At 43.7% G+C, this 105,384-nt stretch overlaps 1 protein-coding gene across 1 annotated transcript; it reads right to left on the bottom strand.

Annotated features, from left to right (window-relative positions):
* Nucleotides 1-366: 366 nt before the first annotated feature.
* Nucleotides 367-70,728, bottom strand: atp11a (ATPase phospholipid transporting 11A). The gene is made up of 30 exons (XM_079518229.1): nt 70,220-70,728; nt 52,471-52,593; nt 50,380-50,469; nt 49,168-49,248; nt 47,065-47,172; nt 41,503-41,631; nt 37,339-37,442; nt 37,160-37,210; nt 36,968-37,032; nt 35,770-35,851; nt 35,482-35,632; nt 34,477-34,674; nt 33,656-33,829; nt 26,923-27,089; nt 26,560-26,631; nt 23,641-23,714; nt 23,422-23,525; nt 22,216-22,397; nt 19,740-19,973; nt 18,981-19,155; nt 17,232-17,334; nt 16,945-17,090; nt 15,626-15,685; nt 15,363-15,490; nt 12,515-12,650; nt 11,821-11,844; nt 9,765-9,830; nt 9,192-9,295; nt 6,441-6,606; nt 367-1,285 (listed from the first exon to the last, which is right to left on the bottom strand). Exons 1-30 carry the CDS (start codon nt 70,256-70,258, stop codon nt 1,043-1,045), a joined length of 3,579 nt encoding a protein of 1,192 aa, XP_079374355.1. The 5' UTR covers nt 70,259-70,728; the 3' UTR covers nt 367-1,042.
* Nucleotides 70,729-105,384: the final 34,656 nt, after the last annotated feature.

The raw sequence follows: 105,384 nt of genomic DNA, 5'->3' as shown, positions 1-105,384 counted from the left end.
CTTTTGGCAATGTGCCCTTTTGAAAAAAAAAAGAAAAAAACTTTTTTTTTTCTTCTTTTTTTTCGATTTTTCAAAAATAGCAGACCTACAAGTTCATAGCGCGCCACTCGGTGGCGCGCTATGAGCTTGTAGATCTGCTATTTTTCAATAGCTAAAGCATAACATAATGCTAACACCAAAAGGGGTTCCCGCCCAAAATGGATTAAGGCAATCGGCCGGTTCCACGCGCTGCACAAGGTGCCCTTTTTTAACTTGAGCACCTGCCCCTCTAAATGTCTGTGCACGCCACTGAACATTATACACGCATGCACGCACGCCACGCATGCCTAAAGGGTCCGCCTCGAAGGCTGCAAATTACTTGGCCAGACCACATACAGTACATAACATAACGTACATATTTGCAGAGAAGCAAAAAAAAAGAAGTCGACAAGAGAAACAGGCATAAACAGAGGTAAACCTATACAAAAAAGGCCCAACTGTTGACATTTTGATGTAGGACAGACCTATAGTGCATGAAACGACACATTCATAATATGGTTCCCCATGTGTTCAGTGACATAGTCTTAAACAGCAGACGTATTCAAGTAATTTCACATGGACAGCTGAGCTAGAAACTTGAACGAGAATGATATGGGGATATGGGACAGGACGGAAATGGAACTGAGACGAGACCAGGACGAGACGCCGGGGGCAATGATATCTAAAGGGATGACCGGTCAGGAGAGGCCCAAAAAAATGCACATAGTGAACTCTGTGTAGAGGTTCCATGCTTCTGCTTTGTGTGTGTGTGTGTGTGTGTGTGTGTGTGTGTGTGTGTGTGTGTGTGTGTGTGCGCACGAAGTCTGCGCACGTGTGCGCATGTGTGCATGTCAGTTTGTTTGGCTGTATTTTGTACAGTGTTGGTTACACCTCTTGGGAAATCTGTACACACAATTCACATACAGTATGTGTAGTTTCCGAGTGAGTGGGGGAGTGTGTGTGTGTGTGTGTGTGTGTGTGTGTGTGTGTGTGTGTGTGTGTGTGTGTGTTTCTGCGCGTGCATTCACACGGAGGTCTCTGGCCCTGGAGCATAGTAGGCGTATCCAGCCCCCGATAGACGGAGCGTGTAGGGACTGAGAGTGCACAGGTCCGCCGCCCCTGCCCCGTCGGCCCAGTGGGCCAGTAGCAGTTTCTGGGGAAGGGGCTCAGACGTGCGGAGCGAGAGGGCTTCTGGGACCCCGAGGTGGAGGTGGGAGGACAGTGGAGTCAACTCTGCCGTGCCACCCTGCGCCAGCTTCTCATAGTCCTACGGAGAGACAGACCCCAAGACAAAAACAAAGCCAGTGAGGGGGACGCAGGGGCACACAGACGATCAAGGACGTCATCGAGAAGATGAACGGTGCCAGTCATAAAATATGATTTGCTGCACAATGTTTGGGTACAGTATGCGGCACGACAAGGGTATATTCATAAGATCGGACAAGCGTGCAATCTGCAGATGGTCGTTTTAATAAATAATGAGACTATTTCAAGGACACGGCAACCATTTTGTCCTAGACTGCAAAGGATTTCATCAATGAAATGGAAAACGTACGAATGAATATTCGAAAGAATTTGTCGCGGGTTAGGTCGCGTCCGTACATCTTGTCCCGGGTAGCCTACACAGTAGTTGTCTGGTCTATAACCAAATCCTCTGAAAATACCCCCTTGCATTTGAGAGTGATACCATTCAGCTATGGAAACCAGATCCATGCATGCTGTTCCATCTCTCAGCACCAGATGTCATCCGTGATACTAGGTCAACTATGAGAATTTGGAGAACCTGGGGAAGGCCAATGGTTTAGGATCAATGGGTACACTACAGTACTTCTTTTAAGAAAAATTGTTACAGAATTTTTAAGTATTTTTTAAATGTGTGTTTCTGTGACATCTGTCTCAGAGTGGGGCAGTCTTAGTGATCTGGGACAGCCCAGCAGTGTTTAAACCATTTAGGCCTGACCTCAAAATAAATAAAAAAAATCTTCTAAATCCTCGTTTTCTGAAATAAATATTTTCACGATTTTTCAAAAATAGCAGACCTACAAGCTCATAGCGCGCCACTCGGTGGCGCGCTATGAGCTTGTAGATCTGCTATTTTTCAATAGCTAAATTATAACAATGTTTAAAACACCAAAAGGGGTTCCCGCCCAAAATGGGTTAAGCAGTGTGTCTATAAAAAGCGCGCACACACACACAGACTCCAATTCACCAAGTGCTGGCTAAGAAAATGTCAACTAGGTCATCCTGTAGGACCCAAAAGTGCAGAAAAGCTCTATCCTTTTTTTCCCCCAATGTTTTCGTAAAGCTGCGGGCAAGGATCCAAAATGACTCGGAGGGTTCAGTCACATTTCGAGAGAGTAGGCAATGGATTTTCTCTGGATCATGCTAACCCAATTTGGGCGGGAAGAACCCCTTTTGGTGTTTTAAACCTTACGTTATAATTTAGCTATTGAAAAATAGCAGATCTACGAGCTCATAGCGCGCCACCGAGTGGCGCGCTACGAGCTTGTAGGTCTGCTATTTTTGAAAATCGTGATTTCTTTTTTTTTTTGAATTTTTTAGAATTTAGAATTTTTAGAAGATCTTTTTTAAACTTTGAGGTCAGGCATAAATGGGCTAATTCTCATCTCACATGCAGCAAGAAGCACAGCATGGGCACAGAAGAACCAGCAGTGCAGTATTAAACGGAGATTGTTTTTTTTAATCCTAGAAGCCAGTTTTGAGCGAGGAGGGAAAAGCTCCGGAGCACAGCAAAAACACCCAGACGAAAGTGAGCCAAAAGAAGCCCCCCCAAGCCCCCCTCAAACACCCCCTGACTCATATAGCACACCACGACGCCCCATGCAGAGCCGAAGCGGCACGCAAAACAACAGCGGCAGCATTAATAATAACCCCTCCCCTTCCGTTAGAAACGGTCCGTCCGTGTGCCGGTTACCACGGTGACCCTATAGCCCACCTGGGGGGAAAGGGGGGAGGTGGGGGGGGGGTGTTCTAGGGCTTTGCTTTGCAGGGTGTCGTCGTGGAGTTATAGGTCCTAGCGGCTTTTTGTCCACTGTCCCCCTCGCAGGTCCGAGTGGGGCGCAGTGGGTCCCTCTCACTGTCTCCCCCTCCGGCATCGGGGAGGCCAGGGGGGGCCACACAAACCTCCAGGGCCCCCGATGTCCTTACCTTCTGTGGACGATGATGATGATACAGGTGAGGAGGAGGTAACAATGGACCCCTCGGTCGAGGGATAAAACAATGGCATTGAATGTGTGTCTTTAATCCCGTCTCAAGATAACCGTGTTTCAAGGGCAAATCAAATAATTTCCCCCCTATAACAAATCTCTTAATTTCCTCCACTCCTTTTAGACCTAATGGCTGGACTCGAATGGTCAAGCGATGCATTTACATTTTGTACTTTTCAAACAAAGCTATAACTTACAGTTATACAACAGTACTAACTGTGTGGCCTGTTTCACAGATGGAGAAGAAGCCCTGTGCATGTTTGATCATGCCTGTAAAAACCAGCCAATTAATGCAATCATAGGACAATTCTCATCCTACATAAATCAAGAATCACGTCCAAGCACGACTGACACATTAATGACGAACATGCACATGTACACTAGCAATATGCTAAATATGCTAATATGGCCGAAACATGTTAGTATGGGGAATAGGACAGAGTACAGTGCGGTGAGTAGTAGTAGTAGTAGGTTTGACGTTATCAGAGCTGTCGGTACGTGTGGTGAGACAGTGATGAGTGAATCAACATTATCAACATGCCACCATGCATACAGAGAAACAGTGCTGAAAATAGAGAAGAGTCACCTCCTCCTCCAACTCCTCCTCTCCCGTCTCTGTGGGGCCAATCAGAAACTCATTCTGCTGGAGGACTGAGAAAGCATGAAGATGGTGGACGGCTCCACGGTAAGGCACGGGCGTTTCGACTGCCGTTAGTGAGCCGAACACAGATGGCGGGAGTTGCAGAGGGAAGAGGAGGGGGTGAAAGACAAAAGAAAACGAAAAGAGGAACGCAAACAGGAGCAGTGTGTACAGGGAAGGGGATAAGGGGTGGTGGAAGGAAGTGAAGGAAGTGGGCAGGTGTTTTTTGATTGTGGTGGTCCATTACGGTGCAGAGAAAGGGGAAGAGAGAGAGAGAGAGAGAGAGAGGGGGGGGGGGTGGAGAGGGGGGTGGAAAAAGGGAGGTAGAAATCTGTCAGACTTGTCACCTTTTCACTCGAGGTGCAACTTGCTTCACACGAAGCAGGTGTAGCTAATTAAGCAAAAGGGAACCACATGTCACCAGAGTTGGGGTCCGTTACTCAAAAAAGTAATACACTACATATTACACATTACTTTTGAAAAAGGTAATGCCTTACTTTACTTGATTACTCCCTGGAGAAAGTAACTTAGTTACACTACTCGTTACATTACTTTTGCGTTACTCCATAAAATCGCCTGAGATGCATTGTCACATAATTTACCACCACTTAACAAATCTTTAAAATCCTAATAAGGAGGACATACACAAGATCTTTCTTTAGATCAGCTAAATGATGGAGAGTTGGTAACCAAATGGACACTCATTAGATATTTAACCCTTATATCTTTAACTCTTGATAGTGTAAAATAAAACCAAATCCATTTGGTATGATATATGGTATGATATGAAAATGGTTGAAAACCACTGTACCACAGGTTCTCTAGGCAAATATTAACCCAAAATATATTCAAATAAAATAATGAGACTGAGAGAAATCAGTAGCCTATAATATAGGCTACTGATTTCTCTCAGTCTCATTATTTTAGAAAGGGATCCTAAAGCACTGTGAACATATTATGTTCACAGTGCTTTAGGATCCCTTTCTTTATGATGTCGAGTTCCCTGTTCCATTGCTCATTAAATGTAGTTTTTCATTTCGGCATATTAGGTTTATTCATCTCTGCATTAACTAACTAGCGAGTGATTGTGAGAGCACACATTCTACAACAAACAAACCGACCCTCCCACTGGCAGTGTTGCCAAACTTGCCAGGTTTTGGGAGAGAAACAAGCAGCCATGTCTATGAAAACAAGCCCAAAAGAAGCCTGACTGGGCTATTTTATAAAACAAGCCCAAAGTCGCTTATATAATAAGCGGACATGGCAACACCCCAACGTCTGCTCTGTCTCTGTTTATGAGTGAGTGTGGCCGGCTCGATGTGGAGTTTAGCAGCGCTGCGGAGATTTTAATCCCGAGACGACGTAAATGACAGTTATGACACAAGCACTGTATATCACAAAAAACGGACAATGATGTGTCCAGCCAGAGGTTGAGGTGGGAGGGAGGACGACAGGTGGGTCTAAAACCGGACGTCTGGCCACCATACGAGTCCATGACAGTAACAAAAAGTGCTGTGCTGCTGCTGATCTGACACCGGTTTGAAATGTTCTAGTCCGCGACTCCGCTAGTGCGTTGCCAGCACACCATTAGTGTTCATGTTCAACTCATCTCCGTTGTGTGCATTATTCTCCAAAGCAACACTGCTGAAAGCAGCCACATGACGCAAGTAACGAGTAACTGCAGCGCTACAGCGACCAGTAACTGTAATGTGATTATCAATTTGGAGGAGGAGTGTCGTTATATTACTCGTTACCGACCAAAGTAGTGTGATTACAGTAACGAAATATTCCGTTACTCGTTACACCCAACTCTGCATGTCACACACTAGTAGACACTACAACGTCACACTGTTGCTGCTCATAGCTATCGAGGAGGCTATCGGTGTTCCTCGCTGTGTTATATGTTATATTATTGAGCAAACCCTGGCCCAAAAATGTCAAACTGTAAAAGAACACAAGAGGAACGGGGAAAGATAGAGCGACAGTAGCAAAAAAAAGTGTCAGTAGGACAATTCCAACTTAAGAGCTCTTAAATACACACACACACAAAGTGATGTGATTTACTAGTTAGCATAAGCATCTTTTAGTAGGCAGTCTTGGGTTAATGGCTGAGCAAAAAAAAAGCACGTGGTTCCACCACTGCAAAACCTAAACCTCACAGAACATTACAGAGCTAGGGCTCTATTACTCATTATCCCTAAACTTATTTGCCATTTGTTATCATAAATTGACGCACACACGCACACACTCCTCTCTCTCTCTCTGTCGCTCGAATTAATTAGTCTCATGTCGCGCAGTTGCGTCTAGATTCTCCCGGCGGATCCTGCCGGGAGTTGCCTATGCCATAGAAAGCATAGGTGGACCCCAGGCTACCATTTTAAAAGATTTTAAAATAGTTAAAATAGCTGCCCTACAAGCTCACAACGTGTCGATGTAGATAAAGCTAGTTAAAATGTTTTAAAATAGTAATAAATGGCAAATAAGTTTAGGGGATAAAGATAGGGCAAGATAGGGCCCATATAAAGTGTTGAATTAGGAGACTTTAAGGACGCTACCTGTGCGCGCTCGGTGGCTGTGGGGCAGACGGCCCTGCAGAGCACCTTCTTGATGACGTCGGGCAGCAGGCTGATGATGATGAGGAGGATGATGCTGAGCCACGCCGGGCCGCTGGACAGCATCTGCATGAACACGTAGTACATCCTCTGGTAGTTCAGGAAGGGCCTGCAGGGCGGCGACACAACACAGGGGACAGAGGGGGGTCTCAACACCAGTGTTGATTTCGTCCACTAAAACTAAGACGAAAAATGTTCGTCGACCACCTATTTCCACTGACGAAAACTAAATGGAAACTAAATGAAAACGAAGCTATATTGACTAAAACTAATATACTGACAATTTCGTCAACAAATAAAAACTAGACCAAATGTTAGGAAGGGACTAGTGGACAAGAGATCCAGTATCTCCCAGTCTTTACCATTAGTACAATTAGTAGTTTTACAATTGGTTGCACGTTGAAATTAGCCGATCTACAAGCTCACGAGTCACAACGTGTCGCAGCTAGACGCGTTGTGAGCTTGTAGATCTGCTATTTTCAGCAAGTGTAAAAACAGCCATTACGACCAAAATCTGCAGAATCTGACCCTTCCTTGTCAAAAAGTCTGCCCAGCTCCTCACAGCTAACAGTATATCCAGGCATGGCTGAGGGAAGTAGGGGTGCTGGGGGGGGGGGGGGGGTGCTCCCTCCCCCCAGGCACAGCCCCCCCTCGGACGGGAGGGGAAAAATAATAATACATTTAATCCAACCAGATTTCTGTTACTAGGCCTAATAAATATGCTGTATCACAGTATCGGCACCTTAACCTGGTTAATTGCCCATGTCAGTTTGCTCATGTGTGTGGAGAGGGAAAGTAAAAGCCCCTTTTCCACGTGAAAATGCACGAAAATGCGCGTGCACGAGGCGCTCCCCCTACTGAACGTTCAGCACCTCCTATTGCGAATATCTTCCCGCGGCCATGTATCCAGGCTTGCCTATTGCAACTGACAGAGGAGATAAGAGCATGCACATCCACAACCTCACCCAGGTGCTGGACAAACAATGATCAACACTCACTGCATCAAATTTAAAACACCAGTGTGGTGTCCTACAAGGCAATGAAGGGCACACACCTTACCTTGAGCATAAACTGTGCTTCCCATTTGATGCTACAGTGGATCTGCAGTATAGTATCAAGGTTATCTACTTTCACACACATTCACACCCAACCCAAGATATATTTAGATATTGCTGTGCACCCCCAACCATGTCAGTAAGTATAATAGGTCCCATGGTATATACAGTATGTAATTAATTCCTTGTCTACTGGTCCTGTCAAGTGCACAGGGACTGAGTTGGATGTACAGTATGGTATGGGGTCAGTTTAGAATAAGGTTTCAATATTGTCTGCCAGCCTCATAGGTTGAGGAGCATGTCACTTGCTCACTCACTTGCCATAGCAATACGGTCAAATTAATTTCATTGGTCGGGAAAGGCGTCCTATAAAAAGACATTCACTGCACAAGCAACCCACATATACATACATGTGCAGCTGTGCACTCTCCCTCTCTCTGTATTGCTGTCATTTTCTGCCTCATCTATCTTCTCTTTCCTCTCCCAACTCTCTCTCTCTCTCTTTCTCTTTTCTCACCAAGGTTCCATAAGTGATTAGAGCGAGAATTTGGGAACACTTCTTGTTGACTCTTTTTGAAGTACTGCAGATAGCATGTCGTTTTAGACAGACGCTAGGTTTGACATTTACCTGCTATCCTAGTTACTTTGTAGTATTAACTGACTGCATTTACCCCCGTCATTTATTGACAAAGGTTCCTGCCACTCCAATCTTCTCTCCTCAATTTGATTTCCCAAATCAATCCACACACACTTTAAAGTACATTAACCACATCCGTATTCTGGGGGAAATCCACAGAAAACAGCTAATCCACAATTCAATTGGCTATGGCTATTTTCTGCTAAGTGTAGCGAAAACACTAGTACAGAGTCCTGAAGAACTCCCACTCAAAACAACGTATGGGGTTTTAAGTGTTTACAATGAAACGTAACTTTAACAAATATTACAAGACAATGTGTTGGATTATGTATCTCTAGCAAGTTTCAAGTCTTCATGTTGATTTTCATACCTATACCATAATGAACTGAATACATCGTCTTCCTCGAAAATCAAACATACCACAGTATGCTTTAGACGGCAGTAATATGGTTGTCAGTAATGCTACGTATAATGTGAATAAAAGGGCTAAACTAGTGATGGGAGATTAATTGGCAAACACATCGGCCGATTCTAGTTGTTTTTAGATTAATCGTCAAACGTCATCGGTTCGATTAATCAATCAGACCGATTAATTAATCGTCCGATTAATTGGTCTGTCTTTACTGATAAACAAGCCCAAAGTAACAGCTTGAACAGATCTACAAGCGCACAATATTAAATATAAAGGTATTAAAGTTAAATCTGACTTGCCTAAGCCTGCAGTGCAGATACGCGGTTACATGTATTTTTCAGAATGGACAAAATTATTATAATTTTTTTAATACAGAATGAGATCATATCGATATCGGTAATATCGGTTTGCGGCCATAACAGCAATGAATTATATCGGATATCGATATTGGCCAAAATGTCTCATCGGCACATCCCTAGGCTAAACATATCAGACTATGGGCCTATAATTATCGCAAGAACCAGGCCACAGATAGACAAGATAGACAAGGCCACAGATAAGACAGGACACCACTAAAAAGGACAATATACCAAATGATTCCTCCCCAGAGCAGCGAGAATATGACGTAGAAAAGTAGGGACCCCCAGATGACAAAGTGATTGATCCAGGTCCAGTGGTGTGTGTCCAAGGCAAGCTGCAACACAGAAGGACACACATGATAGTAAACACCAGGTTGAGTCAATGAAGTCAATGACAGTCAGGGCCTAAGGGGGGTTACTGCTAACTGTCAGGGCCTAAGGGGGGTTACTGCTAACTGAGCAGCTAGGCTCTAGTAAATCAGTCAATCAATGATGTCCCACACAGAAACATACGCACGCACGCACGCACGCACGCACGCACGCACGCACGCACGCACGCACGCACGCACGCACGCACGCACGCACGCACGCACAACACGTGCCTGCATATACAGAGCACTCACATACGGTACCAATACTTGCTTTCAAACGCATGGGGATTACATAATGCATCATATCTCCGAACACTCACACTCACATACTGTATGCACTGTACGCACAGTACACACAGATGAGATGCACACACACACACACACACTCACACAGCCATGCACTAATAACACACAAATAAAACCCATAATGCACCTTGAGGGTGACGGTGAACACCAGCACAGTGAAGACCAGAGTCCCGAAGGTCCAGTTCCCAAACATCTGCATGGGGGGGGGGGGGAGAGAGACGGAGAACTGGTCGTTACACACGAGGTCATGACGGAGGCCCCGTCACTCGCGTCCTTCTGTGACCATAATGGCTGCCGACTATAGCTCGCTGCTTTAATATCTACGAAGGGAGGATGTGTGCACAGACACAGCATCGCATCATCCCTTACTAATGCACCGGAGAACACCACTCTTTGTGTGGCACCCAATCATCCAAATAGGTTTCCACTATCCTATAATACAGGGGTTCTCAACCCGTGGGTCGCGACCCCTCGGGGGGTCGCCAAATTATTTTAGGGGGTCCCCAAATTATTTAAAAAAAAAATATATATATATATATATATTTTTTTTTTTTTAAATTCACGATTTTTCAAAAATAGCAGACCTACAAGCTCGTAGCGCGCCACTCGGTGGCGCGCTATGAGCTTGTAGATCTGCTATTTTTCAATAGCTAAATTATAACAATGCTTAAAACACCAAAAGGGGTTCCCGCCCAAAATGGTTTAAGGTTATTGTAGCAGTCAATTTAGACATTGCCAAAGCATTTCCGGGGGTCCCCGGCCAAAAACGTTGAGAACCCCTGCTATAATACAGACCCGTTTTTCCATCCATATCTTCCTTGCCGCTGAAATGCAGAGATTGTTTCCCCCCCCCCCCACAATGTTCTCAAAGCTAGACATCAGGAATGAACAGATGGAATGGGAGTAAAGGGGAGGGGAGGTGATGGAGCTAGAGAGAAACTAGGGAATTGATGTGAACAACCGCACTGGTTGCCGGTGCCATGCTGCCGTACTTTACTTGAATTCCTCCATAAGCTTTTTCTTTTTTTTTCATGAGAGAAATCAACGTGATGCACAACTAGGGCCGGGCAATATATCAATATTGTGATATGAGACAAGATATGGTCTGGAATTGTGGACAAGGCGCGTGTTGCCTTGCTATAATAAAGGTCACACCTGTGTGAAGTGAGGGGCGATCTTATTATCATACATCGATACATAGCATTCCGTGCTCAGCCAATCAAATCATCACAAATGTCATTTCGGCCAACCACGTTTGGCTGGGCACAGGAAGGGCTAGCAATAATAATAATAATAATAATAATAGCTCAGATTTATTTATCGCTTTCCTAAGTACCCAAAGTTGCTTTACAATATTAAAAAAAAACGATTTACTAACTACCAACTATTTCTATACCATTCTAGCTGTTCTATTGTTTGTCTTTACGCTCTTAGCAGTATAAGAATTGATGATGATTATGTAGCCATCATTTTTTTTTGTTGGTGAAAGCATTAATAGTTATCACCACAGTATCTTCACAATATCGATATTGAGGTATTTGGTAAACAAATATCATGATATTTGATTTAGTCCATATATTGCCCAGCCCTACGCAGACCACCACGTGAGCTAGAACTGTACATGAACATGAGCGCATACAGTACAGTGCATACAGTCTGTGGCGATGGGAAAAGGCTCAGCCACCCATGAATACTGTAGCAATGACATTAGAAACGGACCCAATGCAAGATTTGATTACACGCACGCACACACGCGCGCACACACACACACACACGCGCGCACACACACACACTCACACTCTCAGCACACATAGATGCAGAATCTGAATCTACAATGTTATACTCTACACACTACTACTACCACAAAAGGAAATATAAGAAGATGTGTAGGGGGGAGCATCTAAGGTATCTACTATGTTAGTGGAGGCTGGTACGTACGGTTAGGTACTGTGCAGGGGGTTCAGGGCTTTGAAAAAGGCTTGGGGGAATAATGGAGCACCATAGAACTGCTACTACACATTCAAATGAGGAGTGCCATGGACGCTTTGAAGTGAGAGGATGGATGGAAGTGGATGGAGCGGTGAGAACTGAAAAGCTTAAAAACGGTACGACAGGAACTCAAGGGGAGCGCGTGGAAGACAGAGAGAGAGCGAGAGAGCTGGGGACAGAGAGACAGGGCTTACCATCTGTGTGTTGGTGGTCATTAGCTGAGGAACAAGAAGAGAAGCAAAATAAAGAAAGGGTAAGCGAAGAGAAGGAGGAAGAAGAGGAAGAGGAAGAAGAAAAAGAAGAGGAAGAGTGAGAGGAAGAGGAAGAAGAAGAAAAAGAGAGAGAATCAGGACAAAAGGGTGAAATAAATTTCAGGATGTTTCAACTTAAAAAACAACAAATAAACAAACAAAACAAAAATACCAAAAGCCAATCAAAACAGTTGGCATGATAACAAATTAACAATACAGAGAAAAATGCTATTGCGTTGTCGATATGAATGGAAGTCCAAATGCTGTCGACCTATACAGACAGACAGAGTGCCCCAGAAGAGGCTCAAAACCTCCCCATATTTACAGGACTGTAATTACTTGACGAGACTTTGACCACAAGAGTGGCCGCGCTGCACTTCATTCCACCCTCATGAGAGAATCCAATGGAGATGGATGAGTGTTCTTAAAGACAGCACTTTGTCAGTGTCCATTATCCTCTTTTATCTTACCTAATGGATAGCTCAAATACCCCACATGTACCAAACCACATGATAATGGCTCTAGTTCCAAAATGGCCGACGCAGCCACTGCCAAAACTTTTGCAGCCTCTTTGTGTTGCCAAGGAGACACACGAGGGGGGTGGGTGGGCGGGCGGGGATACGGGGCCCAGGCTCACCTGGCCATTGCTGGTGAAGGTGGTGTTGTCGAACAGGAAGTAGGCACCAAAGAAGAAGATAACGGCGCCAAAGACGCCCAGGCACGTCCAATAAAGGAAGACACGCCAACGCAGTAGGGAGTTCTTCGCTACGTCCCTGAGAAGAGTCCAGGGGGGGAAACACGGAGAGAGTATAGAGTGCAGGGGTCAGTCAAGCAATGTTTTATTTTATTCTTTATTATTAGTCTTTTTTGTGAGTAGAGTTGCTCTTGAGAATCAGTTCCACACAGACACATCTATCTTATCTAGTACCGTTATCTATATTTATCTATTAACCCATTCAGACCGTACGACGTGTGGGAACGCCATAACTAATCCAACCGACTGGTTCTTTTTTTTTAGTTGGCCTCCAAGGCCACGATACTCCTTGCTCTTCGCACTTGCGCGGTCCAGATTCACTTCCCTGTTTACCGCTGCAGAAAGAATCCCTCGTATCTCCTAATCTAGGGAGTTCTCCGTGGTTTTGACCAGATGGATATACTAAGCTCTTCATTTCTGACTTCTGACCTGCCTCTCGTTCAACATATGAACGCGAGGGATTATCGAGCGACTTTATGGTAACGATAGCGAGGTAAGCAAGCAAAAATATGTCATGTTTTTGTCCTGAACGGAAGGGGGGGGGGGGCTTACAGAGTAAAAGCGGCCATATCTTCCCGGTACCCCGAGCTTCTATTTTGAAAGAAATCCCGCCGCTGATTGTGTTAAAGGGCCACTTCACCCCTTTTGCAACCAGATCTTATTGTAATGATGTTTGTAATACAGGAAACACTTTCCTGGGGTTTTTTATGTGGGTAATTTGTGTTTTTAGATATTTTAGTATTTCAAACTATCTGTGATGTCATGGTCTCACTGCTGGATTACTACAATGACCATAATGCTTTGCTGCACTCACCCCACCTTGTGGAGAGGGCTGTCTTACTGAGACAACATGTAGTCCAGGATAGGAAGGAAGTGAGACCAGTGTCCATGACATCACTGGCACTTTGAAATACTAAAATATCTAAAAACACGTATTACACACACAAAACCCTCCAGGAATGTGTTTCTTGTCTCCCAAACATCATTCAAATAAGCTCTGGTTGCAAAAGTGGGTGAAGTGGCCCTTTAACCCATTCAGGCCTGACGTCGAAATTTAAAAAAAAAAGTTTTCTAAATCATGACAATTTTCGGAAAGATTTGAGGCACATTTTAACGATTTAAAAAAAATAGCAGACCTACAAGTTCGTAGCGCGCCACTCGGTGGCGCGCTATGAGCTTGTAGATCTGCTATTTTTAAATAGCTAAATTATAACAATGCTTAAAACACCAAAAGGGGTTTAAGGTTATTGTAGCAGTCAATTTATATTGGGGGTCGGGAGGGGGCGGGGCGGGGGTCCCGAGCCAAAGCATTTTTGGGGGTCCCCGGCCAAAAACGTTGAGAACCCCTGCTCTTGATAATCAGTTCCACACAGACACATCTAGCTTATCTAGTACCGTTATCTATCTTTATCTATTAACCCATTCAGACCGTACGACGTGTGGGAACGTCATAACTAACCCAACCGACTGGTTCTTTTTTTTTAGTTGGCCTCCAAGGCCACGATACTCCTTGCTCTTCGCACTTGCGCGGTCCAGATTCACTTCCCTGTTTACCGCTGCAGAAAGAATCCCTCGTATCTCCTAATCTAGGGAGTTCTCCGTGGTTTTGACCAGATGGATATACTAAGCTCTTCATTTCTGACTTCTGACCTGCCTCTCGTTCAACATATGAACGCGAGGGATTATCGAGCGACTTTATGGTAACGATAGCGAGGTAAGCAAGCAAAAATATGTCATGTTTTTGTCCGGAACGGAAGGGGGGGGGGGGGGGGCGTACAGAGTAAAAGCGGCCATATCTTCCCGGTACCCCGAGCTTCTATTTTGAAAGAAATCCCGCCGCTGATTGTGTTAAAGGGCCACTTCACCCCTTTTGCAACCAGATCTTATTGTAATGATGTTTGTAATACAGGAAACACTTTCCTGGGGTTTTTTATGTGGGTAATTTGTGTTTTTAGATATTTTAGTATTTCAAACTGTCTGTGATGTCATGGACACTGGTCTCACTGCTGGATTACTACAATGACCACAATGCTTTGCTGCACTCACCCCACCTTGTGGAGAGGGAGAGGGCTGTCTTACTGAGACAACATGTAGTCCAGGATAGGAAGGAAGTGAGACCAGTGTCCATGACATCACTGGCACTTTGAAATACTAAAATATCTAAAAACACGTATTACACACACAAAGCCCTCCAGGAATGTGTTTCTTGTCTCCCAAACATCATTCAAATAAGCTCTGGTTGCAAAAGTGGGTGAAGTGGCCCTTTAACCCATTCAGGCCTGACGTCGTTTTTTTTTTTTCCTAAATCATGACAATTTTCGGAAAGATTTGAGGCACATTTTAACGATTTTTCAAAAATAGCAGACCTACAAGTTCATAGCGCGCCACTCGGTGGCGCGCTATGAGCTTGTAGATCTGTTATTTTTCAATAGCTAAATTATAACATAATGTTTAAAACACCAAAAGGGGTTCCCGCCCAAAATTGGTTAATGGTTAATGTGGTTAAACGCTAACGTGACATGGATGTGTTCCAGGTCTCAATGGATTAAGCCTGAGTTATACTATAAAATAAAATAAAAATGCATGGAGATGCAACACGTTGTGATCTTGTACATCGGCAATTTGCATAGCGTGACACACAACTAAATATAGAGTATAGACCAGGCTTTATCTCTTGTTGCATCAATCCGAATTCCGTTCTCAGCTTGGACACACTTTCCTCTGAGCTCACTTGTACAAAGAGGGATCCCTCATGAGCGTCTCCGCGTTGACGTCCTGTTCGAACAGACTGTAGAAGAGGATGGGAAGCGAAGTGAAGCTGATGTTGTACAGCGTCAAGTACGCAGTGTCGTACAGAGGCTGACGAGGGACAAAAGCACAGCAGGAGAGGTCAACTATTGAGAACTCCGGGAATAATACAAACTCAATAACGAGTGTTAAAACGCAGCATTTCAAAAGATAATGTAAGTATGAACCTTCAGTATAGTTGCCTACCTGCTGTGAGAACCCACAGAAGAACTGATACAGGAACTGAGGGAATATGAAGCACACGTTCTGGAGAGATCGATAAAGAGAACAGAGAGAAGTCTGTTAAGTGAACACACAAAAAAAGTCTCATGGATGAATTTCAGTTAATTTACACGCCACGCAGGGGTGCCCTAAAGGTAGATTCTAGATCTACCAGTAGATCACAAAGCCTGTGCAGGTAGATCACATTCACATGACATGCCCCTAAAGAATACAGTATTTAATTAATACAAAAAATAAACTATTTTTGGCATCTGCCACTTGAATTAAGGTGACTTGATTGATTTACATCAAAAAGGCCTGTCAGCTCAAACCCACAGTGCAATATTTTGTTTTCAAGAGTGTTGCTGTGCACAAAAACGCCTGTAGCATTACAAATTAAATACAAAAAAAAAACAACCCTACCTATTCCATTACTCCCCCTCTATTTCCCATTCCAAGTGCCTTTGTCTTTTATGTAACGCCAGCGCTGCTATTCCAAAGCCCCCTCAGGTACATATTTAAACTATTTTCAGCAATGGTATAGTACATTTTTCAAGGTTCAAGGTTGGACTTTATTGTTACATCTTGTGTACAGGTACATAAGAGTAAAACCTATTTTTGTTTGGCTTCCTTACAGACAATGCAGCGGCATAGATAGCATAATATTCAAAACAACAAAATAGATAGCATAATATTCAAAACAACAAAAAACACAGCAAGCACAGCAAACTAGGGCTTTCACTTCTAGTGATTTGTACTAGTTGACTAGTTGCCTAGTTTACTAGTCGACCCATTATGTAAAAATAGTTTCTTTTTAAATAATATTTGTATTATAATATTTAAAAACTGTGTACATTGGTGACTATAATCTAGCTGATCTTGAGGCCTACAAAAACGGTGGAAACCCTTTTTTTATTATCAACTAGTCAACTAGTACCAGCAAGGTCAACTAGTGGATTTACTAGTCGACTAGTTGAATAGTCGACTAGTTGCTGAAAGCCCTACAGCGAACAAAGGGACGGGTGGGTAGATCCATTTTGAAAGTTAAACAAACTGTGGACACCCCTGGTGTACAGGATATGTCCAAAAAGGGTGAAAAAACAACAAAAGAAACATAAAATAAAATTGAATCAATCATTTGGATACTGCCCACAAGGATCATCAGAGCCTCCATCACACTGCGCCTGGTATTCAGTAATCTGTCATGTGCTGTATAATCTGCCTCTTTGTGATTAGGTGTTTAAATGGGAATAACAAGTGTGTGTGTGCGTGCGTGCGTGCGTGCGTGCGATTTCCACAAGCACCTTATAGAAGAAGTATTGCACGAGCTCAGCAATTCGAATGTAGTAGTAATGGCCGTGAACGAGCAGCATCTTCTTCAGGTGTTTGAACTTTGGGATGGCATAGTCGCTGTTCCTCGCTGCCTGGCGACCCTCTTTACCCATGATGCCTGGAGGAGTGAAAATTAAATTACACAAGGGCTGTTCACATAATCGGATCGGCGGTGACTGGCTGTGTATATGGCTCGGATCAAATTTAAGTACAGAGGTGAGCGTTTCCTCGCCTCGGCTCCAAATGAGAATGAGCTTACCTATGCCCACATGCGCTTCCAGGATCATGCTGACATCATTGGCACCGTCGCCGATGGCCAGGGTTATGGGATGTTCTTTTGAAGCTTTGATTAGCTTCACAATCTAGAAACCAAATATATACATGCAGTAAACAGTATGAACCTACAATACAAATCAAAACCACTTCAGTTACGCTCTGGGGGCAATTTGATTTATAGACATTCATAAAGAGAAAAAAAAGAAATAAACATGTACAAAGAAAGTAAGAAACACAATTGTAAAGTTATGGTTGGGACCTATGGGAAGTATAATCACATGTACTACATGTGATTATACTTCCCAAAGGTCCCAGGACAACATATTCTCTTGTCAAATACTAAACTTAAACTTGCTGTCTGTGAGTGAAACAGTTTGTCATAATTAAGTTTTTTTTAGGTTGCCTCTACTATGACAACATACAATCCCAGAAGGTGTACTAGCCAATTACAACGCAATTGTCTCTCTGGCCTATGGGATCTATACTATTAACTAGCCAACAACACAAAAGTGCCTCCAGGTTATGGGGTAAAGATGATTGACTAGTTCCATTTACCAATGCAGCTTAGTTGGAACTTTCCTTCCCAAAGTCAGGGAATAATTACACAATAAGCAGAAAATGAGAAATCTTTGCCGGTAACTACTCCAGTTTGTGAACGTGTCTTCAAAACATAATGTAGGTGGCCTGGGCCATGGCTCAGTGGTCCAGGCGGGGTGCATACTTAGTTTAGACTAGTCATTGGTTAGACATGGGTTAAGGTTAGGTTTAGCTGTGCTGCCCTGTGGGAGGTTAGGTTTAGGGTGAGGGTTTGAGATAGGTTGTAGTTGTAGGACTAATGACTGGTCTAACCAATGACTAGTCTAAACCAAAAACTGTCTAAACTAAGTACTGCACCCGTCCAGGCACCTTGGCTGGCAATCCAGTCTGGCAGTGTGCCGCGGGTTCGACTCCCGATCCCGACGGCCTTTACTGCATGTCTTCCCCCCGTCCCTCTATAAAAAATATAAAATAAAGGCGAAAGCCACAAAAAAAAAAAGAAGAAACATAATGTAGGCTACTCTGTCTGTAGGCTACTGTATGTGAAGGAAAGGGGTCAGGAGGTCCTGGATGCCATGGATCCGTTGTTTTCTCAGAATTAAAATAGAAACTTGTTAACCCATTTTGACCTGAGATCAGATTCTAAAAATGTCTTCCACATCCTGACAGTTTTCTGAAAAAGCTATGTTTCTTTGATTTTTCAAAAATAGCAGACCTACAAGCTCGTAGCGCGCCACTCGGTGGCGCGCTATGAGTTTGTAGATCTGCTATTTTTCAATAGCTAAAGCATAACATAATGCTAACACAAAAAGGGGTTCCCGCCCCAAAATGGGTTAAAATGGCTCTTCAAATAATAGTATACGAGAGGAGCCCAACCCCAGTAAAGCTGATGTTTAATTGTTAAACACTTTGTTACAATGAATTCACAGTCAAACACCAGCACTAGCAGAGTTTGTCCAGGAAGCTGATTGGCATTTTGTTTTTCGGAGTAATCAGAAACCCGGGGACCAAACTGATACGTTGAATGGTTGCCAACTAACTGACTCTTGGGCAACCAACCATCCCTAACACTAAATGACTTCAGCGTCATAAGGAAGAACAACTGATGTAAAATAAAAAATAGTACTGGGTTTCATCAGCGGTGTTTTTTTTTTGTTTTAGAATCAGCAAAAAGAAGTTGCAGTATAGTTTGTACCTGTGCTTTCTGCAGGGGAGCCATGCGGCAGCAGAGCACCGCGCTACAGTTGCGACAAACCTCCAGGAAGATCTCCCTGTAGTTGTAACCCACACGTTCTGGGTTGGATTTCAGCACCGCAGACAGAGTGGCCCCGTCGATGATCAGGCCAAAGTCTACGCAGTCTACCGACAACCTGAAAACACACGACCGTGACACAAGACAGGTCAACAAGCATGCCAAGCTTTAGCCCATTGAGCCCCGAGGCCAGATTCTACCAAATGTCTTCTAAATCATGACAGTTTTCGGAAAAAACACATGTTTCTATGTCAGTGGTTCTCAAACTATTTCATGTCAAGGACCCCCAGAATTGTATGTATTTGGCCGCCGACCCCCATCTGAAAATACGTTGTTCCAGGGACCCCCCAGAAGCAAAGATATGAGTTAAAAACGTTCACTGTGAAAAAATATATTCAAAGATTTGCGGCACATTTTTCAAAGATTGCAGATCTACAAGCTCGTAGCGTGGAACTCTGTGCCGCGCTATGAGCTTGTAGATCTGCTATTTTTCAACCGCTAAAGTTTAAAATAATGGTTTAAACAAGTGGTTCAAAGCCGACGCGTCCTCGGGTCTAAATGGGTTAAACAGACAAAGCCACCTCTTTAGCAGTCGGCAGTTTTGCATATCATTGAGCACTGCTGAATCATTGATCGAGTACTGTACGGTTGGGTGTATCCATAATTATACGCTACGGTGATGTAGCTCTGTTGGCTCCGTACCCCGACATGGATCTCTGCTGGAGCACGGTCCGGCTCAGCTCGAACAGCACGTCGTGAAGGCTCTGCTCCTCCGTGCGCTTCTTGGTCAGCTCCAGGATCTGGGTGCTGCGGCGGAACAGCTTGCTGGCGTAGCACGTGGCCGCCGCCGTCTCCATCTTGTCCCCGGTCAGGACCCACACCTTTATGCCGGCCTTGTGGAGCGACTCGATGGTGTCCGCGGCTTTCTCCTGGAGCCTGCGTTGGCACAACAACGCGTCAATTAATAGTCAAGTCATTTCATAGGCAGCGGTCGATGGGTTAAGACAACCATGAATTCAACTTGTCCATATTTATTTACATATAATATATTTGTTTTCTTTGGCATTTTATGCTTTATTTATTAGATTGGAAAGACTAGAGAGTAGGGATGTGCTCAGCAAATCCATTTGTAGTGTATTTTTTTGTCTTTACCGACTACACAACAACACGTCAAATTAAGGGAACTATGTCTCTACCATAAGACCTGATTTTGTATAAATTCAGTTAAACCTGTTTAACCTGTAGAAACAGATGCACCTGTTTGAGGTACTTATGTATTATGATCATCAATAGAGAAGAGAGGCAGATATCTCCCCTTGTGTGGTATTGTACGTATATATTGTCTTGTTTTGTTTTGTTTTCGGTTGTATGTATTGTCAATTGTCAGTCGTTTCGTATGTTTGATTAAAATGTAATAAAAAGTTAAAAAATAATAATAATAATAATTAAGGGAACTGAGCACATTTTCTATAAAGCAAAACCTTGTCAGAACAGATTGTGAGCATATAAAGGCCATTTCAAACGCTTAATATTAACATTCAATAAATATAATATTCTTACTTCAAATGCCACAAAAAAGTAGTGCATTTTGAGTCCTTGCATTATGCTCACAAAAATGCAAGTAAAGAAATGCGTTGAAATCGTTGAACAAACAGGGAAAGCCGCGGTTCATTTGACTTTGCTGAATGGACTTATGCTCTAGTGAATTCTGATGGCCTTTCCATGGCGGATGTGTTTTTTTGGGGGAGAAGGTAATTTATTTCCCCAGTGAGTGACACCTTGGAAGCTACAGTACTGTCACATTATAACGCTTCTTTATAGCTGCAACTCAGCGGACTTAAAGAACCTTGAGCCCTTCGGGAAGCAGAAGGATCGGCATCAACAAACAAGCTCCGACTACAGTGGGATTTTACTTTAACACTTTCCCTCCCGTTCACGAGTTACACAAGTTCATTGATGTAGCACAGCTTCCCTCCCGTTCTCGAGCTACACGAGTTACGTTTTCAATTCGCGTTTTTAATACGTTTTAAGACTTACGGGGTTTCCATCTGACAAGAGTGGGATAGGTGACGCGTTTGGATGACGTCACTGGAAAAAAATTTCAGTCGCACTGGCATGCAAAGGATCCTGGGAAATTGAGGCCCCATTGCATTCCAATGGCAATGGTGGCGCGCAACGGGAGCGTTATTTTTTCAACACTACGACAAAGGATCACACCATTTTAAGGCCGATTTTCATGATACGGAACGATGGTGTTGTTGTGGCTGTGTAAAGTGTTTGCGCAATCAAACCGCGATCAGCGACACTTTGGTTATGGGCCGCGAATAAAGCTTGTTTTGAAATAAATAAATCACACCCGTGTGAAGTGAGGGGCGCTCTTATCATCATACATCACATTCCGTGCTCAGCCAATCAAATCATCACGAATGTTATTCCGATCACAATTTGCGTCTTCACATTTCTGTCCTCACTTTTGTCTTCAATGTTTGTGTTTACACAAACACGGAAAGCTGGGCATATAAAAAAAAAACGCAATCTGTGAAAAGAAACCGACTTTTCACTTCTGGTTCATTTCCAGAAGTCGTTCATTTTCATTCGATCGCCTATAGCTACTGTAAGGCAAACGTCTAATCTCTTGTTTTGGGTCTCGACCCGACAAGTTTGGGAACCACTGGACTGGTCGACTAGCCACGCACATCCCTAGTAGAGATTCAGGAAACCAAAGGCAGAGACAAGAGAGACAGGCGAGACAAGACAAGAACGGGAGTCGCACTCAAACTCGTGTCCCCGGCAGCCCACATGGTCCATGCACCAAACCAGATGAGCCACCAGACACCCCCGACGGCCGATAATTAATCCTCTCCCGTTCAATGAGATCACTCTCAAAGACAACAAGCTGTCAACTTGCTGATCGATCAGTTGGAGGAAATCGTTACTCAATTGAGCAGTGTTGGAATTAGTATTGGTCAAAGAAAGAAATAATGGAAAAAAGGAAAAAATCGCTGGGCAGAATTTAAAAAGGTCACGTAAATCTGAGATGGAAATGATTCCTGTTCTCCCCCCTGACAGAGTTATGGCAATACTTTAGTTACAGTATGACTCACCAAAGTCTCTGCCGTTAATCTGACAACCATATTTAAACCGTTCTCTCCCTCTGGCTCTCTCGAACAACACAAACCTGTCTTCCACAGCCGTAGCCCCCAAAAGCACAAAGTCCCTCTCGATGACGTCATAGGCCTGAGCCAGCCTCAGCTCCCTGTCCTGCAGGGCCAGTTTGGCGTCGGTCAGGTGTTGACAGGCCTCCCCGTATTCCGTCGGCGACAGCCTCCGATAGGCCACGCACAGAGTCCGCAGCCCCTCCTGTGTGTGAAGCACAGTGACGAACAGGGTTGTTTTTGGCAGCAAAGTCTCTTGAATAGCTTTCATTTAGTTTTAGTCACATTTTTGTAACCTGGAACGATTTAGTGTTAAGTCTAGTTTTAATCGACTACATTTTCATAAGATTTTAGTCGACTAAATCTACAGTTGATTTAGCCGACTGAAATGTATTTTGCCGTCGTAATGACTGATTTTACACTTGCTGAAAATAGCCGATCTACAAGCTCACGTGTCGCGCTGCGACGCGTTGTGAGCTTGTAGATCGGCTATTTTCAGCATGCAACCAATTGTAAAATGACGTATACTGGATCTCTTGTCCACTAGTCCCTTCCTAACATTTTAGTTTAGTTTTTATTTGTTGACAAACTTGACAAAATCAACAGTATATTTCTTCATAGTTTTAGTCATCACGGCTTAGCTTTTATTTAGTTTTTATGTAGTTTTTGTCTTCAAATGTGAGTTTCTGGCAATGTATTGTTAAAAAAAAAAAGATTGGTTCTGAAAGCAGTGACTACCCGGCTGCATAAAAAATATCACTGTTTTTGAAAAGATTCTTTGTATTTTAATTATTTATTTTTGAAAGTATTCAAATGTTTGTGAAAGAAATATGTTTAGGATGTTATGGTGCTTTTTAATTTAAAATGGTGCCCGTAGTGTAGTTCTTCCACCAAAAATGAGAAGAAACAAATGTATACTCTATTTCACCAGCAGAACAATATTTGAGCACATTCCTTAATTCTGTTTAGGCCGATACAATTTCTTTTTTATAGGCTGTTTTGAGATACCATTGAGATATACATTTTTCGTCATAGTATTAGTCGACGAAAACATCACTGGTGACGACGACAGATGGTTGGATGGTAGAATCGGGAAGCAAGATAATTGGTCGTCCCGTATAAGCAGATAATTGGTCGTCCCATATAATTGGTCGTCCCGATAATTGGTCGTCCCGTATAACGTCGGTTGTGAATGCTCTAATGACAGGCGACGTCCGTATTATACTCACCACGGCATTCTGCTCCACACGCGCTTTCACCTGCTCAACCTTTCCGGAAACCACTAGCGGAAAGATGGACGAGTCTGCCCCCTTACAGAACAGCAAATACTCCCCTGAGGATACAGACAGGCAAACGCATACAAATATATCATCCAAGGACATGCATACGATATTTGTACAGTACATAGTGTGCGTGTGTGTGTGTGTGTGTGTGTGTGTGTGTCTGACCTGAGCTAGACTTGACTATGACGCTCATTCTCCTCCTGATAGAGTCAAAGTTCAGTACATGTAGCAGCTCAAACCTGAGGGACGAACAGAATTCAAAATGAACAACCATCGCCTCTTCAAAAGGAGACACATACAGTACAGGTACAGTAGCAGTATCCCATTTAAGCCAGAGCCAGATTCTCATTACAGGGGATACATCGCTGCGGATCAAAGTTTAGACTTTTATAAGGTCTCAAGAGATGGCAGTTCGTCTCATTTTGAAGAGAATAAGGACTATTAAGCGTGTGCATGGCGGCATGCGCGTCGGATCCGTGTGGAGGCTGTCTAACATGTGAGTAAAAACTAAAACAGACAAAAAAAAAAAAATTGGTTAAAGGACCACTTCACCACTTTTCAACCTATCTTCATATAATTGGTCCTCATTATTCCACACATTTCCACACATTGTTTCATGATAAAATGCCACCATTTTTTTCCTACTCGGTCTGTGTCTCATAGGAGGGCTGTGTGCAGTTCAGAAACCCATCCACCAGTGACATCATCGTTAGGCAGATTTGTTTTAAACATAATTTAGATTTTTATTATTGTGAGAATGATGGCTTCCATTTTCGCATTGCAACTTTTCAGGAATAGAAAGCCTGCAGTTTCTATTAGTTTGGATTCCCCATTGATGATGTCACTGGTGGACTGGTTTCTGAACTGGCCACAGCCCTCCTATATGAGACAGGCCGAGTAGAAAAAAGAATTGTGGCATTTTATCATGAACATTAGTGAGGACCAATTATATGACGGTAGGTTGAAAAATTGTGAAGTGGTCCTTTAATGTATTAAATTAGGAGAAATTAACGTAATTCCGCGTCCCTGGCCTTTATTGGGTTAAAAGTGGTCAAACACTGAACGAGGCCTGTGGTAAACTTGTTTCAGGGGAGTCAAGTATACTTTTCTGGCTTAAAGCGCAATGTGCCATTGAGATTATAAAACCTCTTTTTTTGAGGGAGCCCTGGCCAAGATAGCAGCAATTACAGCAAACATCGAAAGCACATACATATAGCAAAACGTACAGTAGAAACTCACAGAATCATATGCCTGGTAATTGACAAACAAAAAGGAAACCAGAAATCTATCTAAAGGAAGCAATTACACATTCCAATCGAATCTCCCACCATAACCCTTAATGACATTTTGGAAAGTCATAATGGGGTGGTTCAAGGCTGCAGGGGCAGTGGACATAAAGTCATAAGATAATTACATTTGACTGCCCAGCAAGGTTAGGTTACAATGTAAGGAAGATAAACTTCTGTCTTCAGCAGCATTCATTTAGATTTGTAGCATTCAACACAAGTTACACATCTGGTGACTATGACACCAAAAGCAGACAACATATTGAGAATAATAAGAGTTGATATATCCCGATGTGACGCGTTGTGAGCTTGTAGATACAGTTCTTTTTTTTAATGTTTTTTTTTTGTGGCTTTCGCCTTTATTTTATATTTTTTATGGAGGGACAGACAGTAGGCTGACAGGAAATGGGGAGAGAGATGGGGGGGAAGACATGCAGTAAAGGCCGTCGGGATCGGGAGTCGAACCCGCGGCACACTGCCAGACTGGATTGCCAGCCAAGGTGCCTGGACCACTGAGCCACGGCCCAGGCCTAAACATTTTTAAAGACAAAATTAGTAGACTTCTTCGCCTGGAAAGGAGCCAGCTATGCTACAATGTTCAATGCCAAAACAATGCATCATCCAGTACAATGGCATGACGACAGGCGTGGCCACACTTGGTCACTGTAGCTTTTTGTCACTGCCAGTTTGAACCAGGATTTTGCTTCTTTTCTTAATCCCTCAAAATACCTCTGACACTCAGACATCAAAGGGGGCTTCAGCCCCTTGCCCTTTCACCCGTCTGTAAAACAACCGCCCTTTCCAGACCACGAATGCAGCATTTTACCATAGTGAAAGAAATGCAAATGGCACTCCTTTCCATGCCATGCCGGAAGGCAACATTCAGGAGAATTGCTTTTGAAATCCATGTCGTTACACACCTGCATCTCCACTAGCTAAAGAGTGCTGGATTGCGCCCCGAAAATAGCTGATCTACAAGCTCTCAGCGCGTCGCAGTGCGACGCGCTGTGAGCTTGTAGATCTGCTATTTTTGTCCAAAAGTGCCCTCTTGCAGGATTTTAGGCCCTCCGCACGTCCCTGTGGTGGAGACTATTAATGTAAAGATGGCTATCACACAAGCGCTTCATATGGATCGAAACATTATACTCTCTCACAAAACCTCTGTCCAACAGAATACGCTAACGATCGCTCCCACAACGGTGGCCCGGAACATTTAGATCTGATTAAGCAATTTCTAAAAACAAACCTCCCTGTCATTCTAACTGCTTTGTTTAATCCTGATGGGAGCTGTCTTCCTCAAGGAAATGTAAGTGTACATGTGTATACTGTGTGTGTGTGTGTGTTAGTGAGTACCATATAGTCATCATATATGACAATGTGTTTATTATAATATCACTGCAAATCTCTCTGACTCGCTCTCCCACAAACACACTGCACACAGTTAAGTTACGCCTACCGGTATTTCCTCTTAATAATAACCTGTGCTGCATTGGTAGGTAAACGGGAGACACTTTTGTGAAGTTAAGAACAGAGCAAGAGTGTTGTTGTTGTTGTTGAGGTGAAGTTAGAGTTATGAGTTGTCGGCCGGTCAAAGTTGTCAGCCAGATCATCGGTCCGGTTTAAGTTGTGTATTGAACAGTCAAAACAAGTTGTATCATTAGTTATTGGAGGCAGACATTATTCGTCGCACGCACGCACGCACGCACGCACGCACGCACGCACACACTTTTAGGTTTGTGTTTTAGTCACTTAGTTACTTGCAGTGACTAAAACATGTTGGTTTTTTTGTCAGACCTACCTCTCAATCTCATCATCTTTGTTGAGAATCTCCATGTAACTGTCTTTGAGTCTTAGATAGGTGTAACCCAACCTGAGAAAGGAGAGGGAGAGAGACACAGGGGGAGACAGAGAAAATGCAAGAGAAAAGATTAAGTCAGATAACAGGACAAAAACATAAAATATCCCCATTATGCAAGTATAAACAGAACTAGGAAAGAAGTCTGACTACTCCGTTATGCATTTTCGTTTGACAGCCATAATACTGGTTGACAGCCGGAATGTAGACGGCACCCGGGTGAGCAGTGTGGGTTAGCGCCCCAGCCCCCAAAAACCCATGTGAGGCCTTTAGGAGGGCCATAATATATAGAGAAAGGTGTCGTACCGCTTCATTCCCTCCACCAGTGCCACCTCGTCGGGTGAAGAGGAGATGTAGGAGGAGGTGGGCCTGCCCTGGTGGATGCCTCGCTTGATGCCGTCCACCGTCTCCTCCTCCTTCACCTGCACTGTGTGGCACAGGCACAGCGCCCGGAAGAACAGGTCCTCGTGCTCCTGGGGGCGCAAGCAGCGGGCACACAGTATAGGACCATTTATAAACACATTTAGGCATGACGTCGATATTTAAAAAATGTCTTTTTAAAATGTATTTTTTTCTTAAAAACCTCATGTTTCTATATCAGTGGTTCTCAATATTTCATGTTGAGGATCTCAAAAAATATATGTAATATGCCACCGATCCACATCTGAAAATATGTTTATTCCAGGGACCCCGCGGAAGCAAAGATTTGAGTTAAAAACGTTTGCTCTGAAAGAATATATTCAAAGATTTTCACCACATTTTCACATTTTTTCAAAAATAGCAGACCTACAAGTTCATAGCGCGGCACTCGGTGCCGCGCTATGAACTTGTAGATCTGCTATTTTTCAACAGCTAAAGCATAACATAATGCTTAATACACCAAAAGGGGTTCCTGCCCAAAATGGGTTAAACCCATTGAGGACTGAGACCACATTCTACAAAATGTCTTCTAAATGTGTTTCCCAAAGTGGGGTCCAGGGACACCCTAGGGGTCCTTGAGGGAGTTCCAGGGGGTCCCCAGCTAAATGATAGTTAGGAACCAAATGGACCCTTATGGGTCTGTAACTCAGAGAGGACCCGTTAGGGTCCATTTGGTACACTCTCAAGAGTTAAATTAACTTTGATTTTAAAATATAAATGTAGGGTCTCAGAGATAGAACGAGAGTTATGTATATAACTACGGTTCTATGAATACCGGATGACCGCCAGAGGGGCGGTGTTTTCAACACCTGGATATACATCGCGCGCACGCGCAGAGGTCGAATATTAATACCAACACTGTCACTCGTGACCCCCTGTGGGCGTGAGCCACCTATATAGGTGCCCAGTTCACAGGGTTCATCCTCATGAAATCTTTTCGTCGGGATTCCGAGTGACAATGAACTCTGGCGGTCATCCGGTATTCATAGAACCGTAGTTATATACATAACTCTCGTTCTATTTCATACCTACTGACCGCCAGAGGGGCGGTGTTTTCAACACCTGGATGACTCATACCAACATGGTCACGAGGAATCTGCGCTTACCGAGGTCGGTTTGCAGATCTAATGGACAGCCAAACAGCCGTCACCACAGGGTGAGGGAGAGTCTGGTTGGCTGACTCTTGGCAAAAGCCCAAAACAGATGGAGCCCATTTGGCTGCACTGCAGCACAGATGTCCACCCCCTGGTCTGGCATGTCAAAATGCCTCTGGGGAGGCCTTGAGGCCTACTGAAGAAATCTACCTCAACGCAACAATCAAAGTACCTCTAAGTGTTGCGTTAGTCTCTGTTGAATCAAGGCACAGCCCTTCCTGTGCCCTATCACAGACAAAGACAACCAAACAGCCATCACAGCTATGCCGTGCCACAGAGCTCGGACAGGGCACAATAGGCAGGTACTAGAATGCTCCGTGCCTGGCTGTGGAGCAAACTAAAAATGATAGGCTAGCCAACGTGAAAGGCAGAAAGTCCTTGAAGACATAAGAGGGATTGGCGAATGGTAAACCCAGACCCATCGGCATCCCAGTCTCAGGCACCGGGCAGGGCCTGAAGACAACCTACTCACTTCCGTAGGGTCGCAGTGAGGGCAAATGGTACTAGCAGATAGCCATTTGAGAACGGCCCGATCCAAGGGCTGGGGACAAAGTCCATCCAAACCTGGTAGAGTGGTACCTCGTACCAGATGGTAGGGGGCGATTGCTCGCCCCGTCAGCGTGGCTGATGGCATACCCACAATAAAGTGTGACAGGCGCTGTCCAGAGAGAGCGCAACCTTTATTAGAGCCATCATAGCCAATGAAGAGCCGTTCTGACCACCAAGTGTATGTGGTAGGTCTAACATAATAGGCTCTCAGGGCCCGTACTGGGCAGTTCTCAATCACAATTACTCTCCTGGTGGAGAGGTTAAGGCTGCCAATATCACAGGCAGGTATTGAAAACACAGAGCATGGTGGTGCTTTGTCTCAACTAAACCACAGTTTACTTGTGTTGGCGTGCAACGCCCTGGTGCAGGATGCACAAGAATCAAGTAGGGTTCGGACAATAGGCATGATTGCCAGTGGTCAGTTTACGCAGCCGAAGGTGACCCGGGTGAGAATGCACCCTCTCCCTAAACTGTGACAGGGGATTCTGTCTGTGGGGAGGCCAAAGCACTTCATCGAGAAGCTGCAGTAGATGATTCGGCTGCAGTGGTAACCAAAAACGAACCTCAAGTCGCGTATAGCCCGCCCAATATGAAAAACAAATTGAGGCGGAAACATGGAAACTCATACTTCCTGACTGGTACGGTGGCACCATACTACTGTGCGACTGCCTCTGCCTATCCTGTGAAGGATACACGACACCAAAAGTGGCAGTGTAGAGAAGACTTACAAGAAGTCGCCTGGCCAGGGGTGGGCCAGAGTGTCCTGCCCTAACGGTCAGCGCCGGAAGGGAGAACTACAGTTGGCCACGCGCCAAGCGCTCAAGGCCAAAGATCCTGCTCTGCCGTACATATGCCCAGTGATACGAAACATCATCGGATCCAAGAGGCTTAAATGGGAAGCATGTCCGCCGCCTGGACTGTATACCCAACAAGAGCATTGCTATGAAACCAGCAAGATGAGGCAAGACCTCCTGCAGAGACTGACTGGATCGAGCGACCCCTTAGTGGGTCGGAAGATAGACTGTTGACATATTATGTTACGAACAAAGTCCAAAGATCCCAAGGGCCAAGTCCACTGCACACTGGCCCAGTACATCACAGACACTGGCTGGAGATGGTAGGCAGTAGAGCGAAGCACGCTTAAATGCCTGTACATAACTGAAACAGTAACCCAACCGTATCCACGGTGGTAGGCAGAATTCTGGGGTTCGAGGCCCAGAAATTCTAGACAGAACATGTAAAAGGGTGCAATGAAAGCAGCCTTAGAGAAGCGACTGTCTACGTCGCTTCGGTGTGCCCAACAACCAGAAGAACTGGCTGGCAGCACTGTACTCGTCCAAGACGAGACAGGTCAGTGGAAGCTGTCCGTCAGCCCCCCATTAACTCTAAGAGTTTAAGCAAGGCCATGCTTGCAGACCATTCTCAATCTGGCACCGCCTGGAGCACATCCACTGTGCCCAGCATACATGACCAGAGGCAGCTGGTAGGTCTGAGATCGAGGATCAGGCGAAAACCACCACCGTCATCAGTCACATCATGAATCAAGGAGAAACCTTCAGTTGAACCAAACTGCTTGTTCACCGTGCACTATGCTGCAAGGTCTGTTGGGTGGCAGGCCCGAACATCCGGCCTGGAACGACAGGCAGAGTGTTAAGTGTCCCACTGTACTTCCCTGAAAGTGGGGCCTGTTAGAATGCTGAGTCTATAATTGATGTGCAAGCTAGTTCAGCTGTACGGTTGCACGTACGCAACATGTGTCCCCTGCATTTACCCATCTTATTGCTACTAGGAGCAATGAGCAGCCATTCTACAGCGCTCGGGGAGCAATTAGGGGCTCAGACCGGGACACACATGGACACATTGCTGGCCGGATGTGGCATTGAACCCGGGACATCCAGGGGCTCTGGGTCGCCAGGCGGGCTCACTAACCCGCCGTGGCCGCCCCTCGGGCCACACTAAGCCCCAACATCATCAGGGTAGTTAGTTACCACGTAAGCTAACGCCTAGAACAAGCATCACCCATAAGTGCCGTGCCTGCGCATCAATGCGCGCAGGCCAGAGGGCCAGGATGAGGTGACCATTAAGGGACCGTCCAACACGTCCCAGTCCAGCTGCCGTGGCATGGATCTAGTTGGCAGACCAGTGACTCTACACTGCGTGCGGCCATGGGCAATAGCCATACTAGCTCGAAGGCTTAATCTAGTGACACCACCAGAGAAGCAATGCTGGCATTAAGTCCAGGGTTAGGGACCCTGTCTCGTTGGTCACCCCCAGAAGGCAATCTAAAGGTCAGTGCTACTCATCACAGACCACGAGTAGCGGCTCTGCAAACAGCAGGAAAAGAGCAGCACCCATGTATCAACCCATTAAGACAGGAACAAGTCTGGGTTGCCGCTGCTATGTAAAGTATATAGCCATATGTATACTCTTCTCAATTCATCAAATCGACATTTGAAATCATTCCGAGACCTAGGTCCGGATTCAGAAGGTGTTTACAACATCGGCCCTAAATGGGTTAAGACGTTCTTAACCTGAGCAACTTGGTGGCCAAGAGTACCACCTTGAAATTTCCCCTAGTTGAGAGAGCATCATCTCACAATGCTAGCATCCTTGTGGGAGGCAAATCAGCCACAACCACGGCCAACACAGTTGGCATACGTGCCAGCAGTATGCAGCCACAATAACAGCAATATCTTCAAAATGGCCTTGGATCGTCTCGGGATCCCCCAGAATGAAGTTACTAATGCTGCTCTGGAGAGGAAGTCTGCAGCTCTCGGTATGGAGCTGTTTCCCTCGCGACCAGACTACGGATAAGCGGTTGGAGATGGATGGAAGAATGAACCACAGCCATAGCCTGTGTCCGGCGCCCAAGTCGAAACCCGACTACAGGCTCAAGTAATGGACCTCCTCTGTGGGACCAGAGAGGACCAGCATGTTGCACTAATCCATGAACGGCAGCAGAGCGAGACACTCTAAATACTACTGGTTATGTAGTTGTAGCGAAAGAGCGAAAATCACTCAAGCTACAGTGTCGAGTAGTGCCATAGTATAGTGGGAAAGCCAAATACTTGGACTGTCATATACCTCCAGATAATGGCAGCAGAGCGAAACACTCAATGCCAGTGATAACGCGGCCAAAGCAGCGTTACGCTTATTGATCATCTGTACGCACAGTATGTCATTAATACAATGCAGACATGGCGAAGAGCGGGGACCACTCAAGCCCGTGTAAAGTACACAATATGATAGTGGCGGGGCGGAACATGCCCTCGGTGCTAGTGAAAAATGACCATCAGTACACACAGTATGTCAACAATACTATGTATGGCGAAGAGTGAAGGCCACTCAAGCCAGCTTCAAGCACAAAGTATGACAGCAGTGGAGCGAAACACACCCCCAGTGTCAGTGATAATGCAGCAAAAGAGCGAGAATCACTCAAGCTACAGTGTCAAGTAGTGCCATAGTATAGTGGCATGGCCAAACACTTGGACTGTCATATACAACCATTTTAATACCAAGCATATTGGTAATATCTGGACAGCAGCAGAGCGACGTACACTCAAGCTATGATAGCAAGTAATCACAGTATACTGCACATGTCAAAGCAGTAGTGAGTACCAGGTACACAATGTCGTGGTTATACGAAGATCTAACCCTCAGCAGTTCGCTATGGGACGTGTCCCAACTTGGGCGTGGACAACAGAAGTACTTATAGTACACTCACATTCTATTAAGTATATAAGAGAATGGGCCTCTTTTGCGTCATGACGTAGCACGTGCCCTCTCGACGAGGGCATAAAAGCACGTACTTGCGCATGCCTCGCTTATCTCTTATAACCATGGTTACTGCGTAACCTTCAGAGAATGCTTCAACTTATCAGTACATGTTACCAATACTATGCAGACATAGGGGAGACGCAACTTACCTGTAGAAAATAAAGTCCAACATAATAGTTGGACCAGGGAGCCCGGCGGAAAATTATCGCCGCCAACCATGCAGCCTCTGGAGGACGCAAGGTAGCCCCAACCGAACGGTTACGAGGCTTATAGGCATGACCGGCGTCGAGAGCCCCCCCATACAGCCTCGAAGGGCTAGTAGCAGGAGCTCAATAAAATAAATCGACCTGCGCTCAAAGGCGAAAAGATGAAAGAGGATGAACCCTGTGAACTGGGCACCTATATAGGTGGCTCACGCCCACAGGGGGTCACGAGTGACAGTGTTGGTATTAATATTCGACCTCTGCGCGTGCGCGCGATGTATATCCAGGTGTTGAAAACACCGCCCCTCTGGCGGTCAGTAGGTATGAAATAGAAATGCCATTAAATGGGGGTCCGTAGCCTGATGCATATCAAACTGGGGGTCCTGGAAATTTAACGAGTTGAGAATCACTGCTAGAGCCGTAAAAGTATTCTCTTACGTTATGGGGGTCCCTGGCAAATCTTTTCAAATGGGGGTCCGTATCAATTTGGGGGTCCTGTTCTAAATCATAAAAAAAAAGAAAAAAAATATGTTTCTATACCAGTGGTTCTCAAACATTTTCATGTCAAGGACCCCAAAAATTATATGTAATTGGCCGCCGACCTCCATCTGAAAATATGTTGTTCCAGGGACCTCCACAGAAGCAAAGATTTGAGTTAAAAACATTCACTCTGCAACATATATTTTTGGGGGTCCTTGACATGAAAAAGGTCGAGAACCACTGACATAGAAACATAGGGTTTTTCAGATAACTGTCAGGATTTAGAAGACATTTGTTGAATCGTCCTCAGGTCTAAATGGGTTAAAACACCAAAAGGGGTTACGGTCCTGAATGGGTTACTGTAAATATGTGATTATATTATGCAAACAACAGTAAGGCTCGTTTCATAATCACAATTCACTTAGCATGATGTAGGATTGGCAGAGCATTACATACCCTCCTGTAGCCTCCGGGCGAGGAATCGATCATGTCTATACTGGAGGCAGCGCTGAGGATCTGCCCGTTGCAGATAGCGTGGGGGACGTAGACGTTTCCATCCACGCAGCACTCGATGAACTCCATGTTGTTCTCCGTCAGAGTGCCAGTCTTATCAGTGAACACGTATTCCACCTGGAGGAGGGGGGATTATCCCAAATTGAGGGTCCGTCACTAAATTGTTTGCATGCGAGATTGTGGCAAGAGATAACTGTTTGTTTGTACCAGTGTTGTTTTCGTCGACTAAAACGAAAAATGTCCGTCGACTACATTTTTTCACTGACGAAAACTAAATGGAAACTAAATGGAGAATAAGCTATGATGACTAAAACTAAGACTAAATATATCGACAATTTCGTCAAGAAATAAAAACTAGACTAAAATGTTAGGAAGGGACTAGGGGACAAGAGATCCAGTATAAGTCATTTTACACTTGGTTGCATGCTGAAAATAGCCGATCTACAACCTCGGCTATTTCCAGCAAGTGTAAAATCAGCAATTACGACGGCATCAAGGCCCGCCTAAAATCGCATTACATTTAGTCGACTAAAACTAGACTAACACTAAAACATTCCAGGTGACTAAAATGTGACTAAAACTAAATATTCAAAAGACTATGACTAAAACTAAAATCAAATTTTGCTGCCAAAAACAACACTGGTTTGTACCTGGGTTTTCACCGACCTCGGGGGAGGCGGCCAAGGACAACACTGCAACACTAATCTGTAATTTGTGGGGTTTGTATAGGAGACGGAGTGTGTGCATGCATGGCCTTTTTTTACCTGTCCAAGTTCCTCGTTGAGGTCCGAAGTGTTGACCTGCGCTCCCATCCCCAGTTCTTCGTCGTACATGTCCTCGTCCATGGCGATGAAATAGGAGCCCAGGAACTTCTGCATCTCCACCGTCACATACATAGACACCGGGATGATGTAATTAAACAGGACCATGAAGGCCAGGAAGTCTGTGAACGCTCGGATCACCTGCCCGAGAGAGAGAGAGAGAGAGAGAGAGAGAGAGAGAGAGAGAGAGAGAGAGAGAGAGAGAGAAGGTAATAAGATATTCTCACAACACGAGCCCTGGAGAGAGCTGTGAGGAGATTGTATTATTATGAGCCAGTGGTGGAAAGTAACTAAGTACATTTACTTAAGTACTGTACTCAAGTACACTTGAGGTATTTGTACTTGAGTATTTCCAATATCCAAATACTTTTACTTCTACTCCACTGCATCTCAGATCCAAACGTTGTATACTTTTACTCCACTACCTTTATATTTGACAGCTTTAGTTACTAGTTACTTTGTAGCGTTGGAATATTATTACAAAACATACATTAACCACTTCAGCCCTATTGGGCCTATTTTCAACATTTGAAAACTGGAAATGAGACATTCTGCATAAAGAGTACTTTCTTCTTTTGGTACTCTTAACCCATTTTGGGCGGGAACGCCTTTTGGTGTTAGCATTATGTTATGCTTCAGCTATTGAAAAATAGCAGATCTACAAGCTCATAGCGCACCACCGAGTGGCGCCGGCGCGATACGAGCTTGTAGGTCTGCTATTTTTGAAAAAAAGGAACGACTGACATAGAAACATAGCTTTTTTCAGAAAACTGTCAGGATTTAGAAGACATTTTTAGAATCTGATCTCAGGTCAAAATGGGTTAAGTACATAGTATTTAGTATTTCTATATTGCAGTATTGATACTTTTACTTAAGTACAAACTTTGAGTACTTTTTTTCAGCCACTGATTCATGGGTAATGTAGTGTGTTCTGGTGGACTGACTGACCATGTGCCGTTGCCGCTCCACCTCGGTCCGCTGGTTGTACCAAGGCTCGTCCCGGTCTGGGGACCACTGCCAGGCGTACTTCAGAACCGTGTTGATCAATGCCTTACTGATCAGGATGCACAGGTACACTATCAGGAAGGCATTCATCGATCTGGAGGCGGACAGGGAGCATGAGGCGCGAGAGGATGAGGAGATACTGTGGCAAAGTTGCAACTGGCAAATTACTGTCAGCCCAGATAGATGGGGCGAAATAGGAAATATTTAGTGAATGGGAAAATAATATGTTACTTTTCCACAGCGGAGCGTTTTTGGGACTTGGACTGGTAGTTGAGCGCCATCTTGGTCTCCATGCCGGTGTAGATTGCAACGGCTGGCGGAGGAGAGACAGACCGTGGTTACAATCAGAGCCACTCTAATAGAAGAGTTGCGATATTGAGGGGGCAGAAAACCGCCCGGTCACGTGGCCCATAGACTCCAATGCAATCCGTAAACTTCCGGTTATCCGACCCCCATGCTCAATATTGAAGTCTATGTAGAAGATGGGGCCATTGGACTGGCCCCATGAAGTGAACGGAGTTTGCATAACTGTCTTACTCTATGGCTCTGGTTACAATACTAACAATGACACCACCTGACCTCCTGTCTACATGTCTATGATCAAGGCGCACAAAAAAAGAAAAAGAACCTATCAACATGGCACCGTACATTCACCTTCATTTTACTGAATTAGTATATTTGGCAGAGGACAATGCACGACAGATGTATTGCACCAGAAATAGCCAAATAGTTCATTTACATCTGCAAGTCCCTGGACTTCATCATAACACAAACATTATAAACACTCAAAAAAACATATATCAGTCCTAACAGACAAGAGAACACAAAAACGTCTCAAATTAAACTACACAGCTTAAAAGCCCTGCACTAAAGATGCCACAATTCACAGTAGTGATCACAACAAAGGTTCATGGCCTACATCAGGGGTGGGTAACTGGCGGCCCGGGGGCCACATGCGGCCCCCACCTTCACTTAATGCGGCCCTCAGGTTAATGTCAGAATATACTGATATAATATTGGTTTCAGCTGTTTACAATTCCACAACATGCCAAACACGACCCGCTTTAATTACTTCAGTCTAAATTAGTAGCTCAACACAAGTATAATTAAAGGCATTTGAAATGACATAAAAATGTTAATTTTCAGGATTCCAATTCAAAAATAGCAAAAGTCTAAGATTTCAATGCGAATATAGCAAAAATAGCCAATCTACAAGCTCAAAACGCGTCGCAGCGCGACGCGTTTTGAGCTTGTGGATCGGCTATTTTTGCTACGACAGTAATATATGGCCCTAGGGAGTGAGTGTGGAAATATAGTGGCCCTCTCCATCGTCAAAGTTGCCCAGCCATGGCCTACATCTAAAACAAACAAACTGTTCTTACTAATGATTGCACGACTGTTATTCCTTCAACCATTCTTTTGACATTACCATAAATATGTTGTGTGTTCTTCAAGGTGGCTCCTCTGAGGAGCAAATTCTCAGCCCCTAGTGTTCTGGAAAGAACAAAAGAGAGACAAATGACATTTAAATAAGTCATTTCATATAAACCCAACGTAGAAGAGTTTGCATTGTACAATGAAAAAGGAAAGAAACTAGAGATGATAGCGTCATGAAGCTGACCTGGCGACAGGTTCTTCGCTCTCCTTATAAATATTGATGCGTCCGACAAATCTGTAAAGCACAATCAGATCATGCAAGACAATGAAACGCTGTGTGCGTGTGCATGTGTGCATGTGTGCGTGTGTGTGTGTGTGTGTGTGTATGTGTGTGTGTACTGTACATGCAGCGATTGTGCTCACTTGTAGAGGTCAGGCTGCGGTTGTTCACATTCAATAGTGGCATGTAGAGAGTCCACCTCCTGCTCCATTCTAAAGGCCATGGTATCTGGTACAGCATAATAGGTCTGAGGGAGAAAGCAGGGAAGAAGAAGGGAGACAAAGATGGGAAAATGCCACCCATTGACTGTCTCTAATTAGCCCATTTAGGCCCGACGTCGAAATGAAAAAAACGTTCGCTCTGAAAGAATATATACTCAAAGATTTTTGCCGCATTTTTACAATTTTTCAAAAATAGCAGACCTACAAGTTCGTAGCGCGCCACTCGGTGGCGCGCTATGAGCTTGTAGATCTGCTATTTTTCAATAGCTAAAGTATAACATAATGCTTAGTTAAAACACCAAAAGGGGTTCCCGCCCAGAATGGGTTAGAGCTCCAAGTCGCTCAGCCCTTCGGGCTCTGGCGGGCCTGTTTTCTGAACGACTGCAGGTGATACTGCAGGAATAGTCAGTGGAGATCGAGCTTGTTGGGTCAGCAGCAACATGCATGCTGGGATGACGAAGTGGACTTAGTTTCCGACTAGCCTGGGCACCATTCCATTTCGGGTTTATGATCCGGTCGGGAGCGGATTATATCGCTACGTCATGTTGTAGTCATCAATCTTCCGGGAACTTCCTTTTCCCTCAAACCGATTTTTTCTCAATAAAAGCCACAGGCTATGAGAGCTTTTATTGTTATTCTTCCGGTTTGAGGGAAAAGGAAGTTCCGTTTGATTGTTCCTGCCTGATGACTACAAAACAACGCTACAGTACAACATGACGTAACGATATCCTGATGACTACAAAACAATACTACAACATGACGTAACGATATCATCCTGATGACTACAAAACAACGCTACAACATGACGTAACGATATCATCCTGATGACTACAAAACAATACTACAACATGACGTAACGATATCATCCTGATGACTACAAAACAATAACTACAACATGACGTAACGATATCATCCTGATGACTACAAAACAATACTACAACATGATGTAACGATATCATCCTGATGACTACAAAACAATACTACAACATGACGTAACGATATCATCCTGATGACTACAAAACAACGCTACAACATGATGAAACGATATCATCCTGATGACTACAAAACAATACTACAACATGACGTGACGATATCATACTGATGACTACAAAACAATACAACATGACGTAACGATATCATCCTGATGACTACAAAACAATACTACAACATGACGTAACGATATCATCCTGATGACTACAAAACAATACTACAACATGACGTAACGATATCATCCTGATGACTACAAAACAATACAACATGACGTAACGATATCATCCTGATGACTACAAAACAATACTACAACATGACGTAACGATATCATCCTGATGACTACAAAACAATACTACAACATGACGTAACGATATCATCCTGATGACTACAAAACAATACTACAACATGACGTAACGATATCATCCTGATGACTACAAAACAATACTACAACATGACGTAACGATATCATCCTGATGACTACAAAACAATACTACAACATGACGTAACGATATCATCCTGATGACTACAAAACAATACTACAACATGACGTAACGATATCATCCGCTCCAGACCGGTTCACACGGCACTTTTGTAACAGAGACCAGGCTTTCCTCCGAGGTGGAAACTCTGGTGAGGCGAGGTTAAGTTCCGACTATGCGAGACAGGGAGGGGCCATCTATTTGTGCACGCTGTGCGTGGTGTCATTCTGTTGGGGCTGAAAATGTGAAATGAACAAAGTTCTGTCGTTTGAAAAATGTATAGAATTAATAATCTGTGAGAGAACGAGTGAGCGAGCGAGCGAGTGATATATAATGGTCAGTATGGGGAATAGTGGATCCATCTCGCTTTTCACATTTACACTTTAAAGGTTAAAGAGAACAACTCTATCGTGTGCCTCATAAAAACAAATGTCATACATTATTCATTCAAGCTTCACAGAGAGATGAGGACGTTTAAAACAAATAATATAGTAGTCTTTGCCCAGTTTTTTATGACTACACTTACAGTAGGAACCAGAACCAATATTAGGGCATTAGAAGAACATCCACAGCGACTGGATATGATTTGGACTTATCAGCTCTTCATTGTGTCCTGGCAGCTAAGGTGGCCGGTGCGAGGAACAGTCACAATGCTAAATACACTTGTACTGTACTGTACTGTACTGTACTGTACTGTACTGTACTGTACTGTACTGTACTGTACTGTACTGTACTGTTGTCCATATGCAGACCACATCCATCTTGCCAGTTATCAACTGACTCAGCATTTCTTAAGTAAAGTGTTTGTGAAGCTTGTCTTTGTACTATGTTGTTGCGTCTTGTTCTTGTTTCTGTTTATTGTCTCCACCAGGCCGAAGGCATGGGGAGAGAGTATGTTTTGCACTCCGTCCGTGTGTGTGTCCGTCCGTCCGTGTGTGTGTCCGTCCTTCCGTCCGTCCGTTACCAGCTAATCTCCGGCACCGTTAACCCGGTCGATGCCAAACTTTGCACACACACTCCCTGGATGCCAACGATGAACCTCTGCCCTGCATTTTCCAGAACGGCCTGTTATAGCGCCACCATGAGGCAGCTTTTCACATTCTTTACCTAAAACTGCACCGATCTGCGTGAAACGTTGCATGCACACTCCCTAGAGGCCAAGGACAAACCTTTGACCTGCATTTTCCGCATCTGCCTTTTATAGCGCCACCAGGAGGCCGACTTTTGTAAAACACATTTTTTGATATTACTCCTCCAGATTCTGTCCAAAAATCTCACAAATCGTTACACACTATCTCTATGGTCATGTGCTCAAGTCGGATCTGTCCAATATTTCATATTCCATCCTAATTGGCTATAATTGGCTTTCACAGTTTGCAAGATTGCCCCGTTTTGAACAAAAGCCTCAAATCATGAACGCAGCATGCAATTTACGTGAAATCTTTCACAGACCTTCCTACTAGGCTGAGGCATATATCCCACCCTTTTCACATTGGCCTGTTATAGCGCCACCAACAGGTTGATTTTTGCAAAACACATTTTTGGAACAAAATGCCTCAAATCAATTGCCATCAAAGGCAAACATGTTTATATTACTCCCTAAACATTTTGCCAAACATCTCACACAGTCCTATCCTCCTGGTGGAGACCTGTGCCCAGAAGGGCACTTTTTCTAGTTTTAATAATATGTCTATAGTAATATTTCTCAGCTTAGTAGCAGGGATAGTGAGAAGGCCTTTGTCAGAAGACCCAAGTTGTCTCACATTTTACCTTGGGGTGCACCAGTTCAGTTAAATAAATTGGGCCCAGCCCAATAAAGTAATTTATAAGTAATTAATACAATTTTAAATAGAATTCTGGAGTCAATTGGATAGACAGTGTAAGGCAGCAAGCACAGGAGTAGTATGTGACCTTCTATATAGTGTTGGTTAAAAGTCTAGCAGCCGCATTCTGCACAAGCTGGAGGCGGTGAATAGAGGAGCGACTCAAGGTAGTAAACAAGGAATTACAATAGTCCAAACGGGTCGAAATAAAAGCGTGGATACGTTTTTTTTCCAGGTCTTGTGGTGTTAGTAAAGCCTTGATTTTGGCAATGTTTCTCAATTGGAAAAAACAGGGGAGTTTTTTAGATTTATTTGGTGATCGAATAGCACACCTAGGTTTTTTTTTAACCCATTCTGGGCAGGAACCCCTTTTGGTGTTTTAAGCATTATGTTATGCTTTAGCTGTTGAAAAATAGCAGATCTACAAGCTCATAGCGCGGCACCGAGTGCCGCGCTACGAGCTTGTAGGTCTGCTATTTTTGAAAAATCGTGAAAATGTAGTGAAAATTTTTGAATATATATTCTTTCAGAGTGAACATTTTTAACTCAAATCTTTGCTTCTGGGGGGGGGGGGGGGGTTCCTGGAACAACATATTTTCAGATGGGGGTCGGCGGCCAATTACATATAATCTTGGGGGTCCTTGACACGAAAATGTTTGAGCACCACCGACACAGAAACAGAAGGTTTATCAGAAAACCGTCATGATTTCGAAGACATTTTGTAGAATCTTCCTCAGGTCTAAATGGGTTTAAACCTTGGTGAAATGAGCTAGTTATAACCCCCGCCTCGGTACCTTGTGGCTGGACTCCCCGTCCAGACTGGCGGTGGTGACGTAGCAGGTGCCATCCACGCGGCTGGAGGACAGCAGGATGAGGTCACAGGGGAACGTCTCGTCCTCCCGCACCATGACAACGTCCCCGACCTGACGGGAGACAGAGACCGCCGCCGCGCCGCGCCCATTTTAATGACTTCAAAATCGATATTTTGACATTGTCTGTCACCCATAAACAGCACTGACCACAGCACTAGACAGCAAGTCAGACAGTCCTGTTTTTTTCTCTCTCTTTTTTTTTTTTTTTTTACGGATTGACTAGTTGCATAATGGATTATGTTGAGGGGAGCAGCTTAACCCATTTAGACCTGAGGACGCATGTGTGTCATATTATAGCTTTAAACCCATTTTGGGCAGGAACCCCTTTTGGTGTTTTAACTAAGCATTATGTTATACTTTAGCTATTGAAAAATAGCAGATCTACAAGCTCATAGCGCGCCACCGAGTGGCGCGCTATGAACTTGTAGGTCTGCTATTTTTGAAAAATCGTAAAAATGCGGCACAAATCTTTGAATATATATTCTTTCAGAGCGAATGTTTTTTTTATTTCGACGTCAGGCCTGAATGGGTTAAGCACTCATAAGTCCCATTGCCATGGCGACCGTACACGTGACACTCGCACTCTTGATTTTTTTGACGATTAATATATTCATCATTATTCCTGCTCCCGATTCTCACTGTAATCCCTTCTGTTTGATCTGAGGAGGAGGAACCTTGGTTTTTTTAGAACATGCGAGAAGAGAGAGAGAAAGAGAGAGAGAGTGGGGAGAGAGGGAAGAGAAGAGAGAGAAAGAGAGAGGGAAGAGGAGAAATAGAGGGAAGAGAAGAGAGGGGGGGCAACAGAAAATGAAAGCAACGTGCATTGTGCGCGCGGTGAATATCTTTTATAGGACACCTTTCTCGACCAATGAAATTCATTTGACCGTATTGCTATGGCAACATAAAGCTCCTCAACCTATGAGGCTGGCAGACAATATTGAAGCCTAAAAACTGACCCCATACCATACTGTACATCTGACTCAGTCCCTGTGCACTTGACAAGGAATTAATTACATACTGTATACCATGGAACCTATTATACTTAATGACAACATGGTTGGGGGAGAGGGGGGGCAGCAAGATATCTATATGTGCGTGCGTGCGTGCGTGCGTGCGTGCGTGCGTGCGTGCGTGCGTGCGTGCGTGCGTGCATAATCATGATACTGCAGAATGCAGATTCACTGTAGCATCAAATGAGAGAAGCACACTTTATGTATTGGGTGTTAAAGCGCAAATAACATGCATTTTAAAACTGCTTTTAATATTTAATATCATATTGTCTATGTCCCTCAAAGTTATTTCTAATGGTTTGAGCCTCAATCACCACTCTGATATAACCAGTCCTTGTAATTTCTTTCTGGACTTTGAAAGCAGTTTTAGCTGCAGTACCACAATGTCCTGAGGTGGTGGGGGTGCTGATATGCAGATTATTTAATATTTGAGTAATTATAATACTGATGCTAGATAAAACCAGGCTTGTTTCTATTCCATGCCAGCTTGGAAAATCAACAATGGTGGACATTGTAAACAAAGTGGAAATGCACATTTGGAACTGAAGACTAAAGAAGAGGTGGAATTATACAAAGTAGGGTGACATTGATGACATCACGATGAGACCAAAATCAGTTGAGCTGTTCCTGAGAGCAATTTCCATTAAAGCACCTATATGATATGAAAGCCTGATTGTTCAAAATTGGTTATTTGTGGGGATAGAAAACACATATGGGAGCCCCAAAAACACAAAAGAAATTGAAAAAGTTGAATTTTATGTTATAGGTCCTTTAATGCTTTCCCACAGGGATGCTGTGTGCTATTCCACAAGGTTCCACGACTGTCTGTCACGCTGCACTTTTATTTACAATTCAGGCATTTATCAGACACTCTTATCCATAAAAAGTTACGAAGTGCAAGGGCAGACTTAAGTGGCATGAACCCTGGTCAGCAGACAAGGTAAGTGAAGTGCCCTTGAGCAAGGCATTGAACCACTACCATGAAATGTTCTATGAGCAGGGCCTGGCTGTAAACAAGTATCTGATGCTTAGTCCAGTTACCCTGGGTAAATATAGTAACTTTGCTTTGCTAAATAACCAAATAAACAAGAGTTTACTTCCATGAAAACAATGTTTAGTGCTACAAAACTACTAAGGATACCAGCTAAACAATACACCTAGCATTTAAAAATAATGACAATGTATCATTTGTGAATACCTACTCAACATCAGGCACGTGCAGAGTGTGTTAGAGGGGCAGGGGCTGAAATCTCGTAAGAGGGCACTTTTGGACAAAAATAGCGAAAATAGCAGATCTACAAGCTCACGACGCGTCGCGCTGCGACGCGTTGAGAGCTTGTAGATCTGCTATTTTCGGGGCACAACCCAGCACTCCTTATCTACTGGATATGCGGCGTATACGACGAAAACAATTCGAAACAAATTAGTTAAAACGCAAAATGCTGCGTTCCAAGTTCAGGAGACTTCGGGGAAAAAAAGCAATTCTCCTGAATGCTGCCTTCCGGTATATATATGGCATGGAAAGGAGTGGCATTTTGAATTTCTTTCACCGTGTAGTAAAATGCTGCATTTAGTGGTCTGGAAAGGGCAGTTGTTTTTACAGACGGGTAAAAGGGCAGGGGCTGAAGCCCCCTTTGATGTCTATGTGTGCACGTCCCTGCTCAACACACATCTGCATAGTATACCTAGCATCTGTAAAAAATCACACCCGTGTGAACTGAGTGGTGCAGTGACGTCACACACTAACCATAGCAACCATGCTCACATGTACGTGGGGCCACGTACAGGTACACAGGTACACGTACCTAGACACGGGTACAGACAAAGCTGGTTGTTGGAGTGGTTTGCACCACTCAAAAATTGACAACAAGAAGTGAGGCAAGGACAAAATGAGTGCTAGGGGGTGAGGTCGAGTCTGGAGAGCTGAGTTTATTGAAACCGCGGTGGAAAAACAGGGAGTGAGTCTGCAGTTCTGCCTGTGGCGTGGGAGGTCATTCCACAGATTGGAATGATGAGGAGGGAGAAGGGTCTTTAGGCCGCTTGGAGTGTTGGCCATCCTGTGTTAGCTGACCTATAGGTGTGTGGGAAGGGGTGGATCATGTACTGAAGGTGCCCCAATTCACCCTTTGTCAGCCTTCTGATTGGTCCCTTACTGACTAACCAGCAGGCTCTTTCTGCCTTGATCCGCCCTGGTTCCACCTTGTTTATGTTGAATTTGCTAAAACATCTTAAAAAAAAAAAAAACTAAAATCAAACATGATATGTGTGTGTCTGTGATGTTCCTTTTTACTGACATCAAGTTTAAAATAAGAATTGAGAGCACAGAATATCAATACGAAGCAACTGAAAAACATGTTATTTCAATGGTAGTGGATGGAGAGAGAGGATTTTTGTCCAACCACGAAACGGCAACCAATGGGTGCGAAGAGGTGCACCACCACGGGCGGGACTTGACAAAGGGTGAATTGATTGATTTGAACCAGATGTTGGCCAGAAGTTCTTACGGAAAAGGTGGAAATTTAGGGAGGTTGAATGAAAACCAGGCGTGCCAGAATATACAAAATATAAACTTGAAGGTGTTGTTTCTTTTTGATTCTATGACATCTCTATTAGTTTTATTGTACTGTATTATTGCCATGGCTGCTCTGTGCTATAATTTCACAGACGCTGCAATCTCTGGCCCCTAAAATCATGACATCCGAATGACACCGGAGAGCATAACAGGATGAGGAATACAGGCTTTATATTGTACGCAATCTTATCTAATCACTCAGAAACAGATCCAGTATGTTGACGGAGCCGTCATCAAAAGCAGGGGGCGGCCTCCAGTGGTGGACAGTAACAGAGTAGCTATATTAATTTGAGTATACTGTACTTACAACTTGAGGTCTTTATTTTGACTTTTACTCCACTATATATTTCATAGACAAATATTGTACTTTTTAGTTTTGACCACGAAAATAATGAAAATAGCAGATATAATATAGACGCATGTTTTAGGGAAATTGTCAAAATGTAATTTTTTAAAGACAAAAAAGCACTTTGTAATTTGTGCCTTTTGAATACTTTAAAATAAGTGAATACAAATGTGACCGATTCATATTTGACCAAGAGTTTCTGTACTTTGACTCAAGTATACTGGGGTTTGAGTACTTTGTCCTCCACGGATGATGGCATTTTCATAAATTTTCCCAACAGTACATTTAACGTTTACAAGCTAAATAGTTTTTAAACGCTATACGGACAGAAGGCACCACAGAGCACCTGCTGGGGTCAAATAGGTTGCGGAGAAGCAGGGAAGCTTATAACATCCAAAATACTTCTGGTATATGGTGGATTTAACCCATTTTGGTTTAAGCTATTGAAAAATACGCTACGAGCTAGGCCTGCTATTTTCGAAAAAACGCGAAAATGTGGTGCAAACCTTTGAATATATATTCTTTCACAGCGAACGTTTTTAACTCAAACCTTTGCTTCTTGCTGGTCCCTGGAACAACATATTTTCAGATGGGGGTCGGTGGCCAATTACATATTATTTTGGGGGTCCTTGACATGAAATATTGAGCACCACTGATAGAGAAACATGAGGTATTTCAGAAAGACATTTTTTAAATGTCGACGTCAGGCCTAAATGGGTTAATGATACATGTTACATAACTACAGCGTGACCTCTGCCCTTTCTATGCTGGTTGGTGTAGGAGGCAACAGGCAGTGAGTACAGTGCATAATACTCTTGTCTGGACTGGTCCCAGTACACACAGATATGCATAATATCGATTATCTCCCAACTAATGGAACGCATCAGTCTTGTTGTTCGTGGTGCTCCAAAGGAATGCGAACAGTGCAATAGAGAGAGAGAGAGAGAGAGAGGGCTGTTTGGCTGTTCCTCTGCTACAGGCTCTGAGCAGTTTATTACTGGGGGACAGCGAGAGAGAGAGAGAGAGAGAGAGAGAGAGAGAGAGAGAGAGAGAGAGAGGAGGGGGGGTTGCAGTGAGAGGGAATGGGAGAAGAGAGAGATATGGCGAGAGACAAAGGGAGACAGTGAAAGACAAAGAGAGTGTGCATGTGTGTGTGTGTGTGTGTGTGTGTGTGTGTGTGTGTGTGTGTGCGTGTGCGTGTGTGTGTGTACATGTGAGAGAGAGAGAGGGGGGTCAGTGAGAGGATAAGAGAGAAGAAGATAGATAAACAGAGCAAGAGAGTCTCTCCGCCTGGCCCTTTCTCTCTTGCTCTGGCTTTCTGTATCGCTCTCGCCGGTGTGTGTGAGACACACACACACACACACACACACAGGCGAGAGCGATACAGAAAGCCAGAGCAAGAGAGAAAGGGCCAGGCGGAGAGACTGAGAAAGAGAGCCAAAGAGGGAGGGAGAGAGAGAGAGAGAGAGAGAGAGTGGCAGAGAGAGCTGTACAGTATAGTACCGGTATAGTAGTGTCCTCAGGTGCTGTAACGGCTCTAATGAGGCCATTCTTACCCGTAGCTTGTGACTTTGTGTCCTCACCACCTTCCCCTGCTGCACCACATCGACTGGACACTCATTTATAGAGCAGTCTGCCTTGTGCCTGAGCCAGTCCTCATAACCCTGGGAGAGGTGGAAGGCAAAGGAGGAGGAGAGGAAAGAGAGAGAGAGAGAGAGGAGAAGAAGAAGCAGAATATAGATTAGAGTGCAGAGAGAAATGGGGGACAGAACGCAGTGAGGGTGAGTGCGAGGCCAAGAGTCAGAGTGAGTGAGTGAGTGAGTGAGCGAGCGAGCGAGCGAGTCAGTGAGTGAGTGAGTGAGTGAGCGAGCGAGTCAGTCAGTCAGTGAGTGAGTGAGCGAGTCAGTGAGTGAGTGAGTCAGTGAGCGAGCGAGCGAGTCAGTGAGTCAGTGAGCGAGCGAGCGAGCGAGTGAGTGAGTGAGTCAGTGAGTGAGTGAGTGAGTGAGTGAGTGAGTGAGTGAGTGAGTCAGTGAGTGAGTGAGTGAGTGAGTGAGTGAGTGAGTGAGTGAGTCAGTGAGCGAGCGAGCGAGCGAGTGAGCGAGTGAGTGAGCGAGCGAGTGAGTGAGTGAGTGAGTGAGTGAGTGAAAGAGAGAGGGGGGGAGGGGAGGGGGAGGTTAGAGAAGTGGTTTTCAACCCTTTTTACATCAATGTCCATTATTTATTCTGCATTTGAGCCACGGACGGACCACCATTTGATGACATTTAGCCTCTCAAGACCCAAAATGTAGAATATTTTGTTGTTGTTGGATAAGGTTTTGTCCACAATAAGAGACAAACGGGCAAACGGTCAAAACAACAATTTGTTCTACAATGTCTTATTGTGTAACTCTTGAGAGCGTAAAATGAAACACTCACGTTACACTCTCAAGAGTTAAAAAGGTCTATACGGGTCCATTCTGTTACCAACTCTCCTTTCAGCTGGGGGGACCACCTGGAACCCTTCTCGAGGACCACTGGTGGTCCCCGGACCACTGGTTTGAGAACCACTGGGGTTCGAGGGTGAAAGTCATACACGGTAATTAATTAGCTTCGCGTTCCCGGCGCTCGGTGACCCTGTTTCCTGGATCTCAAGCCAACATGTCATGTTTTAGATTTATGTCCCAATAAAGGCCCAGGCTTCCTTTAGCCAGGAGAGCTTCATCTATCACTGATAGTATCCCATCCCTCAGGAGAGCGTCATCTATCACTGATAGTATCCCATCCCTCAGCTCAGTACCACCGTGCAGTTGGAGGAGAGGAGAGGAAGCCTACCCCTCGAGGGACGAGGGCGCCGGATACTCAGCCAGAGCGATTAACACATTTAGACCCGAGGACGATTCTACAAATGTCTTCTAAATCCTCAGTTTTCTTGAAAAACCCACGTTTCTATGTCAGTCGTTTCCTCTATGTCAGTCGTTCTCATACATTTTCATATCAAGGACCCCCAAAAATATGTAATTGGCCACCGACCCCCATCTGAAAAATGTGTTATTCCAGGAACCCCTCAGAAGCAAAGATTTGAGTTAAAAACGTTCGCTCTGAAAGAATATATATTCAAAGATTTGTGCAGCTTTTTCACGATTTTTCAAAAAATCGCAGATCTACAAGCTCGTAGCGTGGCACTCGGTGCCGCGCTATGAGCTTGTAGATCTGCTACTTTTCAACAGCTAAAGTGTAACATAATGCTTGAAAACACCAAAAGGGGTTCCCGCCCAGAATGGATTAACACAGGAGACCATTCATTATCATATTTCTCACATCGCCAGACATATTCAATAGTGTGTCCTCTGCGCCGAGAGAGAGGAATGTACATGTGGGTTTGCAGGGCACGCTAGAACGAGCATGCGTGCGTGCGTGCGTGCGTGCGTGCGTGCGTGCGTGCGTGCGTGCGTGCGTGCGTGCGTGCGAGAAAGGGAGAGAGTTCTGTCTTGCGTGGGCATATGTGTGTTGTGAGCGTGCATACATGCCTATGGAAGCACATTAGAGGCCGGGAGTTGTGTATGTGGCGGATATGCGCAAGGGTTTATTGTCGTGGGCAATATATCCTGGAGGTGTTAGTGGGTTTATGTGTGTGTGTGTGTGTGGGGGGGGGGGGGGGGGGGGCTTTGAGTGTGTCCTACCTGTTTTATGGAGGTTACAGTGATAACGAAGAAAAGGGGCAGTCCACTGGTGATAGGGCTGGTGGGGGTGTCGATCATGAGCTGCGAAGCAGAGGAAGGGAGAGGGAGACAGACGGAGGGTGAAGAATACACGACAGATAACGGAAAGGAGAGAATACAAGAAGCATCCATGGGTTACATTTGACAAGGCCTAGACATAATGTAATCACACAACCAGTGAGACAGTCAACGTTCACTTTACACCATACTTAAATATAGCAGATAGATGCGTACACAGCAGAAACAAATTAACTCTGGCAGTGTACAAAATGTAACCAAATCGACCCGTTATGGATCGATTTTGAGGGGCTATATCCAGCTTTTGGTGTGTGTGTGTGTGTGTGTGTGTGTGTGTGTGTGTGTGTGTGTGTGTGTGTGTGTGTGTGTGTGTGTGTGTGTGTGTAACATCAAAACATTAAACGCCATTGACATTGAAGGGAAAACTTACGTCATATGTAAACGAGTAAATCAGAAAACCAATCACAGGCAACAGGCATTCTGATTGGCCAGTATGAGATGATTCATGATGATGTATGATGATAAGAGCTGATAATTCCACTAAACATGACGTAAATTAAACATCAAATTGACATTGAAAGGAAATCTTACGTCATATGTAAACGAGCAAATCGGCTAACCAATCACATGTTGGTGGGAGCGCTTGGCCAATAAGGGACCACCTTATGTACCTTATGTACCAATGTCAAACGTTTGCTAAAATAAATTGATGTACGATGACAAGAGCGCCCTCATTTCACACGGGTGTGATTCATTTAAAAGAAAATTATCCCACGATTTTTGTAACCCATTTTTCACCCCTGTGTCAATTATCTAATGTGATCCTGGGCTCTACACACCCTCCGCCAACCTGGGGAGAGCAACGGACCTGAACTCATGCTTCCTTCATGCATGAGTGTCCAAGTTGCTCCTTTACACCTGACAGGGGGAGAGTTTCCCTGGTTGGACATAACGCATGGAAGGAACACGTTATTCCAACCAGTTCCTTTCCCCTCCATCAGGCGCCCCGGCTGGCCAGGGGGAGGTAGTTTAGAGACCAGGATTACTGCATGTTTTTTTGTGAGGCTATACCTACCCTAGGGGGCACGGGGAGAACATGCAAACTCCACACGACAAAGACTTGTGGCACTCACTGTCTTCTGCACACCGACTCACCTGAACCAAGAAGATGCCCAGGAAGTAGAAGTTTGCGATCCTTCTGAACTGCTCAAACAGGTTTTTGGGGATGAAGTTCCAGAAGGTGTACTGGGGGGGAGGGGAGGGAGGGGGGTTGGGGGGGGAGAGTACAATAAATATTTACTCTCAGACAACATGCAACAGAGGAAATAGAACCAGAAGGTGGAATAATGACACGTTTTGTCCACCTTCACATTGTTTTTCACCACAAGAAGACGATGGGACGATAGTGTCCAAGCAGCGCATGGCTGTGGCAGCAGAGTTATTGAACACTGCACGCACGCCGGCACTTCTTGGATTAAACCCATTTAGATCGGAGGACGATTCAAAAAATGTCTAAAAAATAATGTCTTCTAAAGTTTTCTGAAAAACCTATGTCAGTCGTTCTCAAACATTTTCATGTCAAGGACCCCCAAAGATATATGTAATAGGCCACCCATCTGAAAATACGTTGTTCCATGGGAACCCCCCCCCCCAGAAGCAAAGATTTGAGTTATAAACGTTCGCTCTGAAAGAAATAAAGAATATAATATTCAAAGATTTGTGCCACATTTCCACGATTTAAAAAAAATAGCAGATCTACAAGCTCATAGCGCGGCACCAAGTGCCGCGCTATGAGCTTGTAGATCTGCTATTTTTCAATAGCTAAAGTACAATATAATGCTTAAAACACCAAAACAGGTTCCCGCCCAGAATGGGTTAAGAGATTGTGAATGCGATTGTCATTGCAATTTTACTGTAATCAGCGAAAGTGTGACTGTTAATTCCTTGTGTCAATAGGTTGTGTTTTTATCAGCAGTTAACAGTTAAGCTTTATATCAAAGACAAATCATTTGATCTGTGTTTGCTGTAAACCACACACAGAACATTCATCTTAATTCATCCGGTAACACAATCGATTGCTGTCATTTAAAGTTCTCTATAACCAGCAATGTGATAATTCTGTGTATCGAATTATTTTATTCCAAGGCAACATGATCGGACTGGCTCTTCCTCTTCCATGGGCAGAGAGGAGGGAGAGAGCGTACGATACAGCACTGAGGATAAAAATTACTTATACTGGATCTCTTGTCCACCAGTCCCTTCCTAATTTTTTAGTCGACGAAATCAACACTGATTATTAGCGGACTTGGGGCGCAAAATAGGGCCCAGACCGTTATGTCAGAGCCCGTCTGTCCAGACAGCCACTATTAACACGGGGCTATGCGTCCGTCATCCTGACGACGGCAGGCACGGCCGTCAGACAGACTGGATGCTTGTCTAATTCCAAGGGACAGATGAATGGTGTTTACGATAAGTCATGTCAACGTTTGACCAAGTGGTTTCGGAAGTAGCTCATGTGGTGGGTGTGTGCCATTGGACGGGAACCCCTTTTGGTGTTTTAAGCATTATGTTATACTTTAGCTATTGAAAAATAGCAGATTTACAAGCTCGTGGCGCAAATCTTTGAATATATCTGTTTTCACAGCGAACGTTTTTTTTAACTCAAATCTTTGCTTCTTGGGGTTTTTTGTGAGGAACACGGGGAGAACATGCAAACTCCACACAGAAAGGCCCTTTTGCCAACCCCACCTCGGGTATGGGCACTGATGATGGGGAGGGAAACACGGCCCCCATTACATATATTTTTGGGGGTCCTTGACATGAAAATGTTTGAGATGGGTTTTTCAGGATTTAGAAGACATTTGTAGAATCGCCCTCAGGTCTAAATGGGTGGGTGGGAACCCCTTTGTGTTTTAAGCATTATGTTTATACTTTAGCTATTGAAAAATAGCAGACCTACAAGCTCATTGCGCGGCACCGAGTGCCGCGCTACGAGCTTGTAGGTCTGCTATTTTTGAAAAATCGTGAAAATGTGGCGCAAATCTTTGAATATATATTCTTTCAGTTTTTAACTCAAATCTTTGCTTCTGGGGGGGTCCCTGGAACAACATATTTTCAGATGGGGGTCGGCGGCCAATTACATATAATATTGGGGGTCCTAGACATGAAAATGTCATGACATAGAAACATAGTCAGTTTTTGGAAGACATTTGTAGAATTGTCCTCAGCTGCAGACATCACGCTCACCTTGGAGGAGACGATGTGATTGTCGGGGTACCGCTGAGGGATGTAGGCCTCAGCCCCCGGAGGAGGCTCCTTGTGACCGATGTACACTGTCCGGTTGTCCACCCAGATCTCCTCCCCCACACACTGAGAGAGAGAGAAAGCGAGAGAGAGAGTGTAGGTGCCAAAATCCCAAAAATGTATTTTACGCATTTCAAACTGATCCACTTCAAACATACATTTTCTTCATTTATTAAAACTAAAAAATGTTTCCAAAGTGTGAAAACGTAATCAAACAACAACGGTAAAAATGTTTTTTTCTGGTCTAACCTCAGTGCCGTCTTCCACTTAGAACAACTTGTACTGAATTAAGTCACTGTGACCCTGGCTCATTAAATAAATATAGGCCTATACTCAACACCTGTTCTCAATTAACACAGCTGATCAAAGCAGATCCCTGCACAGATCAATTATGCCCAGCTCTACTACTAACAGAATAGTTGAACATTAAACTACAAAACAAAATTGCAATTAAAACAATTCCCACAATTCACAGGAATATACTGTAAGTGTTTTCAGATACGAGAGAGAGAGAGAGAGAGAGAGAGAGAGAATGTGGGGTTGCCTCACACCTTCCAATTGCTGTCACAACTCATAACCTACTTCCTATTATTATACGGTAACAATCACAGGAATGCACTCCGGATAGCTCACACACATACATGAATGCCAGCTGCCTCTCTAGTCCATCAGAATTTGGCAGAATTTAGATTACTATTCCTAGATGTTGGTTTAATGCCCAAATGTATGCTGTTATGTATGATATAAATACTTGAAATATTTAGTGCGTGTCACTACTTCTTCTCAGCATCCCATCAAATCAGGTCAAATTCCTCATGCATTTAATGTACAGATTCTCACGCCCTCCTAATTACTGTGATAATCCCAAAAAGCTGAATGTTACATAAGACTTCCCTAAAGTACTTTTGTCACTACTCTGATCCTACTTCAAGGACATGAAAGTCGAGTGTTAGTATTGAATGTACTGTGTGTCTGTTGTTGATGTGTGTAGGTGGGCTCAGCTCTGAGAGGCATCAGAACATGGAGTTTATCTTTGACAGATTTCCTCAAACAACTCCCACCACCTTCTGTCTAAATAGACATTTACGTAGTTAAAATGTCTTTTCCATGTGCAAAAGATTTTTTGAGCGGTGCCTAACCGCTCCAATGACTGGCCTGTCTGTCTGTTTCTGTAACTGCAGCCAGCCAGCAGTGTTGAGCAGTTTTACATACATAATACAAAGTAGCAACATGTACAAGCCAGGAGTCATTCTAGAATGCAGAACTAAACAAACTACCAAACCAAACCTAGAGAATTGTACATCAGACCTCCTCATGAAATCCAATGAGGAGGAGCATAACTCTATGAACATCAAAAACACAATGAATTGAACAGTATGAACAGTATGAACAGTAAGCGCATTATTGGCTATTTCCCCTACCATAAGCCCTCCATGGGGGTTTTAGTGCTAATTCGCTTATTTCCATCGAAATAAGTAGTAAAGTGTGCCGCTTGGGATTTTTGAGCTATGGAAATAAGCGAATTAGCACTAAAACCCAATGCCCCAATTCAATTCAATTCAATTCAATTCAATTTCAATTCAATTCAATTCAATTCAATTCATTGAGGGCTTATGGTAGGGGAAATAGCTTTTGCACAAAATAACACCTGGAGTGGACCTCTTTGGGGACGTAACAACTACAAATAAAGGTAAGAAAGCCTTCTAGTCTGAACATTCTCCTTTAACGTACTACATTTTGAAGAGAGATAACATTCACCACTGTCTCTTGAGCAAGATCCAACTCAGGATATTGCGAATATTAGGTCAAGTGAGCCAACAGGAGACCTCTGCTCTCCTATTATGGTGTTGATGTGAATGGATGATGATGATTGGATATCAGATCATACAAAAGCATTTCTTTTGTCAGCTGTTATATATCATGCCGTCACCATTACACCAATTTGAATATACGCAGAAATGCTGTACAACCCATCTCCCCATCCATCAGGCTCACAGAAGCACGATAAAATCCATTACATACTACATTACCATTTCACCAAAAGATATGGCACAGAATGATCACAGTCAGCAACAAATACATGGAGAAAGTTATAGCTGGCTGTGCAGCAATGGGACCTTGGATAGGAACTGGCATATTGACTAGGAAAAAGTAAGAGGAAGGAGAAAAACAGCAAAAGATCATGGAAGACAAATACAGGAGGGTTGATCATTCTGATCATTAAACCCTTGAAGAACGTCTCTAATCCCACCAAAACATTAACATTTCTCAGCCGTTTCGGATGTGTGAAGGCTTGCCGGAAATGGGCCAGTTTTCTGGTGTACAGTATGATGAAAGTTCATTCAGCCAGTGTCAATTCCATTCATTTCTAACAACATGCAACTAAAAACACTCAACGATTACAATATTAATAAAAAACAATCACGATTACCCAGTATATTCTTTAGCCATAATCGTGCAGCCCTATACCTCTCACTTACAGTACTTTGTTTATTATGTGGAAACAACAAACCACCAAAAAGGTCTGCTGTTGACAGTGCATGGAGGGAGGCTACCACAGATATTTTATGAGTCCATAATTAAATAGACCTGGTGGGCAGGTCTGGAATATAGGGCTCTCCAAGAAAACGGCAGAAAATGCAGCACGTCGACAATATTCAGCTGTGTGTTTCCAGTTGGCTTCCCCTGTGCCTCCAAAGGCTTTGGCCTGAGTGGGCAGTGCATGAGCACAGCGTTTGGCACAGAGTACTGTGCCTGACACAGCTCAACGCATAAGCGTTGACCATTAGGCAGAAGGTTCCTGCAACAAACGTTTCAGTGGAAACGGTGGTCTTGCGTAGGATTTCTGCAGAATTACAGTTGTATTGTAGCTCACATTGTATCTTTTATCACTGTAATTTCTAGCAGATACAATTACCGTACGTTTTCTCAGTAACCTGGATTCCTTGGTGTACTTGGAATCAAAGAAACTAGGCTATGAGGCCAATATCTCTATTGTAGTTCAGTTAATAACCCATTTAGACCAGGAGCTGCCATTGTTGTTGTTTTGTACAGTATATAGCAACATACATTTTTTGTAAAATAAAACTTCGGTCAGGATTTTAGAAGGAATTTTTAGAATGTGCCTCATTTCTAAATAGGCAAAAACACATGAATACTACATGAAGCTTGCCTGGAGTATACAGTGTCAAATTCGCAACAGACCGAACTTAGTTTAAAAATCACGCCTGTGTGAACTGAGTGGTGCAACTCCGTGTGGGGGTCCCCGGGGGGGTCCCCGGAAGTTCCAGACCCACAGGAATGCGAGCCGCGAGCCGCCCCGTGTCCGAAACAAGAAATGACAGAGTTACCGTGTGGGGGTCTCCGGAACATCTAGACCCCCAGGAACGCACCCAGGGGGTCCCTCTACTGTACAACTGTACTGTACTGTACTGTCACACCAGAAATCATCATATACAGTTAATGTGTGTGTGTGTGTGTGTGTGTGTGTGTGTGTGTGTGTGTGTGTGTGTGTGTGTGTGTGTGGTTAGGCTGCGCAACAGTGACACTTGCTGGTGAAAACCAACCAAACGCTATTTTCGTTGATCGGACAGACCCAGCCAGGGACCCAGCCAGGGACACACATAGCTGTCTATAGGAGTGGTTGCACCACTCAAAAACAGAACGCCACTGGAGACCGTGAGCTCAGTTTGTACACTCATCCACACTGATCACACCAGGCATTTGGCAGCCGGGTAAAAATAGACATCAAGCCAATGGACTGGCCGACTTGAGCTCCCTCCAAAACATTAGGGGAACAACATGACCCAGAGAGACAGATAAAGAGACAGAAGAGTTGTGAGAGAGAGAGAGAGAGAGAGAGAGAGAGAGAGAGAGAGAGAGAGAGAGAGAGAGAGAGAGAGAGAGAGAGACAGAGACAGAGACAGAGACAGAGACAGAGACAGAGACAGAGACAGAGACAGAGACAGAGAGACAGTGTGAAAGACAGAAAGAAAGAAAGAAAGAGGATAAATAACCAAATTAGATTTCATGAGATAAAAAGAGACTGTCACAATAAAGAATCTGATAAGAAACGAGACTGGAGAGAAAGTGACAGACGGACAGGTGGTTGGCTGAGAGACCCTGTTAAGTAGAACCAGAGACAGTAATAGCTAGCATGACGACAGGATGATCCATGACTCACGGCACGAACAGAGTTAAGGAGATATGAGAGTCATACGCCAAAACAACACCCTACACCTAATAATTCCCTTCGCTCAGATATAGTTGTGCGTTTGTGCGTGTGCAACTGTCAGTCGGTCAGAACCAGCACTTTGTATTAGAGAAAACCGAAAATGTTTGGGTAAAATGTAATGTGACAAGTGACAGGGAGGGAGAGAAGTGTAGAGAGAGGAGAGAATAGAGAGAGCGAGAGAGAGGGGGTTAGGGGTGAAAGTTTGTATACACCGTTTTTTGCTATAGAGATGCTGTGCTATCCACAGTAGATGTTAGGCCAAAAGGACATGGATATAAAATTGCACAGTGAACCTTGTATAGCTAACCAGCCGGTTGGTTTACGGTTTCTCTCCCCAGCAGCCTCCCGTCCGCCTCCCACCATTTCCCCAATTGTCGTTTCTCTCTCCCTTTACTCTCCTCCTTCCATTCACATCCCCCGCTTGTCTTTCTCCGTTCCACTCTCTTCACCTCTCCTCAGATCCTCCTGGCACTGTGTTCTCCCCGACGACAATGTGACGGCGGGAGGGGAGTGGTACGAAGAGACAGAGAAAGAGAGAGAGAGAGAGAGAGAAAGCTTTGTGGTCTATAGCTATCTGATCATTAATCCATTTAGATCCGAGGACGATTCTAAAAATGTCATCTAAAGTTTTCTGAAAAACCCATGTTTCTATGTCAGCTGTTCTCAAACATTTTCATGTCAAAGACCCCCAAAATTATATGTAATTGGCCGCCGACCCCCATCTGAAAATATGTAGTTCCAGGGAGGGTCCCCCCCCCCCCGAAAGCAAGGATTTGAGTTAAAAACGTTGGCTCTGAAAGAATATATATTCAAATATTTGCGCCACATTTTCACGATTTTTCAAAAATAGCAGATCTACAAGCTCGTAGCGCGGCACTTGGTGCCGCGCTATGAGCTTGTAGATCTGCTATTTTTCAATAGCTAAAGTATAACATAATGCTTAAAACACCAAAAGGGGTTCCCGTACAGAATGGGTTAATCCGCCCTGATCCGTATCAAACCCTGGCCCCACTGTTCCCCCACTCTATTTCGCTGCTCCATCAAACAGAGTGGCTTGCCTGGTTGAACAAAGGGCAACGGTAGGCTTTGTCTTTTATTAATCACACTAAAATGGCCCCACGAGTGAAGAAGACGCTGATGTTTCACATCATCACCTGCAACGCAGTCAGGGGAAGAAGTCAGGGAGTTTAGGATTAAAAAAAACAAATGGTGGACTTGAAGTCAGAGCCATACTATTGTACTGTACTGTATTGTACTGTACTGTTTTTTATTCTACTTTATTTTACTAGCTTTAGTTATAATAATCATTTCTTCTTCTGTTTTCTACATGAATATAACCACATTATATGAAATGGGAGTTAAATGCTGCAATTTGTAAAAATGGCTAAATATGACTCCTAACGTCGTTGAAGTGGGACTCATAAAATGTCCCTGGGACTCATCTAAAAGACCACCCCTGCATCCCGGGACTCATTACATTGAAAACCTATTAACATATGTGTCTCCATCGTGCTGTATGTATGTACTGTACTGTTTTTTCCTTGCCCTGTAACCTGCTGTACTGTCCTTCGTGCCTGAATTTCCCCCAGCGGGATCAATTAAGGTTTTATCTTATCTACTCTTAAATGTTTTTTTTTTTTAGGCTTTCGCCTTTATTTTATATTTTTATGGAGGGACAGACAGTAGGCTGACAGGAAATGGGGAGAGAGATGGGGGGAAGACATTGTGTGATATTAGTCTGGCTTATTAGCCAGGCTAGGGAAGACATGCAGTAAAGGCCGTCGGGATCGGGAGTCGAACCTGCGGCACACTGCCAGACTGGATTGCCAGCCAAGGTGCCTGGACCACTGAGCCATGGACCTAATGTGGACTCAAACTGCATTATGATCTAGATATTAACTTGTGTCGTTATTACTTCTCTGTTCTCTGCCAGTGCTTTCACAGAGTAACGACTAGTACTTAGTCCGGTTGAGATCTCAATGACAATTGCCTTTTGCGTAATACTGTGGAAAAACATGCCTGCCATTTGATGGAGCTTCACACAGAAACAAGAACATTTTTAACGATGAAAGCCCTCAATGGGAATTTAACCCCCCGAACCCTTCAACCCTACTGGTGCTATGCTCTTAAGCTGCACAAGACAGATTACATACACTGTCCACAAAGACATTAACCATCCCAGCGAACCATCCTATCCCATGGTGTCTCTCTAGCTCTAGCTCATTACTAGCAAAGGGGGGATGATAATAAAGGTATCCACCATTAACTGGGCTGATTAAACGCCCCTGTGTGGTCCCTCCTCCACTGTATCACGCTGCCCTGCGGTGCCACAGACCATGTTAAACAGGTATCCTTCATTAACCCACATATTACATTAAATTCCCCCGACTGGGTTCTTATTCCTTAATTAAGTAGTCTTCGTTAACAAAGGCAGGGGACGTTGTAATTCATGCTTACCACAACACAGATGTATGAGAGTGTGTGCAACGCCATGTTTTTATATACCTGCACCGGTTCCAGGAGGTAGAAGAAACCCCATTTGTTTCAGAAAATGAAAAAAGAGTTTTAAGCATAGAGTAATAAAAGGATAGAGACCGAACCGGAGCGTTAGCCTCGCTCCCCCCCGCTATTAATTTCAGTAGAAGTTGCTCAGTGGCGTTTTGAAGCACCCGGAAGACTGCCGGAAGTACAATTATAACTCAATGGCTCAAGCGAGCGGAAGTTTAGCGTAGCCTAGCCCCGGACCTCAATTTTGAGGTCCGGGCTTACGCACATGACGTCATGAATGTCCGTCCACCTCCATGAAAGTGCTGCAATTCCACATTTCGCCAGTAGGTAGTGGCAGCTTCAACGTTGGATAGCCTTACTGGGGACTTGGTTTTAAGCCTGATGTTCCTGAACATTTCTATTAGTAACACACAAGCTCCACCAATCAGAGACGTCACAGCTGACACATTAGGATTGTGGGTAGTGAAGTATTTCTCCGTGCATTTAGAGCATACTCATAAAAAGAAGACGTGTCTGTCGGTCATGTCTGTCTGTCACAACCCCGCTGCTCCTCACTGGCCGCACCAATTGCTCTGAATTTGCAGGTAATTGACCGGCACGTTATGCACTCATCACAATCTATCTATCTATAAATGCACCGAAAAATGTCTGTCAGTCATTCTGTCTGTCTCCACCCCCTATTTTCACAGCATGTCAATCACCGTGCGGATTCAAATGGCTACTACTTTGCATAACAACAACAGCTTTAACTGTTTATACCTGAGCGCACGTAGCCTATACGGTAAGCATGCACACTTACAGCAGTATAGGCTATGGCTCCAGTAGGCTACTGCTGCTGTGTGGTGTTCTGCACACAAGAAGAATGCCTCCTCCTCCATCAAAGAACAGATTCATTCGTCCAAAGCAAACTTTTTAGTTTCGCTAGTCTGCAGTAAAGATGTTTGTCTGACTATTTTAAGTCTACTTTTGTGTTTGTGTGTCTAAAACTCTCATACACTATTTAACAATATGCAGCTGTGTTCATGCCGCGATACGCGTGCAGGTGCGTGACGTTCTGTGGTACCGAAAAAACAGCACCCCCTGTTGGTACCCTAAACGGACGGACGGACAGACAGACAGACAGACAGACGGACGGACGGACGGACGGACGGACGGACGGACAGACATTGCTGGTTCTAGGAGTGGTTGCACCACTCAAAAGCAGCTCAACATTAGCACTAGCAGCATGTTATTTACAAATGGAGCAGGACGTGTGTTTTGCAACAACGGGTCGCAGAGCAGCGACGGGTCCTGCGAACGTGCGTGCGTGTAAGTGTGTGTGTGTGTGTGTCGCGCCAGCGGGACACACCAGGTGTTTGTGTAAGTGTGTGTTGTGTGTGTGTGTGTGTGTGTGTGTGTGTGTGTGTGTGTGTGTGTGTGTGTGTGTGTGTGTGTGTGTGTGTGTGTGTGTGAGAGAGAGAGAGAGACACGTCTGTGAGTCTGATGAGTACACAGAACCCCCCAGGGAATGCTTCGGGGACCACTTGGGGGTCCGCAGACCATCTGCCTAATAATATTAATGGTGTGCCCCTCCCAACTTCCTAAGCTTAAACCTTAACAACTCCATCCCCCGAGTCCCCCAGCCTGAGTACACCTCAAAATACATAATGGAACATCAATAATATAATCTATTAAATCGCATTACCCACACTCCACATAATTTGGTGTTCATTCGAGCGGGTAAGGACTAGTATATAGTATGATTTTACAACCAGGAGCCTCGTGGTAACTGGATTGTTACGACATTATTATGTAGTAGTAATAAATAGTAGTAGTAGTAGTAGTAGTAGTAAGCCTTGCTGAGCCATGAGGCCCATAAGCTGATGATAAAATCCTTTATGGAGAATTAGGAAAGGGATTTTCACTTCTGGAAACTGTCTCACTATCTGCACTACAGATATATTATTTTACATTTAAAGAGTAAAAATTACAAATGATACAGAATCCTTCGGTTGCCTGGCTTGAACTGAAGGACATGATTAATTACAATGTTTTCACGACACTGAAATGAATGATCCATTTTATACAAAATGATATGATTGCATTGACTCACAATCACGTGAAGACTCAACATTATCAGATTCTGATTCATGCAAATTTAACATCATATCAGGAGCTCTCAGTCTCAGGAGATGTGTACGGTGATTTAAGTGTCATTAATCACCATAGCAACACAGTATGCAGCCATAGACAGAGACAGAGACCGAGTATGAGTTCAAAGTAGCCCAGACACACCATAATATAATACTAGACAATGGGAATACACAGTTCAAATTAATCATGGGGATTTTGTCTTTACCACCTTTTCCATCGCCACATTACATACTGTGGTATGGTGGTGTGTTCTGCTATTGGCTCAGTCAGTGCTCGATACTCGTCAATGATAGCTTGTAGTGAAATGTGGCTTCTAAAAACCATTTAACCCCCCGAACCCTACTGGTGCTATGCTTTTAAGCTGCACAAGACAGATTACACACACTGACCACAAAGACATTCACCATCCTATCCCATGGTGTCTCTCTAGCTCATTACTAGCAAAGGGGGATGGTGATAATAAAGGTATCCACCATTAACTGGGCTGATTAAAGGCTCCTGTGTGATCCCTCCTCCACAACAATAAAGCCCATTTGTAACAATATGTCTTAATATAAGCAGACATATATTTGAGATATGTCCTGAAGAAGATCAAATAAGGTCAAAACGTTGACGAGCAATACAACTTCAGAGGAGCTGTTTCAGCAGCACCAGTGTGCAGACTCTATTCTTCTTTTTGATATTTTATCAACTAGACCCTTACCATTTTTGTAATGTGGCCCACAGGTTCAGCTATATGAGTACCCCTGCTGGCCTGCCATATCTATCTTCTATCTATCTATCTATCCATCCATATAAATGCACCAAGTCTCTGTCTGTCTGTACGTCTGTCCGTGTGTAATCCACGTAACTCGAGAACCGCTCGCCCCACCGACTTAAAATGAACGCGTTCACGCGTTCCACTCCACCGCAGGGGGTGCAGTGCCCGGTGTCGAGTCGGAACGGACCCACGGTTGTCCAGAACCGCCCCAAAAAGGCCTCTGCCCGGGCTCTGGACAGGGCCCCTGCCCAGGCTCCATATATGGAGCTGCCCTGTTCTGACGTCTAGGTAGACTCCATATTTGGGCATGCTTGACAAAGAACTCCATATATGGGCATAAAAGGGACACATACATAATATCTGGGTGGGGCGTGCATTTCCAACTTGCATCGTTCCAAGTAGGCCAGTACCCAACAACGGGCACCGCTGTAGAGCCTCCAATGCATAATATCTGGGTGGGGCGTGCATTTCCAACTTGCATCGTTCCAAGTAGGCCAGTGCCCAACGGGCACCGCTCTAGTACAGTACAATGAGTCAATTAGACCACAAGACGTGTATTCTTTTATTACATTTTCCAACGTTTTTCAAACAGTTGCAGTCTCTAATCCCGCTGTGCTACAGTACGTGACTACGTGTCTTCTCTTCCATCTCCTATTCTATGGTTGACACTTAAAACTGACAACATGCTAATATGCTCCCTTGAAATGTTAATCTGTAATACAACCTCTGTGTGTATGAGCTATCCTGTATTGGCAAACTAAACCTCATAGTCTCAACTCAAAGCCGGCCCAACACAACAAAAATCACATGGCAAAGCGCAGCTTGACCCCGACGGCGAACACAGGCACCTTTGTCTGTTTTTTCTCTTCACCAAGGTTCAATTTTGAACAGGAATATAGACTAATATACCAAGCTGAGCTGTAAAAGCAAGACATGACTCACAGTTCTGTAAACCCTAGCAAGCAACACAGTCCTGTGACAAGACAAATTTAGGCTTAAAGGGGCTTTGGGCCCCTCTCAGAACTCCCTCCCTGCACCGTCTCAGATCAGAGGCAAAGCTCAGAACAATATCTCACACCTCATGTTCGGAGCCGTTTACACAAGACTCATTAATCCATACAGTGTACATGTAGAGCAGACAAGATTAGAAGAGAGGGGAAGGATCAGCCTTAAGTTATGAAAAGAATGTTCATGTCGCCGGTGCCAATCATCAGAACGTCATCATCACTGGCCAGCATTTAAAAGGACAGATGATGGGCTTTAGACACATTAAGGCCTGACGTCGAAAATGTCTTCTTAATCCTGACAGTTTTCGGAAAATACCTATGTTTCTATATCAGTGGTGCTCAATATTTCATGTCAAGGACCCCAAAAATTATATGTAATTGGCCCCCCGACCCGCATCTGAAAATGTGTTGTTTCAGGGACCCCCCCACCCCCAGAAGCAAATATTTGAGTTAAAAACGTTTGCTCTGAAAGAATATACATTCAAAGATTTGCGGCAGATTTTCACGATTTTTCAATAGCTAAAAGTATAACATAATGCTTAAAAGACCAAAAGGGGTTCCCGCAAAAGAATGGGTTAAAGGGCACGTTATTGCCCTAATTAGCCATCACTCGTTTCACCTGTGAACCCAACAAGCACAACCTCCGCACAACACACCATACTTCTCGTCAAAATGATGACATCATGCAGTGTTATGAGAGCACCGTCCTGCATAGCACCGGTCTGAAGCATCACATCAGAGCTATTATTACCAGATTATAAAAGGACAAAGCAACAGGAGGAACTGAAGTCGGTGGTCACACATAAACCAGTGCACCTGCCAAATCATCAAGTTAACATGTACAGTACAGTACAGTACAGTACACATCTGGTCAAAGTACGGGAAGTAAATGTACAGATAAGAAATGCATTCCGTTTGATTCTCTTGTTATACTCGGATTCTCTTGTTGCAATACTGTCCTCTTGACCTGTGCTCTGTCTGTTGAGTTAGCAGAACACACACATATACCGAGCGATGTCAAAACTGGCCAAAAATGACATGATTATGTCCTTAACAAACACAGGTTCAAACCATTTTAAAATCCATGTTTTGCACAATATCTCCATAGAAAGGGAGACATGACTACTTATTTCAACATTATAAACGTGTATTTTAAAATATCTACCGGTAGTACATACTGTACCTTCGGATTACAAATAAACAAATTAAATAATGTCCTATATCTGCCATGGTTTGTGCTAGAGTGAGAACTGAGAATGTGGCGTCTCTCATAGCAAATGCAAATGAATTATTCGTAATGTTTCTTTCAAGGGAATTAAAGGTCGCGACTCCCGAGTCCTGTCCAAAATATAGGATCAATGAATGATTGTAGAAAATAAAAGCCTGGTGATAAAAAGCTTAGTTTTTAAGGCATAAAGAATATACATGCAAATGCTCCAAAGACAGCTGTGCTCTCATAAATACTGAAGAACAATTATATTATCCTCGACATGAAATGGGAAATAATAATAAACGAACCGAATGTACTGACCAAAATCCGAGATATTCCCAAAGGGGCTCGCTTTTTAGATTGCTCAGAGTGCAGTCACTTTCTCTGCGACCGAGTTGGGTTGTGTGAACTCTCTGCATCATTCACGCGTTGTCATCATTCTCTCATTTCAGCATGACCCACATTTCATGTTCAATCAATCAAAGTGATGTTTTGTGACTCCTGTCCATCATGCAGTGTCTGTTCAGTGCAGCGGCCAGGCAGTGTTGTTTTTGTCGACTAAAACTATGACGAAAGATATTCGTCGACTATAAAAAAATTCTCAGACCAAAACTACATGGAAACTAAGCTATGATGACTAAAACTAAGGCTAAATAAATTGACAATTTGGTCAACAAGTAAAAAGTTAGACTAAAATGTTAGGAAGGGACTAGTGGACAAGAGATCCAGTACAAGTCATTTTACAATTAGTTGCATGCTGAAAATAGCTGATCTACAAGCTCACAACGCACCACGTTGCGAGCTTGTGGGCTTGTGGGCTTGTGGGCTTGTGAGCTTGTAGCCTGGGAAACCAGGGAGAAAAAAATGTCTGGGTCCGAGTCCACTTCAATATGGCATACAGTAGCGCAAACGTTGATCACTCTCTGCTGATTTCTGATCGTCTGCACCTTTGTTAAATTGACACACACACACATACACACACACACACACACACACACACTCCTCTCTGTCGCTCTAATTAATTAGTCTCATGTCCGCGCAGCTGCGTCTAGATTCTCCCGGAGCTGCCATAGAAATCATAGGTGGACCCCAGGCAGCGTTTTAAATATGGAGAATCTTAATTTCCCTCAATGTCTAACATAAAACTCTACACTTTGCTGATATACAGAAAGAATACAAAAGGCATATTATATTCCTTAATCAAATAGTTATTTGACCATTGACGAGACAGGGCCAGGCAATGGCATCTTTGTATGAGAAATACTTTTAATTGACTAATTTCTTAACGGTGATTAATCGATTAACTATTAACATCCCTATTTAGGTAATTACCTAACATACCGTCTTTGCTTCTTACAAATTAGCTCAATCTACAGTACAATTCCGGGACCCAGATGAAATATGGCTGCCAACAGAATGCAATTTGATCACCCCCGTTTTTTCAGTGCCAAGCTGTATTTCCGTTACTGCACAACATATTGCCTCTTAAAACGAATGCGTCCTTGTCCTGAGAAATGTCATTGTGTTGTATTTTTATTTCAGCGCAAAAGCATTTTGCCACACTTGGACATGAATGCACTAGTACATCAGGCAGCAAAGTTCAGCACTCCCCCCATATTGAATTCTGCTTCACTATAAGTCAGAGCGGGAACACTCTAGGAATACCTCCATGTCAAACCATGATGAACTACTGTCCCACTAACATTATGTAACGTCATGTCTACAAGTCAAGATTAGAAAATACACAAGGACACAGGTGCACTTAGTTTACATTCACCAACCTATGGCTCACGTCTTCAGGACAAAACAAGATTGTCACTCAGCAGCAGCGTCTCTGCTAGCCATGGATCACGCGACAGTCGTCTGACAGTCATGTTTCAGGCCTATAGTCTCCGCTATATACATGTACGTCGGCCTCTAACTAACCTCACAGGTTATTTGTAAACCGCAGCACAGGTGATTTGTAACCTGCAGCACGGGTGATTTGTAATCCGCAGCACGGGTGATTTTTACCCCGCAGCACAGGTGATTTGTAACCCGCAGCACGGGTGATTTTTACCCCGCAGCACAGGTGATTTGTAACCCGCAGCACGGGTGATTTGTACCCCGCAGCACGGGTGATTTGTAACCCGCAGCACGGGTGATTTGTACCCCGCAGCACGGGTGATTTGTAACCTGCAGCACGGGTCGGACTAACGGGAGGTCTGACTTAAGGGCAGTCCACGTCTCCCAACAGTAAACTACACTTCGCAAGTCCTTCTGCCTCGCCCTCCAACCCTCCAGTAATGGGCAATGTCCCAGGCTGGACCACCAGAGAAAGCAAAAAGTTCCCAGTCTTGTACCGTCGCCCCGGTGACAAAACGCCCTCCCCAGCCTCTCCCATGGGCCTGGAAGTCCACCCACCGCGTTTCCAACGGCAGACGTTCGATCAGGCAGTGCCAGTCGTCGGTATATAGACCACATCGGCGAGTAGTGCCTTCCTGTTGATCAAGCACGTTACCATAAATTTGCAAAATGCGTCGTAAATCTGCACGTACTACATATTAACGCCTGTAGTGTGGACCATGGATGCACGCACACGCACGCACACGCACACGCAGTCACACACACACACACACACACACACACACACACACACACACACACACAATCTAACCTTGTTTCACCATTATAAAAACTTGTAAAAGTGATTGAATAGGCATTTTACTAAATTACTTCAGAGCTAGAGTTTAATTTGATGCAGCGGCAATGCCATTACCTCACTACCAGCCTATGGGACAAAAACAGTGGACTTAAAATAGGCCTATGTACATTATATTGTACTTATTTAGATGTAAGGAATGGAACAGATTGCGCTCATCCTCAAAATCAATATGAAGAGATAAAACACTGAGGCATAATAATTAAATGACTGCTGTAGACAGAGTTGTCTCACTTCCAGGAAACAAAAATAAAATGCTCATCCACAAATCTACACTCTAACACAAAATCTCTGCATCCTCCGAAATAGATTAGTATTGAGCTTCTGTGTTTCTGTCTATCACAAGCAGAACCCAAGTGGGGGATGGATATATGATATATTTGATTTAATGCTTTAACCCAATGGAAGTGTGTAAGTTTGTATGGTAGACAGTCAAATTTAGTGTTGTGTAGTAAACTGGAAAACAAGCTTATATATATAGGACTAGTCTGGCTAATACATATACAATTTGCAATTTAGGCATAAATTGATTCTGCTGACTCACTTTGGGCTATAGGATGTCTCAGGTGATTGGCAGTGTGTTATATACAAGAAGCATACGCAGCATAACTTCTTTACACAGCACTGCCATTACCAAGTGGACAGAAATAATATAATATAAGGTTATGGGGGGGAAATACGAATTTTGTTTTAGACTTATATTGTCAAAATTAGATGAGACATCACAATTTTTACCATGGTGCATACAAATAAGTTGAGTGACAACTCAAAGGTTGCTAAATAAATCCACACGCTTTTTCTCGGAAGTCAAGCTAACCATAGTTAATGCTGTATTGTAGAATACTAATGGTCCAAGTCCCTTTATGACAACAAAGATAGCACTAATAGACATTACAGGCTACATTAATAATGTTCCCTCCATTTCAATATTGTGACATTAATGTTCCCAATGCACACCACACCATGTTACCATGGCAAAAATAATCAAAGACTGATGTAAGAAGGGAAGGATGGACAACGTAATGATAAATGAGGGGCGTGTTCATTGACCAGGTCTCTCTTCCTCTCAGCCTCACTAGTGGATATGATTTCCCTTGACATTAATCGCCCCGGTGGAGCATCCGTCATGCACTGGTGTACACCCACTCACCCACTTCCAGCACACAGAAACACACAGATATACACTCACTTAAACTGCTTCTGTTCTGCATACGGCAAATACTTAAAAGTACTAAACGTTCGCAGAGAAACACAGATGCTCAGGTACAGTATGCACAAGTCTGGTGATTATCTTCACAATATTTAAAGTTTCCAGGTCCAGGTGGTCAAGCAAAATATATCCAACCAATATTTAGAATCAATATCAGACTTAATCTCGCTCATGCAGGTTCGTTGTACAATAGTGCCGTACAGAAATAATGAAAATAGCAAGATCTACAAGCACGCAAAGCTTACGCAATCACACAAAAAATGTTGCTTAGTCGTTCATTAGCCAAATGTATAATGAAAATAAAAGCCTGGGTACTGAGGCTAGTTGTTCATTAATTGTAATCGAGGAAAAGCTTGAAATAATCGTGATACTGACTTGAAGCTATATCACCGACCAGCCCTATAGTAAGAGACACACTACTACACTAATAATGTATTGGCAGATGTGTTGATGTGTGTCTGAAGGCTGTCCAGGTCCTGTCAAGTGTCAGGCCTGCTTCCCTCCGTGGCTTCTTTCTCTAATCCAACCGCCCACATGGCCAGCTGGTTCCTGTCCTGGCAGGCCACTAATGGCACTGGCCTTTTGAACGGCCCGGGCAGACCGGTAATATGGCTCGAGAGATCAGCATCATCAACGCCGTCATTAAATACAGATAATTTCCTGCTCGGAGACAATCAAGAACATTTGTTAGATATGCTGATTAGCCCCCCGCCGAGTCCTGCCTCTCTGAGGCTGCTACAGTATGAGGGTGTTGTTGTGTCACTGAATATGTCAACATCTCTGTTGCTCCGTCTCTCATTAACCACTTGAACCCCAACATCCATATTCCGAGGGAACATTAATATAAAAAGAGATTTGGTGTAGATGGAAAAAAGGCAGTCTAAGTAGTACAGACCACAGAGCCAACTCAACTCAGGTCCCATTTACAAGGTCTAGATTAGAGGATTTAAGTGGTTATGGTAAATGGCTAGAGGTGTTTCATGTTTACTGTACATATTTTTCTTTTTGATTTACAACTGTGATGCTCTGCAAGTTTGCATAGTAGGCCTATTGTATAATCCTCTGTCATTATTTGATTAGATGAATTGAGTACAAAGGACTGTGGCTCAGGAGGTAGAGCAATGATCCATGGGTCGGCGGTTCGAATCCCGGCTCCTCCTGTCTACATGTCGAAGTGTCCTTGGGCAAGACACTGAACCCCAAATTGCTCCCGATGTGCTGGTTGGTACCTTGCATGGCTTCCGCCGCAATCGGTGTATGAATGGGTGAATGTAATGCACAATCTATGTAAAGCGCCTTGGATAAAGGCGCTATATAAATACACCATTTAAAGGACCCCAATGGAAACAAGCCATATGCTTTCTTGGGTTTAATTCCTCTTAGCAGATCTTGTATTGAACTGTACTTTCCTGTTCTTTTTTCTGCAAACTGCTAAAGTATTCAATCATATCAATGTTCGTCAGAACAGTCAAAGAAAGCCCCCCCTCCATGTCAGGCTACTTCTACTTCTAAATAAACTGATGGGTGTATAGTTTATCAAAATAAAAAGCAGCTTAATTGTGCCAGCCAAGTTAATTTCTATTCTACACACACCCCACCCGTCACTGCATCTGGATTAACTAGCACATTCCCTATTCAGGTTGCAAACAATGTGTAAAAGCCATAGTCAATGAATGACCTGCAGTGGAACAACTCGGATATAATGTCTATCATGAAAAAGAATCAAAAATGTGTAACGGTGCAGAGCCACGTTTAGGTTATAGGTTAGGTACTTTACTCGGCAGTCGGCATAATGTATAATGTACATCATTTATGTATAATGTGTGTCAGGAAACGCATGCAAAGCTACAAATGTATCACCTATGAGTTTACATTAGCAAACAGTGCATTGCATTGTAACAGTGTTGAATGATGGACGGGCCCCCTTACGAATCTTGTGATGAGATTCCGGAGCACGGTGAAATCCATCCTTTTGACAGCTCCGCGGCCGGCGGCGGCGGCTATTCGGTGCAGAAGACGTTCTTCAAGCTCTCTTTGGATCCTGGCTGTAAACACCTAATGTATATCGTTTCACCACCAGCACCCATCGTTCACCACCACCGCTATGTCTCCATACGATCCGAAAGAAGAAGAATAGGCAGCAGCGGTCCTGCTCCACCAGTCGGCTGTTTTGATTTTCATGGCATCCTATATAGCGGTTTTGCAACAGCCATGCAGCAGCAACTGAACTGAGAAGAGAAGAGAACCTCCTCAGCTCAAGCCGCCGCCGGAGAATGTTCCATTATTATTTCACGCAACTTTGAAAAGCCTTGCTTGAAATCTTCTCCTTCTACGCCTCGGCGCCTATATGCATGAATGTGTTATTCTCGCTAAATATTCCCGGCTTCATGTATAAGCTCTGTATGTTAATATTATGTTCCGCTGTGCGTTTAGACAGAGGTGGCTCCTCCTGTACCTCCTCGCTGTAGCAGAGCAATGCGAAATGTTCATTGCATTCATACGTACGTCAGATGACTATACGATGCGCATGCGTACTGCGGTTTACTCGGTGTATGTACACAGCAGCCTGTGAAAAGAGCCGATCTACAAGCTGTGCGTGCGTGCCCCCCTATGGTGCGTGCGCGTAGCACTACTACTACTAGCACAGTCTTGGAAAGCCTGGTGAAGCGAGGTTAGCACAGTCAGCACACACTGTGACACACACACACACACACACACACACACACACACACACACACACACACACACACAAGCGTGCAGGGAATAAAATGCCACCGTTTGATCTATCTGTGTCAACCTGTGGTGGTGGAAATGGAATAAGTCTACAATAAATGTGTTTTAACAGGAGTGTTAAGGATGGTTGATTCTTGATTCATGTTGCATGCAAAGTGATTCCTCACATGATGGCATGCTCTGTAAACCTGTCCCTTTGGGTATTTTTAGGCAGTTATACACGGCACTTGTTTTGAAACACATGCTATTGATTGATTGAAAGATGTATTAACAGATTGGAGAATTGCAGAACTACAGAACATTTCAAGCACAACTCAATACAAAACTGTTAACTGTGGACGACACCATAAAGCATTACACATGTTTACAATAGGGTCCACCATGTTCAATTCATCATAACATTTAGAGACGTACAAATATACACACTATATAGCCAAAAACAGGAAATCATCATAGAGGAGGTAAAAAGGAAAAAAAACATATAGGCCTACATTGAGGGGAAATAGAGGTGGGTGGGGGAATCAGAATTTACTAGGGCCAGTTTCGAATTGCCCTTTGAGAGCGCATTTGAAGGAGTGTCTTAATGAGTGTTGGTAGGGTGTTCCACATTTTGGTGGCATACACTCTAACATTTAACAGGCTGGATCATCCTGCTTAGGCGGAAATATGGAGTAGGTCTAACTCAGTTTATCTCAACTTGTTGTTATAACTAATTTAAAATAAGTTAATTGGACTTTCGGTCAAAAAAGATGTCTAACTTGATGTGTTTGATTTGGGTTAATTTAGAAAAAATAAGTTTTGCACATTAAAAATTAGTAAAAGTAAGTTACTTTAACATTAAAGTCGAACGAGTTGGGTCAACTTGGTAAAACTACTTTGAACCATTCTTCACACATGCGCATACTCAGCAGGGCGGTACTTCTCTGAAAGCCCGCGCTGCTGTTCACTGAATGATTTTTGATTGATTGATTGATTGATTGAAAAATGTATTAACAGTTTGCAGAATTACAGTACATTTCAAGCACAAACTCAATACAAAGACTGTTAACTGTGAGTGGACGACCCAATTAAGCATTACACTTGTTTACAAGACGGTTCACCTTGTTCAATTCATCATGGCGTCTATGTAAATGTCATCAAATGGTGGTCCGTGGCTATAATTGCCAATAAATAATGGATCTTGAAATTAAATTGGTTGAAAACCACTGACTACTAACATTGATCACTTGAACTTGAGGTTACTGGGCAAATGTTGTGAGCTTGTAGGCTAGTCGTTTTTGCAGAGGTTTGTACTGTAGATTAAAATCAGCCATCGTTGTAAGCTTTGTCACATTCAGCATATATTTAGTGTAGAGGGAAATATAATGGCAGAGGATTTAAAGGGATAGTTCCGATTTTTTTAACTTAAGCTGTATGAAATACTTGCCATTAATATAGTGGTTGCAACAGTATTAATTGATTGCCCGAGTCCCGTGGTGGGAGTTCTGCTCTGGTTTTGGTCAATATTAAGTAGTTCCGGTAATTTTGTGGGGGGCACAGGGGGCCACGCAGTAAAAGTAAATGAATCCACAAAACTAACGTAATTTGTATTGTTGACCTATTTCTAAAATATTAGCGCAACTTTCATTCAACTTTGACCCCTCTATCACATGGAACTATTTTTTTGGGTGTAGTGATATAGACACAAAAGAACATAGTTCCATGTGATAGAGGGGTCAAAAATGAACGAAAGTTGCACTCAACAATATAAATTACGTTAGTTTTGTGGATTAATTTACATTTAATGCGTGGCCCCCTACCGGTAAATATGTTAATACATTATGAAGTAAAATATATTGGATACATTTATCAGATCGAGAAAGCCACAGTTTGGTCAGTTTTCCAGAATAGTCTAGGAGGAATAGTAGAAATATAATAGAAAGATAATGGGTAAATACAGACTTTAGCTGGCTTACTGGAATGATGGATAAACTGTGTTTTTAGAAAACTCAAATCTCAAATTAACAACTTTGAGAATTGTTTGACTATGCAGTGGTGTCAAGGGTTAAGTGGGGGCAGGGGCTATTAACCAACAGTTCTCCAGTACAGTTTCTGTCTATTGTTGGTGTGTCCCACCCTCCACTCTGATTGGATCATCAGACCCCCTCTGTGAGTATTTGGCAGGGCTCTGTTTTCTTTGGTGTCACTTCACTTTAATGTGTGTTGTTGTTAAGAGCTGAACTTCTCTCTTCTGGACTTGGTGAAGTTATCAGGTATGTTTATGATTTCACAATTCTTGTCTTCATTCATTTGACTTGCAGTGATTTTTTTGAAGGGCTCAAATTCTGGTTTCCATCTACTAGTACTGCTACTACTACAATTACTACTAAGGGTACGGTCACAGCTAACTTTGATTCTACCTAATGTGTCCAAGACTGACACTGTTTGTCTTTTTGCAATCGTTTTAAATGGGAACGGAGTGCAACAAAACGCCAAATTCCCTTTGAAAATCATAGGCCACATATACAGAATCAAAGTTAGTTTAACAGTATCAAACCTGATTAATAATAATGAATAATAGTAATTAAACAACTATTACTACTAGCACCACTGCTACTCATAATGCTAACATTGTTGTTTCCCCTACAGAACGCAACACAACACTGGTGACTTACAGCCATGTCAACCGCAGGGGATATTCCAAAGGAGGAAGTAACTGACAACATGGATTCCTATTTGACTCGGCAGGAAGAGGAACTCACCTGTCCTGTGTGCCGTGACATCTTTAAACACCCTGTTATCCTGTCTTGTAGCCACAGCTTCTGCAAGTCCTGTATGCAGCAATGGTGGACAGGAAAACCATCACAGAACAAGGCATGTCCTGTTTGCAAAACAAACTCCTCTCTAGATCAACCTCCTATCAACTTGGCATTGAAGAACCTGTGTGAGAACTTCTTAGAGGAGAGAAGTCACAGATGTATTTCTGAGGTTCTCTGCCCTCTACATGATGAGAAACTCAGGCTGTTCTGTCTGGATGAACATTTGGCATGCCTAGTGTGCCAAGTTTGTGAAAAACATGCAGGACGTAAATTCAGACCCATTTACGAATCTGCAAAACAACTAGGGGGACCTCCAGGAATCACTGAAGGCCTTAGAGGAGAAACTAGAGGACCTTAAAGAGATTAAAGCAGGATATCATCAAACAGCAGAATACATTAAGGTGCAGGCCCAACACACTGAGATACACAATTTACAATTTACAATTTAGGCATTTAGCAGACGCTCTTAATCCAGAGCGATTTACATTAAGCAAGAACAAAAAGCATGGGAATACATCACATATGTAAAAATGCATTTATCGCGAAACATGCGTAAGCTAAGAACGTGACTAGAACATATCTATATAATGACACTATACATATAAACTATAACTAGAACATATCTATATAATGACACTATACATATAAACTATACATATATGCTATACTATGCTGTACATATATACTATGAAGTGCTATGACTACATACAATGCACTTATTGTGCTGTCTACATGACATGCTATAAGTCTGTTTCAAATGCTATATAAGTCTAAGAAGTGCTGTCTAAGGGGGGTAGGGTAAGTGCTATGGGCCATGATGGAGTCTGAAAAGGTGGGTTTTCAGACTACGGCGGAAGATCGGGAGTGATGCTGCAGTTCTGATTGCAACGGGAAGTGCATTCCACAGTTTTGGGGCCAGAAGGGAGAAGAGTTTGGGACGTGTGGAGCGTTGTCCCGGCGTTTTTAGTGAGGGTACTTCCAGCTTCCCTGCGTTGGCTGATCTGAGTGCGCGGGAGGGTTTGTAGGGTTCAATCATGCTGGCAAGATATGGGGGAGCCATACCTTTGGTTGCTTTAAATGCCAACATCAGAGTTTTGTATTCTGTGCGGGCAGCGACCGGGAGCCAGTGCAGGGAGCGGAGCAGGGGGGAGACATGTGAGAATTTTGGCTGGTTGAAGACCAAGCGAGCTGCGGCATTTTGGATCAGTTGGAGAGGCTTCAGTGCACATGCTGGTAGGCCAGTAAGGAGAGAGTTACAATAGTCAAGTTTTGACAGGACTGTTGTCTGGATTAGGAGCTGGGATGATTCCTGGGTGAGGAACGGTCTAATTCGTCGTATGTTATAGAGTGTGAACCTACAGGATCGAGTGACAGCTGTGATGTGATTAAGAAACAGTTCAAGAATATTCGGGATTACCTACGTCAGGAAGAGAAGGCCAGAATCACTGAGGTGAGGGAGGAAGAGAAACAGAAAAGTCAGATGTTGATGGAAAAGATTGAGAGTCTGTGCAGAGAAATGGTGACTCTTTCCAACACCATCAGAGATGTCGAGGCAGATGACATCTCATTCCTGCAGAACTATAAAACCACAGTGGAAAAGGTCCAGTGCACACTGCCAGATTCACACCCAGTTTCAAAAGTAGTGATGGACGTGGCCAAACACCTGGGCAACCTGACCTTCAGAACCTGGGTCAAGATGAAGGAGATCGTCTCCTACACTCCTGTGATCCTGGATCCCAACACAGTCTATACTGGATTCATCCTGTCTGATGATCTGACCAGTGTGTTGTACAATGATGATGTGCGTGAAGAGCTGTATACCAACCCGGACTACCTGCACGTGGTCCAGGGTTCTGAGGGATTTATCTCAGGGACTCATAGTTGGGACATTGAAGTTGGAAACAATACCTTCTGGGAACTGGGGGTGTTAGAAGAGTCTTTCCAGATAAACAATGGAGTTAATGGTGTTTTGGTGTTTAGGCTTTAGGAATGGCACATACACAGCAAACGTAGGGTCGGTGATTGCTCTCTCGGTGGAGCAGAAACCCTGGAGGATCAGAGTCCAGCTGGACTGGAACAGAGGAGAGCTGTCCTTCTCCGATCCTGACACTAATACACACCTACTCACCATCACACACACACTTTCACTGATAAACTATTTCCATTCATTTCTACTATTCACCATCTCCCTCTGAGGGTGTTGCCTGGGAAGGTGTGTGTCACTACTATGGAACATGACATTTAGATAGGAGCAATAACAAGAAAAAGAAAGAGAATTGTCCTCCCAGTCTTTTTATGGGTGTTGGAAATGTCTCTTAAGTGTAAATCCAGCAGGGTGTTTTTCATGTCAGTATTGGATATCACTGTTTTATATTGTATACTGTTGATAGTTTATTTTTTACTTTTTCCCATGCACAGTTTTTGTGGCTAGGCTGTAATAATGTCAGGGGTGGTATCATGGACCACAGAAACAGCTACCCTTTGCTGCTAGACTTAGTTTCACTGTATTTACTTTTGACTTATGTTGTATTTTTGTCTTGTAATAAACATTCAGATAAAAGGTGATTTGTGGTGTGTGTGTGTTTTATTGGCATACTGTGTTCATGATAATGTCAGTCAGCAATTCACATGAATTACCATTTAGAAGTACTGTTATGAACACTACAACCAGGTTATTCCTTCACCACACCAGTTTATGTGGTTCTGAAGGAATTTGAAGCTATTGTATTTCCATATTAGTGATTTAATTTTCAATCATAGCTCGAGAAACTAAATAAGAAAAAACGACATAACATGCAGAATGGCCCACAAGTGGTTCTCAACCATGTTCATGTCATTGTCCCTCAAATAGACGTGATGTGCACCCCCATTTAAAAAGATTGTAGTTGATTGTAGTTGCCACACTGTAGTATACACTACAGTGTGGCAATAGTTTGTGTTGAGGCCTTTTTTACTCATTTATGGGGAATATAAACCAAACAAAAAAATCTGACGAGTGAAAGGGTTAATAATTAGCTCAATAATTAATGAAATTATATTGTCATAATAATATTTACACTTCGCTTACTGTTATGTAACCAGATAGTGTTTGTATTACCTTTGACACCCCCTGGTGGCTGTTCTGTATTTTTCTTTGTTTACACTCATGTCTTTTATTTTGATAGAACAGGAAGTGCTAAGCAATTCTATTTTGATAGCTCTACAAGTAGGAAGTGCTAGTCTCTCTTTTCTTCTCAAGATCTTGCCTGGGCAGCAGCTTGTTATTGTTGGCTGCCTTCTCATGATGTCTTTTCCCTTCTTAGTTCACACATGGCATCATCTGTAAGTGTCTGTGCATGTTTATTAGCATAGCTACTGTATGTGCATCTGTTTGTTAGCCTCATGCTGGATACTTCTGTATTTGTGTGAAATGTAGTTTGGTCAGGCTAGTTGCCAACAACCCATGCTAACTATGCTAATTGCTAACTGGCCATGTTTACTGGGCATGCTATTTTAAGTTATGGTTTATTTGCAATTACCCTCTTGTTGTTTTGTACACTGAATGCATATTAATGGTATTTCTTTTTATTTGATGACAAGATTACTTTTGGTTTGTGGCAGTTGATTATGCATGTTTATGTGATGGTAAAGAAGAAATGTCATGTAGGCCTTTACTATGCTTCTGTGATATGTGTAGTGATGCAACATATGTGGTATCATTTCATTTGGTATCATTTCATTTTTATAATATTGTGTACTGTAGTATACTTTCTCATTTGTGTATTTCCTGTCATTCTGTTCGCAGTTTCACATTTTTCTGAGTAAAGCTACTAAAACCAACCCACCGGCCTGTTCTTTGGAGCTAATTAGGAACTTGTTTAGCTGTCTGTCTAACTGGATATACGTTCATGGGGACAACGTTTAGCGAGGACAGAACAGTGAAAAGATGGACCAGAATCACGAACTGTAAGGAGATAAAGCCTATCCACTTTCAAGAAACCACTCAAGACATTCACCTCCAAATACAACTATGTCGGACTCAAACTTACCAAATATTGACACTCAAGACATGGACGTCAGGTCAGAATGTTCAGCTTCACAACGCTCACACAAGTCTTCAGCTTCACAACACTCACACAAGTCTTCAGCTTCACAACACTCACACAAGTCTTCAGCTTCACAACACTCACACAAGTCTTCAGCTTCACAACACTCACACAAGTCTTCAGCTTCACAACACTCACTCAAGTCTTCAGCTTCACAACACTCACACAAGCCTTCAACTTCACAACACCCACACAAGTCGTCAGCCAAACTTAAAAATAGTGTTCTTCAAGATCAGGATGCCAGGTCAGAAAGTGCAGCATCATCCTCACCTTCACAACATTCATATAGATCTGCTGTCAGTGTAGCTGTTCAAGCTCGTGCCAGAGCAGAAGCAGCACGTACACGAGCAGACTATGCAAAGCGTGAAGTAGATTTGCGGGTGGAGAAGGCACGCATAGAGACCTCGTCACAAGTGGAGAAGGCACGCATAGAGGCCACGTCACAAGTGGAGAAGGTACGCATAGAGGCCACGTCACAAGTGGAGAAGGTACGCATAGAGGCCTCGTTGAATGCACTCAAGGAAGAGTGCGAAGCCGAGGCAGCTTCACAGGAAGCTAATGTGTTAGAGGCAGCTGCAGATCTGGAGAACTGTGACCGTGGGAGTAAAACCAGCCGCCCTGTATCACAAAAGCAGTCAATGCAGCGTACTGGTGAGTACATCAACACCCATTTTTCATCCCGTAAGAATGAGACAACAGTTAATTTTGATGGAAGAACAGAGGCTGCTCACACACCACAACAAAGACACCTTGCTGATGCTGGTGATCCACATGACAGTCACACTTTACAGCAGTCAGTTCCCACAGCTTTTCCCACTGAAGCTCTGCAACTAAGCCATCAGGGGAAAACTCTCTCAGGTGCCTCACCCATTCACGCAGACATAACTAGTCCCAACAGAGAGTCAGCAAACCAGCGTTCACATCACTCACAATCAGGGGCTCAGGATGTATCACAATTAGCAATATATCTGGCTCGTCGAGATCTTGTCACAGCTGGACTGAAAGAGTTTGATAACCAACCTGCTAGTTATCTGTCCTGGAAATCTAGCTTTTCTAATGCTGTAGAGGGGCTAAATCTCAAACCTAGCGAGGAATTGGATCTGCTCATTAAATGGCTTGGTGGGGAGGCACTGTGCCATGTCAAGAGGATGAGAGCAGTTCATATTAATAATCCATCTAAGGGTTTGGACATGGTTTGGCAGAGACTGGATAGGTGCTATGGCTCTCCAGAGGCAATTGAAGCCTCTCTCTTCGATAGACTTGACAACTTCCCAAAGCTTTCGCATAAAGATCACCAGAAGCTTCAAGAGCTTGGAGATCTGCTCCTAGAAATTGAAGCTGCAAAGCAGGAGGGGTATTTGCAAGGACTTGTTTTCCTCGACACAGCAAAGGGTATAAACCCTATCGTGGAAAAATTGCCCCACAACGTTCAAGAACAATGGATAACTCAGGGGTCACGCTATAAGAGGGAGCATGGTGTCCCATACCCCCCCTTTTCATTCTTTGTAAACTTTGTGTACCAGTATGCAGAGATGAGGAACGATCCAAGTTTTGCTCTCCTTACCTCCAGTTCAGCTGCATCCAAAGGGAATGAGCCCCCGTCCAAACAATGGAAAATCAAACAACCAATATCAGTTAACAAAACCGAAGTAGACAGCTCCAGCTCCCCCTCCTCCCCAGACAGACAGTGTCCTCTCCACAAGAAACCTCATTCACTCAAGAAGTGTCGAGGATTTCGGGAAAAAACACTTTCAGACCGAATGCAATTCCTGAAAGAAAACTTTATATGTTTTAAATGTTGCGCTTCAACAACACACCAGGCTAAGGAGTGTAGAGCTGTCATTAGTTGCTCAGAATGTGATAGCGATCGACACATTTCAGCCCTCCATGCAGGACCAGTGCCTTGGGCTGTAACTTCTGATGTGCCCACTACAGAACATGGTGGGGAGCCAACTGAACACATTCCCGATGTAACTTCCTCATGCACAGAAGTCTGTGGTGAAGGCCTTCAAGGCAAATCCTGCTCGAAAATCTGTTTGGTGAATGTCTATCCGGAAGGACACCCTGAACAGAAAATTAGGATGTATGTGATGCTAGATGATCAAAGCAATGTGTCATTAGCTAGATCCGCATTCTTTGACATGTTTGACATCCAGAGTGACACTTCTCCCTACACCCTCAAAACATGTTCAGGAACTACAGACACTGCTGGAAGGAGAGCCACTGGATTCATGGTGGAGTCAGCTGATGGAAAACTTCACCTACCATTACCAACCCTTATTGAGTGCAACCTAATTCCCAATAACAGAAATGAAATCCCATCACCAGTGGCTGCCCGTAGTCACGCCCATCTCAGGCCTATTGCTGACAAGATTCCTCCTCTTGACTTTTCAGCTGAGATCCTTTTGTTATTGGGCAGAGACATCATTCGTGTACACAAAGTGCGCAGCCAGCGCAATGGTCATCACAGTGCACCCTATGCCCAACAGTTGGACCTAGGCTGGGTCATAGTAGGTGACGTCTGTCTTGGTGGCGCTCACCGTCCTACTGTCAATACATTCAAGACCAACGTCCTGGAGAATGGACGGCCCAGTTACTTCAGGCCTTGTGACAGCCAAATCTTTGTCAAAGGAAAGACAGTGAATGATCAGTACATTCCTCCTAGCACCTTGCCTTCTGCCCAGCCGGGTTTAGGCAAGTTCGTTTTCAACCAGACTGAGGATGACGACAAACTAGCGCCTTCTGTGGAAGATGAGATCTTCCTTCAAATCATGGACGAAGAGATCATGAAAGATAATTCAAACAGCTGGGTGGCTCCTCTTCCATTTCGTACTCCGAGACCACGGCTACCAAATAACAGGGAGCAAGCTCTCAGCCGTCTGAAGTCACTTTGTCGCACCCTGAATAAGAAACCGGAGATGAAGCACGATTTTGTGGAGTTCATGGAGGCCATCTTCAGAAATGAACATGCTGAACCAGCACCTCCACCAGAGACTGACAAAGAATATTGGTACTTACCAAGCTTTGGTGTTTACCACCCCCAGAAGCCAGGAAAAATAAGAATTGTCTTTGACTCAAGCGCACAGTTCAAAGGCATATCATTGAATGATGTGTTGCTGCAGGGACCAGACCTGAACAACACCTTACTTGGGGTCCTCATGCGTTTTAGGACAGAGCCAGTAGCTGTAATGACAGACATCCAACAGATGTTCCACAGCTTCCTAGTAAGAGAAGATCATCGAGACTACCTGCGTTTTTTCTGGTTTCGCAACCACCAGCTCGATGACAACGTTTTGGAGTATCGCATGAGAGTTCATGTGTTTGGTAATTGTCCCTCACCAGCCGTAGCCATTTACGGGCTGAAGAGGACAGCCACAGAAGGGGAGCAAGAGTTTGGACCCGAAGTGAGGAACTTCATACATCGTAATTTCTACGTTGATGACGGCCTGAAGTCTTTCCCTAGCACAGAGGAAGCTATCAAGCTGCTGAAAGGAGCACAAGACATGTTAGCCCAATCCAATCTGAGGCTGCATAAGATTGTATCCAACAGTGCTGTAGTTATGAGAGCTTTCCCAGCTGAAGACTTGGCCACGAACCTACAGGATCTGGATGTCGGTCATGACCCTACTCCTATGCAACGCAGCCTTGGTCTTGGATGGGACCTTGACACAGACACACTGACCTTTCGAGTTGCTGACATGGAAAGGCCCTTTACTCGACGTGGAGTGTTATCTACAGTCAACAGCTTATTTGATCCACTAGGGTTTGCTGCCCCTGTCAGTGTCCAAGGCCGCTGTATTTTGAGAGAGTTAACCTCCAGCACTTCTGAATGGGATGCACCACTCCCACAGGAAAAGTTCGAGGAGTGGCAGAGGTGGTGCACCTCTCTTCAAGATCTTAAGGGATTAAAGATTCCCAGGATGTACACGTCTATCCCACTCTCTGCAGCTCAGAGAAAAGAGATCTGCATCTTTTGTGATGCATCAACTAAAGCTATTGCTGCCGTCGCCTACATGAAAGTCACAGATGCCACAGGACTTAGCGAAGTTGGATTCCTGTTTGGCAAGACAAAGTTGGCTCCAAAGCCTGACATCACTATTCCAAGGCTCGAACTATGTGCAGCTGTTCTAGCAGTGGAAGTGGCCGAGGTCATATCTGCAGAGTTCGATGTGGTGTTTGATGACATGAGGTTTTTCTCTGACAGCAAGGTGGTACTTGGCTATATATCCAACGACTCTAGACGTTTCTATGTTTACGTCCATAACAGAGTACAGCGAATCAGACGTTCAACCAACAAAGACCAATGGAACTATGTTCCGACTGATGTCAATCCAGCTGACCACGCAACTAGAGCGCTCCCAGCCAACCAGCTTGCACTCTCCTCGTGGTTAACTGGACCACCCTTCCTCATGGACAAGCATCAGTGTCCCTTGCAACAGGAAGCGTTCAATCTAGTTGAACCCGGATCAGATGTGGAGTTACGTCCAGAGGTCGTGACGTGCGTCACACACATGTCTCATGATCTTGACACTGCACGCTTTGAGCGTTTTTCGAGCTGGAAGTCACTCTCCAGAGCTGTTGCCAGACTCTCGCACATTGCTCATTCCTTTACACAAGCAGCAAAAGAAGGCCCTTGTCATGGTTGGCACATCTGCAAGCAGTCTCTCAGTACAGAACAGCTACATCATGCAAAGGTCAAAATCATTGTTGCTGTCCAAAGACAGATCTATTCCCAAGAAATTCAATGCATCAAAAAAGGAGAGCTTGTCCCAAAACAGTGGCCCCTCAGCAAGCTCTGTCCATTCATTGATGCTGAAGGTCTTCTACGGGTCGGGGGACGGCTAAAGAAGGCACAGCTCACACCAGAGGAAAGTCAGCCAATCATCATTCCTGGCAAACACCATGTCACCTCCCTGCTCATCAGACACTACCACGAGCAAGTCTGCCATCAAGGTCGGCATTTGACAGAAGGAGCTTTACGAGCTGCAGGTTTTTGGGTTGTTGGAGGAAAGCGGTCTGTCAGCAGCTTGGTCTACAATTGTGTGATCTGTAGGAGGCTGCGTGGCAAACAAGAAGAGCAGAAGATGGCTGACCTGCCTGCTGATCGATTGAGCACAGATCCTCCATTCACATTTGTAGGATTGGATGTGTTTGGGCCATGGTGTGTCGCCTCGAGAAAGACCCGTGGTGGCCTGGCAAACAGTAAACGCTGGGCTATCATTTTCACGTGCATGAGTACGCGTGCCATTCACATTGAGGTTATTGAATCGATGGACTCATCCAGTTTCATTAATGCGCTCAGACGTTTTTTTGCAATTCGGGGACCTGTTAAACACCTGAGGTCCGACTGCGGAACTAATTTTATAGGAGCCTGCAGAGAGCTTCAGATTGATGCAAGGGGATGCAACAACAAGGAAGTAGCCAATTACCTCACTGATCAGGGATGTGTGTGGCTATTCAATCCCCCACATTCCTCGCATATGGGTGGCAGCTGGGAGAGAATGATTGGCATCACACGCAGGATCCTTGATGCTATGTTCCTCAAGCTTGGGCCTACAAAACTCACACATGAGGTTTTGACAACCTTCATGGCAGAGATTACTGCTATAGTCAACTCCAGACCACTTACCTCTGTATCTACGGATCCAGATGACCCTCTTATTCTCACGCCTGCTATGCTCTTAACGCAGAAAGTCGGCACAGCTCCAATTCCACCTGGCAACTTTGACGATGGTGACCTCTTCAGACGTCAGTGGAGACAAGTTCAAAGTTTAGCCAACGCATTCTGGGAAAGATGGAGGAGGGATTACCTCAGCAGCCTTCAGGGTCGACAGAAATGGAGAACGGAAAGACCAAATCTAATGGATGGAGATGTTGTCCTGATGAAAGACAACCAAGTCAAAAGGCATGATTGGCCCACAGGAGTTATCACAAGAACCTTCCCCAGTGACGATGGAAAGGTTCGAAAGATTGAAGTGAAGATTATTAAAGACTGCGTACCAAAGCTGTTCTTACGGCCAATCTCTGAAGTTATCCTTCTGATACAAAAGGATTCAGTCAAGTGATTTGATACAAAGTCTGACATCCTAAAGATGCCAGGTGGGGAGTGTTATGTAACCAGATAGTGTTTGTATTACCTTTGACACCCCCTGGTGGCTGTTCTGTATTTTTCTTTGTTTACACTCATGTCTTTTATTTTGATAGAACAGGAAGTGCTAAGCAATTCTATTTTGATAGCTCTACAAGTAGGAAGTGCTAGTCTCTCTTTTCTTCTCAAGATCTTGCCTGGGCAGCAGCTTGTTATTGTTGGCTGCCTTCTCATGATGTCTTTTCCCTTCTTAGTTCACACATGGCATCATCTGTAAGTGTCTGTGCATGTTTATTAGCATAGCTACTGTATGTGCATCTGTTTGTTAGCCTCATGCTGGATACTTCTGTATTTGTGTGAAATGTAGTTTGGTCAGGCTAGTTGCCAACAACCCATGCTAACTATGCTAATTGCTAACTGGCCATGTTTACTGGGCATGCTATTTTAAGTTATGGTTTATTTGCAATTACCCTCTTGTTGTTTTGTACACTGAATGCATATTAATGGTATTTCTTTTTATTTGATGACAAGATTACTTTTGGTTTGTGGCAGTTGATTATGCATGTTTATGTGATGGTAAAGAAGAAATGTCATGTAGGCCTTTACTATGCTTCTGTGATATGTGTAGTGATGCAACATATGTGGTATCATTTCATTTGGTATCATTTCATTTTTATAATATTGTGTACTGTAGTATACTTTCTCATTTGTGTATTTCCTGTCATTCTGTTCGCAGTTTCACATTTTTCTGAGTAAAGCTACTAAAACCAACCCACCGGTCTGTTCTTTGGAGCTAATTAGGAACTTGTTTAGCTGTCTGTCTAACTGGATATACGTTCATGGGGACAACGTTTAGCGAGGACAGAACACTTACACTTTTTTTTTAGCAAAAGGCTGATGCACACCTCAGAAGGCTAGTGACAGGTGCGTAGGGCAATAGAGCATATATATTAAAAAGGGTATCTTTGAAAAACAAAGAAAAGGTCCCACACACTGTCAGACACTTGCCAAAATGTTGCTCTTTATAGAGCGTCGCAGTCCCGCCTCCTACCCTGGACCAGGAAATGAAACCCAATGCATTATTCTCATAGACATTTCTTAAAGTATTTATTTAAAGACGGTTATGCCGCGGACAAAGCCAACTCGAGTCGTGACAACTCATGACAACACAAACAATATTTTGGATCAAACAAATAATTACAAAGAAGAAAAACAACAAAAAAAGTGTTGTAACCTGCCGTTTTTTTCTTCTTTCTAATTATTTGTTTGGTCCAAAATATTGTTTGTGTTGTCATGAGTTGTCACGACTCGAGTTGGCTTTGTCCGCGGCGTAACCGTCTTTAAATAAATACTTTAAGAAATGTCTATGAGAATAATGCATTGGGTTTCATTTCCTGGTCCAGGGTAGGAGGCGGGACTGCGACGCTCTATTAGGTCAACGTTTTGGTCGATTAGACCAGGGGTTCTCAACCCCTCGAGGGGTCGCCAAATTATTTTGGGGGGTCCCCAAATTATTAAAAAAAAAAAAATACATAATACATACACACCAAATGATATACATGCAACAACAACATATGCACCAGGTTGGATTTATTCAACGCAGGAGGCCACCCTTTAAAGCTTAAAGTATATTTTTGAACCATATTTTTTACTTTTTAAATACAAAATCAATTGGAGAAGTAGAGCTTCACTCCAAACAAACCAAAAAGGTTTCTACAGAAAGTGTCTAATTTCATCTGCCCGGTTTAAGCCCCTCTGCATCATGGTTTGACGAGTATGAATGTAGTAACTTTCTCTTCTTAATAAAAGGTTATAAACACCTTTAGATAAGCCAGTTCTGAAAGGAATGAAAATACACCCGCACACTGTGTATCTGCTCGGTATATTTTCTTTTAATAATGCAACGTTTCGGTCCCTCTGGACCTTCTTCAGGCAGTTCTAAAATACACTTTCTGGTGAGGATTTGTCTGAACTCTGAACTGTTGTCATGTTGTATTACTCACATTGGGTGAACTATATTGAATTTACATAGCATGATGTTAACAAAGTGGGCAGGCTATTCAAATTGATATCAGATTCATTTAATTCCATTCTAATGAAATGGCCCATAGCTTAGTGCTGAAACAGTCCAGAAACTGGATGGGAGATGATTGATGACTGTTGATGGGCTTTGTCTAGGTGTGAAACACACCCAGATGAGGAGAGACATGTATCAGCTCTTCATCATCATGACCTTCATCATCTTTTATAATTTATACTCTTTACACGTTGAAGTATAGGAGCGAAAATAATTGAGTCCCTTGTTTGTGCCGAATCTGGGTTGCACATGGTTTGTTGAACTCCCTCTGGTGTTGTGGGTGTGGAATCTGTGGACTTTAAGGAAGTATTTAGAAATGCAGGTACATGGGTATCTTGGTGGTGTATCAAATCTTCATGTGGACCAGACCCATTGCAAGATGTTGTCAACCCTATGTCGTCAACCCTAAGCCATTCCAGCCAATCAAAGTGGGCAGGGGTGAGGTGGGCTCGGGGAGTGAGGCCAAGTAGTAGCCTGACCAGTTTGTTTTGGGAGGTCTGGAGCCTGGTTTTAAGGTGCTTATACCAAGAGGTGCATGCATAGTCGAAGAAACCCAATTGTACGAGGGCTCCTGTAAGGGTCTTCAGGGTGTTTTTGTTGACCAGTGAGGAGATCCTGTACAGGAATCTTGTTCTTTGGTTGACTTTTTTGATTACGTTGGTGGCCGTTTTATCACCGGAAAGATTTGCCTCCAGGATGGAACCTAGGTAGGTAATTTCATATTTTCGTGTGATAATAATGTGTCACCCGTGCACTCTAACAGAGAAGCCATCTGCCTAGCTGAGATTATTATTTGATCCAAAGAGAATGGATTCAGTTTTTCCCAGGAGTAAAGATAGTTTGTTATCAGCGAGCCAGGTGCCGATTCTACCGAGTTCAGAGCTGAGGGCCTTTTCAACATGCAGTTTGTTCCTGTCCGAGACCAGCAGTGCAGAGTCATGTGCGAATAGGAACAAGTTACAGTCACAAGCTGATGTCATGTTGTGCTAATGTTAGGCCTACTCACTCAAAGCACACACAGTCACACACTCACTCGGACCCACAGCCAGAATGCCACACATGACAGTGGACTGGATGCATATAGAATTTAGAAAGCGCACGTGTTCGTGTTGTAGTAGGCACTTCTGTTTGACAGAAGTGGTAAAACGTTTTGGTAAAACTAATTATGTAATAAACAATTACGGTACATAGTCAGTGTTATGTATACACATACAGTAGGGCAGGCTATATATAGTAAAATAGGCTACTGTGTGTGTGTGTGTGTGTGTGTGTGTGTGTGTGTGTGTGTGTGTGTGTGTGTGTGTGTGTGTGTGTGTGTGTGTGTGTGTGTGTGTGTCATTGCATGTTATTTATCAACTTCAATTTGATAGACCTAGTGTTCTAGTTTTCAATTTAGTCTGCACATTTGTTGTTGTTCTTTGTTTCGTTTTTCCCACTTCTAATTTAACTGAGTTCTGAAAATGTATTATAATTTGTACGTGTACTGTTTAGGCCTACTAAAAATGGTGCTGGAGAGGAGAGATATGGGGAGACTCCTATACATAACTGAATATAAACACTTTATAGCAATGATTTCTAATATTTAACACAATTTAGGTTCACTTTAACAACACCTTATAGCATATGCCTAAAGAATGTAGCTTTCTACAATTGCATAATGACTGGTGACAGTCCCACTATATTATTCAACTACCATCACTAGTTATATCTGTGAGCAAACGGAAAATTAAATCTAAAAATAGCTTCCTCTGTTATAAGGGGGATTATCTGTCAACAAAATGTCAGGGCGTGAAGTCTGCCTCAGACGTTTCATTTGCGGAGTTATGACTTTCAATTAGCCCAGACTCTATTAATAATGCATAGGGATCCAGCACTTACAGCTCTGACGTGCCAGGATGTCGCTGTTTACTTCCCTCAAGCCTGAAGCCCATTAATGTTTAATGACGAGTTTGCCTCAATGGACAGATTGCAACATGATTTGTTTATAGGAGGCTATTATGGTTAACGTCTCCTCTATGTGTTGTTTTGTTTTAGTGTGTCAGTGAATAAATGTTTATGTCTACCTTAGGACAGATTTTAATCCACCATTGTAATTATAACTCAAATGTGTCCCAGTTCTTCAGAGGTTGAGTCCCTGCACTAGCTGTGTCACTTAATGCCATCAGAGACAAAGTGCACAATCAGCATAGGTCAAGGAAACAGACATGCACATTTTTCGCATAGGCCACCTATGCCATTTTACCTTTTTTCCCTTCTTCTTCTATTTTTTTGCATATGGGGTCATAGGTCAATTGTTTCCGCCTTCCAGCTAATTGACTATCAATCAGCTGTAGTATGACAAACCATGAGAAAATAGTGATGTGGTGTGTGTGTGTGTGTGTGTGTGTGTGTGTGTGTGTGTGTGGTGTGTGTGCGCGTGCGCGCGTGCGTGCGTGCGTGCGTGCGGATGGATATGAAGAAAGAAGGTTTGAGATCGTTTTGAGCCAGCCTACGAGACTGGCCTGCAGGAAACCAGACAAATCTGCCAGTGCAAAATAATATTAATGAATAAATAATAAGAAAAGGGGGAGCCTTGATATTAGTCTGGCCATGCCAGGCTACTACAGAGTAGACTGGCAGTCAATAATTAATTCTGTTTCTCCGGAGCCATTTGTTGTTATATTGGCAATGGCATACTATACTACTGCATCCCATCCAGAGACAAATAAATACACAAAATCAGAACCATATGATTGCAAATGATGGACATGTTGTGTTATGAGTGTGTCTTGAGTTAGGATCTGATCTCTAATCAAATATGAGATTAATGTTGGAACCAGTGGAGGAATGAGCATGCATGTAAAAATTGGAAAGAGACATAAAATGTTATCTCCCACTAAATACAGGTATATGGCTCCATCTAGTGGTGGTTTCACGAAGATGCATACGTTGCTTCATGTGACACTACTGTGTATTCACACCTGACCTACTTAAAAGCAGCATTGGTTACATCTATGGGGGCTAAAAATACAGCAAAAAGTATTTTGATGCAAATGACGAATACCAGTTAAAGATTGTATCACAATACAAATACAAATACAAAATACTGTTCTGGGACTGGGTATTTGAGATATTTTGTATTTTGAAAATAATTTACATTGAAAATAATACATTGTATAAATACTGATGCAATGATGAGTCAATTCATTGATAAATATTAAATTAATTGCCTGTGTCGGAATTTCTATGAATAAATTGATCATACAAGCAGAATGGTGTTTGGAGCAGGGAGCCAAAATGTTGAACACAGTGTGTGAGAGCCTATAGGCCAGAGTGACCTATAGGCCAGATCCAGTGACCCTTGCTGTCATCGAAAGCTAGACAAGAACTATGGCATGAGACTGTGTGCAATCCTACACAGAGCCGGCTCTACACCTGTACCAGGATAAGATGCCAGGATACTGACACCCGGATACTGACCATGATAATGACACCAGGATACTGACACCAGGATAATGACACCAGGATACTGACACCAGGATACTGACACCAGGATACTGACCATGATACTGACACCAGGATATTGACACCAGGATACTGACACCAGGACACTGGCACCAGGATACTGACACCAGGATACTGACCATGATACTGACACCAGGACACTGACACCAGGACACTGACACCAGGACACTGACACCAGGATACTGACACCAGGACACTGACACCAGGATACTGACACCAGGATACTGACCATGATACTGACACCGGGACACTGACAACGGGATACTGACACCAGGATACTGACACCAGGATACTGACCATGATACTGACACTGGGACACTGACAACGGGATACTGACACCAGGATACTGACACCAGGATACTGACCATGATACTGACACCGGGACACTGACAACGGGATACTGACACCAGGATACTGACACCAGGATACTGACCATGATACTGACACTGGGACACTGACAACGGGATACTGACACCAGGATACCGACACCAGGATACTGACCATGATACTGACACCAGGACACTGACACCAGGATACTGACACCGGGATACTGACACCGGGACACTGACAACGGGATACTGACACCAGGATACTGACACCAGGATACTGACAACGGGATACTGACACCGAGGCTAATGAGCAGGATACTCATACTGACATCAGGATACTGATACATAGCATCACAAATAATTAAATATTAGGCTTGTCCGACCATTTATGGGTTATGGTTATGGCTGCAGTATTGTAGTTATCACAAAAGTAAACTTTTTTTTTAAAAAATTTATCCCACGATTTTGTAACCCATTTTTCACCCCTGTGTCAATTATCTAATGTGATCCTGGGCTCTACACACCCTCCGCCAACCTGGTCCCCATATATGGGGGACATGGGGAGAGCAACTTGCTTCCTTCATGCCTGAGTGTCCAAGTTGCTCCTTACAGGGGGTGTTTCCCTGGTTGTACGTAGCGCGTGGAAGGAACACGTTATTCCATCAGGCGCCCCGGCTGGCCAGGGGGAGGCAGTTTAGAGACCAGGATTACTGCATGTTTTTTGTGAGGGTACCTACCCTAGGGGACACTGGGAGAACATGCAAACTCTAAGGCCCTTATGCCAACCCCGCCTCGGGTATGGGCACTGATGACGCAGAGGAGGAAACACGGCGCCAGCACCCACAGCGTCCCGAGTGGGAATCGAACCCAGGACCTTCTAGCTGTGAGGCGACAGCACTACCAACTGTGCCACCGTGCCCCAACTACTTTATTTAAGACATTTTCCATAAAGCCTCATTTACTAGTTGATGCAAGGTGATATGGAGTCTGTCTCAAGACCTGCCCTACTCTGCGACTGCCTCTCATTTGTGGTTGAATTTGTTTTGAGGTTCCATGGGTAAGTGCAGAGGAGAAGTGACATCACACATCTCAGTGTTTTTATTTTTATTCCACACAGGGCCGGATCTACCATATGGGCGTATATGCGCTAGATTGGCTGTCACTCTGGGGGGGGTAGGCGACCGGAAATAGGCCAATATAACGGCATAAAACTGCCCCAAAACGGCACGCACGTGAAGGGGGGCCCTTCGAGCTTCAGTGCCCAGGGGCCCTCAGAGGTGTTAATCCGGCCCTGATTCCACAGTATAAGCCTGAGTAAATGTTTAAAAGGTGTCAATTTGAGAATAAAATGACATAATAACATAGAATTTTATGTATTTAAATTACAGAAAAATGCTAGATCTGAAAGTATCTTGGTACAAATTAACCCTTACAGCTAGCATTTATTGAAAAATTAGGATCTAATTCACGCCAGCATTCTTTCCAGTCGAGCTCTTATTTTGAAAAGCCACATTTCCAGTCTACCGGAAGTAGTATTAACCTAGGACGCTGAACAGAGCCTGGACAGGCCTTGTTTACAATATGAATCCAAACCGGGGCACTGGCGAGCTCCACATCGTCGGCTCTGTGCCGTCAAAGAAACATTGTTTTGATCAAAATGCCATCTGGGACAAGGAATAGGAGATACAGGCGATTGAAAGAAACAGATAGAATGGATTATTATGGCGACGACGATCTAAGATGGGCGATCCAGTGCTGTGCTAACAACATAGCTAGCTAACCGGCTAACGTAAGTAGCATTATGGCTCGATCGATCGAATGCACTATAAAAGCGCAATTGCCATTAATCAACGGCAATGGCGGTAAGCGTTGTGTCAAAAAATAGGCTTCAATTGACCTAGATGTATTAATGTAATGTTTTCCGTCCCAGCCAAATACAAAGTAAAACAAAAAAAGCATTTGAAATACATATGTCAAATACTGCCCATCACTACTTCTATGTACTGCACTGCAGTGACATGACTTTGATATTGACAAAGTACTGAAGTGTGATCCTGTGTCAGAACCACTTAAGCATGTGTAGACTATGGCTTTATCATGAGTGAGTGAGTGAGTGAGTGAGTGAGTGAGTGAGTCTGTGACTGACTGACTGACTGACTGACTATTTCAAGATGGAAAAAAAACATGTACGAGTAACTGATTTAATATCAGTGTCAATGTGCATTGATTGGTCGAAATGAAGGTTCCTATTGGGACGCGCGTTGGGTTTGAGGGGCTAAATACAGTCCACCACCTTAGGAACAATACTTTCGGGGACAACAATAAGCACCTCATTTAGGTGGAGGGTAATTGTCTGACATCCAGGCCTTAATGGCTGATAGACATTCATGTAAAACATTAAAATTGAAATCAGCAGGGCACTTTCTGTTGAAAGAGCAATAAAGCTGGATGTCATCTGCATAAAAGTGGTAAGATATGTCTTTAAAAGTGCTAACAAGGTGTCCTAAAGCTATCATATAAAGTGTAAATCAATCAAATCAAATCAACTAGGCCTAATCAAAGGATTCCCGAGCGCGGCACGGCTGCAGCTCACCGTTCCAAGAGATGGGTCAAATGCGGAGAACAAATTTCACTGCGGTAACGTGTGTGACAAATCGTAGTACTTTGACTTAATTTGACTAAATAAGGTTGGACCAAGGACCGAGCCCTGGGGGACCCCACAGGAGAAGGGAACATAATTTGACAAATGAGGGCCCACCGCCACTGAGAACTTTCTGCCTGTAAGGTAGGAGGAAAAAAGGCCTTGCCAGTGACCCCTATACCCGATCCCTGAGCCTATCAATTAAAATATCGTGATCAATAGTGTCCAAAGCGACACTTAGGTCAAGCAGGACCAAAATTGAGCATCTCCCGGCAATGCCGGCATCAGATGCCATCATTAAATCATGCATTTAGTCTAAAACCGGATTGGAATTTATCTAAAATGCTGTGCTCCTTTAAAAGGGAGCTTGGAAATAGGCCGATAACTACTGGGTAGTGCTGGATCCAAACCAGACTTTTTTAAGAGGGCTGAACAGTGGGCTATTTTAAAATTGGAAGGCCAGAGACCCCCAGCGAGAGGTTGATGATATTGAGCGGAGATGGGCCTATGGAGCTAAAAACATCTTTCAGCATAATGGTTGGAATGACATCTAATGGACTGGGAGGAGGTTTTCATGCTGCGTAGCCTACTAGTTGTGTTAAGTGATGGAGGGAAATGGATGCAAAGACGTCCAGGATTGACTGATGATAGTGGTCGGGGTCTGTCTGTCTGTCTGTCTGTCTGTCTGCCTGCCTGCCTGCCTGCCTGCCTGCCTGCCTGCCTGCCTGCGTCCGTGCGTGCGTGCGTGCGTGAGTTGTGTGTGTGTGTGTGTGTGTAATACGCTTACAAGTTTATGTTCTCCTAAATGGTCACACATAAATAATTGCATCCAACTGGTGAGTTCAGGAACATGTGAGTAAGCACCGTGCACATTATTGTGGGACACTGGACTCGCTCTGAGCAAAGATAATAGGTGCGTAACTGTGTCTCTGGCGACGGTGCAGCGTGTCACATGCCTCCCTCTCTCTCCGTGCCCACTCTGGGTGCCAGGAGAGAGGCTTAAACCTGCGTCTGGAGATGGGAGTTTGTGGAGATCCAGGGAGCGGATGCTTGGCACTGTGAAATAGGATTTGGGGAGGACCGAAGCGATGAAGCGAGAGGGAGAGGAGCCACTGCCAAGTCCTCTCTTCGGATTCGGTGCCCCCCTCACCCCTCAAACATTTTCAGTTCACACACACACACACACACACACACACACACACACACACACACACACACACACACACACACACACACACACACACACACACACACAAATACAGAAAGGGAGAGAAAGCATGAGAGAGACAGAGAGGGAGGGAGAGAGCGAGAGAAAGAGAGAGGGAGAGAGAAAGCATGAGAGAGGGAGAGGGAGGGGGGGCTGAGGATGGACAGAAAGAGAAGAAAAACAGAGATGAGACGAGCAGTGTTGTTATATAGCAGTGACATTGTGTCATCGGAGTGCTGGTGACCTGAACACGTGTTCCTCGTGGTAACCATCTCATGCAACACACTAATCCTGCTATAGGTCCTCACCATGCAGGTGCCTTCTGCACGCATGCATGTCTGCACGCATGCATGTGTGTGTGTGTGTGTGTGTGTGTGTGTGTGTGTGTGTGTGTGTGTGTGTGTGTGTGCGTGCGTGCGTGCGTGCGTGCGTGCGTGCGTGCGTGCGTGCGTGCACGTGCGTGCGTATTTGTGTGTCTGTCTGTCTCTTGTTACACTCTGATTTTACGTTGAATGTGCATGCATAGGCCATGCGTTTCTATCCTCCAGGAGGCAAACAAATCTAGAAAGACAAGAGGCCAAAAGAGAGGGAGGAAGAGAGGCGGGGTGTGTGTGTGTGTGTGGGGGGGGGGGGGGGGGGGGGGGGTTGGACTGTCGGGGTCATGTGGAAACAAATGGGTGGGAGCAGTGACAACCCTTCAGTGTCACACACACATCTGTCAATTCAGGTGATTGATTTTCCGCCTCCTGTTATCAAGGGCAACAGCCACAATGTCCCCCTATACTCAAGGGTGATATAAACACACGCACACACATGCACACGCACGCGCACGCTCACGCACACTCACGCACACTCATGCACACGCACACGCGCACACACACACACACACACACACACACACACACACACACACACACACACACACACACACACACACGTTTGTGTTTATATCAAAACAGAGAACATTAGATTTGTATTTCATCCTAACCCTAACCCTTTCCCAATCCCTATCCCTTACCCTACATTTTAGTATCTTATGTTGTAGTCTGTTCTTGTGTTTCTGGTACCTTATTTTGTAGCAATGGCCTTTTGTGTGTCCTGTCTTCTTGTAGCCTATAGTTCTTGTGTGCTGGTTTTTGGAAGAATACATTCTGTTTTCAACGTCAAGATCTTTGGGTCCAACTACAAAACCACCCTGACATGCACCAGATTAGGTCTCCTGCTGCTTGCATTTGGGTCCAACTACAAAACCTATTAGAGCCTGCCTGCTTGCTCTGGGGACAAATATATTTTAGACCTTCAGATCAAAATTCTGAAACAGAAACAGGATCACGACAAAGATGTTGTACAACCTAGACACAGGATCAAAATATTTCAATACAACCATGCACCCAAATATGAATATTTTATTCACACAAAATAATGACATAACATAACTCTAACTATGTGAATATTTTACTCTAAAATATTTTATAACAAAGACGATGCCAAAGAACATGACAGAGAGAGGTATACAAATCAGCCACAGAGGAGACCACAGATGAGTGACAGGGATGAGATGATTATACCCTCCCAAAAAAAATCAATCTTATCAGATGCATTTAGGTTTTAGGCATCTCTACTCACTCACATCTGCCGGTTTTTTTTCTGAGGCTACAATGATTGCTGATCTAAAAGTACCTTGGAAAGAAAACAAGAACAAAAAACAAGAGAGACAGGAAGCTGGCAGCCTTCGATGTTGGAATGCTGTGATTTTAATCCATGCTCACAATATTGACAGGGAAAAAAGCGTTCCGGAGGGGAAATCAATATCTGTTGAAAATGAAAATGTGTCAGTATATCTCAAGCTGTGCACAGCAGCCCAGCAGCCCCTGCTTCTTATAGCTGCTTTTCACACATTCCTTCCTCTCCTTCTCCCACTCACACACACATCCCCATGCCTCCTTTCTCACTTTCTCTCTTTTTTTTTTACCCCATCTCTTTCCCCACACAGGCACACACTCTACCCTCACTTGACAGATTTTTTTTTCTCCTCCTCTCCATTTTTTTCATTTTTTCTTCTTTTTGAAAGTCTCACAGTATACAGCACTACAGCAATTTTTCCATTATCCCATTTTGGCCTGTCAAAAATCCTTACCTTATGTTTCTGTATCAGTGGTGCTCAATATTTCATGTCAAGGACCATAATGTTGTTCCAGGGACCTCCCCAGAAGCAAAGATTTGAGTTAAAATGTTCACTCTGTAATAATACATATTCAAAGATTTGAGGCACATTTTCGCCATTTTTCAAAAATAGCAGACCTACAAGTTGATCTACAGAGCTTGTAGATCTGCTATTTTTCAATAGCTAAATAAAGTATAACCTAATGCTTTAAAACACCAAAAAGAGGTTCCCGCCTAAAATGGCTTATTCATATTATAGCTGGTGGCTGCAGACGGAGCCTTGGCTCCGTTCCTCAGGGGTAATTGGAAACTGGCTGCAGGTGTGAGAGGGCTCATTAGCATACATGGGCCCTGCACACAGTAAACTGCTCCCAGCCCTAATGGCAGCTTGAAAAATACATCTATCACGTTAATGCCAGGGAGATGGATGTCTGCTGTAGTTATAATGTCACTGAGACCCGGACATATATTAGTGGGTTTCGGTGGTATTACTAGTGCAGACTGCAGAGCATTGATTGATTGATTGATTGATTGATTGAAGTTTAGATTTTTAAGTCAATAGAAAAACTGTTACTTTGTGGACGATCCTTGATAAAGCATTAAACTTATTTACAACAGGGTCCACCATGCATGTATACCAGCTAATCTCCGGCACCGTTAACCTCGTCGATGCCAAATATTTGCACACAGAACGGCCTGTTATTGCCCATTTGCAGACCGCTGCCATGTTTCCATCAGAGTTTGGAAGCACTCGTTTTCAGTAAAGCAATGTCCTGCTGCCTCTTGCATTATGTGCTAATTCAAAACAGGTGGTACACAGGTCAGTTGAGTGATATCTAACGAGCACTTCCAAACTGCAACATAAGGCCCAGGCTACACGTATATGGATCTTTTGCAAAACGCAATTTTTGTTGTGCGTTTGGGCCTTTCAGCCACACGCAAACGGCGTTTTCGGCCAATCAAACGGAGGTTTTTGGAAACCAATAAGTGAAGATTTTCGAAAATATCCGGATCAGTGGATCTGTGTAGTCATGTGAAACGGAGCTTGTGAGAAACGATGATGTCACCGCTCATTAGCGCATATCATTTTTACTATAATTAGGTGAGAAATGCAGCTTGTGCCTGCATGGAAACTACACGGATATATCAATCCAATGTTTATATATCACTGTTAACAACTTTAAAACGTATCATATGTTGCATCAACTGCAGCGAGCAAAGGCTCTGCTCTGCTGAATCCAATAATAAATCATTTGCATTGGTGCCGAGTGCGAAGCTTGAACAATAGGTTAATTGCGGACCGCTACAGATACACTGTGGATATTAACCTACCAATAACGACCCAGGCCAAATGCCATTGCGCAGTATACACCAACAAGTCTATGCGTGGTGTGTGCATAGCCGCATGTATTCCACCCTGGGCAAGACCTAAGCTGAAAAGACTATCAGCGGAAGTGGCGGAAGTGTTGCGTGTAAGATAACTACGTCACGCGGTGCGGCTGTGTTTACTAGTCCCCACCCAATGATCATTTCAGCGGGAATACATTTTCGGGAACACAACGCGGCGATTGGTCAAAAAACGTTAACTTCCGGGGGGGGGTTACACGGCGGAAGTCCTGCCTTAGATAGCTTATTTGTCCTAGGTTGTGACCAGGCTCTTCTTTTTCGCAGTTAAGTGAGCCTGGGACCGAGGCTACATGTATTCTCGTGCTGTATTTTGCATTTTTGCTCTCCATTTCATGGTCATGGTCATGGAGGGAGAGAGAGAGGGTGCAGAGAGAGAGAGAGGTGTGAATGCAATATCGCATCAAATAGCGTGGTTGGTTGGTGAGAAGAAAGTATACAGTGGGTCGCCGTGCGCATATGGCACATCTCTCTCCTGTTTAGGTAATAAAGGGCGCACCCTTGACGTTCTGTTACTGTGCCTGCATGCCGACAATGTGCACGCGTGAACTTTTATTAGCCTATACATTAGGCTCCACACGTCCCACACGTCCCAAACTCTTCTCCCTTCTGGCCCCAAAACTGTGGAATGCACTTCCCGTTGCAATCAGAACTGCAGCATCACTCCCGATCTTCCGCCGTAGTCTGAAAACCCACCTTTTCAGACTCCATCATGGCCCATAGCACTTACCCTACCCCCTTAGACAGCACTTCTTAGACTTATATAGCATTTGAAACAGACTTATAGCATGTCATGTAGACAGCACAATAAGTGCATTGTATGTAGTCATAGCACTTCATAGTATATATGTACAGCATAGTATAGCATATATGTGTAGTTTATATGTATAGTGTCACTATATAGATATGTTCTAGTTATAGTTTATATGTATAGTGTCATTATATAGATATGTTCTAGTCACGGTCTTAGCTTACGCATGTTTCGAGATAAATGCATTTTTTTACATATGTGATGTATTCCCATGCTTTTTGTTCTTGCCTATTGTAAGTCGCTCTGGATTAAGAGCGTCTGCTAAATGCCTAAATTGTAAATTGTAAATTGTAAATTGTAATTGTAAATTGTAATAACGTGACATTTATTATACACCTGGAAAATATAGCCACTCTACAAGCTCACAACTGGTTGTGGACGCGACACTTCTATAGGTCTGACTCTGCTATTATTTTCTGTGCAGGACTTGCCAAGTCGCCAGAGCAATGGTAAAGTGTCTATCATTTTTTAATTATATGGAGAGAAAAATCGAGAGTCGGGATTTGGAGATTTACGCACATGCCACATAGTGTGACATGCTGACAGACAAAAGATGTTCCACTTCCACTCACAATTTAGGTGGCTTTTAAAATGCGGTACTTATTCCTTCATAAAAAAATATGATTGGCGTAAATGTAAATATAAAATCAAATATAATATAGCCTACAATTGAAACCTGCTACTGCAGTGATTTTATCCTGTGTTCAATGCGTACGAAAATATCCGTTTTGCAAAAGATCCATATACGTGTAGCCTGGGCCTTAGAAAAATAATCACCTGCAAGGACACAAAGTAGCTTATAACATGTATACAGTGGATTTTTATGAAACAAACACTTTGAGGATAGAAAGAGAATAATTCAAGCTTTCCGTACAGTTGCAATGTTGGTGAGTTTGACGTTGTTTAATACAATCAGATAGGACTTTTCTGTTTGGACTGCAAATGGAAGTTGCACCTAGTATAGGTTGCACCTTGCCATTAACTTATATGGTAAGATGGCCGCGGTCTGCATATGGAGAATAGCGCCACCAGGAGGCCACAACCTAACCTGCCCTGGTGGAGACCTGTGCCCCGGGGCACTTTATCTAGTTTTTATTCTATTTTCATTTCTCATTTTTGAGGGGTTCTAGCCCCTCCTATGCCCAGATTTCCATGTTGGTGTAAACACAAACATTGAAGACAAAAGTGAGGACAGAAAAGTGAAATTGTGATTGGCCGGAATGAAATTTGTGATGATTTGATTGGCGGAATGTAAATACATCACATGATGTATGATGATAAGAGCGCCCCTCGCTTCACATGTGTGTGATTATTAGTGTGGTTGCCCAAAGGGAAAACAGACTATAGTTATTGTCACACTTTTTTATTATTCTTCTTCCGGAGTAACCTACCTAACTTCCACTGTGATTGGCCGAGCTTTGCATAACGTGTGTAGTAGCTAATTGGCTGTTGTTGGTTACGTAACCAATCTATGTTTTACAATCGTTTATAAAGACATTTAAATTCCCTTGCAGGGGCAGAAAACCAAACTATTCAAGCGTTATAGAAATTGTCAAATTAGGGAGGGGCCTATGTAAGCGACCATAACCACACTGCAATTTTTCAAAAATTGCGACTTTTCTAGTTATTATTATTATTTATTTATTTTCAGATATAGCCTAGACTAGATAATCTAGATAATCTTCTTTGGCACACAGCTCTGTAATGTCTCAACAAACACAATCCATGCCAACCTCGAGATAGCTCGAGGAAAGCTATTAAACCCTCCTTGGCCATTCATTCACAAGAACAAGAGATTTGACAGAAGAGAATTAATCCAGCTTTAAAAAAAAATATTCTTACCTTATTTTGGCTTCCGCTGCTGGACCCCATAATATGACTCCCATGGTAAAAACAGCCTACGTCCCGAACCATGCACGCGGTCATTAGTCGGTTTTAGTGCTCAGAATGGGATAAAGTAGGATGTTGGGAGCTTGATAAAACATTCATTTGAGGTCGCGCTATGCATATTAGTCACAGAAAATTCATCTTCACTACGATCGTACACCGGATGGTTGGTATAATGAGAGAACCGTTCGTTGAAAAAAGTCAGTTTGAAAAAACGTCCATGTCATCCATAGTTAGAGCCCATTCAAGATTGAAGGATGTGACTCTGATGACCTGTAATGTACAATCATGTCAAGACTGTGGTGTACTCGTTTTGTCTTGTTTTGTTTTTTGTCTGTGAATTGTAATGTCCGTATTGTGGTACTTGTTGTTTTCCTATGTTGAGTTGAAAAAAGAAAAATGTGTGGCGCTATATACATTGAATTGCGATTGAACAGCTGTGAACTTTCAGAGCCTCAATAAAAATACATTGAAAAAAAAAAAAGATTGAAGGGTGTCTAATTTTAATGGAAGAGAACTAGGCAGAGGAAAAAGTCTCTACCAGGAAGTGTAACGGAGGCGGAGTTTTACAACTGGATTCCTTCACAGGGAGTTGCAAGGTTGATCATAGGTTAGCTAAGAGCGCCATCTAGTGGAAACACTGAAAACACAGTTTGGACGTTTATGTCATTGGCAGGGAATGATGTGAACACAAAATAAAAATAAAAATGTACAGGACCAGCCCAGATGATCTATACCCAATGTGCCTACACCAAAACAGTAGCAGTCCGAAAAAACAATTGGTATCTGGAATGACGTGATTTGCAACAGCCATTAAAAATTATATTTGTGCTAACTATACATTTGTTATTTTGTTTTCATTAATTACAAACTGCCTTCTCCCAAGAGATAACACATGCAGCCTAGTCTATACCTTACTTTCCAATTAACAATTCCAATTAACAATTACACATTGTGTGTGCTGCATGTGTGCTATAAACACAACCATGTGTTTTGTTTGTTTTTTGACACATCTGCTTTTGCCATGTAGGAAACAGCTGCTCTGACATGGTTTAAATACTTCAGAGTCACTTATGTTCTGGAATAATTGTCATTTTAATTGTAGCAATACATTGTCACACATTGTGACATATGGTATGTCATTTGGTACTACCAATGTGAACTACTTGGTTAACTATAGCAGATATTAGCTGCTATCAGATTATCATACACTCTGCATTTCACTCAGGAGACTGTCGACCTTCTCTGGACATTTTAAATGGTGAAATAATGATATTGTGAAATACCCCGACTTATATGAAACTGATGGGGAAGTTAAATCTATCACAACTATATATCCATTTGTCAAAAGTGTTTTGACAAATGGTCTGTCACTGCAGCACAGTTCTATCACTTCATTCTACCTGTATATAGGACAGAGCATGGTATATTTACTATTTAGAAATAGAAATTGAGAACTGTATAGCAGAACAACCAATTTCTACCATGGAGGAGAAGTAACAACCCAATTTGGAACCCCCATAGAGTGACATGAGGGCCCCCACCAACCTGCTAACTCCAGTCATTACCATAAATCGTTGCTGTCGGGAGGAAACCACCTAACTCCATTGGACCCTCAAACTGTCTGCTATAAAGCTACTAACTCCACCACCTCTCCCCCTCTCATGCAAGTAATTGACAATATATAAAGTCACAACACCAACTTTGATGAGGCTGTATTGCTTTGTTTTCAAAATAAAATGTTTTCTTAATTTCCTGAAAAATGTATATTTTTCATTTCCTGAAAAACAAACATTTTGGAGTTAGGTGGTTTCTTCCCAACAGCAGAGATATCCAAAACCCACACACGCACACACGCACATGCACACGCACACGCACACGCACACGCACACACACACACACACACACACACACACACACACACACACACACACACACACACACACACAGGTAGGCTCTTGCCCCCTTTCTTTGTTCCATCTGTAGTTTTTCTTGTCTATAGAACTGCATGAAAACAGCTTGTTACAGTGTGACATCCATTGACTCCCGCCCCCCTGCTGGGCACATGTAACTGTGGTTAGGGCTTCAGAGAGGAGGGAGGGAGGGAGGGAGGGAGGGAGGGAGCAAACCATCACTCCACTCCTTGGGAAAAAAAAGCCTTGGGTGCCTCACCGGGGAACAGAGACATTGAACAACAATGGAGATGGGCTTAACCTGCCTAGCAGGGAATATACCAAACACAGAGTGGCATGTGTGTAGGAGTTCCATATGAGCAGAGTCACGGACGGGTGCCTAGCCTGCATGCGTCGACAGCCTGACAGAGAGATGGCCATATTGCACAAAGGCTGTCATTAAAGGAGAATACCACTCAATTTGAGTATTCAACATGTTATTACAGCACCATCAGACACTTTGGCCTGCATTAGAGAACATTCATTAGTTTGCCCCTTGGGCTATAGAAACGAGCGTTTGTCCCCAACCTCCAAACCATTTTTCTGGTTTGTAAGTGCCAATACCATATTATCACATTATGCAGCTCACTTGAATATACTGTATGCTTCAAGCAAGCAAACGGCATTTTGATTCCAGAAAATCAGTCTCCCTTTCACTATATCTCATTACCGGAAGAGTGAATTCAGACTGATCATAATCAAAGGCTATGTCACAAACATTTAGTCAAGACGTAACAGTTTTAGTTTTCTCATTTGCGTCACCAGTTCTTGATTCTTCAATAACGTTACCTCCAAAAGCCTGTCGAATGTGTGTGCAGACTGTGCACGTGTGTAGCAGTGCACGTGTGTAGCAGTGCTGTGCACGCGCATGCATGCGTGTCATGTGTGTTCTTCTAGCAGGAGGTCAAGGTACTCCGGTGTTGACTGACTGTGGAGGATTATTATGGGATTAGGGGTGTCTCGGTTACTACGGTGAGATGATAATCACAGTGGCTGTCCTCTGATCTCCACTGGGATACGAGTGTCAATCAAACACGGGGATCTTCAGAGATGAGAGGGAAAGCTGCTGTATCGCTGTGTGCTTGCGTGCGTGCGTGCGTGCGTGCGTGCGAGCGAGCGTGCGTGCGTGCTTGTGTGTGCACGCACGTTCATGTGTGTGTGTGTGTGTGTGTGTGTGGGTGTGTGTGTGTGGGAGCTTGTGTGTATTTGCACATTCACATACATTTGTGTTTATGAGCACACGTGTGGTGTGATATTACGCTCACACACAGATGTATTATGGTATGTAAATGTCAATGTCAAATATCTGCCAGCCGACAGGCAGACTGTGTGTAAGTTTGTGTTGTACTATTTTTTTCATTCCTCTTGCTGACGGATATGAGTGAATTTATGTTTTATGGAAATCAAATATCACTCTATTCCCTCCCTGACTCCAGATGGTCCCTGTGGAGAGAGAGAGAGAGAGAGAGAGAGAGAGAGAGAGAGAGAGAGAGAGAGAGAGAGAGAGAGAGAGAGAGAGAGAGAGAGAGAGAGGGTGATTATCTGGCCCATCTGAGCCAGGGAACCTGAGACTGTTGATGTTGGGTGGGCAGTGTGGTGCCGCGCCAGGCCTCCTGCATGTCCCCAGGAGCCTGAATACGATCCCCCTTTACCTGCCCCCTGTCTCTGGCCCTCTCCCCCCCACCCCCCCTATACCACTCCACCGGCTAGACTTACTGCCCCGACCCGACTCCCCCACCTCCTCCCCCCCCCCTGTTGCTCCCTGGGATAAACTTTCTTCCACCTGACAGGGCTTGGCCTGGATTACTGGAATACCTGGACAGGTGAGTCTTGTGAGTAAGGTGTCAAGTGCATGTGCGTGGTTTTGCTGTTTGCTGTTTGCACGAGCGCGCATGTGTGTGTGTGCATGTGTGTGTGTGTGTGTGTGTGTGCGAGCGCGTGCGGACGCAAGCACGCACGCACGCACGCACGCACGCACGCACGGACGCACGCGCACGCACACACGCTTACGTACGTAGCAACCAATGAGGATCAAAACAGCAACCAGCCACAACACAACATGCACGGTTGTTCAGAAATTGGCAGGGCATTCTGTTCCAAAGTTCCTGTTTAGTAATCCCATGAATAAATAACCAGGGGGTCACTGGTTAATAAAGTCCTTCATCGTTTTGATTTTCAATCTTCTCTCTCTCTCTCTCCCTTTCTCCCTCGTTCCTGCTTGCTAATTAGAACGGGTCTACGGTTTCCCTGTCATGTGTGATATGAGTTTATCGGAGTTGTCCGTCAGGCTTGCCGCGGTCAGGGAACAGTGTTGGGCCAAATAACCGGGGCCAAGGTATGACCGCAGGCTCCGCAGCGCAACCATGACCAGGTGAGAAGCATATTGGGCTGACGGAGCAAAACAAGATCCCAACCGGATCTGTCTGAGCTGCACACGTTTTGGCTTCCAGCTCACAGACTGATAAAGGGCTCAACAGAGGACAAGGGTTCAAGAAGGAGACAGCTCTCTGGTGGTGCATGTCCCTGACACTGCTGCTACACCTGTCAACTACATGTGCACTGCAAAACCTAGGGTGTTTCAACGCCGGTTACCAATAGGGGGCGGTAGGGGACCATGCAGTGCCAGAGAAAACGTACAATATGAGCAGATCTCTTGAGCTCTTGTTGTCCGTCGTTTGAACCGGATGTAAAAGTCGACCATTCCATATGCCATGATCACAGCTGTGTTCTGACGCTACGATCATTTGTTATTGTTAGCGCGACCTCGAATTAATGTTTTATTAAGCACTGAACATCGTACTTTATCCCATTATGAGCCATGAAGTCACTAAAGACCGTGTGCACGCGCACGTGAACGGAGGATTTCGGATTTTGGCTGTTTCTAACATGGATGCTAGGCTATAGCGACCGAAGCTAAAACAAAGTAAAAGATATATATTTTTGAAACTCTGGATTAATGCTAATTTATCATAACTCGTCAAATCAAAAAATTAAAACTTGTTAATTCGCCCCATGGCTTCCAAGGAGTTAATTTGACTCTGAGTGTAAATAGGGACCCTTCTTTCTAACTAAAAATAAGGGTTCTAAGGTGAAAAGCTTTCATATCGAAGGATATTACTTCAAAACAGCTCAGTGACATCTTCAGTGTTAACTCTGAGAATGTAAAAAGGATATATAGTAAAATATAAACTCAGAGTGAAATTAATATTGAGGATTTTACTGTGAGGAAATGTATACCATTGTAAAGTGTATGGACTCAAGTCAATAAGTCAATAAAAATGTGATATGATATGTCCTGTAAGAATAATAGTTTATTAGAGTTTTAATTAACTAGAGCCATATAAGAAATGTTCTACGGTACCTGGCACGTATAATAGTTTGGACAGCAATGAAAGAATAATTAACTATATTTTCC

The sequence above is a fragment of the Electrona antarctica genome (genome assembly GCF_951216825.1).
Source record: "Electrona antarctica genome assembly, chromosome: 13".
NCBI lineage: Eukaryota > Metazoa > Chordata > Actinopteri > Myctophiformes > Myctophidae > Electrona > Electrona antarctica.
This window is presented reverse-complemented; position numbering and strand designations above follow the sequence as displayed.

What these genes read in the sequence shown, in the direction of transcription:
- atp11a (XM_079518229.1), bottom strand. Translation starts at nt 70,258, where the DNA reads ATGGATTTCACCGTGCTCCGGAATCTCATCACAAGATTC. An exon ending in CCGCAGCCTGACCTCTACAA is followed by an intron (nt 37,211 to 37,338) that starts GTGAGCACAATC and finishes TGTGCTTTACAG; the next exon opens with ATTTGTCGGACGCATCAATA. An exon ending in CAGCCACCGAGCGCGCACAG is followed by an intron (nt 1,286 to 6,440) that starts GTAGCGTCCTTA and finishes GTCTCTCCGTAG; the next exon opens with GACTATGAGAAGCTGGCGCA.